Source organism: Cryptomeria japonica, chromosome 3 (assembly GCF_030272615.1).
Source record: "Cryptomeria japonica chromosome 3, Sugi_1.0, whole genome shotgun sequence".
In the NCBI taxonomy this organism is placed as follows: Eukaryota; Viridiplantae; Streptophyta; class Pinopsida; order Cupressales; family Cupressaceae; genus Cryptomeria; species Cryptomeria japonica.
The window spans coordinates 621,235,384-621,379,562 of record NC_081407.1 but is presented as its reverse complement, the minus strand read 5'-3'; the positions used below and the strand labels follow the sequence as shown (position 1 = coordinate 621,379,562).

At 36.9% G+C, this 144,179-nt stretch overlaps 1 protein-coding gene across 2 annotated transcripts; it reads left to right on the top strand.

The window, feature by feature from the left end:
- The first annotated feature begins 39,635 nt into the window (after positions 1 to 39,635).
- Positions 39,636 to 122,700, top strand: LOC131060112 (endo-1,3;1,4-beta-D-glucanase). 2 transcript variants are annotated; one of them, XM_057993218.2, is made up of 7 exons: positions 39,636 to 39,884; positions 58,723 to 58,744; positions 94,855 to 94,975; positions 95,187 to 95,277; positions 95,503 to 95,592; positions 95,803 to 95,903; positions 121,994 to 122,045. In XM_057993218.2, exons 1-7 carry the CDS (start codon positions 39,734 to 39,736, stop codon positions 122,015 to 122,017), a joined length of 600 nt encoding a protein of 199 aa, XP_057849201.1. In that variant the 5' UTR covers positions 39,636 to 39,733; the 3' UTR covers positions 122,018 to 122,045. The 2 variants fall into 2 exon arrangements, with proteins under 2 accessions (XP_057849201.1, XP_057849199.1); XM_057993216.2 differs by lacking the exon at positions 121,994 to 122,045 and adding an exon at positions 122,269 to 122,700 and having other exon boundaries at positions 39,639 to 39,884.
- The last annotated feature ends 21,479 nt before the right edge of the window (positions 122,701 to 144,179 follow it).

The window sequence follows — 144,179 nt, the reverse complement described above, 5'->3', positions numbered from 1 at the left end:
TGAGATGAATTAGGTTACCTTTATTTTTTTTCCCGGTTACAATCAATTCACCTTTGTTGTCAAAGATTTTGCACATACCATTTTTAAACTCCAATGGGTATCCTTTGTCATTAAGTTGTGTCACACTCAAAAGATTGTGCTTTAGACCTTCAACCTAGTAGACATCGTCTGCACTGCTCTTCCCATTAAGAGAAATAACTCCTTTACCTTTAACCATGCAGGTGTTGGCATTATAACAGACAAGAAGAAGGTTGGCATTCCAATTACAATGAGAGATTGTTGGCATTTCAATAAGGATATTGAGAAGGTTGTTGATGACTATGGATATAACTGATTAAGGATGATTATTGTCTTAATATTATTATTTTGTCATTGATGTCAAAGAAATTGATTTTCTAATTCAGTATGATGTTGCCATATCTTAAGAAGTATGATTTGATGAGTATAGAGATGTCGGTAAAAGACATAGAAAGAATATGATGAATAAGGGGATAAGTTATTCAATGGGCAACTATTACCGAGTTAGACAATGATGAGATCATGATGTTTAGATTGTTTTGATATCCTACATATGCTATTGTTTGAAAGGTTAATACTATACTATGTTACCGAGCAAAGAACCTAGTCGGTAAACCCTAAGGTTATCGCTATCGGTTAATGAAGGCAGAATGTCTACCGAGTGAAGTTTAGTATTTACCGAGTTACAACCGAGCTATAACAGAATGCATTAAATGTTTACATGTGATATTTAATGAAGGAAGCTGATGAGCTGGAGTGAATCAAATGATTGGCAAGCCATGTATGAAGATTGTTAAAGAATCTACGGTAAAGAAAGATCAGCAGGAATATCTATAGCTCAGATTGAACTGCAATACCCTAAAACAAGTTCCAAGGTGGGGTAAAACATTTTTAGATCAAAGGATACATTGAACCTGGACAAGATTGAAGATCTGATGGCTATGATTGATCATGGGAAATATGATCAAGGAGATTAAGCGGTTAGAAGATTTTTTATAAATAGGAAACTGTTGATAAACAATGTATGCGGGTAAGTGTATGCACAGGGATGCTACATAGTGATTATCGAGCACAAAAGCTTGAAGACCTGTTTTGATAACAGAGTATAGAGCCCAGCAGAAGGACAAGATAAGTCCTATGAATTGATTGTATTGAACAAATAGGAATCTGCTTTAGCATTTTTAGATGTGAAGTTGCAGACATATTTTTATTACTGTCATTTTGAGAAGTAGCAGAAAATCTCTTAACCGAGTGGACTTAACAGTCTTATATGTAAATCCTCTAGCAAGGTGACATTCTTATTGAGTGTTTGAAATCCTTTAACAAGGTCACTTCTAACAAAGTGAAGATCCTAACAGATCTGAGGGAAATTCCTTAACTGGGTCACATCTAGCAATGTGTTTGTAATCTTTAACAGGATTTGCTTTTAACTGAGCATACTCTAGAAGAGTATATTTCTTAGTGGGTCTGAAATCCCACAGTGGTTTTTCCCTATTTGGGTTTCCACGTTAAATCTGGTGTTATGAGGTTTATATTGTTCATATGCTTTTGAGTTTGCATGTTTGATAGTTTTTGGTTCTATGACTGATATATGTGTTACCGAGGTTGAATCTCATGTTTTTATGGATGATTAAGTTTGTATGATTCACCCCCCCCCCCCCCCCTCTCATCTTGTTGGCTATTGGATCTGTACTTACATTAAGTATCAGAACTATCAATTGGTATTAGAGCATTGGACTCCGGAAGGAAAGTTTAAAGGCACTTGAGTTAAAGATCCAAAGATGTATAAGAGGGATGCACCGAAGCTGAACAAGTCAAGTTTTTCTACATGGCAGAAAAGGATGAAGCTACATCTATCAGGAGTTGGAGAATATGCTATCTATTATCTGGAGAATGATTTCATCACACTGAGCACCTATCCATTGACAATGGAAGAGATAAAGGCAAAGCAAGAACATATTCAAGCAATGATTGAAATAACATCTGCATTGACCGACTCAAACTTTAATGATCTAGAAGGATGCACTGATGCAAAGGCAATGTGGACTAGGCTCATATCTGTGTATGGAGGAGATGAACATGTTCAAAGAGCAAAAGTTGATAGTCTAAGAGGACAACTTAAATCTATGAGGATGAATAAAGGTGAGAACATAACTCAGTACAATACAAGACTAAAGGAGATTGTAAATCAAATCAAAGGAGCAGGAGGAACTATTGAAGAAAAGGATGTAACAAGTAAGTTGTTAAGAACCCTTCTACCTGCCTATGCAACTCGAGTCTTTGTAATCAACGAATTGAGGTTTGTACCCAATATGCCAGTTTCTTTAGATGCTACTATTGGTAAGCTACATGCATTTGAGTTAAGTAACTTTGATAACAGTGGGTCATCGGTAAATAAAGTTGAATCTGCATTCAGTTCTTTTCATATTGATGAAACTGATGATTACAATGATAGAAAGTATAAGTACTCTGAAGGGAATCACAGTGGAGCAAGTGAAAGATTTTGCAAAAACATGGAGGAGGTACACAAACTGTATGAAGAAATCAAAAAGCAAGAAGAGTTTAAAGAACTATTAGCCAAAAGGCTACTGAGAGGAAAAGGTAAGTATAAAGGAAAGCTACCTTTAAAATGTTTCAATTGTGATAAGATAGGACATATGGCTTCTAACTGTCCTAACAAAGAATCTAGTGAAAAGAGAGATTACCGAGATGACAGACAGAAAGATAATCATTACAGAGGACACTGAGACTTCAGGAGAAGAGATAAAAAGACATGCCTAATAGCTGATGAAGAATCTAATGATGATAAATCAAATGAAACTGATACAGAGGAAGTTGTTTATGTGGCTATCAAAGATGGATCAGATGAAGAAAGGTATGAAGAAAAATATTTAATATCTCATATAAATACTAATGATTCTTGGATCATAGATAGTGGTTGCTCACATCACATGATAGGTGATAAACACAAGTTTATTAAATTAGATGATTATGATGGAGGCTATGTAAGATTTGGTAATGATGCACCATGTCCGGTAAGAGGTAAAGGATCCATAACACTTCTTGACAATGCTAAATGTAATGATGTTTATTGGGTTGAAGGTTTGAAATACAATTTGTTGAGTGTAGCACAACTAAACAACATAGGTTACCGAATAGAGTTTGAAAAAGGAATTGTCAAAGTTCATGACAAGCATGGAAAGTTAGCTGCTACCGAGACACAAACAAGAGGTAATACATTTCATCTTGACTCAACTCAGAATAAATGTCTATATGCAAGGATAGATGATACCTGGTTATGGCATAAAAGGTTTTGTCATGTTAATTTTGATAATCTGATCAAAATAAGTAAGAAGCACCGAGTAAGAGGTCTACCGAGTCTTGAAAAACCTAAGAATGCTATGTGTCGAGGATGTCAGATGGGTAAGATGACAAGATCAAGCTTTACAAGTAAGTCCTACACTTCTAAGGGAATTTTAGATCTTGTGCACACTGATCTTTGTGGTCCTATGAAAGTTCAGAGTTATTATGGTGATAAATATTTCATATTATTTGTGGATGATTACTCAAGGATGATGTCAGTAATGTTTTTAAAAGAAAAATCAGAAGCTTTTCAAATGTTTAAATGGTACAAGGCCAGAGTTGAAAATGAAACAAGAAGACAACTGAAATGTCTCAGATCAGATAGAGGAGGAGAGTTTACATTTGACGAGTTCAACCTATTTTGCAATGATCATGGTATAAAAAGACAAGTCTCTGCACCGAGAACTCCACAACAGAATGGGATAGCTGAGAGAAGGAATAGATCTATTGTGGATTGTGCCAGAACCCTGATGATTGAAAAGAAAGTTCCACAAACATTTTGGAGAGAAGCAATAAGCACAACTATTTACACCTTGAACCGAGTTCAATTGAAGAAAGGTACTTTAAAGACACCTTATGAAATCTGGTATGACAAGAAACCTAATGTAAGTTATTTTAAAATCTTTGGGAGTAGATGCTATGTTCATAAAGATGATAGAAATGGCAAGTTTGATCAGAAAAGTGAAGAAGGAATGTTTCTAGGTTATTCTTCTAGAAGCAAAGCATTTAAATGTCTAATCAAATCATCTAACAAAATAGTAGAAAGTGCAAATGTGAAAATTGATGAATTTGCAGAAAGAAATAATGAAGGAAACTCCAAAGAACTAGAAGATTATGAAGGATTTGTCTATGTGCAACTGAGAAGTCCTACCGAGATAACTGTTGAAGAAAATGAAGGAAATATCCAGTTACCGAGTGATGAAGAAGATCATACAGAGCCTACCGAGCTTGTATTAGCCAAGTATGTCAGAAGACATCATGCACCAAGTCAGATTATAGGAGATAAGGATGATCCAGTGATGACAAGGAACAAACTGAGACAAAACACATGTTTGATATCTGAATTTGAATCGAGAATAGTGAAAGAGGCATTTAACAGTGAAGATTGGATAAATGCTATGACAGAAGAGATTGATCAAATCAAGAAGAATGACACATGGACACTGGTCCCAAGACCGAAGGACAAAAATGTAATCGGTACAAAGTGGATCTTCAAAAACAAGCTAAATGAAAAAGGTGAGGTCATTCGAAACAAAGCAAGACTAGTTTGCAAAGGTTATGCCCAAGAAGAAGGAATTGATTATGGTGAGACTTTTGCACTTGTGGCAAGACTTGAAGGAGTAAAAACATTATTGGCATATGCTGCTTACAAGAATTTCAAGGCATATCAAATGGATGTCAAATCTGCATTTCTGAATGGTATATTAGAAGAAGAAGTTTTCATTGAACAACCTGAAGGATTTGTTGAAGGAGAAAATAATGATCATGTATGTAAATTGAACAAAGCTTTATATGGTCTGAAACAAGAACCTAGAGCATGGTATGAGAGATTGCACTCATATTTGATCAAAATTGGTTTTATAAGAACAAGTGAAAACAACAATATGTACATGAAGAATGATGAAAATGGAATACTGATCTCAGCCATATTTGTTGATGATATTATCTTTAGTGGAAATGACTCTCTATGCAAGAACTTTGGAAATGAAATGAGTAAAGAATTTGAGATGTCATTAATCGGTGAGATAAAATATTTTATAGGTCTGCAGATACTGCAAATGAAAGATGAGATTTTCATTACCCAATCCAAGTACATAAAGGAAATCTTGAAGAAATTTGGAATGGAGTATTCAAAACCAGTAAGTACTCCTATGACTACCAACTGTAAACTATCAAAGAATGATGAATCTGCATCTGTTGATGAGACACTTTACCGATCTATGATTGGAAAGTTGCAATATGTTGTTCACAGTAGGCCAGATATAGCACATGAAGTAGGTATTGTTGCAAGATTTTCTACAGATCCTAAGGAAACACACATGATGGCAATCAAAAGAATTTATAGATACTTAAAAGGCACTGAAGATTATGGCTTAGTATATCAGAAAGGAAATGAGTTTGATTTAAAATTTTATACTGATGCTGATTGGGCAGGCAACATTGTTGATAGGAAAAGCACAAGTGGAGGAGCTTTCTTTTTAGGAGAAAGACTAGTGAGTTGGCTTAGCAAGAAACAAGGATGTATTTCTCAATCAATAGCAGAAGCTGAATATGTTGCTGCAACACTGAATTGCACCAATATAGCATGGATCAAACAATTGTTGAAAGGTATAAATGAGAAAGTTACCAAGCCAGTAACTATATTCTGTGATAACACTAGTGTCATTAACATTTCAAAGAATCATGTTATGCACTCTAAGACAAAGCACATCTCTATCAAATATCATTATCTTAGAGAAGAAAGTGGTGTTGGAATATGTTAGTACAAAGGAGAAAATAGCAGATATCTTCACCAAGCCACTACCAAAGGACACTTTTGAATATCTCAGAAGTTAGTTAGGGGTCCTACCCCTATCTTCTATTCACTGACCGAGTTCGGTGAAAGCATCAGTCCGATGACTCTATTGAATATCTTTTGGGAGTTGATGCTGGAGTTATACACTTTAGAATGTTTTCTAATAGTGTACTGGAATTAATATTGGAATAATACAGAGAATTATACAGGGAACAGGAATTGAAGACAAATGCTCTGACCGAGACTCAGTTGATATACAACAGCAGGAAATAACTTCTTACAGAAAGAAATTATGTTTTAGCTCTTTTCTTTTTGGCATTGTTGTCAAAGGGGGAGAAGATCTACCAAAGGGGGAGAAGACTAATATATGGGAGAAGACTACAGATTGAAATAAAGACTGAAAACAGGAGAAGTCTAATGTATGGGGGAGAGCATTTCAACATTTCAGAATCACAACAATCCGAATCTATTAAGGTCAAATCAATTGGTTTTTCCATCAATGCCAGAGGGGGAGATTATTGGCATTATAACAGACAAGAAGTAGGTTGGCATTCCAATTACAATGAGAGATTGTTGGCATTTCAATAAGGATATTGAGAAGGTTGTTGATGACTATGTATATAACTGATTAAGGATGATTACTATCTTAATATTATTATTTTGTCATTAATGTCAAAGAAATTGATTTTCTAATTCAGTATGATGTTGCCATATCTTAAGAAGTATGATTTGATGAGTATAAAGATGTCAGTAAAAGACACAGAAAGAATATGATGAATAAGGGGATAAGTTATTCAATGGGCAACTATTACCGAGTTAGACAATGATGAGATCATGATGTTTAGATTGTTTTGATATCCTACATATGCTATTGTTTGAAAGGTTAATACTATACTATGTTACCAAGAAAAGAACCTAATCAATAAACCCTAAGGAACCCAATCGGTAAACCCTAAGGTTATCGCTATCGGTTAATGAAGGCAAAATGTCTACCGAGTGAAGTTTAGTATTTACTGAGTTACAACCGAGCTATAACAGAATGCATTAAATGTTTACATGTGATATTTAATGAAAGAAGCTGATGAGCTGGAGCGAATTAAATGATTGGAAAGCTATGTATGAAGATTGTTAAAGAATCTATGGTAAAGAAAGATCAGCAGGAAGATCTACAGCTCAGATTGAACCGCAATACCCTAACACAAGTTCCAAGGTGGGGTAAAATGTTTTCAGATCGAAGGATACATTGAACCTGGACAAGATTGAAGATCTGATGGCTATGATTGATCATGGGAAATGTGATCAAGGAGATTAAGCGGTTAGAAGATTGTTTATAAATAGGAAACTGTTGATAAACAATGTATGCGGGCAAGTGTATGCACAGGGATGCTACATAGTGATTACCAAGCATAGAAGCTTGAAGACCTGTTTTGATAACAGAGTATAGAGCCTAGCAGAAGAACAAGATAAGTCCTATGAATTGATTGTATTGAACAAATAGGAATCTACTTTAGCATTTTTAGATGTGAAGTTGCAGACATATTTTTATTACTGTCATTTTGAGAAGTAGCAGAAAATCTCTTAACCGAGTGAACTTAACAGTCTTATATGTAAATCCTCTAGCAAGGTGACATTCTTATTGAGTGTTTGAAATCCTTTAACAAGGTCACTTCTAACAAAGTGAAGATCCTAACAGATCTGAGGGAAATCCCTTAATCAGGTCACATCTAGCAATGTGTTTGTAATCTTTAACAGGATTTGCTTTTAACCGAGCATACTCTAGAAGAGTATATTTCTTAGTGGGTCTGAAATCCCATAGTGGTTTTTCTCTATTTGGGTTTCCATGTTAAATCTGGTGTTATGAGGTTTATATTGTTCATATGCTTTTGAGTTTGCATGTTTGACAATTTTTCGTTATATGACTGATATATATGTTACCAAGGTTGAATCTGATGTTTTTATGGATGATTAAGTTTGTATGATTCACCCCCCCCCCCCCTCTCATCTTGTTGGCTATTGGATCTATACTTACATTAAGTATCAGAACTATCAGCAGGGTGATTCATTGTCAAATATAACTACACCGCCATCAAATTCTTTCAAGGAAATAAATTTGCTTCGATCACCAGTCATATGATGTGAACAACCACTATCAATGATCCAATCATCAGAGTTATCCATACTAGATACTAATGCCTTCTGGTCTGATATCTCTTCCTTAATAGCTACAAACATAATATCTTCACTAGCATCATCATCATATTCTTCATCAGTGATACCACTATCAATAGCAATAAGACAATCTCTTTTGCCTTTACCCTTATACTTCTTGAATTTATCTCTCTTGTGTTCATTTTCACCATTAGGACAATTAGCTGTTGTGTGACCAATATTGTTGCATGCAAAACATTTTAAAGGTAGTTTACCTCTATATTTACCAGTGCCTTTGGGCAACCGCTTTGCCAACAATGCTTCAAGCTCCACTAAACTATTTTCATCATCAGCATCTCTGCTAGATCTAGATTCATAACCATGACTAGTATCTCTACTTTTTCTCACAGATGAGTTAGAAACAGAAGCTCTAAATGCAGACTCGGATTTTTGTACACTACCATCATAACTGTTTAATTCAAAAGCAGTAAGCTTTCCAATGATGGAGTCAAGAGTTACCTTAGTTTTGTTAATGGACTACAGCTCCTAAATAGTTGCAACTCGAATAGCATAGACCAGTAGCAAGGTTCTCAGTACCTTACTGATTACTATGACATCTTTCACTTTCCCTCCTACACTCTTAATTTCATCAACTATCTCTTTTATCCTTTGACCATACTACTAGATATTCTCACCTTTAGACATCCTCATGTCATCAAACTTTCCTCTTAGACTCTCCTCTTTAGCAATCTTAACATGTTCATCACCGCTATAAATATCTTCAAGTTTTTTCCATACTTCATATGAAGTTTCAAGACCATGAACATCTACATATTCAACATCAGACAAGGAACTGATAATAGCCTCTAATGCTTGATGATTTTCTTGTTGTTCTTTCTTCTGATCATCAATCAGAGTTCCAGTAGGTGCAACATACTGAGTTTCTACATGATCCCAATACTGACTTCCCAGACTCTTAATGTAAATCTTCATTATGTCGCTCCATATCCTATAGTTATCTTTGTTGAACTTCAGACCTTCCTTCTTCATCATGATCTAGTAGATCTTTTCCTCAAGTTGTTAGGCTTAGATCTTAGAGGACCTGAGATGCTCTGATACCAATTGATGGTATGATGAAAGAATAAGTATCCAGTAGATTACTAAGATGGGGGGGGGGGGGGTGAATCAGTAACTAGAAAAACTGATGCAAACTCACAAAGTAAACTAATCAATGAAATACCATTGTTAAGATCAATACTCATAAGAATACCAGTTGACTATTATAGCAACTTAACAATAAACAACATCAAACTTGTAAACATCCAAATGCTTCATTTCTCAACACTTTTGGTTATCATGCCTTATCAGAAATAATTAATCAAGTCAATCATATGATCATAACCACAAAACATTCACCACATGACACAAGTATTTATACGTGAAAAACCCAAATAGGTAAAAAACACGGTGAGATGAGACTCACAAAAAAATATCTGAACTCTTCTGAAGTTCGCCTTGTTAGGAGCCTAGCCTGTTAAAGATTTTACAAACGTCCTGTTAAGAACTAATCCTGTTAGGAATCACCCGGTTAAGGGATTGACTATAAATGTCTTGTTAGAATAAAATACCCTGCAAGGAGTAACCTTAGTAGAGGATTTGAAAATCCAATCTAATGGACCACCTTGTTAGAGGATTTAATAAGTAACCAAGCTTGTTAGAGCTTACTCGGTTAGGGGATTTTAATTCTACTTTAATTGTCAAAAAACAACGGGAGTTTCTTAATCTGTTTGAATAGCACTACATTTCCTTGATCATATCCATTTAAGCTTATATTTGCCTTTACTCAAACTGCGGACTCATTGTTCGGCTAGGCAACCACACACTCAACTGATTTCTGCCAACTCTTGCCAACACTAAAACAAAATAACTTCATCGACCTTAAATACAAATCAATTAGGTCAGTAACACAACAAAAATATAATCCTCTGATCATTGAGATTACAAACAAGTCGGTACAAGCATGATCGTTGGATTTCATAGCAAACTCATCACATCAATCAAGAAAACCTCAACCGCTCCTTGATTACCACTTCATCGAGCTTAGTAACTCATCACACGCTCTGCATTATATGCAATACATTTTGTTCATTCCCTAGACAAACAAACGCACCAAAACATTTTGAACTTGTCTTCATACAATGACCTTACGTGTCACCATCATTACCGCTCAATATTAGATCATATATCAACATAACCAATTCAACAACCTTATTTGGTTAGGGTTTAACAAAAACAACTGGTAAGGTTTACCGGTTACATAACATAGAAAGGGTTTAACCTTTTACTCCGATTACCGGTTCAACTCACAAACTTACATACCAGTTTAGAATAACCTTCACAAAGCTCTTCCTACCGGTTACAAGACAATATCAACAATAACAACAATATCAACAACACCATTAATATCATTACCGGTTCTATTGACATCAATGACAACATAACATATCATTAATGCAATCTTCATGCAAATGCCAACATATTTTGCCACGCATCACCTCAAATATTCACATCAATAAAAAACTTAGATGTCATTAATCTTTAGAGTTCTACACATAACTTTCATGCCATCTTTTCTTTGGACTATTGTGGTGTTGCCGATATCAACTAAAATGCCAACTATACTAACCAAAGTGTAGTTACTATAATTTGCAATCTCACTTATTGTCATAAAGATTGAAACCTTTTCAACAAGTGTGACGCTATCATCACAACGTTTTAATATTGAGCACTGGTGCAGAGTAATTTTGAGGTGATTGTTTAGTTTGTTGTACTTTTTGTTTTCTTCTTTAACCAAGCCTTTGGAGACAAAATAAGATGCTCCAAGTTGAACTCTATCATGGTGCAACTCTGCGACTTCATTGAAGCAAGTAATTCTGATCTCAGTTCCATCACCATCAATCATGTCAAAGCTAAAAACTTGACCATTACTTTTGGACTATTGTATTGGCGTAATTTTTTTAATTCATGACACAACCTTTAATTATTCATTTATTCTAGTAATGGTTAAGTCCTTTTATAGGGCTGATTGTTTCAAATTTGTCACATTGGGCCTGAGGTAATTGTTTTCCAAACTTAAGGGCTCATTTTTGTGGAGCTGTTCTACAACCCATCATTTCATCTTCTTGGTCTTTCAAAAGGTACTTAGGGCTTCCAACAAGATGGCATTGCGCAAGGACAACATCGAGGGTGGAAACAATTATAGTCACATGACATAAGCAAGTGATAAGCCGTACAAATTTTTGTTTCTTATGAGTGTGACAATACAAAATAGTGAAAGGGAAAAGGACAGGGGATAAAGTTGAAGGTACCTCAATCCATAGACAGATCTACACATAAATCTTGTCAATGAGACTATCAAGCCTACTTTGAGCGTATATGTATTGAACAACTCTCTGTACTTAGGTGGGATTATACCTAGTTTCATATGGCTGTCGTCGGAGAGGATGACCCTATAATGTTCATCCTCATCTTTATCGATATGCAATTTTGTGAAGGACAAGATTTGAAGGAGCAGGGATGAAACTTCATCTCCAATATTTATTGAACGTATTGCATTTGCAGTTAATGTTGGGTGTTTCTGTACACCCTACAAAGGTAGCATGGATAATAGTAAAAGTTCATTCTCAATTTAAAACCTATAAACTTGTGCAAGTACATACATGATTTGACGCGCCTATGAACACATATGGCAATATCTTCTTGTCTGTTGAACTCCCATTTGAGGGAAAATTTATGCACATAAATGTGGATATATATTGATCCATGTAGGAGAATTTTACCAAAGGAGAAGTGAGAAGGCCTTTATGTTCAATTGACCGAACACACATGTCATCTTCCACGGGCATGTGCTCATGCAAAGATGAAGCTATACTTATGGAAAATTTGTCATAGACACAATAAATGGAACAGGTGACAACATGCTCGACACAATTGATAATAGTGTTTGTCAATGTACAACAAGGGGATATATGTGTATATGTATATGTATATGTATATATACATACATGTATATATGCACACACACACACACACACACACATGCATATACCTATACATATGCATATGTATATACATGCATATATATTAATATCTATATTTGTGTGCATCTATATATACATATACAGATGCATATATTCTCAGCATAGGTGTTCATAGTGTTTGCTAACGTATCAGTTCCTTGCATTTTCTCTGTATCCACTTAGAACAATAAATATCACTCTATGCATATGAGACTTTTGTGCATGGAAAATACTGTAAAGAATTTGGCAGAATAACATACGTGCAGGCATGCATTCTTATACACATGTGCACTTTTTCTCAAATGTTGACAGTGTTTTTGATCGCCAAAAATAATGAAAAATGATATTGAAACTTATAGAATCATGCGCAGAAGCCGCGTCCGAGGTCTTTTAAAATCTTGGGTTGGCTAACATGGAAACAACTATTTTGCAAAGCACATCAATTGACTCTTGTATGCGAATTGCAAGGATGCAAGCTCTATTTTGCATTATTTTTTCACATTAACACACATCGTTATGCTTTTTTTTTATTCTTTGAAAAGCAAAAGCATCAATAAGAAGGCATGCAACAAATATTATATCAAAGCATTAAGCATTTACAAAGCAGTACATGCAACCAAAGAAAACAATAGTTTGTAGGCTGACATGGTCCTATCCTCACCAAACATAAAAAAGCATCCATATTGGATTTCAACAAGTAAATTGCATCTGAGTACACAATAGTCAATGAATTTGTCCTTCACAAAATCGAGTTGCAAACAAAAGAAATATGCATACATAAAACAGATACATATAAATATAAAAGAGATATATTCATACATAAAAGAGATACTCATATATATGTATCTCTTGTATGTATGTATGTATGCATCTCTTTTATGTATATATATGTGTGTGTATAAGAAGATATATATAGGTGCACACACACACATATATGAACACATGTGTATATACATATACAGATGCATATATATACACATATGTACACACACACACACACACACACACACACACACACACACACACACACACACACATACACATATATATACGTATACAAACACATGTACATATTTACACATACATACGTATATCTGTGTATATAAATATATGCATATATTTGTATATATTAATACATACACATATGCCTATGTATACATGAATATGTATATATACAAATACAAATATATATACAAACACACACAAATATATATCCATATCCCAGTACACATAATGTTACTATCAAATAAAATGGAGGGCAACAAGAACCCTTTGTTGGACACTATGGATCAGTGAGAGGGGGGGGGGGGGGGTGAATCAGTGATTTAAACACTTTTTCTTTAATTAGAGCTATACCGGTTCAATATGAAATACACAAGATGCAGACCAGTTACCAAAACAATGCAACACAATGTGTGTAGGAAAAATAACTAAAGGATTAATACTTCACACACATGAGGATGCAACACATAACACTAGATGTACGAGGAAAACCCAATATGGGAAAAACCTCAAAGAGAATAGTTGTTGGAGATCTTTAGCTCCAATCCATCTTCACAATGAAAAGATCTGATTACAAATTTTAGGGCACCAACCCAAGGAGCAACAACCCATGATTTATGAGCACCAACTCAAAGGATCACAACCCCCTACACAATTTATAGGCTACAATCTAAAGTAGCTACAACCCCTTCACTAAGCACCTACTCAGTGTAAATAATATGAAAAACTTAGATAAACAATCGAAATACTTGATGCAAATGAAGTTTTGCAACCTTTCAAAGCTTTGCATTGTCATTTTCTATCTTACCGGTTTATATCAACTCAACACACACTGCACCTTAGCCTTCCTATTGGTTCTAACTCTCCTTAATCTTCTCTCCCTCTATTTTGCTAAAATCAAATCACACTTGGTCACTCTCTATCAGGTACTGGTTCTTTCAATTTGTCACCTTTGCATTCTATGCTCACTCTGCCAGTTTGTTCCTTACATCAGTTTACCCTGCTTCTCCTTACCAGTACAGTCTTTACTCACAAACACTTCAAGTGTTTTTGTCTTCGGTTCTCAGACAACAATTTCACTCCCTTCTTTACCTTTTAGCAGTAGTAACTCTATCTGTCTTAGGTCGCCATATTTAATCTGAAACTTTCCCACCAAAAACTAATTCAAACAGAGGCTGGCTAGGGTTTCCTTCTTCCGACCAAATCTGCATCCAATCTGATCTGATCCTCCTTGGATCACACACCTGCATTGGAGGAAGAATCCATCACGCGTTTTCCATCTGTCTATAATATGTTTACCAAAAATAGCAAACCCGACCATGATTTTCAGCCTTAAAATTTGTTGACTCATTTATGATCCAGTTGTTTCCTTCTCAAGGTCCTCTTGCAATCTAATTTCCTTGCTTTGATCCAAGCACCAATAAATCCCTAATCTCTCTTTGTTATTCATTCTTCCTCAAGCTGCATTGATCTGTTATCGACCCGTGATTTGTGGTTATTTCATTTAATATCGACTAACTACTCCAACAACCATGTCGATAGAAACTTCACCGACTTCTGCATGCTCACCATCTCAGCTCCATGTGGTATCACATCGACATACACTCAGCTAACTGACACAAGGTCAGTTTAAACTTGATCATTCATCAAACTCATACCGGCACAAGCCCTTACCGGTGAGACCTTCTCCTGCTGGTAGCCGGTAGTGTTTACACCGATAGCACAACTTCACCTCTGGAGGTTTGTGATCTCTTTGTCACTCTACCTCTTTATCACAAACATTATCACAAGCAAACAAGCAGCCTTTGTACCGATTACAATTGGTCATGCCAACACACAACTTCATGTCACCTCTTACCGGTGATGTCACTGACAATCTTAATACCTACTTGTCTTCCACCATATCGGTTGACAAGCCTTCATTTTAATCTTCCTTATGTCAATTCAATCTTCTTCATACCAGGTTGACATACCCTACTTGTAGCCTGCAATACCGGTTGACATCGATGACAACTCAATGCCAATAATCTCCCCCTTTGGCATTAATGTCAACATTATTTTTTCTGTGATGGTATGATGAAAGAATAAGGATCTGGTCAACCATTGAGGGGGGGTGAATCAGTTGATAGAAAAAATGATAATAACCTCACCAATCTCAAAATCAATCTCTCAAAGTAAACTTATAACTATCAATGCAATCTCATTGTCAATATTAAATTTGTCAAGATAAATAGGTTGACTATTACAACAGATAATAGTAAACAACTTGAAACTTCGCAAACATCCAAATGCTTTTACTGACATAAGTAAAACTTCCTTTCATATTGTTGTCAGTTATCATGACTTATCAAAGTGAAATAAGTAGTTAAGCAATTCAACAATAGAATCATAACCACAAAAACATTCACCACTTGACACAATATTTTTGACGTGGAAACCCAAATGGGAAAAACCACAATGAGATGAAACTCACAAGAATTCTGAACTCTTATGAAGTTCACCCTGTTAGGATCCAAGCCTATTAAAGCTTTTACAAAAAGTACTGTTAAGAATAGATCCTGTTAGGGACCACTCGGTTAAGGGATTGACTATAATGCCTTGTTAGAAGCAATACCCTGTGAGGAGTAACCTTTGTACAAGATTTAAAATCCAAGCTAATGGATCACCTGGTTAGAGGATTTGAATAAAACCAAGCTTGTTAGAGCTTACCCGGTTATGGGATTCAACTGCTATAATTTTTAGAAAACAATAGGGGTTTGCTAATATGTTTGAATAGCACTACACTTGCTTGTTCAGATCCTTTTCATGCTCCTATCTTCCTTTACTCAAACTGCAGATACATCATTTGGTTCGATAACCACACACTCAACTGAAACTTTGCCAACTCTGAAACTAAACAACTCATCGACCTTATAAACAAATCAATTAGGATGGTAACACAACACAAACCTAATTCTCTCATAGAGATTACAAACAAATTGGTTCAAGTATGACCGTTGGATTACACAACAATCTCTACACATCATTCAATTAAGCCTCGATCGCTCCTCGATCACCGCTTCATCAAACTCAGTAACTAATCACACGCTTTGCATTACATGCAATATACTTTCTCATTCCCTAGACAAAAATCGTTACCTCAACGTGCCAAAAAAACTTTGAAACTCTCTTCATACAATATGCATACATGTCATAATCATTACCACTCATTATCAGATCATGAACCAATATAACCAATTCACCAAACTTAATCAGTTAGGGTTTATCAAATCAATAGGTAGGGTTTACCGGTTCACTCCTCAAACTTACCTATCGGTTATAGTTCCCTTCACTAGCTCTTCCTACCAGTTACAAAACAACATTACAACAATATCATTACCGGTTAATTGACATCAATGACAACATAACATATCATTATTGCAATCTTCATTCAAATGCCAACATTCTAGTTTCCTGGTTTCTCTCCCCCTTTGACAACAATGGAAAAGGGAACCTTAGTTTGACATCAATAATCTCTTCCTTGGCTACACCCAGTTAGGACACAATCTCCCCCTATGTCCATGCTTTATGATTCAAGAGTCATAAGCAAGTAACAAATATTGACTCCCCCTGAATCATACATTCTCCTATGCATTTAAGTGTTGTCGGATGGTAGGACAACTCCCATCTTTTGTCTTAAGTACTCAAATGGACCTAAAGGAAGTGGCTTGGTAAATATGTCAACAATCTGCTCACTAATTGGAACATATTCAACTATGACCTACTTGTCTGCTACCTTCTCCCTCAAGAAGTGATACTTGATTGCAATGTGTTTTGTTCTTGAGTGCATGACTGGATTCTTGGAGATGTTGATTGCACTTGAGTTATCACACGGAATTGGAATAGGATCTGGTATCTCCACCTGTATGTCCTTCAATGTCTTCTTCATCCATAGCACTTGTGAGCAACATGTAACATTAGCTATATTCAGCCTCAGCAGTGGATAATGACACTGAATCTTGCTTCTTGTTGTGCCATGATACTAACCGGTCTCCTAAGTAGAAAGCACCTCCACTTGTACTTTTCTGGTCATCAATACTTCTTGACCAATCCGCATCAGTATAAGCCTGCAAATAGAAGTCTCCTTTCTTTGAATACCATAGACCATAGTAGATAGTTCCTTACAGATACCTGAAGATTCTTTTGACTGCATTTAGGTGAGATTGCTTAGGAGCAGCTTGGAATCTTGCAACCATGCAAACAACTTGTACAATATTCGGTCTAGATGTTGTTAAATATAACAGACTACCAATCATAGACCTATACAATGTTTGCTCAACTTTTGGTGACTCATCTAGTTTGCTCAACTTACAACTGGTAACCATGGGAGTACTTACCAGTTTGTTGTCCTCCATTTGAAATTTCTTCAGCATGTCTTTCACATACTTGGTTTGGGAGATGAAAATTCCTTTCTCCTACTATGAGATCTACAAACCAAGAAAATAGGACAACTCACCTAGCATAGACATCTCAAATTCTGTCTTCATCTGATTTGCAAATTCTTTGCACATGATGTCCATGTCTCCACCAAAGATAATATCATCCACATATACAACCACTATAATCATGTGATCTTAATTTACCTTGACATACAAGTTACTATCTGCATCCTCTTTGTGGAATCCTTTCTCCTTTAAGTATTTATCCAACCGAGAATACCATGCTCTAGGAGCCTGCTTCAAACCATACAAGACTTTCTTCAATCAGCATACAAAACCCTCATCATCATGCAAATATAACCCTCTGGTTGTTCCATATATACCTCTTCTTCAAGGTTACCATTCAAAAAGGCAAATTTGACATCCATTTGGTAGACCTTGTAACCTTTATAGGCAGCGAAAGCTAAAAACATTCTTATTGCCTTTAACCTAGCAACTGGTGCAAAGGTTTCTTCAAAGTCAATACCTCCCACTTGAGAATATCCTTTGAAAACTAATCTTGCTTTATGCCAGATTATCTTTCCTTCTTCATTCATCTTATTCTGGTAGACCCACTTGGTACTTATGACATTCTTGTCTGTTGGTCTAGGAACAAGTTCCCATGTTTGATTCATCTCAATTTGTGTCAACTCTTAATCCATGGCATCTACCCATTTCTCACTTTTGCTAGCTTCATCAAAAGTTTTGGGTTCAAGTTCTGTCACGAGGTAGAAATTTACTTGCTCATCATTTTGAGCTAGTCTTCTTCTAGTTTGCACCCCTTCATTTTTATCTCCTATGATTTGTTCTTCAGGATGATTCTTCTGCACATACCGGTTGGAGTTCTTGCTTGGTGCTTCCTCTACTGGACCATTTTCAGATTGGTCTTCATTCTCATCATCTGAAACATCAATATATGGTGCTAGTACAGATTCTTTCTTATGTAGATCTCCATCTATTCTCACATTTATGCCATCCACCATTTTTCTCAAGTTCTTGTTGTAGCATTTGTAGACTTTGCTCTTGGTTGAGTAACCTAAGAATTTTCCTTTATCACACATCTGACATCTTGGTTGAGTAACCTAAGAATGTTCCTTTATCACACATCTTGGTTGAGTAACTTGTACCCTTTGTCACACATATGACTTACACTCAATAGATTATGCTTCAGACCTTCCACATAGTACACATCATGAGCCTTAAGCTTGCCATCGATATTCAATGTACCACGACCTTTAATCTTGATGGAGGAGTTGTCACCAAAATGGACATAACCACCATTCCAATCATCAAGCTTGATAAAATATTCTTGTCTCTGGTCATGTGATTTGAGAAGCCACTATCAACTACCTATAAATTCTTCTTTTCAACGTGTAGAGTAGTCTGCACAATCAAGCTTGACATTGTCTTTTTCTTCTCCTTCTCTATCCAAACTTGTTTCTCTTCTTCATTCTCCTCTTCTGACATCTTGTGTTCTAGTTTAGTCTCTATCTTTTGATCCGGTACAATTTTCTTTTGCTCACCAGTTCTTAGCTTACAATGCCTTACTATGTGACCAAAATTTTGACACTTATAACATTTTACATTAGCATTGAAAGATGTATCCAGAGCATTCTTGTAGGACATCTACACACTTCTCCTACACTCATAACTCTTATGACCAAACTCATTGCACTTGTAGCAAGTGACATTTGGACCTTGTAATGCAGCAAATGAATTTCTACTCTTAAAACTGGGATTTTCATTTATTCTCCTACAGTATGCCATTCTATGACTGAACTTATTACACTGGTGGTAATAACCATAAAAGTTTGGAACATACCAGTTAGATTGTCTCAGTCCTGCAAATGACTGCCTTACCAGGGATCTTCCTTTCATGTTGCTAACTCTGGTGAATCCTTCATGATCAACTCTTGCATTTCTCCTTGGATATGCATGTCGGTGTATTGAGTATGGTGTCTGGTTGATTGATTGTGTATACCGGTTTGTGTGATGATTCTTGACAGCATCTGCATATGTCTTCTTACTTGTATCTTTGCTTACCGTGAATGTCTTCTTCTCTTCACTTTCATTTGAAGAAGTAAACATTATCTCCTTATTGGGTGTGTCTTTTCTATTTGAACTTTGACCCTCTTCAAATCCTAAGCCACCGGTATCCTTAGATTGCTTCTATTTGCTCAACATCTTGTCTAAAGCTTCAGTGTTGCCTTCATATTTGCTTCTTACTTTCATTTCTTCCATGCTTTTCTCTAATTCCTTCCAGAGCTTGACAATTTCTTCTTCTAGGTTCTGATGCTCCTTCTCCTTTTTACTCAAACTGGTGCTAGTAACTTCACAAATCCTCTTGGATTCTTCAAATTGAAGTTTTAGATCTGCAAATGTTTTCTTGGACTCTTCAAGAGATTTCTCCAACATCTCTTGTTCTTTAGCTGCAGTCTTTTTCTCCTTCTTCAGATCTCTTCTTGTTTTCTTCACCTCCTCCAAAGCATTGACGAGCTCTACTTCAAGATCTACTTATCCTTCTTTCTCTTCCTCTTCTCCTTCTTCAGGTGTCGGAACCTCTTGGGCCATGAAAAGGGTTGCACTGACATCATCTTCACTACAACAGTCTTCTCAGACATTTTCCTCATCAGTGGTATCATTTCCATGTGTGTAGAGACTGTTCTGCTTCTGGTTGCCTCTTCTACCATACCAGTAGACATTCTTCTTCCTGTCTTTACCGTATGATCTACTACCACTTGATTAATCATCTTCATTTCTATCACCATGGGGACATTTGGCAGCAAAATGTCCAATCTTTCCATAGTTGAAACATTTCAGGGGCAGCTTGCCTTTGTATTTGCATGAACCCGTCTTGAGTATTCTGACAAAGTTTGCCATGTTATCATCAGAGTCTTGACCGATTCCATCATGAGTAGACTCTTCTTTTCCTTTTTCTTGATGTTTTGAATGCAACTTCCTTCTTCACAGCCTCAGTACCGACAATCCTCATTTCATAAGCAGTTAGGGAACCATACAACTCATCCATTGTAAAGACTTTTAGATCTTTTGCTTCTTCTATTGCAGAAACCTTTGTATCATACTTAGGTGTAAGGGATCTAAGTACTTTCTTCACTACTGCCTCATCTTTTTTTTCTTCCCCAAGCCCTCTAATAGTGTTTGTTGTTTCATCAATCCTTTGGAGATAATCAACAATCTTCTCTTCATCTCTCATCTTCAAACCCTCAAGTTGTGCTCTCAATGTCTGTAACTTGGCTTCCTTGACTTTAGCATCACCTTCAAATATTTTCTGCAACTTATCCCAAGTTTCTTTGGTAGATGAGTAGTGCATGACCTTAACAAACTCATTATCAGATAGCCCACTAAGAATAGCATTCTTTTCCTTAGCATTGTTCTCATATTCCTTCTTAGCATCTGGATCAGTAGGAGGATTATTAGGGATAGTATACCCATTCAAAACCGACATACATACATCACAATCTAGAGAGGACAAACAGGTTTCCATTCTTCTACTCCAAAAGGCATAGTTGACACCATCAAACATAGGGACTTTTGAGGAGGCCGATTCATTTCTTGCCATTGTGAACACTTGACAGGATCTACCCAAGCTAGAGAACTCTTTGACAAAAAAAGGGTACCTCTGCTCTAATACCAATTGTTGGACACAATGGATCACTAAGAGGGGGGGGGTGAATCAACAATTTAAACACTTTTTCTTTAATCAGAGCTATACCGGTTCAATATGAAATACATAAGATGTAGTTAGGTTACAAAAACAATGCAAACAATGTGTGTAGGAAAAATAACTAAAGGATTAATACTTCACACACATGAAGATGCAACACATAACACTAGATGTACGAGGAAAACCCAATGTGGGAAAAACCTCATAGAGAATAGCTGCTGGAGATCTTCTACTCCAATCCAGCCTCACAATGAAAATATTTGATTACAAATTTTAGGGCACCAACCCCTGAACAATTTATAGGCTACAACCTAAAGGAGCTACAACCCCTGCACTAAGCACCTACTCAGTGTAAACAATATGGAAAACTTAGATAAATAATTGGAATCCTTTCTACAAATGAAGTTTTGCAACCTTTCAAAGCTTTGCACTGCCAATTTCTATCTTACCTGTTTATATCAACTCAACACACACTGCAACTTATCCTTCCTGCTGGTTCTAACTCTCCTTAATCTTCTCTCCCTTTGTTCTGCTGAAATCAAATCACACTTGGTCACTCTCTATCAGGTACTGCTTCTTTCAGTTTGTCACCTCTTCATTTTATGCTCACATTGTCGGTTTGTTCCTTACATCGGTTTACCCTGCTTCTCCTTACCGATATAATCTTTACTCACAAACACTTCAAGTGTTTTTCTCTTTGGCTCTCAGACAATAATTTCACTCTCTTCTTTACCTTTTAGTAGCAGCAACTCTATTTGTCTTAGGTCGCCATATTTAATTTGAAGCTTTCTCGCCAGAAACTGATTCAAACAGAGGCTAGCTAGGGTTTCCTTCTTTCGACCAAATCTGCATCCAATCTGATCCAATACGCCTTGGATCACACACCTGCATTGTAGGAATAATCCATCACGCGTTTTTCGTCTATCTATAATATGTTTACCAAAAATAGCAAACCCGACCATGATTTTCGGCCTTGAAATCTGTCGACTCATTTATGACCCAGTTGTTTCCTTCTCGAGGTCCTCTTGTAGTTCGATCTCCTTGCTTCGATCCAAGCACCAACAACTCCCTAATCTTTCTCTTTCGTTCATTCTTCCTCAAGCCGCATTGATTTGTTATCGACCCGTGATTTGTGGCTGTTTCATTTAATGTCAAATAACTACTCCAACAACCACATCGATAGAAACTTCACCGACTTCTGCATGCTCGCCACCTTAGCTCCATGTGGCATCACATCGACATACACTTAGCTCACCGACATGAGGTTGGTTTAAAATTGATCATTCATCAAACTCATACTAGCGCAAGCCCTTACTAGTTAGACCTTCTCCTGCTGCTAACCGGTAGTGTTTACACTGGTAGCACAACTTCACCTTTAGAGGTTTGTGATCTCTTTGTCACTCTGCCTCTTTATCACAAACATTATCACAAGCAAACAACCAACCTTTATACCGATTACAACTAGTCATGCCAACACACAACTTCATATCACCTCTTACCAATGATGTCACTGATAGTCTCAATACCTACTTGTCTTCCACCATATCGGTTGACAAGCCTTCATGTTAATCTTCCTTATGCTGAGTTGAATCTTTTCCATACCGGGTTGACTTACCCTACCGATAGCCTGCAATACCGGTTGACATCGATGACAACTCAATGCCAACACCCTTTCCATGGATAAGCATAGAACCGAAATACCCATTGGGAAAAAAACAATGAAACCCCATAAAGCTAATTATAGATAGACAAACCCTAATTACACCTATATAGGAAGCAAGGCAAAGAATGTCATTTAAATACAACGAAGGGTGACAATAACCCCAAATGAATTAATAGTGAAAGGAAATGTAAAAATATATACATGCAATCCTATCTAAATTTGTATATATTTATTTGCATATATGTATATATTTAAATATGCACACACACACACACACACACACACACACACACACACACACACAGAGATATATATATATATATATATATATATATATATATATATATATGAGGAGTGGAGAATAGATTGAAAGCAAGAACAACAAGAGCATAAATTACTCAAAGAACCTAAAACACACTTCCATTGACCACGAGAGCAATGCAAAGTTATTGCAATACATATAAGAGAGAACACCAAATGCATGTTCATAAAAATGATCAAAACTTAGAACCAACAACATATGTAAATATTGGAACCCCAAAATACCCTTTTATTAACTACGAGTGCAATTAAGAAAAATAAATAACCCTACCCATATATCTCGAAACCCTAATTTAAGCAACAAAAAACCGACCAAGGCAAAAATGACGAGAACCTAAAAAACAAAAAAGAACATGAAAAACACTTCCATTAAGCACGACAACAATGCATAATTATTGAAATATAAAAGATAGACAACCCAATATGCACGTTCATAAAAGTGACCAAAATGTAGAGCCCGCAATAGATGCAAATAGTGGAACCCCGAAACCGTGAAAACATAGAGAACCATAAATATCTTTTCATTTACTAAAAACGCAGAGAACCTAAAATGTCCTTTCATTAAATGCGAGTATAACTAAGAAAACAAATAACCATGACTATATATCTCGGAACCCTAAGTTAAGCAACATAAATAACCCACAACAAATGCATATAGCAGAAGCCTATAACCCTAAAAATGTTGCGGAGCTAAAAAATAAATTCATCAACACTGAAAGAATTTCAAACAAATGCATCTAACTCAATCAAAGGTATACAATGTAGGTCAAATAACCCCAAACAAAGACCACATTTTCAACTAACTACAAGAGATAGAGAGGGGGGAAAAGCGCTAAAACACACAACGCAAAAAAATGCAGACAATGGAAATCCAAAATATCAAATTGAAAACACACCTGAAATTGGCAACTAGAAACAATTACGTTCCATCTGCATAAATGACAGCTTCAACTAAACAAAGCCTAGAATTGTCGTTTCAGCAAAACCCAGAAAAAGCCTCAAAGAAGCCCAGCGACGATGGAAACGAGAATAGTCTCCAGACAATGAAAACCCAAAATTAATTGTGAACTGCGAGTGCGAGCACAAGAAAGATAAATATGCAAAGAATGGAAGCCCAAAATAAATGATGATATGACGTTCACAATCATAGAACCGACAAGCACACTATCCAAGTACACCAAACATGCCTAAGGACAACCAGTTCTTTACTCACATTTAATCCAGGCTCTTCGTGTGACCACCATATGTATCAATACAAGATGTGGTAGGTGCTATATGACCTCACCGTCATGTTCCTCTCAGGAAAAACAAAAGATGATGTGGTTGTAGCTATCTTGTCATCGGGTATGCAGTAGATGATGTGGCAAGAAATATCTTGTCATCGCTCGGGAATGATGAGCTCGCTGTAAAAATATGCCAGGAAATAGAACTCACTGGAAGGTTGACAATTTGGCAGGCAAAAGCTCGCACATGGAGCATATCGGCTAAATATATAAAAATCAACTTTTTTAAAAGTTCACAAGATATAATATAAATAACATCTCAAGTAAAAGTTGTAGGGAAAAAACACGCTTGTAAGTGCAAATTGATTCAACTTTAAGACTTTGATTCAACAAAAGTATATAAATATATTTTAATGCTTATCCACTTGCATGACATTCTAAAACATTTTTGAATTGTGTAATAAATAGATCTCACTATCTTCATAAATCATCACTCATGTTCTATAATCATGAAGAAAATTCTTCTTCTCTTCACTAATCACTATTTATAATCTAAATGAATTTACGATGCGATATTAATAAATTCAATTCATTCCACTCCAATTAAATATTAATTTAATTTAACTAATACTTGATTATCAATTAATTAATCCAAATTTATCCATTAAATTAATAGTTTACTTTATTTTTCAAATATATTATATGATAGTCTAAAAGTATTTGTTCTTAATTTATTTAGCTCAACTTCAGCTATACTAATCACAATTATATTTGATAGAATCAAACTTGAAGCCAACGTTAGCTCAAACAATTGTAGTCTTTCAAAAAATTATTGATCTCAAAATATTATTTGGTTTGTACTGAATGCATTATAACTCATCTATTGTTAAAAAATGAATCAAATGAGGTGTTAGTTCATTAAAATAGTTTAACCAAATTTTATAATGTATATTTATCTTTTAAATTATCAAAACTAATTTATCTGCCATTCTATTGGATGAAAGTTGTGAACAATCTTATTACTATGATGTAAACTATGAAATCTTTGACTTTTTTCATTTTCATTAGAAAAGAAGAAGTGAACATCAATATATGTAGATTCAAATTAACTACAAATCAAATTTAACAATGTTTATCATATGAAAAAAATCAGCTATAATATCAAAGATGACACTATAGAATATTAAACACATAACACCAAAATTATGTGGAGAAACCGTTTTGTGAAAAAAATCCACCAACAAGAGATGAAAGACTTGTAGTATCAACAATATGAAATTACAATACTGTTGGCAAGAGACACTATACCGGTAGATATTTATGCTTGAAGATTGTTCTGGGGTTGTCATTGACGGCAACTCGGATCAGATATCATATCCGGTATATGTAGGATTGATTTACTAGAAGTTAGGGAAGTTTTGATATTCATGTATGCTTAACTCTGGAAGGTAGAATATAGAGTATGGATACATTGTGTAGATCTCCATTTTTATTGCATAGTTTCAGTTACGATGAAAGAGTTAGATTGTTAGATGTTCAAGGCAACTGGATTCACAATTCAAGCCTCCAGTATTGGCTCTCGTGCAAGTTAGAAGATCCGGTAACTGGTAATTCAGGAAGAACAAAGCTATTTTGGTGTAACGTGCTGTGTAGAACCTTTGGGATAATTTTAGTGATTATTTTCAAGTTCGTGGTGATTGTGCTGACATGTGTGAAGCTTGTTATCATTTTTTTTGGGTTCGCATATGGATTGGTAATCGAATTGAGTCGACTTATGATTACACGTTTCATGTTGCGTGTTATGCAGTTTTTGGAAGCCAACATGGGAATTGATTTATTTTGTTGGTGCAAATATATAAGACCGATTTATTTGAGCATTTTGTGATATGTTATGAGTGAGCAAAAATAGTATGAGTGATTGTGCGAAGTTTTGTGTGTGTGATTGAAGGTCTTTGTGCTTCGGTATATGATAGAGCAACAAAACAAAGTAGATAGACAAAACAGAGGTAGAAGACTACTTGTGCTTTACCATAACTACTTTTTGGGATATGTAGATGCTACTATTTAGTTTAGACATTCTTATTCTTATTTGTAATCACTTTTAAGGCAGCGAGCCTTCCTCTGGGTTGTAGCCCTCTTGTAATTGAGCAATGAGCTCTAGGCAGTGTGCTTGAATGCATGTGTATTCCCCTCTTGTAATATTATTATACTCATGATCACAATATTATAATATTGTGGGTTCCAATCCCACCGTGGTTTTTCCCTTTCTGGGTTTCCACATAAAAAATCTGGTGTTATGGTTTTGTGTTTGCTTGCATTCAGTTTCTACACTTTACTTTTATTCATTTGTATCTGGTGGTTAAAGAATCAATTAAAGAAAGTTGTTAATTACAGAACATTGATTCAACCCCCCTCTTAGTGTTCATTGATTCCAACAAATACAATTCTCAAACTCCACTCTTGTCTTCAATTTGATAGGTTAACCCCTACAAAACAAACTTGAACAAACTCATACTAGTCTCCAACTCAACCCCTCAATATATATACTCATGGGGGCTAAAAAAACTACCATAAAACATTACCATGGGTCAAAACGAGGTTCCAAAAAACCATAGTAAAAATCCATACAACCCCTACATGCCAAACGTAGTTTCTTACATGACATTACACCTTCTTACATTTTGTCATAAAAATCCTCCCAAAGCAAGAGATACTCTTACATGCATCATAGACTATTGATAAATTATGTAATAATCCTCTTACACGTGTCAAAATAACTGATTTTGAAGTTCAAAATGATTCACCCCTTTTTTAGCCCTTACAATTGTTATAGAATCCATCATAACATCACTAAAAATAGGCTTTCTATGTTTTTGATTAAGTAAAAACAGGTTTTAAGGGACCTGAAACCCAATTACATTCGAAAGATATTTAAGAAGGAAACAAAACAAGACAACTGCAAAAGACCAGCAAAAAAATCAGCAGCAGAGAAAAGGACAGCAAGAGGCTAGCAAGAAATTGACCCCAAGCCCAGCATTACAGGAAAATTAAAAACTCTTCATAGTTTCCTCAGCATTCTGCACCAAGAGCATCATTGCCTTGGCCGCTTCCCTCAGGTCATTGTTTTCCTGTACAATCTGACTCTCTTTCATTTTTGTGTCCTTCTCAGCAGTAGTCTGCCTAGTTCTGCGCCTAGGGTTCTGGTGGGTTAGGCTGGAAGTTGGAGCATCTTCTATAATTACCAGGTTCTTCTCCTGCTTTTTCTTTTCCAGATGATCCACCAGCGCATTCATATTCTAGGAAGAAAATTTAAGGACCTGGAGGCTGTGGTTCATAAGGCTTTTCAATGCTTTCTCATTGCGGGCCATCTGGGTGTTGACGTTGTCTTTGTCCTCCTCCACCCGTTCTTTCATGGTTTTAATAACGTCCTCCAAATGTTTCAGGTCACCTTTTATCAGATCTTTCTCCAGCTAGTCCTCCATCTCCATTTCCTCCTCCACTTCACTATTTTCCGTATCCTCGTTCTGTTTCCCAGAGTCAGACATCTTAATCAGCTTATTGATCTTATCTTCCAACTCTCTTTGCTTACCGTGCATGTTGGTGATGTTTTCAACAACCCATTTCTGGAAATTGAAGAATTCAAGGGTGCAGTTGCGGGCGGTGTCCAGGATGGTATCCGCAGAGTCCTTGCTCCGTTCAGTCTCCTCAGCATTAGGGTTGTCACCCTCCTTAGGATTCAGAGCCTCATTCTCGCTTTTTGAACCCTTAGGGTTAGAGTGAAGGTTCTCAGAATTTCCCCCTTCCTCCCCTTCACCATAGTTCTCATCCTTGTTTGGCTCCATTTCAGTATCAATGTCCTTATCCTTTCCCTCTTCTTCATCACAATGCACCTCCTTTTCTTCATGCTCTATTTCAACTTTCCTTTTTTTATGGGTAGGGGTGCTAGGCTGATCCCCATTAGAATCAGAGTCTTTGCATTTCTCAGATATATGAGCGTTGATGATCAAAGGATCATCCTTGGTTGCCCTAGCCTTATCCTTAATATGTTCATATATAAGCAGAATGAGTCCCTGGTGAGCTAAAGGATATGAACTAGGCTTTTTAGCATAGTCGGAAAGGCTCTCGTTTAGAGAGGAGGCTAAATAGAAGGGCAAGGATATTTTAGCCCCATGATGGAAATGGTTCAGGATAGTGAAATGATAGTTATAAACTTTTGTAAATCTACCATCCACAGTCAAATATTCCATTAATGCCCTAAGAACTTTTTGCCAGAAAGGCTTTACCTGCTGGGGGTGTAGTAGGATATGTTGTCCTTCTTCGCAAGGTTGCCCTTCTCATCCTCCTTTTTCGAGAAATTTTTGAAAGCCTTAGCGACATACTTCCGATCCCTGTAGAATTTAGTCCCCTCCATCTTGAGTCCCGTGACCTCTACAATCAAGTTTTCATCGATTTGCCAAATCTCCCCAAATAGGGTAGCTCTGTTGTTACTCTAGCTTTTAGCGAAACATAAGACACAGAGTTTCTGCTTCCATGAAGCTTTTCCATATAATTAGTGAAGCCGTGTCTATGGAACCTTTTCCAAACCTTTCTTTTGCTCCTCCAATTCTCACAACCTGGAGGCTCGTTCCTGTTTAGGTTACCGCCCATTCTGATTTCCAAGTAAAGATACCCTCTGCTACAGTTCTCAATCCGCGGATAAAACCCTGAAAACTTGTTATTTATGGATTCCCCGTGTAAAGACTCTTTCGTACTTTTGAAGTTGCTACTCATGTCCACACAAACCCAGCTATTATTACTATAATCTTTCGCACACATATGATCTTGGTTATGATGCCGAGAAACACTCATCATCTGACAGTTAATCCGCCCCCAAAATTTGTCCTTGGAACTCGTTCCCCAGAAATAAATCATGAGATTAACTTGATCCATTGATGCGATCAAAGTATAATTGCTCTTTAATCTCCCGTTTGATGTGAGTTTCTCCAATGTATTTGACATCCTTCTCCAAATTGACCCCTTCATTGGCTAGGATATCCGCAACCTTATTGCCCTCTCTAAAGGTATGAGTTATACTAATGCTAACATAGTTATTTAGAATATCTTTAGCATTTTAAATTAAATTGGTAATATTCCAGGAAACAGAACTAGTACCTTTGAGGGCTTGTATGATGTTTAAAGAGTCCCCTTCAAGCCAAACTTTTTTGAATTTGAATTCCTGAGCTAGCTGGAGGCTCTTTAGCATTGCCAGAGCTTCAACCACATGGTTATTTTGGGTCCCAAAAGGAGAAGCAAAAGAAGCAATGCAAATTCTTTGAGCATTTCTAATAACTCCCCCTCCACCAGCCTTTCCAGGGTTCCCTTTAGCCGCCCCATCAAAATTAACCTTTATCTAGTCATGATCAGGAAACCTCCATACAATGTTATCTCTCTTCTTCTTATTTTCCGATCTGTAGACCTTATGCATTAGGTTCCATTCAATAAGGATGTCTTTTTCCATATCATTCATATTTGTAGTAGACCATTGTTGATTATTCTTGTGAGGAATGTTGATGTTCTCCTTTAGAGCCCTACATATTTTTTCAAAGACCACCTGAGTATTACACTTAACTTCCCTAAATATCCTATTATTCCGTTCTCTCCAAATGCCCTAGCATATCATGGGGAGGGTCAAAGACCAAAGGTTCTTGATGATTTGGCATTTGGTTGGAAAATTCCATTGCCAGATGATATCCTTGATGCTCTTGTTCGTGACCCAGTTAATTTTCCATTTTTCCCACATTTTGCACCAAATATCCTAGGTGAAGGAGCAGTGGAAAAATAGGTGATCAACTGATTCCCCCTCCTTTTGGCAAAGCTCACATCTTTTAGGGAATTTGAAACCCCTTCTGATTAAATTGTTAAGAGTAAGGGTGCTATTATGAGAAGCAAGCCAAAAGAAAATGTTGACTTTAGGGATCAGAATGTTGTTCTAAACTTTACTCCAAATGGGATTGCTGGTTTGAGAGAAGGTGTTTTTATAGGTAGAAGAAACCGTAAATTCACCTTTAGGATCACTTTTCCAGAGGAAAACATCATCATAGCCTTTGTTAGGGGAAAAGGACAGCAACTCCTTTTGGAGAGAGGAAAATCCAGAATGGAGGTCATCAAGCCTAACCCACTTATTCTCCTTCCAATAGTAACATACCATAAGCCCAAACCTCCTTTTACACTCTTCAATAATTTGACTGTTGTTTTGATCATAAAGGGCTTCATTCTTCATCCAGGGGTCTTCCAAAAACCTTATTCTGTCACCTTTTCCAAGGACCCATCTAGCCCCAGTTTTTGCCACTTTTATGGATTTGGTAATACCATTCCAAATGAAGGATCCAGCAGGGATATCTTCAGAGTTAAGGATCCCTTGGATAGTCTGATTCTGAATGTATATGTCAAACCAAATTTGATTTCAATCTTTCTTAGTGTCATAGGTTCTCCATAACTGTTTAGCAAGAAGAGCTTTGTTAAAGGTTTTTATAGCTTTAATCCCCAGCCCTCCTTTGTTCTTTGGTCTACACACTTTGTCCCAGGCAACCAAAGGTATTCTCTTTTCTTCTTCTACTCCTGACCATAAAAAATCTCTTCTGGATTCTTTCCATAGCTTCAACAAATTTAGTCGGAATACCAAACAGGCTAAGGGCATAAATAGGGAGATTTTGAAGAGTAGCTTGAAGGAGCTGCATTTTCTCGGCCTGAGATAACATTGAGCCTTTCCATTCAGCAAGTCTTTTATTAATTTTATCAATAAGCATATTCCAAAAGGAATTTGGGGGAGCTAACCCTAAAGGAAGGCCCAGATAGGTGGAAGGGAGCATTTTCACTTTGCACCCAATAATGTTAGCAATTTTCTGTTGTCTTGTGACTGGAGTATTGAGGAAGTACATAGCCGATTTGTCCCAATTGACTTGCTGACCAGTAGCCAAAGCATAGGAGTTAAGAGTTGTTTTGAAGGCATCAACCTCCTCGATCGAAGAATATCCCATGAGGATAGTGTCATCAACAAACTGTTGATGAGTGCAAAAAACATTAGCAGAGGAAGGTTGAAGACCTTTGATAGTTTTGCTTTGTTTGAACTTATGAATCAATCTGCTCATACTTTCAGCCAATATGGTAAAAAGGATAGGAGATATGGGATCTCCTTGTCTTAGCCCTCTTGAAGTTTTAAAAAAGTTTGTAGGAGATCCATTAATCAGTATAAAAAACATAGGAGTAGTGATCAGTTCTCTGATTATTTTGATAACCTTATCATCAAAACCAAAAGCCCCCATGATTTTAAAGAGAACATCCCACTCAACTCTATCATAAGCCTTTGCCAGATCCAGCTTTATCAAGAAGCCTTCTTTTTTAGCAGCACCGAGGGAATGAATGTTCTCATGAACAAGAATGATTGAGTCCAGAATCTGCCTACCAGGAACAAAACCTTTATGCTCCTCGGTTATGATGAAGGGAAGCACCGCCAAAATTCTAGTGGTCAAACTTTGGATATAATTTTGTAGAAAGAGTTGCATAGGCTAATTGGCCTAAATTTTCCCATAGAGTCCGCCCCAACAACTTTGGGGATTAAGGCTATAAAAGTGGAATTAAGTTCCTTAAGGATTCTTCTAGATCCAAAAAATTCTTTGTCCGCATTAATCGTGTCTTCCCCCACAATATGCCATAATTCTTGGAAGAAAAACATAGGGAAGTCGTCAGGGCCTGGAGCTTTATCCCCTTGAAATGAGAAGACAACTTTTTTGATTTCTCCAGCAGACGGGATGGCAGTAAGGGCCTTATTCTGAATAGGGTTAATGACCTGAGGAATAATATTGACCAAATTGAGTTGATGGGTCTTATCAGTGTCCTTGTTACTAGAAAGGAGCTGCTTGAAGAATCTGACAGCTTCATCCCTGATTTCATCCTTATTAAGCAGAGTGTTGTTTTCAACAGCCAGTCTTGTGATTCTATTTGTAGCCTTATGTTTTAGAGAAGTCATGTGGAAAAATTTAGTGTTTCTGTCCCCTGCCTTCAACCATATAGCCCTGGATCTCTGCTTCCAATAGATTTCTTCCCTAGAAATAATGTTGTGGATGTTGACTAGGACCTCATCTTCCATGGCTTTGGAATACTTTCTGTAGCCTTCTTTCTGGATTGAATTTTGTATCTGGTCCAGTTCCTCCTTTAATTTTTTCTTTGAATCAAAGATATCACCAAAGACCTTCTTGTTCCAGGTCTTAATGTTGGTTTTGATGTTTTTAAGTTTTTTGGCAACTTTATACATGGCAGTTCCATTAACATCAAGATTCCACCAGTTAGCAATAGATTTTTCAAGATTAGGGTGGGAGGTCCACATCTTTTCGAAACGAAAAGGGAATCTTTGATTATTCTTAAAATTCTCAGCAACAAAAGAGATGGGATAATGATTTGACCCAATTCTATTAATAACATAAAGGGAGCATCTATGAGAAAGAATCCAATCATTAGAGAGAAGGGATCTATCAAGTCTTACCTGGATGAGATCTTCACCATCTCTTCGGTTAGACCAAGTGTAGGAAGCCCCGTTGAGATCCAAATCAATGAGAGCATTGTCATTAATAAAGTCCATTAGGTCAGATCTGTTGTCTGGTTGAGCTTGACTACCTCCAAATTTTTCAATGTCTTGCAGAGGAGTATTGAAATCTCCCATCACCACCCAGCTGTACAGAGGGAATTTTTTCCTTTTATGCTGAACTTTATTCCAGAATTTACTTCTAGCAGATTTGGAGTTAGGGGCATAGATATTAGTGATAACAAATTCCTTACCATCAAAGATGCTTTTAGCTTTTAGGGATAAAATATTGCCATCAACCTCAATCATATCTCCAGAGGCAGTGCTTTTATTCTAGAATATAGCAACCCCTCCTGAGGCTCCATTCGAGCTACTACCACAAACCCCTCCATTTTTGAAAAACTTTAATTTCTCCACTTTCTCTTTACTCATTTTGGTTTCCTGAACTAGGATAATATCCGGATTTTGATCTCGAATGAGGTTCCTTAATATATCCTATTTATTGAGACCATTTAGGCCTCTGATGTTCCAAGATATTACTTTCATTTGGAAGCCTGAGGGCAGGATTCCTTGATAGTTCGTTGCCTTCCATCATCTATGTTTTGCTTACTCTCTTGGTCCCTATGCCATTTCATAGTTTTGCATCCCGATGGGGATCTTGAGGCCCCAAAATCAGCCTTAGATATGGTTTTGGTTTTTACTCCATTAGGGCCTCCTACCTTCTTGGTTTTAATTTTCTTTCCATTTCCTGTTGTGTTTTCTTCTTGTTGTTTTGCTCTAGATTCATCTTGCATGTTGCTCCATAGATCTTCTCTTTTCTAGGATGAAGTGGTCATATCGACTTCTATATTCTGGAATAAGGCATTTAAGTTTGCTTGCGGCGACCCAAACTTGTTACTCCTTCCCAGTTTTATTTCATGTTCTTGAAACTCTTCCTCTAAACAAGGTTCATCTTTTTTTGATATAGGTTCATGAAGATCCTCAGGATGAAAGTCAGTGATATCCTCAATCTCACCATCTTCAAGTGTCTCTTCACTGATTTCATTCTCCTTCGCCTGTGATTGTAGAGCCTCAAAGGTATTGCCTATTTTGATCTCAAACTCCTTAGTTTCATTCTTTTTATTCCCCTTCAGGGGGGGTTTTTTAAGAGGGTCAGTGCTATCTGCTTTCAGGTGTTCTGGTATATTTACCAAGTTTGCACTTTTTTCTTCTAACTTGTTGTTGTCTTTGTTATTATTTTTTTCTTTTCAAACCGGTTTGTGAATTTTTTTTTCTTTCATCACAGGTCTTTTAGGGTGGCTGGGGCAAGCCTTAGCCCAGTGACCTGCTTTTTTGCAAGAGAAGCACACAAATGGGAGAGATTCAAATTCAATGGCTTGTTCCCATAACCCAAGTTTGGAGTTTATGTCAATAGTACTTGGGAGGTCCATATTCTGTGATATGTTGACACAGATGCGCGCATACACCAATCTCTTGCGAGTTGCTATCATTGGGTCTATCGCAACAAGCTCCCCAAAGGAGTTAGTGATTCCTGAGAAAACATCCTCCACCCAGTATTCCAATGGCAGCCCAGGCAACCTAACCCACACCGGAGCAGATTCAAAGAAAGAATCATTGAATTCCATATTAGGGGACCATTTTCTAACAGAAAGAGAGGATTTACCAAACATCTAGAGGCCACCACTTAACACGGCTTCCAAATCTTCCCCACATGAGAAAGAGAACACAAAAAAGCCTCTAGGCAGGGCAGAGACTTCAACCTGTCCTTTCATTCTCCATTTTCTCTTAACAAATGACCTAACATCCTCAATATTAGGTCAAGGTCCAACAAATTTCCCCACCAGAGAAAGAGTCATTAAAGAGATACTATGATCAATAACTAAATCAGGAATCTCAATCGCAAGTTTACTTGTTCTATTATCTGATATATCCTTCACAAAGGGGAAAGAAGATTTACCAGTTGGTTTACCAGATGCTTGTCTTGCGAAGAGACTATTCCAGGGTTTAGGTATTCGCCCCTCCTTGATATTTTATGAGTCAATCTTCACCGCCTCGGGGCTTGAATCTTGAGAATCTTTTAAGTTTTTGGGATCGGGAGGAGGGTCCCGTGTTTGTGGGTCCCCATCCTGCCTTCCATCCTCATCATCAGATGCTTGTCCTTGAGCTGCAGTGGAGTCAGAACCAGAGGATCCAACATCATTGTTCCCTCCATTTCTCAATTTCAAATTTCCCACTGCAAACGTTGTTCCCTCCATTTTCTGAAGAGACTACAATAAATAGGCTTTCTATGTTATAGCACTTGATGGGCATCTTTTGAAAACTGATAATAGGATTTTAAAGGCACCGATATGTGGTAAACATGTCAACTCATAAAACCCATGCCCCTTGTTATGGAGCACAATTATTTAATAGCACAAATGACAAATAACCATGGAAAGATGAAAAATAATAATAAATAGATAATCTTGAATTGCCAAGGTTAAGACATCTTAATTCCCAACAATTTTGACTATACAAAATTAATAGTGTAAACTTATTATCACATCACTTTTTTATTTTGCCTTATTTGATAAATGACATTATTAGTTCCTATAGAATTAAAATAGTTTGGTAACGAAAAAATGATCCATAAGTTAGGCATAAGGGAGTCATACCTTATAAATATTAAAGAACCAATTATTGTAAACGTGCATGCCTTGTCATGAGGAGGCGCCATAAAATACAACACTAGTTATATTGACAAATATTCCCTATACTATTACCAATATGGAATAAAACATAATGTTAATTTATTGAGCTCCCACTAAACCCATAAATAGGGGTATTTCACTTAGTCCATGATTTCCTCCTTTTGAGGCAGATTCCATTCATGCTCAAGTTGAGTGTGAACCATTGTGTTTTGGTCCACTTCTTCTAAGGGAGACTTCCTCCTCCTAACTTTTGTACATGCTTAATTATATTGAAGTGATATCTTATAGTTCTACTTGAGATAACCATTAGTGGTGTCAATCTTTGAAACAAGGCCCATCCAATAAAGGAATGATCGAAGAAGTAGTTGAAAGCTCTGTTAGCTTGGAATCTTCTTTCACCATTGAATTTTTTGAGATTTCTAGAGTGAAAATGTTATTAGAGCCCCATTATGGGATAGCCAAACTTGAATCTTGTAGATTGTTTAAAGGAGAAAAAGTATTTGGTTATGAGAAAACTAGAAATGAGGCCATGGAGGAACTCAATTCCATTTCAGAAGTGGATGTTATAATGTAATGAGGAGGCTCAACACTGATCCACCAAGTAGGAGTGTAGTGTCAGCCTGATTTCCCATATCAAAGAATTTTTATTTTGGGCACTAAGGTGTGGATGCTTTATTGAGAAACACTTTTTGCATGTAAAGGCAATATTTTCATAGTCTACTAGTTGCATTCAATTTCTATTGCTCACTTTTAAGGATATGTCAAGTAGGAGACCAACGAAGAGATCCATCTCCACACAAATATGTGGATAGGTGGAACTCACATACTTGATTATCTCCTCTCAAGAACATAAAAATTTGTCCAAACCATTGTTAATGGTTTATAGACATTCCAGCTCATTGGATTTGAAGGTATGATAATCAAACTTCGATGAAGGCAGAAGTGAAAATATCTATGTGGGGGTTGAAGGATGGATGTCATGCCATTATGCATAAGAGATTGGCCTCAAACACCCATGGACAATTTTTTAACACCTTTTTCTTATCACCAAGGGATTAAAACTCAAGAATGAAGAAGTCCATGACATAGGGGAAAATACTGATCCCATCCTCCAATTTGTCTTTCAAACGAGTTTTGATCCATGCATGTAGATCACACAACTTTGGCCATATTTTAACACATCTATAGATGAGGGCACGAACTTAGACAAAATCATCCCTATCATGGACAAGACCATCATCTCAAGTATGTGCCCATAATGATGTAGAGAAAACATGGAGCATAAGTTGTTGTGCTCAATAATGGTGGAGCCCACATCACCATGCAAATCTAAATCACCATCCCTCCTACATTCAAAGCCCTTGATGGCTAGGGAATCTCTTTAGATAGGTATTAGGAGCTAGGGTTTTTGTGTGAAGGAGATGATAATGTGTCGCGAGCCCTAACACCACTGTGTAAAACCCCTTTGAAATTTAGAGTTTGTACAGTGATTGAGGCAGAGCCCACACTCTAGGAGGCAAGCACACTAGGTTTTCCCTAATCAAGGGGAGTCAATTATATCTTTAGGATGATTCATAGCAAGGAAAAGGACATAGGTAGCGAACGAAGCAACAAAAGTAGAAGGGGCCATTTGGAATACAAACAAATCATGTTTTACTAAAATTTATAATATAATTTTTTCTCAAATTTATTTGAAGATATTAAAATAAATTTATCTACTATTCTATTGGATGAAAGTTTGTGAGCACTCTTATTAATAGTGTGATGGAAGATATGATTTTTTTTTCTTTTTTCATTTTGACTATAAAAAGGTTAATAGTGCAAACTTTAAAAAAAAATGTTGAGTAAACTTTATAATGTGACTAGTGATGCTAGGACGATACACTCTCCACTACCACATGAAACGCTTTTGACCTAGATATATGAACCAGTGAGGTCACAAATGAGGGACCTCATCCCCAATTATCAAGGTTGAGGCTCAAACCCATGAGCACATTTGATCAACAAAGGCACAAGCTTGCGATCACAATAGGTTAGCAAGGGTTTGAACCTTGGTGGTCACAACAACAACATCAACACTTAACCAATGCACTATTGGATGAACCCTATTTATAGTGTAAAATTATAATTTCCATGCCACTTTTTTATTTTATTTATTGTTTTATTTGATAATTGACATTATTTTTATTCAAATTTTTGTAGGCTAATGAATACAATTTATTTATTTTTAGAGAAAGTATGAGAGATTGTGATTATAAATAATTAAAAATAAAACACTATGAGAGATTGTGATTATAAATAATTAAAAATAAAATAATTAAAATTTACATCTATTAGTTTAAAACATTTTTGAAATTAACAATAAGAGAAACAATATTTAATAAAGGTCAATGAGAAATTATATATTTGTCATCTATTTTTTATCTTGTGAATGAAAAGAATACCAATGTATCTAATGCATTCAATTTTTTTAGTAGTTTAGTTAATGTACACATATAATTAAAAAAATTGAGTAATATTTTTTAGTGAACATTGATTTTTTCTATTTTAAATAATTGTAGAAGAATGTCATTTATCTTTCCTTCAATTGGTTCATGTTGGGAATAGTTAGTACACAAATAACATTTTAAACCTTATTTATAAATCATGCGTCTAATCCAAATCATTAGTTCATTAAATCAAATTTCAACTCATTTAATGATTCTAATGAGATGCGAATTATTATATGCAACATAATTGCTACTTTTTATGTGACACAAATTAATATTGTGTGCAATGAAATGTGACTAAAAAATGGACAAAAAAAACCCGAAATCACAAAACAATGAAACACTCAAGATTGAGTAGTAGATTTGCTCAAGATGTTCAATTTGGATGTGTGCTCACTCAAAAATCCAAGAGCATAATGATGTTTAAATGTGAAAAAAAGAAGTGAGAGAGGGATGACTAAGGGTTGGATATATAAGATTTGAGATGAGATTGAATGAATGGTTGAGATTTTATGATGAAGAGCTATGGTGAAGGATGGTGGTAAAGAATAAAGGAATTGAAAATTCATTTTGGGTACTTTGTGCTACAAGACTCATATGGTTGTGTAAGGAGCATATGTGCTTGATGTGATGGGGAGGGGTTGACCATACTTAATCAAGAATAGTGAGTCCAATGGGTGGAGATTAGAGGGTGGTTAGGATTAGACTTAGGTGCAAGTGAGAAAAGTTGGAGGACGTAACACGTGAAGAGAGCAATTAAATAAATAAGATTTATTTATTTAATTGTTTGGAAGAAGTGGACTAAAAAATGATGATAAATTATTAAAATTAATTATTTATCTTAGGCCAGGCATTAGAAAAGATAGAAAAAAAAGATACTAATAATTAAATAATCGAATATTATTGAATTAATATCGATGATTGGGAATTATATGAAATAGGAATTAGTTGACCAAATGTGATCAACTTTAGGCATCTACAAATATAAAAAATATTTTTTGTTTTAATATAATTAATTTTAAATTTATATTATCTTCTTAAAAGATATTTCTAACGTTACTCAATCTATTAGAAAAACAAAATCTGTTACACTCACCATGATAATGACAAATACTCTCTACTATGAAAAATAGAATAAAAACAAAATCTTTTGTATTAATATTACAAAGATAAGTACTTTCCACTATGAAAAATAGAATAGAATAATTTTTAATGTTCATAACATTAAAAAAATTATTCTCCACCACATAATTGATGTTGGAGAAGTATTTTTAGACTTTAAATTTATATTAAAATCAATAATTTTTGTGGATGATAAAATATCCTCTATTAAATTTTTTTTTTTAATTTAAAAAAATATAATTTATTTTCTGAGTGTAACGTCATTAATGACGGAATCGCGGGAAGATTCGAGATTTTTTTTTTTGGCGGGGGTTGCGGGGAACAGACTGTAATATAAATATATGTATGATCTGGAACAAATGAGGACACAGTTCTCAGCTGGTTTGTAAGAAAGAAGGAAAATGGCAGGTCCTCAGTGTTGTGAGTCGCCTCCACCACGAGACCATCCTACCGTCGGTGTTGGAAAGCTCGAGGCCTTCCATGACTTGACGGCTTATGTCACTGGTTCCCCCGACGCCACTACCACTATCATTCTCGTCGCCGACGTTTTTGGTATTCTACACCACATTTTCATACTCTTATCATTTTATTTTGTATGCTTAACATCTTTGTTGTCGATCTAAGCTTCTCATGTGGGTCAGTGCGAATTTCTTTGATTGAGGGTAATTTTTTACAACACTCGTCTCCGCACGCTCTAATTCCAAACCAAGAAGTTGAAATTCATTGCGACCTGCAAAGTCCAAGTCCTCCTTTAGCCTAGATGTCCTCGCAGTGCAGCACCTTATTCACTTATGCTCCAGCCATAATGGCTAGAAACTTTGCTAAGGTTTTTGTTGCTGTAGACGGAAACAATATATAGATTCCCATACTTCAATCTGGACCTGCTCTCAAGTTTTTTTCAAAGGTTCGCCCGAAGGAGGAGGATTGGATTGTGGTTTCCAATTGTAATTTTGGAAATTTAAAGAATACTTCTTCTTAAATGCTTAGGTCGAGTGGTAAGGAGGATTCTGTTATATTTTAGCTGCTCATTCATGAGCAAGGTTGATTTATAGGTTTTCTTGACAGTCGTTGGATGTTTTAGATGTTATGGCGTTTTCTTCTGAACTAAATAGAGCTTTGCAATGCATCTCTGGTTTTTGTATTAACTTATTTGTATACAACGGGAGTGGCCCTACCCACAGTTTCTGATTACAACAATAATAAGGGAAAACAATTGCTATTACAACAGTAATAACATATTCATTAATTAAATTAATTATTAATAAATATTTTAGTTTATTATATATATATGTCTTCCCTGCAATCCTATGTTTATTATGACATCAAAACCTCATAATTTTTGACTCAATCTTCATGCTTTAGAGAGCTGATGGTGAAGCTCGGGAATCTAACTGGTCTAAATGATGAGGCTGCATAGTTGGAGATAGGAATGTTATCATACTTATTTCTTTTTATTTATTTTCTTCATCTTCTTAAAAGCTTCTCAGAACAGTTAGTAGAAAGTAGCAAACATTTACAAAAAGTTTGATAACATCCACCACCACTCCACCCTCACCGCTTCTTCCACTCTCTTTCTAAGCTTGAGGTACTTGTAACATATGAATATAGAAAAATTGGTCTCCAACTTCCTAAAGTTAAGATAAGTGCTCATTAAGTAAACAAAAGCATTAACATCTATTATCAATTTATCACCTTAAATATTATACAAATATTCATTCCTTCTTTCAAGGTCAACCATTTGTACATTTGTCATGTTATTTGTGTGTTCAAAGCCTCGACACAAATCAAAATCAAAATCTTTATCATGACATGAAGAAAATTTGTGCTGCATGGGGACTCCGTGGTATTGCCCCTAAGATGTTGGGGCCTCCCTTCAATGCCCCATCTGAAGGAGATGCATTTTGTCCCTATCTTGGAGTCTCCAAGACATCCGCATCCCTGAAATGGCTTTTTTTGGGGGGTGGGGTAGATATGTCTTTGAGGACCATTGATTTTTACTCTCAAGTAGGCGATCTTATGATTTTGAATTGGAAAACCCAAAATACATTAGAGATAATTATTAACTATTTATTTTGTTTTAAACAAAATTAACTTAGATTTATGTTGGTGTGAGTGGGGTATATTTCCTAATCGATTTCCCTCTTAGGTCCTATCCATACTAGTTTACTTAGGGCATTATCACTTTGTGTGTCAAGTTATAAGATTGAGGCACTTGCCATGATTTTAAATTGATTTATGTCTCACCTTGGCCTATATAACCAAGGGGTTCTCATTGTAATGATTTTCATGACATACTCATATATACATTGTGCATTTGCATACTTTGATAGAATGAAATTACTTTCATATTTTTGGTCCCTCTTGTGTTTGAATCTTTTAGATCATTGGTGGCTATCTTCGTAGCTAAAATCTTGTGTGGCATAGAATATTCTATACCAACTCTTACATGGTATCATAGTTTGTGGGATAGTTTTTTGTTTTTCTTTCTTGAGAAATCTATGTTGCATATTTCGGTTGCTTTTGAAAAGTTGTATATGTTTTTCTCTTGCATCATTATATGATATGGAAAATATTTTTTCTTGATAAAAATACTAAATTTTAGGGTTTTGTGGCGCGTATTGTAGGGTCTTTCTAGAGCATACTGGTGTAAATATGAGCTCGTCATTGAGTTTAGAGTGTTCAAGAAAATTATAGTCTAGTTCTCTTATTTTGTCCAAATTGTGCATTGGAGGCCAGGTTTACAAGAGTTTGATTGTGAAAGGTAGTTGATAGTTCTAGAAGATAGCTGCATTTTTGGAGTACTTTGGGGCAAATTTAACCTTGCCACTGTGTCTAAAAGGCTCAAGAACCTAAATATTGACTATCAATTCGTCAAATATGAAGACTTTTGTCTCAAGCTCGTAAAATAATTTTTTGGCTTTACCATTGCCATATAGTTGAAAATATTGATTGTTGTATAGGTTTTACGGTGGTAAAAATAAAATAGTTTATATTTAAAATTTTTCTTTTTTAGAATTAAATTTTTTTCGAGCACTTGCAGGTTGTTGCTTGCATAGACCCTTTGCTGTTCGTGGGATATTGTGATTACCAATTATTTGCTTCGATGGTGCCATGTGGTGCTCACCCCTACCACTGTATATTGATGCATCCCCATTGTTGGCCAACATAGATGATGAAAAATATTCCATCAACTTTTTCTTGAAAACAACTTTTTTGCCCACAAATCTACCTCCAAGGTATAGATAGTGGTATTAGACTTCTAGACAATTTCTTCTCTTGCTATTTGTCTCTTTCACCATTGCATTTTGATTTTGACATAGGTTTTAGAGGTTTAGTTCCAAGCTTTTTTCTATGAGCAAATTTTTTGATTTGAGGTAGAATTTTGAGCTTTGAAGTGGTGCAAATGATTTTTGATTTTGGTTTTTGATTTTTAAAGAAATTGTAGGTTGTTATAGGTGTCGAGCAATTCTCACTTGGAAAATTCTAGGATTTTATTTGGGTTCATGTAATATTTTCTGTGCAATATTTTTGAATTTGATAATTTTTCATGTACTTTGAGTGGTGCAATCAGATAGATTTCATTCTATCAAAAAATTGTACTTTCATTGTTGTGGCCAAATTTGGTATCTTAGATGTACTAAGATTTGTAGAACACAAGATGCCACTGAGAGGGGGGGTGAATCAGTGGTTTCCAAACTTAACCCTTTTAATCCTAAATGTGATTACCGGTTAACATATCAAAGACCAAGAAGACATACTGGTGAGATGGGGGAAGACATCAAGATGCAAGCACACACAAATATACATCACATGACACCGGATGTATGAGGAAAACCCAATATGCGAAAAACCTCGGTGAGAAATGCTGTTGGAGTCTACTGCTCCAATCCAGCCTCACAATAAAACAACTATATTACAAAGATTTAGGGCACCAACCCAAGGAGCACCAACCCCTACTGATTTAGGGCACCAACCCAAGGAGCACCAACCCCTACTTGTTTATGGGCACTAACCCAAAGGAGCACCAACCCCTACACCGAGCTCCAACTCAATGATTACAATGAAATGAATCAATACAAGTAATAATCCGGTTACAAATGAGTTTTGCAACCACTACATATAATCTCTTCATCGATTCACCTTCGCTCTGTTCTCTGTCGGTTCTCTGCTCACTTGGACCCACTGCTGCTTGTCACCACCAGTACTCTTCACTCTGCCGGTTCTGTTCACTCTGTTGGTTCTGATTCCTCTTCTGCTCAGTCTCTGCCTTGCCTGACTTCCCCTGAGTCTCACTTTGCACTGCTTCACACTCTGCTGCTTCCTTACTGGTTGGAACACTACCGGTTCACTTGACTGCTACAATCTTTAGCAGCTTACCAGTTACTTTGGCCTCACGGGTTTAACCCTTTGTTAAACCCTCTTACCGGTTTACCTTCCAACTCACAGTCACTTTGATCTTTGATGAAACTCTCAAACTGGTTAGCTCTCTGCCATTCTCACACTCTGCTCTTCAATATCCGACACCTCATCATTTGGTAGCGTCAATCAAAATAGATCTTTGCTCTGCACATTTATACTTGTGCGTTCTCGCCAAATCATCAATTCAACCTTTGGCGCGCTAGGGTTTCCTTCACCAACTCAATCCGTATAAGTTCGGATTTGATCTCATCTCCGAGATTCACACCCCACATCAAATCAGATAACACGGCTATCTTTTCTTCCATAACACGTTTACTAATTTTAGCAAACATGACAGACTGATCACCGACCCGCATCTATCAAACACATTAAATGATCTCATTGTTATCTTCTCTAGGTCGACAAGATGATTAGATCTCTTGCATCGATCAACTCACCAAGAGACGTCCTTCAATCTGCCTTGAGCCACACACCTCTGCAACCGACCTGTGATTTACGCAGTCGACATTAATGTTGACCTACTCACCAACTACCTCGCTGATGGACACTTCACCGACCTCTGCATGCTTGCCACCTGATATCCACATGTCATCCTTGTCGGCATCCAACTCACTTCACTGTGTCGGTTCAGGCTCAGTCACCGACCACAACACACAACCGGTGCTCATCTTCCAGTTCACTAACCTTGCTTGCAAATCTCACCTTACCGGTATACACTAATCGGTTGTCCTTCATGCCATTCCTTCTTTGTTCAGTCGGTGGAACATATCAGCCTGGTCATCAAGCATGCCGATCCACAATAGGTATCCAGAGTGAGTCATCATGCACATCTTCAACCAATTAAGAGTTCTTCACTTCGCCTTTTGGTTTTTTGCTGTATACTGGTATCCCTGTTTACCGATTGACACTAACATGTCAACAATCTCCAATGCAGATCTTCTAACTTACAGGTATACGTGTTTACCAGTTGACATTACTCCTTTCTGCACACCGGTGACACCCATAGGATCACCATGTCAACAATCTTCAGCTGTGTCCAACCATGGCAACACCAATCTCCATCTGCATCCCGGTAACACATTCTTGCCTTCTGGTGTAACTCCATGTCTGTAGATGCAAGACCTTTCCTTCTCCTTCATCGGTCAGGTTCTGATCTCAACTTACTCCTCTTCTATCTCGACAGTTCATCATGCCTTCACTTGTTGATCTGGTGCATATCTCTGATTTCATACACCTGAGGCATCTTTATGTTTCACTATGGTTACTTGGTATAAGCCTTCAGTCACCTACCTTCAACTTCTCTGACTGTCTTATCTCAAAGGGTTATGATACATTCCATGCAAGTTGTGAGATAAGCTTAGTATGACCACTTACCGATGGGGTAGATCCTTGTCACCCGCTGGCCAATAATTGGTGGGAACCGGTGATCATTACTTGTGCTCAATTTGCTTCCAGCATTGCACCAATGTGACTTCCCTGTTTGAGTAGATACATCTTCAACTTGACATATGACCCAGGAGCTTTCCCATATGTCTTCCTTGCTCACTGAGGCAGCACACTTCTTGGCATTCTTTTCTTCATCCGGTGTCAACATTTATGACCGGTGGGAGTCTTGCTATGTGTCATCAAACTGCATGCCGGTTGCACTGCACATACTCATTTGTTTCACTTTGCTTTCTTATCGGTTGCATGCTTACCAGTTGGCAACAATACCATGCCAACACATCACTCACCGGTTAATATCAACATGTATACTCACCGGTTCCTTCTCTGCACCACAAACTTGTATATCGGTGACTCTGCTGAACGCAATGCTGGTTGATATCCTATGACCACAAAGCCAGTTGACATCTAAGACAACATATCAACTATCTCCCATACCGGTTGCCCTGCTATACCGGTAACATGCTGTACCGGTTGACATCAATGACAACACAATGCCAACAAGATTAAGGCCTCTTCATTGATTTGGCAAATGGCATCCATAATTGCACTAAATATAAAGTGCCAAAATCATATATTTCTAGGGGGCATTCTTGATTGAGTGAATTTGTGGGAGGGGTAATCTTGTGATTGTGTTTGCTTTTAGTTTTTTGGGTTGCATTTAATTCTTTAAATTTTAACATAGAGAATGCTAAGATCCTTACAACTATTCAACATGGAAAATATCAATATGAAATCCCTCAAGGGGTGAAGGTTGTACTAGTTATATGTAGTTATATGTTGGAATTTGATCCAAAACCAACATATGCTAAGCAAAAGAGGGTATGACTGATTAAACATGACAAAGCTTTCGGGGCACTTATGTACATTTGTTAAATTTGATCTCCAATTTATTTTACTAAAGTGTAAAACATCTAAGGAGGCTTGGGATGAACTTTCTAATTTTTATGGTCAAAGTGATGAGGTTCATGGTTATCAAATTGATAATAGACATGTGAGCCTTGATTTAAAATAGTTTTGGCAATATCCAAGATTATGTCACAAAGGTCAATGATCTAAGAACACAACTCAGGGGATGTGATCATGATAAATAGGACACACAATTGGTTCTTAATGTTCTATCCAAGTTTGGTCAAGAATATGTGGTTTTTGTTTCTTTCACGCTCATCAATTTTCTATGGTGAAGGCATATAACATGCTTGCATTTGATCAATTTTTTGAAATTAACTCCAGAACAAGGGAAGCTAGTTCAAATGGGTCTCCTTAAGTCTTTTGTCACAAATTTATATGGGTAGTGAACCTAAGGTATAGAAAGAATCAAAGAATTCTAAAATGAAATAAAAGAAGGAAAAGAACAAATGACACAAAGATAGAGCACAATTACAAGGGGAATCATAAAAGAGGGACACACCCAAGTGTACATATTGTAAGAAACCACGGCATGATGGACATCTTTGTTATCTAAAATAGCTTGATAAGTTGAAGCATCTTCTAATGAAGAATCAAATTAATTTTTCTTCGACTATGTTAGGGGGTTCACCACCTTCTCATTCAAAGTCTAAGAGATAGAAGGGTAAAGAAGTAGTTGTGGTTTTAGATTTTGAGTTGAGATAAATACTTGATTTTGGATTTTCACATCATATGTGTTCATCACAAAGCATGTTCTCTTCATTTAAGAATCGTTTATTCCTACATGTTTTGATGGTTAACAACACATGTATGCGTGTTTGTGGGAAAGAATCTTTTGATATTGGTGGGGGATCATTTAATAATGTTTTTTGTGTGCCATCATTGTCAATCGATATTCTTTCGGTCTATCAAATCACACATGACAGAGCAAGGAAGAATGTTGAGTTCACACTAGATTCTGTGATTATTTGGAATTGGTATAGCAGATATATTGTTTAGACGGGGAGGTAAACCGTCAATCTCGAGTGTACATCTCACATTTTATTTCTGATGTTCCTTTGGCTGATGTACACACTCAAGCATCTAGTGTGGACACTTTGAGGAGATACAATATGGTTATTTGAATCTCAATGTTCTTTCATCAACTAAGGTTCTAGAGACACTTGGCTAACAATCCATCTCCTCCATCTACTGCTGCTTTTGGTGAGAATAGTATTGTTATATCTATGGATTCTAATTATTCTTTGTAATAGTACCTTTGTTGTCGTAAAGATACAGGTGCTTGGGCTGAGTACTCAACAAACATTGTAGATCTGTTTTGTGAATCCTATTTTGCAGATTTGGGGGACTATTCAGAATTTCCTGCTCTTTGATGTTAGCTCTTATACAATTGCATCATCTTCTTTGGATATTGCGAGAGAATCTTTAGACGCTCTTGCTTTTTTTTACATCATCATTATTCATATTTTGGCATTGGTGTGGAAACCCTTGAGTAGCAATTAGAGGAGGCATCTTTGCCTTTGTCAAGGTTGCATTAGTTTGGCTCGGAACACATAAATTTGATTATAGTACCTTTTGGCACCAACATGGCAACATTTGAGCAAAGTTCAAGGACTTCACACATCTTGATTTTTTTCTTTGATATTCGTTTTAAAAATGGAAGGGTATCTTGTATACATTTTTGGTTTTATTTCTTCTTAAGGGGAGAAATGTTGTTTCGTGATTTTGGATCATCTTTAGCATTCATTGTTGAGCATCCACCATTATTGCATGAGATTCTACATTGGTGGGAGGTTGCCTTGTCACTCTTCTCTCTTGAGAGGGAGCTTTTTCCTCACATTGGGTTTTGCCCTTTTCATACCTTTGGAGAGCTTATTATATCTTTTTTTCTTTTAGAGGGGTCTCTTTGTACAAGTTTTTCTTGTTTTATCCATTTGCGATAGATTCATTTGTACATGGGTACCTAACAAGACCTTGTAGCTGAGATCCATCTTTGCATCACTGCATCTTTGCATGTTTTTTCATTCTCCCTAAGTTGCACTTAGGAAGTTTTAATGTGAATGCCTAATCGGTTCACCTCTTAGGTCCTCTTCACACTAGTTTACTTAGAGCATTCTTAGGGCATTATCATTTTATGTCTCAAGTCATAAGATTAATGTTGTCCTATGTCTCACCTTGTTCTCTATAACCAAGGGGTTCTTATAGTAATGATTTTCATGTCATATTCATGTAAACATATTGTGTATTTGCATCCTTTGATATAATAGAATTATTTTCTCATATGTGGTTTCTTTTGTGCTTTCATTGAAACTCCTAGATCTTGGGTGGCTATCTCCATAACTAAATTTTTTCTTCGTATAGAGCATTCTGTACCAACTCTTGCAATTTAATGTTATTAATGTTTAAATTTGAAACCAGAGGAAAATTTTCCATTTATGTCTGTTAGGATTGTACTTTTTTGAATTGATTTCTTTCCCATGAGAAGTAAATCATGAACAATTTGAAAATCTATGGTAGTATAAGAAGATACACCCCTAAATTGCCTTTTATTCTACGAGTGTTCCTATGCAATCCAATTTGATCCTTAAGTAACAAAATAGCTATGAAGAAAGGGCCTTCTTGCTTGATCTATTAAGAATCTTGAAAAATGTCACAAGAGTCTCATTCATCAAAACAAGCATTGTTGTAGAGGTGATACAACAAAATGCCCATGACACTTGTTGATCACTAAATCTAAAATGTAATATGAAAGCCTTTATGTAGGATCATGAGAGGGTATCATAGGACTTTATTATATCTAGCATTATCTTGACACATCGTTCCTTAGAAATCTTAAGAGAAGAATTTTTTTTTTTGTCAATATTTGATATTTGCAAAACCAGGTTGTTCGGGTGATATGATAGATGGAAGGAATATAAAGTTATAAACTGCTCCATTAGCCATTAGCATGGTGATAATCTTATAGACCATGAAGATAGAATTCAATTAGACGACATCAAAATTGGAAGACATCAAAATAAATAACATGTTGCTTCTTTAGAACAAAAGCAACAAATTCCTATTCATATGTTGTAGAATACAAACTCTTCCATTGTTATCAATAGATTATATGTGATGATTTCCTAGAAAGATTGGAAAAATTCAATAGGGTAACCATTGGGTCTAGGAGTTGTACATCTAGAATGGTGTAGATTCTAACTTCATCATAGAAATTGGCTTCATAGTAATTCTTGATTTTTGGCCAGATTGTCTGATAGCTGATACATGTTTGAATATTAGCTTGATTAATTGTGCTTCCATAATAAGAGGATTCTTTTAGAAGCGATGAGATAGTGCATCGCCAATTCAACTAGGCAATAGAGCACTATGGACCATGAACTCTGATTTAGTTTAATGATTTTAATTGCACTTTCTTTGTTTTATTTTGAGATCATAATCATAAAACTCTAGGAAGTATTTGAAACTCAACATGGAATTTTAATGATTTTAATTGTACTTCCTTTGCTTTATTATAAAATCATAATCATGTAATTTTAGTATTGTGTTTTTTTTTTCTGATCGGTAATTGTTACTTTTATTAGGACTTTCAAAGATTTACAATGTCTTCAAATAATCAAAATATGTAGTGTCCATATCACCTCTATGAATACTGCAAAAGACAATTTGCAATAATAGAACAATCCCCCTTTTACTCAAGCTACCACCATCTCCCATTGCCCATACTGAAAAATAAATTGAATGAATGATTCAATAATCGGATAATCTATTCAACAATATACAAACGTATATAAAGAGATTACAAGGATGACGTTCTAAATTAAGAACAAGTCGTTTAAAGTGAACAACTAAAAAGCTAAACGCTAAATAAAGCTTAAAATCTAATTAACTAAAAAGAAAAAGCTAAATGCTAAATAAAGCTTAAAAGCTAATTAACTAAAAAGAAAAAGCTAAATGCTAAATAAAGCTTAGAAGCTAATTAACTAAAAAGCTAAATGACCATTAAACAAGGAACTAAATATAGGTGACTAAAATATAATTAAATATTCTAATACCCTCCCTTAATGGTCATTCTATCTACTAACTACCCTACAAAAGACACTGCAGGTCTTTTGATCACAAATGAAAAGAACACTCTGCTATGGTGGAGACCCTCCCTGGATTTGAAAAGTGTTAATGACCAAGAATACCAAAATCCATCCAACCTGACGTTGGGTAACCAAACTGAAACCTGAAACCATGATTTTGAGGAAAATCGGCAAACACTCCAAAACTGAAGATACAAATCATCATTTTTGTGGAAAAAAATGGTAAAAACCCTTGAAACGATTTTTGTGGAAAAAATCGAACAAAACCCTAAAACTTCGTATGGCAAGACCCAAAACACCATGTGGTAAGACACCAAACATCACGCGGTAAAACATCAGACATCATGCGGGAAAACACCAGACAACATCACGTGGTAAAATACCAGACATCATGTGGTAAAACCCTGATTTTTGAGAAAAAAATAAAAAAAACCCTCCCATGATTTTTTATGGCGAAAAATCACAAAACCCATGCAAGCTTTGCAGATGACAAATAATAATTTTTAAGGAAAAAATTCTAAACCTTGCGAACAATTTTTGAGGGAAAAAAATGTGAAAACCCTGAGACCTGTAGGACGAGGTCTGGCCTAAATCAATTTGATCAAGGCAACGATATTCAGATATCGTGAACATGCATTGTTTCCAGGTGTTGTGGTAGTTGTTGAACTTCTGACTGTGTTCCAACATGATGTTGGTCAAAGATGCCATCACAAAAATGGAGGTTGAACGAGGTCAACCTAGTGAAAGCATGAGACAAAAGAATCTGATTCAAAAATTAGAATAGAAGCAGCTGCACAAAAAATCTGAAACCCTGGAGGAGAATTCTGGCACGAATTCTAAGGTGCAAATTTCGAGGTTTGGAAGAAATCCAGAAATTAAAAAAATTCTGCAAACTTAAAGCATGGTGCCCAAAAAAAATAGCAAAAATCCCAACATCCACAGAAATAGCAAAAATTGTGAATTGTTTTTAAATTCCAAGGCAAATTTGCTGGCACAAAATTCGAGGTGCAGAAAACGAGGCACCCAAAAAAATCTGAGACCAACCCAAAAAAGCTCTCGAAAAACCCACCAAGAATCTAAAATCAAAATGCAAATCCGATGGTTCAAAAATTGAGGCATGGAAAACGATGCACCCATAAAAATTTGACGACGACCCAGTTGAGGTCTTGAAAAACCCACCAAGAATCTACAACCAAAAACAAATTTTGACTTGAACTGAAGGGTCAAAACCCTAGTCGAAAATTGCAGAAACCCTAGGAAAATTTTTAATCTTCAAAAAGAACCTCTAGGTTGCAGGCACAAAAATCTCCAGAACCCTAAAAAAAACATGAACTGCTGCCCAACACAAAGGAATTCGCCCACGAACTCGAAACCCTCAAAAAGCCTTCAAAAAAGCAAAATCGTTTTTTTATAAAAAAACAATAAAATTTTTTTTGGAAATTATTCCAGAAAGAAGGCCATGAATTTTTATTAAAAAATTCGCCAAACTTTAAAGAATCCCATCGACCTGCTCTAATACCATGAAAAATAAATTGAATGAATGATTCAATAATCGGATAATCTATTCAACAATATACAAACGTATATAAAGAGATTACAAGGACGACGTTCTAAATTAAGAACAAGTCGTTTAAAGTGAACAACTAAGAAGCTAAATGCTAAATAAAGCTTAAAAGCTAATTAACTAAAAAGAAAAAGCTAAATGCTAAATAAAGCTTAAAAGCTAATTAACTAAAAAGCTAAATGACCATTAAACAAGGAACTAAATATAGGTGACTAAAATATAATTAAATATTCTAATACATACATCCACCCTGACCTACTAATGAAGATTCTTACATAAAGATAACTTACAAAAAATAACAGTCTTTAAATACATCGATGACTTCGTTTCAAAAGGAAAACAAAACCCTATACTATTCAGCTGTGACAATTTCCTTGCCTTTTCTTCTCGAAGCTTTGACACCACCAATCGACTCCTTAGAGCCATGTGCAACATCCTTGTTTTTTGGTGGGAAGCCTATCCAAAGTGTTTTCCTTGCCTTCTTCTTCTTTGAACCTCGTGGGTGATCTATTTGCCTACTCAAAGAGGATGCCATTGTCGATCGTGGTGACGTCCTTTCGTAGGGACCTCACTTCTCCAACTCTAGTTGAATATCCTACCTCTCCCGTGTCTTCAAATACTCCTTAATGCCATGCATCCCAATTTTTTGCAAAGGCCGGATAGACCTCTTTATTGCAGTTTGCACTCCATATGAGATAGGGGTGCAAAGGAGGGATAAATTCACTAACCAGAAGCCAAGGGCTATTGGGGCAAACGAAGCCCTTCTCATCTCTTGTCATCCTCATAAAACTCTCTAGCCCTCTGCAACATTCTTCTCTAACACAACCGCTAACCACCCAACTCACATTTTCTTTGTTCTCTAGTTCAAAGCACCAAGCCACAAACATGGATGCAACATCGACATTGGTGCGATATTTGAATCGTGCTCTCAAGTATTCATCACCTAAAACGATCTTTACTCGATTTAGGAAATCCTTGTCATCAAACTTAAAAATATTTGTCAGCCTCTCATCAGAAATTTGACTCTAAAACGCCATCATTGGTCTAGACGCTTGCAGAGAGAAATTTAGTTCCATAATCCCTGTGTCTATGGCACTTCGCAGCTTAGAATCTTGTTATTAACAAGGAAAATGATGAATGAGAAGCTTACACTAGAGAAAACCAAACAAGGATGCAATCATCGCCCAACTCAAAAACTAAATACACTTGCCTTGTTTCACACGTCGATATCACCAAGAGCGAATTCTCCTGAAATACAAATTTGCCATAAATGCACTTGGCCTTTCGAAAAAAGGCAATGCAAAATCCAACTAAATGTGCCTTACCACAACCCAAGTTGGTACAATTCGAAGAAAAATGCCGCCACCTTGGCCAGTCGAAATAACATCCAATATCAACCTTGCACCCAAGAGATTTGAAAAAGATCTTCATTACTCAACATAAGTGTAGATATGCTTCACCGTATTTCTTCTGGCAAACAATAAATGCCCTCAAAAGGCACTCTTACTTTAGTGCTCTGCCTTAACATCCAAATACCTTCACCACCCACCACCAAGCGTCAACCCGCCAACAACGATTTGAAATTATTCAAAAAAATTCCCATTAGGGGAATAGATATCTAGGCTGAGTTTGCCATCTTGCAAGACAAAAGCTTGGTTGGCACATGAGTCCTCATCCTTATTTCCTTCCCTTAATACATGAGTCACTTTGAAACTTTGAAAAGATGCAAGAGGATTTAAGATGCATTGTATCTCTCTATCTATCTTCCAATTCTGTGCCTTTCCTTTGATGATAGCATATGTGATAATCTGGGAGTCTCCTTCCAGATGTAACCTCTCCACACCTAACCTCCCAACCAATTGAATTGCCAAAAGAGCTGCTTTTACTTCGACCTCATTGTTGGACTTTGAGCCAAGCCGTTGTCTACATTTAGCTAGTGCTTTACCATTACTATCCATAGCCACACAACTTGTACGCGATGGTCCTGGGTTACCATGGGTCGCCTCGTCAAAATTAATTTTGATCTATCCTAGATCTGGTGGCCGCCATATAGTGTTTCTCTCCTCTTGTTGAAAAGGTTTAACTCTTTGAAACCCATTAACGGGTCCCACCAATTATTAAGGATACTTGTTCACATTAACTCTCATTGTGGTTGTGCTAACAAGTTTGGAAATGGATCTTTCTACTCTACTCCATAAACGATCTTCATTCTCTTCAATACCTTGGAAGATGCGGCGGTTATGCTCTTTCCACACCTCCCATAATAGGGTTTATGGGGCTACAAACCAAATACTTGAATAAACCGACTTAAATTCTCTAGTTTCCCAGCTCTGTAGCCAAAATTTTAAATTGGCATTAAGAAGGGAATACCACTCCAATTTTCCTAGCAATTTCATCCAGCACCCTCGTGCCATAGAGTAGTGTAACAAAAGGTGGTCTATAGTTTCCTCTTCTTGCTTGCACATTACACATCTGTAAGGTCCCTTAAAGCCTAATTTATTTAAATGATCCCCAGTTAAGATTTTGCCCCGCATTGGCAACCCTAAAGGGATTGCTTAGATTTATATATTTGGTTCCATGCCAGAAGAGGGATTTTGTGCTTATCTTGAGAGCCAATCCAAAAAAATTTCCTCATTCCCTTTTCTATGTTTTTTAGAATCTTGATGGGGATTCTCAGGCACGACATTGAGAATAGAGGAATGGCAGATATAATAGATTTCAGCATGATGATTCTACCTGTTGAAGACAACCATTTACTTTTCCAACCTTCCATTCGACCCAAGCAACTTTCCACTAAATTGTGTGTGTAACAACTTCTACCCCACGGGCAACATTGATTCGTTTACATCTGCCATCCAATTTGCATCTATTGATCATTCTTCCCAACGCCTCTGCCATAATAATAAACAGAAAGGCGGATAATGGGTCACCTTGCCTAATACCCCTGGTAGTTGAAAAGAAACCTTGTGGAGATCCATTCACTAGCACCGAGAAACGAGGGGTTGAAATGCAGTTATTAATCCAATATATCCAATTAGGATGGAAACCAAAGCATTCCAACATCTTGAGGAAAGAGCGATTCACATGATCATAAGCCTTCTTGATATCCAATTTGATCAGCATCCTATTTGTTTTAGCTTGCCTAACTGAATGAATCGCCTCATGAGCTACTATAATCCCTTCGACAATGGCTCTGTTGGGAGTGAAACCACTTTGTTCTTTTGAAATGATCTCAGGGAGAATAGCTTTCAGCCTATTAGCCATGACTTTGGCAATGATTTTATATGTAGTATTACATAACACAATCAGGCGCATATCATCAAATGTTTGGATCGCTTCTTTCTTTGGAATGAGAGCTATCATAGTATTATTCAACTCTTTCAATAAATACCTTTTTTCTCTTGATTCGTCAACCATTTCCCACAAGTCTGCCTTAGTGATATCCCAAAATTTCTGAAAAATGGAGGGTGGATAGCCATCCAGACTTGGCGCTTTATCTCCATCCATAGAGAATAAGGCAATTTTAACCTCCTCTAGTGTGATCTTTTGCATCAATCTATCATTTTGATGTTCAATGATCAGCCTCGAAATAAAATCTAGTCTATCTTCGTTGTTATCCAAATTAGTAGGATTCTCTGTAGCTAGCAATCCAGTGAAATAGGATACAACTTCCCTATTATTATCCTCAATGTCAGTTAAAAGAACTCCTTGTTTATTTTTGATCTCACTAATTTTGTTACTGCTCCTTTTGGCCTTAGCTGATTTGTGGAAACAGCTTGTATTATGGTCTCCTTCCCTAAGCCAACATTCCCTCGATTTTTGCCTCCAAAAAATTTCTTCCCTTGCAAGAATCTCTGCCAGTTGTTGATGTAGGTCCTTTTCTGTTTGAAACTCTGTAGCCGACATACCCTGTTTCATGATAATTTCATTCAACTCTGCCAATTTTGCCTCAATCCTAATTCTTTCAAAGAAAATGTTCCCAAAATGAACCCTATTCCATTCTTTTAGTTATTCTTTGACAAACTGTAATTTTCGAGCCACTTTCTCTGCTTTTGTACCCCATGCTGTAGGGGCCTCCCTCCACCATTGTCCAATGAGATTGTGCAAATTTTCATCCCTTAGCCACATTGTATCAAATTTAAAAGGGCATCTTAACGAAACAGAATCGCTTTGCAAGTTAAGTGATATAGGAAAGTGATCTGACCCTGAGAAGGGAAGGATATATACTTACCATAAGATTTGTAAGTGATTCCAATTATCTGATAATAAGAAGCAGTCTAACTTCTGAGAAATGCATCTATTTCCACACTGTTTATTGGTCCAGGTGAAGCTTCCATTCCCAAACTTGGGGTCTATGAGATTGTTGTCTGTGATAAAGTTCTGGAAAGCAAAATGAACTCTGCTAAAACCCCCCACCTCACCAGCCTTCTCCAAGGGATTCCTAATTACATTAAAATCCTCTCCTAGAATCACCATTTCATTGTTCAAAGAGCTAAGAAAGGTTGAAATTTGGGACCATATCTCTTCTTTTTCTCTTCTTGCTGTAGTGCTGTAAACATTGATAAGGAAGAAGACCCTCCTATCAACAAAAGCATTGATTTTGATTGCCAACCAAAATTTGTTCTGAGCAAGCATCTCTCCTTTGGTTGTTTGCGATCTCCACAAAATACCCCGACCTCCCGAAGCTCCTTCCGCCTCAACAAAATATCCTTGCAAATAAGGCCATGCCTTTTTAAACTCTTTGATATCAACTCCTTTTAGCTTAGTTTCTTGCATCATGATAATTTCTGGCTTTGCTTGATCAATACCCCTTTTGATCAGGCGTCTTTTGTCAGGGGAATTGTAGCCCCTGACATTTCACAAAAGGATCTTCATTGCTCTTCGGGGATCTTAGCTTCCTTTGCCCTTTGGCACTACCTGCAATCAGTAACAAATCTCTCTTTGATTTTTTGCCCCTGCTCTTTTTTTCACTAGTCAATGGGCTTGGTCACCATTGAATCTGTTTCTTCGATAGTCCTTTTCTCAATGATGTCCTCTTCGTCCTCATTAAAGGGGTCCTCCTCTTCCTATTCAGGGTGACGTGGGCTCTCAAAACTAAGTCTTCTAGGAGATTTACCTTTCATTGCAGTTTTATAACTATCATCACATGGTGATGCTGTTTGTTCTGTGTTATCCACCTTCCCCTCCTCAATCTCAGCCCTGCATCTTTTCAATGGGGATTTTCTTTAATAAAATTTACTAGGCGTCAAAATGGGATGGTCTCCACCATTGTCGGGGCCTTCTTCAGAACCAAAGATAGGGGTTTTCTCGATTTCAGATGTGTCTATGACCAGGCTCAAGTTGTTTGTCCTTTCCAAGCTACGCATATCAATTTATGAGCTCATATTTCCTGCCATAGCTGAAACCTGAGGGATGAAAGTCTCCTTATTCACTTCATTGGATTCTGCCAAAAGACAAGTCTCACCCTCTCTTCATCTACCTTTCCTCGGCAAATGTTTTGAATATCTTCCTCTCCGCACTCTCCTGTAGGAGGTAACTCCTTATTTTGATTAGTTTCTCTAGGGCTCCTTGGGATTTCAATATTGTCCAGAGTTTCTTCATGGCTAATATTCAAGGAGCACTCTCTCCATTAATCAACCCTCCTCCTACCTTTTGTATTCCTTTCTCACCCCTTAAACATTCATTTGATTTATGGCCGTCTCTCTTACAGATTCTGCAGCTATCCATGATTGTATCAACTTCGACCTTTTGCACCCAAATGCCTTCGTTAGTTATCAGCTCAATCTCTTGCATCTAAGGAGGAATGGGTCTCCATAGGATACAAATCCTCATATACACACTTGAATCAATTGAATCTACTGTCTCGTTCGTTTTCAAATATCTCCCTAACTTGTTACCTATTTGCTGCAGTGTTTCCTCCTCCCAATACTCCTGAGGCAAGTTATAGAGCCGAATCCAGATAGGTACTTCAATTTTTGCTTCGAGTGGGTTGAAATTTGGCTGCCAGTTTTTGATATACACTCCCATTCCTCCAATCATATATGGACCCCCTCGTAAAATATCTGCTCCTTGCTTTTGGCATCTTTGGAATTTGGGTATAGCCAGCTAATCTGCTGCCCATTTGATGAAAAGCTCTTTTTCTCTTAAAGTGCTCACTGCAATCTTCCATTCCTCGTCTTCAATGTGTAAGGATACCCTTCTCCTAGCCTCTGTTTGAATAACTCTAGGCTTGTTAGCTGCTTTTGCCTTATCCTCTATCAGTCTCCAATCTACCCCCATTCTCTTTCCTATCCGACAACCTCTCTGAAACTCCCCATATTCTCAGTGGCAACCACATCCATTTGAAGTTTTCCGGGTGCTTCATCCATCTCTCAGAATAACCAGAGTGAGGAAACTGATCCTCCCAAACCCTCTGCGGTAGTCTCTAGGGGAGTGTACGTCCCTTCTGTAATCCCCTTCTTTTGCCTTGAAAAAATGACTGTTGTGGTCTTCGGCTCTGAACTTCCATGCTGCTATTTTCGATAATACAACTTAAAATTTTACATTAGATGTCCCTATGGAGAATTGAACTTGGGTCTCCTATTTTTTTTGTTTTCTAACAATGGTTTAGTATCATGTTTTTGAATTGTGGGGAGTTTGCTTGGTTTAGATATAGAATACTTGATACTGTTTTTTTACAGCTATTACACTGTTTTATTATATTAATGAATATATACTGGACTGCTAAGTAAAGCTACTCCTTGTTTGGCTTGCTTGACATTGTTACTTTCCTTACATTACGTTCAGTATACATATGTCTGCTCTTGTATGTAGTAATATTTAATCTATGATTTTATGTATCCTTAAGACTATCTCATGAATGATGAGGAAATGCAATGGAAGTTATATATTTTATATTTTGTTGAATATGAAATAGTCATTGCTCTCTAGGCTGACAGTTGTAAGTTTTGTTGTATGCTTTCTGTTGCAGGATATGAGGCTCCAAATTTAAGGTAAAATCTGATGACCACTATGATCTGATATTACGAATTTCTTTTTATATCTTATGATAAAACTGATAATTTAGGTTAAACTTGGATGAAATATCTAAGAAGCATAGTACTTAGATTTCATTAAGAGCTGTGTTAGATGAGTAAATGCTTTACACTTTCTGGTTATTACTTTGTATTTTTCCTGAAGAAAAAATACTGATAAGAACTGACAAGGGGAATTATTATTTAGATTCATTTTTTATTATGGAATCTGGATACATTGATCTTCGAGGTCCTTTACCAGCATTTTATTTAGATAGTTTCTTTCAATAGATTGGAAAGTCTTAACAATTGTTATAACTTCTGGATATACCTGAACATCATAGAATATGAAATGGCAACTTTGAGAACATGGAATGCCTTGTATACAAGGAATGTGTTCCCATGAGGTAAGATTTAGTTATTGTCACAGAAAGCAGCCATTTAAATGTTGTCAGACAAATATCTTTAAGGAAAAGAAGTTAGTGACAATACCGTTTCATAAATCATAGATTCCAAATGGTTGACAAGTAGCAAGGAGAGAATGAGACAAACAATCCAATTCAATCCATCAATATAGACCAAAGATTGAAAATCCTTATGCAAGTCTATAAATAATGATTTGTGAATTCTACTCACATGATTCATTGATAGTAGAAGCCATTGCTAAAATTGAGCCTTAAACTTACTATTTTGCAACTATCTAGGATGGAGCCTTCAATGTCAAAATGCAAGATGACGCCTATAATAATTATGTCAAGATGTGTAACTATAGTGGCAGCAAGGGATGGAGTGTAATGACACGAGTGTGTTAACAAAAGCTATTAAAAAGCTTACATACAAAAATAACAAAAACTAAAATCAAATAACTCTAAAAAAAATAAAATATCACTTTAGTAAATAAAATAACTATAAACTAGCTCTTTAGTAAATAAAATAAACTAATATAACTCCAAATTAAATAAAGTAAAATAAATCCAAATTAAATAAAGTAAACACTATTCTTTTATATGGACATTCCATAAAAGTAAAATATAATCTAAATATCATTTAGAATTTTTTTTTGATTTATTGTATTATTTGGAAAATGAAATGGCTAAAAAATGTCTCAAGTAAAAGTTATAATCAATAATTATTTAAAAAATATTACTTATTAATTTATTTATAAATTATATTACTCACTAAAATATATAACTATTTACTATTTTATGGATCAAATTACATAATAATTTCAATAATTATTTTAATTACTATTTTTATTATAATAAAAAAAACTTCCAATAAAATAAATAAAGAAAGAATAATGTAAATAAATAAAAATAATTCTTAAATAGTTCTAAAGTAAACTAGCATACTTATCTTCAAAAAAATCTTTGTAAAAGACATAGAGAGATATCACTTTTGTGTCACTTATTCTACTTTAATAAAAAATTCTTATATATCTAGATATGACCTAGATAATAATATCTTCGGGCATCTTTAACATAAATTTTTCTAAAGATAGGTATAATAGTACATTGATTGATAGGAATAGTTAGAAAGCATCCGTTAGAAAGCATCCGTTAGTCCCTGACTATTGCAGTACCCAATAGAAATAGCCAAATTCACCTCCCAACCTTACAAGACCACTAGAGATACACATCTAGTCAAACCTTCAGCCATGTGGATTATAAATTCATGTGGGGATCTTTAGATCTCATAATTTCAGGTATTGATTGCTTGACAATATAAAGGTTTTATATCTCCATGCATAAATGAATGCACATTTTTGTGAATAAGTCCTAATTTACCATAGGTAGAGTTTATCTTGCAAAGCCAATTGTATTAACAATGAGCAAAATCTATGAATCCAACATCTAGATTTACATATGTTAGTGTGTGTCATGCCCGTGTCCTGTGAATCAAATTGCAGTTTTAATAAGTGAAATTCAGGCAAAAAGAAATCATATAGAAACTCAAAGGAGGCTGACCTCCGAATAACCCTAGGCGATGTAATTAAGGAAAGATACGAGAGGCTTACTGAGGATTGATTTCCTAGGGTTGACTCAAATAAATCAAATATTTGTTGCCAAGGCCGACCCCCTAAAGAGGCTGCCTCTCTTGGAGAAATCACACCCTTTTGATGTGGTATAAAGGGGGATGAGATGTGGTAAGAACAGAAAGCAACACAATGTAAGATGATTCTATTTAGAGCAGATGAAAAGGGCAGAAAGGAGGATTTAGGAGTGCATCCGAAAAGCAGAATTCTGAGTATGAACAGCAGATAATAAAAATATTATAAGCAGATCTGGAAAGGGGAGTATATGCAGAAATGGTGAAGGAGAAATTATGTATGAGCAGATTATTAAAAAAGATCAGAAGTTCATAAATATATATAATCTGCATGCATCAAGGAAGCAAATCGAAGAAGAAGGAAAAGTATTGGATCCACAAATGAAGCGATTCTGATCTGAATTCCACAAGAGATTACGATAAAACTGATTTACAATAAATAACCTGCATCAGGGATATTGAATCAGGGAAGCAGAGAGATTTCTCAGTCTTATATACCTGAGTATAAGCAACCGATCAGATTGTTATAAAGAAAATATCAGAAATATGCACTAACTAGTATTTGGTATGCAATAGGAGCAATAATATTATGCACTATAATATTTAATGTATATTTTTATCAAGTTATTAATAACCTTGTAAATCTAGTATGTTTGTTCAAGTTTGTCTATTTTTGTTCCTACAAGCAATCATTATGGGAATGAAGGGAAACATATTAGGGAAGAGGTGGTAGATAGGGTTCTCCCAAATTAAGGAGGCCACCCCAAGGGATGCAATCATCAAGGATGGATGTTCTTGCTGCTTGTGGGCCAAGGGGCAAGTTGTCTTGGTTAGATGTTCCATGCTCTTGGGCTTAATTGGGCTGAACAGTCTTCCTCAATGACTTGGGTTCCCTCAAATTAAGCAGTAAGCAGGCAACCCCAAGGGATGGAATCATCAAGGTGGATGTTCTTGCCGCTTGTGGGCCAAGGGGCAAGTTGTCTTGGTTAGACGCTGCATGCTCTTGGGCTCAATTGGGCTGAACGGTAACCAGACACGCATTATGGCTTTCCTCTCCAAACCCTACTATGGTTGATTAAGGGAAATAGAACTATTGATGCTTGATTTCTAAAGATCAACAAGCTATTGCATGGTTTATTTAAGCCGGTTAAGATGATTATATGTATGTATGTAATATATATATGTCTATTAGGGTTAGGGTTAGGGTTCCAACACCATATATATATATATATGTCATGACTCATCTTGGGACAAGCAGATTGTCATGCCCCTGTCTTGTTAATCAAATCCCAGCTTTAATAAGCTTAGTTCAGGCAAAATGAAATTATAGAAACTCAAAGGAGGCAAGCCTCCCAATAACCCTAGGTGATGTAATTAAGGAAAAATACAAGAGGCCGACTTAGGATTAATTTCCTAGAGCTGACTCACTTAAATAAATCAAATATTTGTTGCTAGGGCCGACCCCCCTAAAGAGGTCGCCTCTCTTGGAGAAATTGCACCCTTTTGATATGGCATAAAGGGGGATAAAATATGGTAAGAACAGGAAGCAACATGATGTAAGATAATTCTATTTGGAGCAGACGAAAAGGGCACAAAGGTGGATTTAGGAGTCCATCCTAAAAGCAGAATTCTGAGTATAAACAGTAGATACATAAATATATTATAAGCAGATCTGGAAAGGGGAGTATATGCAGAAATGGTGAAGGAGAATGCATGTATGAGCAGATTATTGAATAAGATCAGAAGTTCATTAATGTATATAATCTGCATGTATCAAGGAAGCAATCGAGGAAGAAGGAAAAATAAATATTGGATCTGCAAAAGAAGCGATTCTGATCTGAATTCCATAAGGGATTACAATAGAACTGATTTACCATTAATAACTTGCATCAAGGATATTGAATCAGGGAAGCAGAGAGATTTCTCAGTCTTATATACCTGAGTATGAGGAACCGATCAGATTGGTATAAAGCAAATATCAGAATTATGCATTAACTAGTATTTGCTATACAATAGGGGCAAGAATATTATGCATCAATAATCTTTAAGGTATATTTTTATCAAGTTTTTAATAACCTTGTAAATCTAGTACGTTTCTTCAAGTTTGTCTATTCTTTATTCCTATAAGCAATCATTACGAGAATGGAAGGAAATATATTAAGGAAGAGGTGGTAGACAGGGTTTCCTCGAATTAAGTAGGCCACCCCAAGGGATGGAATCATCAAGGATGGATGTTCTTGCCACTTGTGGACCAAGGGGTGAGTTGTCTTGGTTAGATGTTGCACGCTCTTAGGCTTAGTTTTGAACAGTCTTATTCAATGACTTGGGTTCCCTTGAATTAAGCAGGCCACCCCAAGGGATGGAATCATCAAGGTGGATGTTCTTGCCGCTTGTGGGCCAAGGGGTGAGGTTGTCTTTGTTAGACGCTATGCACTCTTGGGCTTAACTGGGCTAAATAGTTTCCGGGCACCCTTTATGGCTTTCCTTTCCAAACTCTACTATTGTTGATCAAGGAAATGGAGCTATTGATGCTTAATTTCTAAAGATCAACAAGCTATTGCATGGTTTATCTAAGTGGGTTAAAATGATTATTGATAAATATACACACATTTATATTGTTTCTGGAACCCTAACCTTAATAGTATTAATTGGCCTTATGAATTATATTTCAAATATTGTCTAACATGGTTGCAAGATCAAAACTAGGATTTGTTTTGATAATGACATTCTATTGGTAAAGATATAATTCTCACTATATTACTTATTTTAATTGAATCTGTGATTTTGGGGCAAGATTTAGGGTCATCCCAAAAGGGGACATTATAGTGTAAAAACTAAAAAGTATCTATTTACCTTTTATCTAGTTCCTACATCTAGTTCTCCTATTCACACTAGCTTAAGTTCACTTAGTGGTTTAGTTGTCTCACTTCATAGACACTTGATGCATGCCTTCACACTTGTCTCAAGTGTTTTACATGTGTCACATCTCTTGGAGGGTTAGTCATTTTTGTTTCACGTTATTACTTCCTCCTTGATCTATATCTGCAAGGAGAGTTCATTGTACACACGTTTTATGATAGATTATTGGCTATTGCATTGTGCTTGATTCATTTGTGGAAGCTTTGAATTTTGCGTTCATTGTTTGCTGCTCCAACAACATACACTAAGCAAGATTTATTTACTTCTCAAGAGCACTAAGAAGTGCACATCTTGAGTGTGCAGCAGTGAACCACGGTGATGTGGTCCTGCCCTCCCCCCAAACCCTCGCGTTTCCAAGATGGGGGTATAGGGATGGGGCGTCCATTGCCGTCCCACCACCGCCACTAGGACATCTAGAGACACTGAAGACGTCCAGACGTCTCCGGGATATCTTGGGAACTCCTAGGAGTCTCCTGTCCGTCTTGGGGACACCTAAGAGTCTCCCATATCTCCGCTTAGAAATTCAGACCCTAAGCAAAAATGGTGGAAAATTTGGGAAAATGGCATCCTTGTCTTCAAGCCAGTCTCATTCTCTTCATCAGATATATACATAAATTATAACATTTAAGTATAAGTCACATTTCAATATGCCTTTTTCCTTTTAAGTTATATTTGATGTATATATTGGTAAGATGTTTTAAAGTGGTTTCAGATCTCTAGGAGTTATAATGCAGATTCTAGGTTTTAGAAGATTTATAATTTTTAGATAGTCAAATTTCAATAATCAGCAACCTCCTATCGACATTATTTCGCTCTCTCTATCCCACTCTCTTTATCTCCCTTGAACTCTAGGCCTATCTCTCTACCTATAACTCTTCCTATCCCCTCTATCTCACTCTCTTCTCTCTCCCCCAAGATTTAGACCTATCTTTACATCTCTCTCTCTTTACCAAAACCCTTGCCAGGGGTGCTACCCTCAACCTCGTTTAATTGTTGCCCCCCAACCCCCATCAAACTATAATTCTAAGCAAGCAATAAGCCAATGATGAATCATGATCATAAATCATATTTTCGATATAATAGAAATCTCCAATTTGACAATTTCATTTGTCAAATTTTATTTAGTATTCAAGAAATCTTAGTATTTACTATTTCGTATTTGCAATTTTGCTATTTTACTGATTTGCCAAAGTTTCATTTGAAATATAATTCCTATACATCTTTTCATAACTAGTTTTTCAAGTACTATAGGTATATCAGCATCGCCCCCTTGCCACCCCTCGCCATCGTCCCCCTTGCCGTCCCCTCATTGTCCCCAAACTTAGGCCCTTTGCCCCCCGTCCCCAAAGCTTGTCCCCGCATCCCTAATGGTTGTGGAATACTAGTGGGCAGTGTGGAATGTCTCAAACACAAGGAGATTGTGGCTCTCTTAGTTAGCATCGATGCCTTAGGTAAATATAAGATATTTATGTACATTATAATAAGGTCTCTAATACATATCGCACAACTCTATTGCTGCCTTGACCAAGCTCCCACACAACTTGCACAACTCTATTTGCAAAGTTTTTTTTGGCTTGCAAATTGAATTGCACATGCCTTGGAAAAGTCACTGGGTGTTAGAATGTTATAACACAATTTTGGTGTAATGTTGACTTCATTTAGATGACAATAATTAGATCTTTTGATGGTTTGTCAAGTCAAAAATGTCAAAGGAACAATAATTTAAAAAATTATTAGGGGAAGGCATGCGCGTTCTATTTGTAGATTACACTTCCTATACTTTGTAGTCCGAATTTCTTCATGGGTGCACATTAATGGCAATGTGATGTGCATTAGTCCTAGAATAGAGAGAAAATATTCTCGTCTTGATATTGTTTATTTGATTCTTGGTTATTTGCAAGGGTTGGTCTCCTAAGAATTTGATTCCTTGTTTTTTGGGTTTTGGGTGGACTCGGAGAACGATTTCAATACAATTATATTGAAGAGAATCTTTGCATATATATCTCTAAGGGTTAAGGGTAGTGTAGCGGTGTAAGTTTCACATATAGGCGGCCTATTATAACATTTTTCATTTTCCCTAAAAAGATAACTTTTTTGTGTTCGACCTTTGTTAGTCTTCCTTGTTTAGATTTTGTTTGTGTGCTTTGCTTGCTTTATTGTTGGTTGTTCATTGGACTTGCATTTGGCTGCTATACTAGTTGGTATCATGGCAAATCCAAGATGTGAGCTTGTGTGAGTTAGCTGGCCTAAGTGTTTGTGTTGAGTGTTGTTGCATTGTAGGTGAACCAAAGAAGATGGCTTGTAGAGTTTGAAGAGGGGGTGCAAGAAACAATCAAGTGACCCTTGCTACAAATCTAGTTGATATTCTTAAGAATCATTGCAGCACAACTTGATGCCATTGGTCTACATAATAGAGAGGGATGGTAGTGATGGAAGTTATTAGTGACAATGACATAAGGGATAGTGTTGTTGATTTGGATGATGTTGGGGAGTGTTGATGTGTTTTTTATGCACATAACAATACAGAATAAATTACCAAAGTAATTTACCCTCTCTTGAACAAAATCACCTCAGATGCTAAGGATGAGATCAACTAATGTGATTCCAAGGTTTCTACATGTCAGGTCTTGACGAGTGGGTAAGTTCAGTGGTTGATGTGAATTGCTGTGTTTCACTTTGGGGACTTACGCAAATGTTTGGATTATCATGAATGATGTGGAATAGGTGTGCTGACAACTTAAGATTTATCAATAAGGCTCTGGATTTACTTCTTACTAAAAAAGGGGGAAAAAGAATAGGGTTCAGGAAATCTATTCTAATCCTAGGAATGTAGGAAATGGTGAATGGATTTAGTCGAATCAAACCAGGCAAGGTCTCACAATCAGGCATTGACACAAGCTTAGTGCAATCATCTAAGGTATACTTAATGATTTTCAAACTATTACCATCAAACGAAGACACCATCCAAGTTGATGCTTGTCAACGGACGCGTAATAGTTGAAGTTATGCTTACTCAAACTCCAGTTGACCACACAAGGCGCACCTACCAGCGGAAAGAGGCTAGTGGTATGGATTAAGGATTCCACACAAATATACTCAACAAATCTTCCATTCAATCTAACATACATGAAAATAAATTCTAATCTAAATTCTAACTAACTTGGAGGAATTGAGAACCATGAATGCAAATACAACACTTGAAGAGCAAAATCACCAACAATTGAACAATGATTAGGATTCAAATAGCTGTAGCATATACCAACAATTCTACAAAAACTCTCTCTTACAAATGAGAGACAAAGGGGCATAAATAGAGTCTCTTACAAAATGGATGGCCCAGATTGATCTAAGATCAACGGCCGAGATCATGCCAAGAAAACCCTAGAATTGCCCTAATTAGGGTTACATAAAAAATGGTGCCACCAACATATGGCCCAATAGAAAGATACCTAGTCATCATATAGAGAATCTTCTAGAAGATTCCTCCCTGCATCTCTCTCTCTCTCTCCTAGCATACTCCAAGAATCTAGCCAAAACTGAATCTAACTCCTCCATGGAAACGCTAGGCAAGGTATCCTGCTGTAAATCAATCACATCCAATGAATCCGAGCAAGCATTCAAAGTGTTCTCCCATTCAGGTATGAGCTTCTGCGAATTATGAACATGAATCAACAAAGAGACCAAGTCATCTATTTGACTCTTTTGCAAAGGGTCCAACTGGCAAAAATACATAAATTTTATCTTGTCTCTTAATTCGGCTAAGTGTGAACCACTAGCATCACTAACATCAACACCCAATAATTCCTCAATCGAGGCAAGGATTTTCATCTGAATGTCCTGAATTAATCCTTCCATCTCCATACAACTCGATTGGGCGTTCTCATAAGCTGATTTCTTCAAAGCTAGTGCACAATACCAGCCATGGAAATTATGTATGTCTCCACTGTGCACAATGTTCTCGCTGACCAAAATGGAATTAGGAACCTTCTTCAATGCCAGGAGGCGTGGAATAGTCTTCTCTTGGATAGGCCGGAATTCTTCCCAAACTCCCTCCAAATACTGGATTCTGAATACAAGCGTTGTTGTCTTATCATATGCTTGGACAAACTTAGTAAGGAAATCATCTGCCTGCCTTCTTGTGCTTTCAATCCACTTTTCCACCTTGGAGTGTGTACCTCTTGCTACCTCACAGTGTGAATGTATTCCATGGTCAACTGCAATAGGGGAAATAAGGGTGGGATCCCCACGCCTTGTCCCTGCAATATACTCTCTGAGTCTAATATTTTCTTCTTTGTACCTTTCATTCTCCGCAATCGCTGTGTCTAACTTGGCATTGATTGCTTGGAGGTTGTCACCAATCTCCTGAAATTCTTGCCCTGCGGATGGACGACCAAGGGCAACTGAAGTGATCTGGAAATCCATGGGAGTAGCAGTGTCCACTGTCACGCCTGCTCTAGGAACAACAATCTGCGCAATCCGCATTCCTGTCTCATCTCTAGCTATGTGCGACAAAATCTCCGCTCTCTTGGGCTCTTTCTTCTTAGCACTCCTAGCTAGGTAGTCATCAATATCCTCAATAGGCTATACTTCTATCATTTGTTTACTTTTTTCCATACTCTTCCTCAACCATTCAGGAATAGCGGTCATCTCCATACCATCATCAAGACATATTTCTTGATCAAGGTCCTTCAGTGCCGAGATAACTTCATCATTATCATCAAGATTATTCCTGGTCCAATCATATACATCATTTCCCAAACTAACTTCCAAAAGGACAGTAGGGGATCCCGGCTAGTCATCATTCTCATTAGGAGGTGCAGATGTTGCTGTGGCATGAAATTCCTGAGTATTCTCTGGTAGTATCACTGTGTTGGAACACTGCTGAGTCTCCTTATTCTGTTCTGTTACTTCAATCACTTCGATTGATGAGACACTGGGAGGGGGTGAAGGAATGATAGTCTTTTGTTTCTTCTTCACATCCTCAATCTTCTTCTCTCTAGCCTTGACTTCTCCATGCATGTTCTTCCTTCTTTTGGGAGCTTGACTCTCTTCGTCTGCATGAATCCTGACATCACTGACAGTCCTCTGATTATCCTCGGAAGTAGACTCTTCCGTCTTCATCCTCTCATAAGTGAAGGGAACACCCATGTCAACTAATTTGTTCATCTGCATATCTACCCATGTGCGGGAGAAATTCAAGACTTCTCTCATCAATATATTCAGATCAGTCTCCTTTGACTCTGACCAATTTGGCAATAGGATTGCCTTCTTCATTTCATTCTCATAATGTGGGTGTGTATGATCTCTATCATCTAATACCTGATCAGGGATGAGGAAAAGTCCACACTTCCTCATGAAATCCACTGACATTTTGGACCACATTCTTCTCTTTACTGCTTGTTCATCCATTAAGTTAGCCCAATAATCCTCTATGTCAACCTTGTGAGTGAACTTCTCTCCTCTGATCCTTCCGACCTTCTTGTCTGGATCAAATCTTTCTCTTTTCTTGTAGGTAGCCAATCTGTAGAATGCAATCTCCTCACCTGTAGTGCTGGCAGCTATGGCGGATTGGCAGACCTCTGACGTCTTCCCAACTGAAATAGGGAATGTCATTCCTGTCCTGTGCTTCTCTCTCTGGATAACATCGAACTCTAGAAGCTGTCTTACCACTTCCAACAATATCATTCTGTCAGTAGGATACCTAGGAAGCCTGTAGGGTTTAGATTGAAACCCATGAATCCTGAGGTATGTGAAAGTGGGAAACTGTATATACCACGATCCATATTTCTCTATTAACTCTGTTGCCTCCTTGGACAATCTTCTGTGGATTCCGCCCTGCAGCATCCGTGTGATGTACATAGTGAATGCATCATTCACTCTTTTATAGTCTTCAATTCTGTGCATACTCAACTGGGGGTAGCATTCATAACTCTTAAACTGTCCTTGCCCATTCCCGACTTCACCTTTGCATATTAATCCTCTGTATGAAACAAACTGTGCAAGCAGGTACACCAGGTAAGAAGTCATGGCGAATGACTTGGACCTCTTTACATTCCTCAACTGAAAATCCAGATTGTCGCTTATGATCTTAGACCAATTCACTAGTGTCCCTTTAAGACAATCCTGGATGAAGTAGAACATCCATCCATGAAATATTGCTCCCTGCGGCATTCCCATCACTCTGTTGAGTAGGAATATCAAATCACTATATTCCTCCTTAAAATCTACGCACATAAGTGTCTTGGGAGCCTTGGAATGATGATTTCTAGGTTCAATCATCCATTCTTTATTAATTAAACTCTTGCATACACCCATCTTCTTCGTGTATCTGTCTGCATAATCTTCCTTGGTCACAACCTTCATGTCTGTACTGCGTGGAATTCCGAATACCTCAGCAATGGCATCCTCAGCAAGGTAGGCGATGACAACACCCTTCGGACTCTTGATCATTCTTGTGAGCGGATCGTAACATCGTGCACACTCCAGGATCAACTCACTGCACTGTATGGATTGTGGAAATCCAGCGGCATGGAAAATGCCACTCTTCATAATATTCGCATATGCTGGAGAAGGAACCTGATCTTTGGATCCGAACATCCGACGCTGCATCTGGTCGAAGTCCAGGAAATGCATGTTGGTATCAGTGATCTCCCTCCATCTGGATGAAATCTTGAACTCTGGATAAAATCCAATCTCCGACGTCTTCAGCAGCTCTTTCCTTTCCTTGTATCTTGACTTCGACATCGCACCTGTACGAAACTGGAAGTTAGTCTTAGGATAAAAATAAATACTTGTAATAAAATTCCTGACTTTCTAGAGATTTAGCTAGTTTAGAGCATGAAGTCAGGAAAATAATCCATACACTTGGTAAATTTTAGCAATTACGTTCAATGTGTGACAACACTAAGACATGGAAGCCTTCCATAAAAATTCATTTATACCTCCTTACGCTTAGAAAATATGCAAGCAAAGAATGCAAAGGAGTATACTGGATTGATGATGACTTAGGAAAGGTGTGAAAGGTTGTGTTTTCACACAATGAATGTCTGAAGACACCTTCCGCAGTCAACAATGGAGGTCAAAATTCTGAAGACAACCTGAAAATTCAGACTTTTAAAATATGTTGTAATCTTCAAAATGTGCATAAAATCAATAGAAAGCAGTTTTATTGATGAAAACAATCATTTTCTGGAATGTAAGTATGGTTGGTAAAAATTAGTTTTCTGAGGACAAGTCTGAAAATCGAACACTTCAGACTTACCAGCACCTTGCAAAGTGGTTTAAATCCCTGAAAATGATGAAAAAAGGCTTAGGAAACAGCCCCAAGCAAATTCGCCAAAATTGGTTAGGTGGCTGGAAATGAAATTTCTGAGGACAACCGCCTAACAATGGAGTTTCAGACCTGCAACAGCGATAAAATGGTCTAAAAAGTGCATAGAAAACTCCACAAAATGTTTCCAAATGCTAAATATTTAAGTTAGAATTGGCTGGGCAATAAAAACTTAAGTCTGAAAATTAATGGCAGCCATTAATGGAAGTCAAAATCTGAAGCAAACCTCAGATCTGAAGCGAATCAGCAGGCTGGAAATGATGACAGCCAACAAACATGCATGAAAAATCCACCAAAATGTGGCCTCCAAGCAAAATCGAAATTTTCCCAAGTCTAGCACTAAAATGGAAATCTGAAAATTGATGCCAATGGTAGCTCGGATCTGCAATAATGGAGGATGGCAATAATCTGGAAAAATCGCCCAAGTTGGGATTGAAAACCCCAAACACAAAAATTTGCCTGCCTTAGCAAAAAATTGAAATTTTCAAAATTCTGAAAATTATTGTCAATGGCAGCAATCTGCAGAAATGAAGGTCTGAACAGCAAGCAACAATGGTGGAGGAAAAATCGCCCAAGGTCTCCAAAAACAAATTCGCCAACTTTCACCAAAAATTGCTAAATTTGGAAAAAATCGCCGAAGTTAGCAAAATCGAAAATCTGAAATTGGTCTTTAATGGCAGCCAAGAGGAATAAATCAGCAAGCTGGAAAAAATGGAGGGAAATAAATCCTCAATCCCACACTTCACAAAATGCCTTGCTAAAAAAAATTCGCCCAGCTTGAAAAAAAATCGCTCTCATGGAGACACCTGGCAGAAATAATAATAAAATATTGCTGAAGTTCCTCTCATATACTTGCTTTCAGCTCCAACTTTTACCACACAAGCAATGTGGGATAAAAAACACTTGTATAAATACTTGCTTGGTGAAACCCTAACTTGCTTCTAGAAGATTCAAACATTTAATAATTATTGCAAGTTATTAAATTTGCTTTTAAATTTTAAATAATCATTTAATAATTATTTAAAAGCAATCAAAATGGGGCTTTTATTTAAAATATTGCAATTTAAATCCAAAATAAAGCCTCCAGGGGAAAATCGCTATAGGTTGGGATTAAAAAATCCCTTCAAAAATCGCTTAAGTGTCAAAATTTGTCCCATAGGGGAAATTCGACCCATGCTTGGATAAAAATCCATGCTCAAAATCATCAAAATGCACATAAATCACCCTCCAAGGGAAAATTGATAGGAGTTTGGACAAAAATCTAGACAAAATTGCACTCAATTTGCAAAAATCACCCCCCAGGGGAAATTCGATGGGTGTCTGGACAAAAATCCACACTCAAAATTCTTCATAATGTTCCCAGTGGAAAATCGATCCCTATCTGGACAAAAATCCGGACAAAAATCTTTACAAAAAAGCTCAGGGGAAAATCGATCCGTGTCTGGATAAAAATCCAGACAAAAATCCTAACTTAGTTGTCACAAAAATCCTGGTGGAAAAATGACCCAGGCATGGAATTATCCTTACACTCCAATCCGCACTCCCAGGGGAAATTCGATGGGTGTCTGGATAAATCCTGACACTTAGCCAAATTTTAGCATTCCCAAGGGAAAATCGCTCCAGGTGTGGATAAATAGTGGGGGAAATTAGTGGCCAGTATGGATTCCAGGGGAAACCCATGTGTAGTATGGATTTTGAGTGGGGGAATGGGTTGGGTAGTCTGGAATGTGAGGGGAAAATCACCTCTAGCATGGATTTTGACCCTTTAACCCTTGGAATATGGATTTCCCTTAGGATTTTAACATTTTAACCACTCAAAATTACTCAGCGACTTTAAATTTAATTGGACTTAGACTAATTTTCCAAAAATATGAGCGAAACGCCAGGAAAATGTTGGAATAAAGTGCGAAACCAACTTAAATATTACCTTAGGAGCGAGAAAACCTTCAAAAGGTTTGTGAATATCTTAGCACTTTAAAATTATTGATGCGCATGTTTAAAAACACGTTAACGTTCAAATGCTCAAACACTTAGCAAAACTTAGGATCATTAAAAAAAAAAAATATCATCTTTTGCAACTTGATCCTAACACTTCAAAAACCTTAGACGACACTAGGCATGATCAAAACTCTGAGACTCGGGCACGGAAAACGCAAAATTGCCCACTAAGCAGCCAAAACCCTAACCTAACGACGCAGGAAGCTAGCAAAGAGGGGGTCCCCGTTAGCAATGGGGCGATGTGTGAAAAGGTCACAACAGGGAGGACATCTCTAATGTGGGAAGGTTTGCATTCACCTTGATGAAGGTAGTGAGGAAGTTGTGATTTAATCTCCCAAGCTACTTGGGAAGCTTAAGTCCAGAATAATTGGTGGATTGGAACATTGAGATGGACAAATATTTCAAGTTTGAAACAATCAAGACTTGAAGGGAGTTAAGTATGCTGCCACAAAGTTGGAGGGGCATGACACCTTGTGGTGGGTCTCTATCTAGAAGAGTCAAGATCAAAAGAACATGTGCACAATAACACAGTGAGAGTGCATGGTGGCTCAACTTAAGGGGAAGTTTAGGCCCACCAATTATGTGCTAGATTTGTTTAAGAAGCTCCAAAACCTATGTCATAGGGAGATGACTATGAAGGAATACATGGAGGAGTTCTATGGACTATGCATTTATGTTGGTCATATAGAGTTTGACATTAGGAAGTGTCTAGTTATGTAAATGATTTGCACATCTCAATTCGAGATGATATTTGTTTGCTAGAAATCATTCTATGAAGGCCTCTCAATTTACACTAAAATTAGAGGCTAAGTTGACCCATAGAAAATTGAGTGCATGAAGCAAGGGCAAGGATATGAAGGGCAAATTGAGTGGTTGGGAGGCAATTAATGTGTGTAGAGAAGATGCACAATCTAGTTGTGCCACACAAATCTTAAGTGTGAGCAAAGCTCTTAATTAATGAGGGGGTGAGAAGAGGAAAGAAGGCTGCAACAAAGGTTTTAGTGGGGACTTGCGTATATGTGCTAGGAAAGCCATTGGGCATTTGAGTGTCTAAATGTCCTAGAAGAGTATGGTGATGTAGAGATGTGCTTGCATGTTGCACAAGTTGATAAAGATGTGTTGAGAATAGAAGCGGAAAGTGCAAACCTAGAGGTTGGAAAGAATTTAATGATGCATAAGGTTTTTGCTAGAACTTGTGCATGAAGATAAGGAATTGTGGTTTATGAAAAGCCTTTTCCACACCATATGCAAGTTGGGAGAAAAGTGTTGCAAATTGATCATTGAGATGTTGTAGAAGTTGGGGTTAAAGATAGTCACACACCCCATGATATATATGATCCCTTGGTTGCAACCGGGACAACTCATGGTGATAGGGTAGCATCTAGTTTCTTTTTGCGCTAAAGGATATGAGGACATGGTATGGTGTGATGCAATCCTAATGAACACACAATGTGTTCCAAGGTAGGGTGGTATGATCATTGCACAATACATGATGGATATGATAGCCACTTCATTGTTGAGAAGTATGGTAAGAACATTGAATTACTTTTATGAAGGTATAGGAGAGTCTAGAAGGGCCAAGTGATGCTATTGTTAGCGAAGGAGTTCAACTAGGAGCTGGGAGACTTATAGGATTGCTATCTACTAGATGCCAAGTCCATACAGAAGGAGCCACTTAGCTATGAGGAGCTTGAAGTCATTGGACTATTTGAGGAGTTTGCAAATGTGATTGGTTTAGGAATACTAGATGGATTGTCACCAATGTGTAACATCTCACATTGCATTCATGATATAGGAGCATTTGGGTCCACAAGTAATCTTGCATCACCCACAAGCAAGTAGTAGTTCAAATTTGGTTTTCATTTTCTCCTTGTGCTCTCTACTATCATCCTGATGATGGATGACAGAGTGTGATCCAGAACGTTGATGCAAAAAACTCACACAATCAAATCCAGAAGCATATTCAGATAAAGTTCAATTTTGGTTTTCACTCTAAGTTTTCAAGATTTTCTTTTTGCATTCTTTTCAGATTTTTTCTTTAGGTCTTTTCTTGGTTTTGATGGTGTCTAATGAATGGTACAATTATTAATTCTTACATAATGCAAACAACTATTTTGTTCCTTCAGTGGTAGGTGTTGACTATCTTTCCTTTAGTCCATGTGGCACTTGGTTGTTCACTTTTGAATTTAGGCATTTTGGTTTAACATTTTATTCCTCTCGGGCCCACATGCTTAGTGGGCATATTTCTCAAGTTGGGATCCATGTATCTATGTGGATGATTTATCCTCAAAATAATGGTTTATGGGTCCACATTATGATGTGACTAAAATCGTTATTCCCTTGTTTCCTTGTTTCCATGGTAATTCCAAATTTTGATGACTATGATTTTTCTTGGATTGCAACCTCTTAGCTCAACCCATTTAAATGCTAAAGTATTTATGTGTGGGTTGATATGTTGACTAAGTGGTTGAAAATTCCCTAGAGACTTGATCGCTTTCAACACCATATTATACCCATTTTTCGTCAACCTTTACTATTGGGTTTGCACACTTTGTAATGTCCCCTTCTCAGTGATGATGCATTCAATGGTTGATTGGCCTATTCCGGAGACCCGTAGGCTATTTGGAAAGGAGAATTAGGGTTTCCAACTTTTGTGGAGTTCTGCACGAGCTTTTTAGGGTTAGGAGGGAATTCTTCAGTCCTGCTTGTGGTTTCCTTCTGGGTTTTCCATGAACTCCAGTGTGGCATAACATGCAATTGACTCTTTGGTGAAGTGTGAACTTACTATTTTTAGTAAGTTAGGGTTTGGCTGTTTTGATGATACAATTTTATTGAGCTTTCCAAGCTCTCTTTGGGTGCGAAGATCATGCTTTTCAGAGCAGTATTTCATGACATAATTTTTTAGTAAGTGGCAGTATTGGGCTTTTCTATTTTTAGCAGTTTTGGATAGGGTCCTGATCCAGCGCAGTTCAATGGTCTTCATTGCTCAGCTTCATCCTAGATTTTGTTGATAATCAGTATTGGAGTTATAAGTTATTCAATTAAATATTATTTCCTTATCCTAAGGTTTAATATTTAATTATTTTATTATTGATTAATGTTATTGGGAATTGTGCATATCAAAGAAACAGTAATCGGGAAAAAAACTCGATTATACCCGACTAATCGGGAATCGGCTATCTGGACGATTTATTCCAAAAAATTGCACTGTAAAATCGTTGATTTAATTCACGATTTTCAACGATTTTTTGCCACGATTAATCAGCAAAAAAAGACAAAAAACGGCGACTAATCGATGACTAACCCCACGACTAGAAAATCCCGCGTGAAAAACCCTAAAACCACAAAAAAAGGCGCGCAAATTTGTCGGGAATTGTTACAAGTTAATCGACGCGAAAGTGTATTCACAGTAGGGCTTCTTTGGTCAACGCAGGGCTTCTTTGAACGACGTAGTGCTTCTTTGGTCGACGTGAGTTAGTAGAGCTGCATTTTCTTGGAGCCAGGTATTTATCGGGCCACCCTATGGTATTGGTACACAATATTTTTATGCTGTGTAGCTCATAAATTATTTGTATTTACCGGGCAACACAGTATTTTAGTTTTTAATGTATTTTACAATATTTTTATTGTTTATTGTAAAATTCTTTTGGTTGCGGAATAAATGTAAGTTTTTTTTGGCTTTGTTATTTGTATCTTGTCCAGACTCCATACGATGTACTCTAGTTTTGAATCTTGATATTATGTTCACTTTGCGTTTGAATTTTTAATGTATTTTACAATATTTTTAAGTGGTATTTTACAGTATAATACTTTAAGAGAACGAGCTACAGATTTTAATGTTAATAAAAATACTGTAAAATACACAGTATACATTAAAAATAAACTTAATGTATACTATGTATTTTACAGTATTTTTATTAACATTAAAATCTGTAGCTCATTATCTTAAAAATACTGTAAAATACGACTTAAAAAATACTGTAGCTACACAGTATGCATAAAAAATACAGTATTAAATTTAATACCGCCACTTTACTCAGGCAAAGGAAAACTCAAATACATTCAATTTTGGAAGATTTTTATCCATTGTCTTCTTGTGAGTGGTTTCAGTTTTTCAAGATGATGATGCTTGTTTATTTGTTTGTTGTATCATTTGCAATTAAGCTTATAAACACAAACCCCTTGTAAACTTGCCACTTTGCTCAGACAAAGGAAAACTCAAACACATTCAATTTTTGAAGATATTTATCCATTAACAGATTGCTGATTGAACATTAGAATGACAGAAATTTACATCAGATATTAAATATTAACAATATGCCCATTATCAGTGACCAAACAAGTACCATGGAAGTGCTCCTTGCTGTTCATGTCTACAGAGGTTTTAGTGAGTTTCCCTATTTCTGTAGCAGCCAGAATAATGATGCTGCAGACTGAAAAAATGCCTCCAAAAGATTCGAACAGACCTTTCCTTATTGCTTTAGCTTACCAATCTTCAATGCCTATCCACATTGCAAGATATGCTCAGCTCATAGACTCCAAAGACCAGGGCAAACTGTTTAGCATGCATTGTATACTCTGCAACTTCTCAAATCCCTTTCATTTCAGAATTAATGAGCAAGGGAAGGTGTGAAATGAAGGCAGAATACCACACCTGGAATAATTCTTTGAGACACCCAAACCCTTGAATATGCTTGTCCTTAAAGTAAGTCGTCACTGCTTATATCCTTGTTGCCACACAAAAGTACTCAAAGCAGACCCCACATACAAGATCACCAAGCTGGTAAGGAAAGCCCACATTCTTCCTTCTTCACCCTAACTGCAGTATGGTATCCAACTTATACTTGAAAATGGCCCATGGCAAAACACTAATTCCTTCGCATAACAAGTAAAAACTAATGCTTCTAATGTAGGCATCCAAAACCAACTAGAGTTGATTTCTAATGTTGATTAAAAATACACTATACTATATAAATCTTGTTTCAACATGTTTTTAAAAAAGATTAATGACACCCTTGCCCATTACAAACACTTTATTATCATTTCCCAATTTAACTTCCGACTCAGAATTATCTAGAGGAGCAAACAGATCTCTATTTCCTATTATATGATTACTGCATCCATTGTTTGAAAACCAAATATCATTATGGCAACAGTGCTATCTTCCTTAATGGCTATTCGCTAAGTCTATGCTTGCAACTATTTGTCTTCTCTTTGTTTGTTGCACTTAAGAGACTAGTTTAGCTTTGTATTGGACATCTAATTGTATCATTTTCTGAAGCTAGTTAGGGATTTTTGGAGGTCTTGGATTATGGATTATGGATTTTTGGAGGTCAGCAAGTTAGAAAAGAGTTACTCCTATACAACAATATTAACATTTTTTTCTTTCATATGGGTATATCTCTTTGAATTCAGTTTGGGATTTGATTACCCTCTATTGTTGAAATTTCTGATTTGTGTTTCTACTTTCTACCATATCTTAAGTTGTTGCAATCTTGAAATTCAATTACATTTAGATTTCCAATTTCACTTGTCAATTAAATTCAAATGCAATTATTATACACAAACCTAACCCTAGATCCCTAAGAATTAAAGTGTAATGTCTTTGCAGAATTGATTCTTCATCACAATGCCACGTCTAAAAGACTTTGCATGGACACATTGCACAACAATTCCTGGTAGCACGAAGGTCAAGTGCAATTGGTGTCTAGAGGACGTCAATGGTGGAATTTATCGTTTCAAATGACATTTGTCAAAAGAACTAGGAAATAACACTGAGATATGCAAAAAATGCCCTGCAGATGTCTCGTATCAGGCAAAGCAAGCCCTTGAAGGGATTGCTGATAGCAAGGCCAAAAAGGCAAGAACAGAGGTTGAACTAGGTTCTAGTTCTGCAAATGCCAGGAGGAACTGTTTGAGTGAGGAGGATGGTGAAGAAGGGGGTTTCAATGAATCTGGGTCAACACCTAGTTCTATAGCACGTGGACCAAACACAGGTGGAGGAAACATTAGTACTTTCTTCCAACCTCGTACTACACCAGGATCGCAAACCACTTTGGAGAGTACAGGATGAAGGAAAAATGTCACAGAACAAGCAAATAAGGCAATCGGTAATTTCTGGTACTCTCATTTGGCATTCCATGCTTCCAGAAATCCATATTGGCAACCTATAGTAGATACTATTGCAGCTGTAGGTCCGGGTTTTCAAGCCCCATCTTTTGAGTCTTTGAGGGTTGGAATGCTACAAGATGCAGTACGGGATGTTGAAGATGTTGTTAAAGAGCATCGATTACAGTGGGCTATTACTGGTTGTAGCATTATGTCAGATGGCTGGACAGATAGAAGGAACCAGACTCTCATTAACTTCCTCGTCTCTTGTGAGATTGACACTGTTTTTTTGAAATCTGTGGATGCATCTAATATTTCAAAAAACACAACTCCATTGTTTGAGATGTATGAAATGGTAGTTATGGATGTCGGGCCACAAAATGTGGTTCAATTTATCACTGATAATGCTGCTGGGAAACTTTTGACAGATAAATACCCTTCTATTTTTTTTACACCATGTGCAACACATTGCCTTGATCTAACCCTAGAGGACATTGGGAAAATTGAATGGGTTAAGGAGGCATTTTAGAAGGTTCACATGGTGACCAAATTTATTTATAATCACACAAGGATTTTGTCTATGATACGCTCTTTCACTGGGGGCAAGGAGCTAGATTGACCGGGGGTGACAAGATTTGCAACAAACTTCCTTGCTTTGCAGAAACTATGTGAGCAAAAAGTTAATTTGAGGCGAATGTTTGTTTCAGCTGAGTGGATGGAGTCTAGCTTCAGAAATCAAGCAAATGGCATAGTAGCGATAGAGTTCATCTATTCTACTAGCTTTTGGGAATCGATTGAACAAATTGTTCAATTTTCAGAGCCTCTAGTAAAAGTTTTGAGACTAGTGGATGGGGAAAAACCCCCCATGGGATATCTGTATGAGGCCATGGAGAGGGCCAAGGAGGTGATAAAGAGTAAGCTGGGAAATAACATGGATATGTATATGTTGTTGTGGGACATAATTGATAGGAGATGGGATGGATAGATGCACACTCCTCTCTATGTTGCGGGATACTTTCTCAATCCTTTGTTATTCTATAAGACTTCTGTTGATGTGTATTTTGTACACGACCAAACACAGAATAAAATGCCTAAAAGGTACCTTATCCTCTCTTGAGCAAAGTTCCTGACTGTTGAAGATCTCGTCGAAGGATCAGTCAGAGTAACTCCAAGGTTCTGTTATGTAGGATCTCTACGTGTGGATAAGCTCTTCGTGGTATGATGTGATTTGCTGGAATCACAAGGGGACTTACACTTAATGACCTAAACGTCCAATTTGCTTTAAATGCTACTGGAACACAGGATTTCACTAGCCTAGATTTTTGAAAAAAGGAAAAAAGGATGAAGGCGAGGGTAGGATCTAATTCTGACACTAAGAATGTAGGAGCAATGAATGACCTTTGATGAAATTCTAACTAAGTCTTGTTTTGACATCCCAAGACCATCTCCACAAGGTTAGTGCGATCTTCGGAGGAAAGCTTTATGATGTTCAGATCATCGCTACAGGCATAGACACCATCAGGCTGATGCATATCAGTGAAGAAGCGACAATTGAAGTTAAGCTTAAGTTGAATGATTCCAGTTGACTACACAAGGCAAGCCTGCAATCAACAAACTGCTAGTAGTATGGATATACAAATTTCACCATCAATCAAACACATTTCTTCCACTCATCTAATAACATGAAATCAAATTTGAGAAGTATTTGAGAAGTTGAATCGACCCATAGATTTCACCCTTTCTTCAATGAAGTTTTACAAGTCTTTTACAACATCTTGGCAACAATCTTTGCCTTCTCTCTCTACTCTACTCTAATTACTATACTATTAACTGACTATTCACTAACTATTTACCCACTATTTTTCCACTATTCACTAACTACTTTCTATTCCCCTTTACAAAATGAAGAGTCGGGGCTTATATAGTGCCCTTAATACAATTCAATGGCTAAGATCAATTTGAGATCAATGGCCAAGATTCTACAATGAAAACCCTAATTAGGGTTTGTTACAACAAACTCAATTCTGACCAATGAAATAATTGTATTAATTGGACACATGTCTTCTTTGGAATATTCGACCAATGGATAGCTGGGGTAGGTACATCGAAGTTTGTGCCACCTTTAATGAGTCAGGTACATTGAATCTGGACATGCTGAGGTGGACCAACCCGACTGGAGGAGTGATGATTGGGATGCCACCTTGTCCGACACTTGTAACTTGGTAGATATTCAATTTGATGTTGCTGAGAAGCTAGCTTTAATTAACTCTTCTGAAACTATCTGCTTCTTCAACGAACCCTTGCTTTGACCTTTTATCTTTGATGTGCAGGATGATGATGTACCTCGCCTTGGAATGCTGGATTGGAAGAGGTTATTCTTGATGATGCTTGACCGAAGAAGGCTGTCCTTGTCAATGCTAGACTGGAGGAGGTCGCCCTTATCTTGGCTTGATCTTCTTTGATGCGGGTCCACCAAGTAATTGATCCTCCAACCTTGGGGCCGCCATTTGATGCCTACACAAAAAATTAAAGTTAGTCTTTGAGCATTAAACCTTAAAGCATAGAATTTAGGACCTTCCAAGAGAATGGCTTAAGATATTAATTTGGAAATGACATGATAAATCCAAAATTCTCATTTCTCAAATTAATGGCAATGAAATCAAAATAAATCTTGAATAAGAACTTCAAAATGATTCTTCATACCTCCTCCTTTGAAAGCCTAACTATAAAACCTTGAAAATGATGAAAGAAGACCGGATTTTGATGGACAAGGCTTAGATTATAGTCCTCCCTTGGATGAATTACGCCTCCATTAGCCTTCAAAATGAATTTCACCTTCTTTAGTCTCCACACTTGGCAAAAAATCGCCTTCCAACACCTTCCAAAATCTGGAAATTATCCTTTAGCTTGCCCAATTTCGCACCTCCAAATATGCTCTTTAAATTCGCATGAGAGATAATGCAAGAATGATTTGAATTTGCTAAAGAACCTCTCCCATTATATAGAGCGCTCACCTTGATTCTTGTTGAGGCCAACTTGACAAAAGGAAATAAAAATGAAATAAAACCCCCCTTTTTGAAGGATGGCCGACTTGGCAAATTAGCTTTAAAATAAGATAAAATCCCACTTAAAAGGAGGCCGACTTGCTTGTAAAAGCAAATAAATGTATTTGAGCGCTCACCTTTATTTAAAATTTGAAAATTAATTTCAAGGCTTCAAAGGTGGGTTTTTTCATTTGTTTTAAGGCTTAGAATTTAATTAATCAAATTATGAATGCCTTAATTTATGCGAACTTGCTTTAGTTTTCCAAATGTCTTGAAATAGGCAAATTTAATGAAAGGCTATAGGCTAGCTTAGGAATGTTAAAGCCTGATCAAGACTCCTTAAGCATCAAGATATCCACAGTGATGGTTTGAACCCCTTGTCTAGACTTGCTCACTAGATAAAATTGAAATTTTCTCAACCAATATTTGCAAATTTCCATGCCTTTGTATTCTCAATCTTGTAATTTGCCTTAGACTCAATCAAACAAGGTTGAATAATAGATTTTTTGATATTTTCGCCTTGGACCCTCTGGAAGGGTTAGGAGCGATTTTTGCTTTTTGTAGCTCATTTTTGATCATTCCAACTTCAGTCCACCTCTCAATGCTAGCAAATATCTTTCTTCTTTCTCCCAATCCAAGTTTGATTTCGTTTTGCAAGGCAAAATGGGAGATTTTAGGATTTTTGCCCTGGACCCTCTGGAAGGGTCAGGAGCGAATTTTGAGTTTTAGGCATATTTCTTCATGCTTTTAACTTGACATCACTTCTAAGGCAAAGAACATCATGCCTCCCTCCCATCCAAATCATGAATAGCAAGATCTTGTCTTAATTTTTTTGCAAAAAAAGGGGAGAACTTGGAAATTTCGCCTTGGACGCTCAGGAAGGGTCAGGAGCGATTTTCCTCCTTATCCTTAAAACCTTCATTCTTAACAATCCCTTTTCACTTTAAATCAATTCAAACATTGTTTCAAGCCACTCCCTAGGCCTAACTTCACTCAATTCTGGAGGAAAAGTCCAATTTTAGGTTTTTCGCCCTGGGCCCTCAGCAAGGGTCAGGGGCGATTTTCCTTATTTAGCTTGATTGATCCTTTGTTGGCCATCCAAATTGTCTTCACAGGATAAAACATACCTTTTCACCTTCACTCCAACCATAAAAATCATTTTGTCTTTGCAAGAAAGAGGTGTTTTTGAGAATTTCGCTCTGGGCCTCTTGAGAGGGTCAGGAGCGAATTTTGCAATTTTAACCAAAATGTTCCACATTTCACTTTGAAACCTCTTTGTCAAGTAAGATCTCACCCTGTGATATGCTATGAATATGATTTCATGTCCAAGAGAGGTAAAATACTGTGTTTATAAAGAATTTTGCCCTGGACCATCAGTAAGGGTCAGGAGCGAATTTCCTCTTCTGGGCAAAATTCCTTCATCTTCAAGCGAATTAGGGGCTCTATTAAGTTCATCTCACTATTCATCATACCTTTGGCATTTCAATTCAACCACAACTAAGGAAAAAACATCTCCCACAAGATTTTCGCCCTGGACCCTCAGCAAGGGTCAGGAGCGAATTTTAAGTTTTCAACAAAATCTTTCACTTTTTCAAATTGACACTTTCTCAGGTGGGTAAAGGGAGATGTCTTTATTTCACTCATGTTTTAAGACTTGTTCTTTTTCACTACAAAATAAGTGAAATTCAAAATTTTGCCTTGGGCCTTCAGCAAGGGTCAGGAGCGAATTTACCTTTGTTGCCCAAAATTCACCATTTTTCATGCTTTCAAACCTCCAAATGCATCAAGTGATATCCAATCTTCCTTCTAGGAGACCCTGCATAAAACAAGTTAGCCAAAATTAGTGACAAATAAGCTCAAATAAGATTTTCGCTCTGGAACCTCTGGAAGGGTCAGGAGCGAAATTCCTAATCTTGGCCAAAATCCTGACTTCATTTTCACATTTTTCCATCCAAACAAGTGTTTTGCCCTCAAAGATGCTTGGGAACGAGTTGGTTCTAAGTTTGGGTCAAACTAGAATGCCTTATGGAGATTTTCGCTTTGGACCCTTTGGAAGGGTCAGGAGCGAAATTCGCCTTGGACCCTCTGGAAGGGCCAGGAGCGAAATTTGACATTTTTAGACTCTCCGTCAGGATAATTTTATGGAATATAACATTTAAGTATAAGTGATCACTTATACTTTAAGTTATATTCCATATATACTTTCAGGATGTTTGAGAGTGGTTTCAGACCTCCAAGAGCTATATTGCAAAATCTAGTTTTTGGAGGATTTTCAGTTTTCCAGACTTAGTCAAATTTCAGGATCAGGACATTCCAGACTTAGCCAAATTTCAGGATTAGGACATTCCAGACTTCCATCACTCATCAACTTGACCTCACTTCAAGCAGAACTTGCTATCCAGGTGATCCCCTTGGCGACACTCGAAAGCTAAAGGCTAACAGATAAAACCCTAAAAGACCTAGAAAACAAACCCTAGAAAGCAAAACGCAGGGGTCCCCATTTGCAATGGGGCGATGTGTGAAATGGTCACAACAACTCCATACATGGATATTGATGCTAAGATCAAACAAGGCTTCTTCAAGTGCATGGAGAAAATGTTTCCTATTGTGGAAAAACTTGATGCGGCTACGACAGAGTTGCAAGTGTACAGACAGGCTAAGGGTTTTCTCTCTTGTAGGGCTGCCCTGCAAAGCAAGAAGACCATGCAACCAGGAAGACTCTATAAAATTTTGAGAATCTCTTTATTTTGCCAACATACTCATTAAGTTTGTTAAGATTTTAAGATAGTCTTACAATATCACCTCCATATAATGTGTTTTTCAGCTCAATGGTGGGCTTCTTTTGGAGATGAAATACCAAATTTAAGGTGGATGGCGGTGCGCATTTTGAGCCAACCATGCAGCTCATCAGCTTGTGAGCGTAATTGGAGTGTTTTTAAACACATACATTCCAAGAAACGCAACCGCCTATCACAACAATAGATGAATGACTTGGTATTCGTTCACCACAACCTCCGCTTAAAGATAAAGAAAGCTCAAGGTGAGAATATTAATATATAGTTGCAATAGTTGAAATTGCATTCACTATTCATTATGTTTCTCATTCGTAAGGCAAAGACTAATTTCTACGTGGCAAAAATCAGGAACTATTGAGGAAGACTCGCCAATTGACCTTGATGAGATAGATCCAGAGTGTGAGTTGATTGCTATTGATGATGATGATGATCATGATGCTCCACTTGAGTCTGAAGATTTTGATATCATGAGGGAAGCCAATTGGGATCTTGAATGGTTCAATCGAGCTAAGAGAGGCTCTCACTCGGGAGCTTCATCATCAGAGCCTGCTGCCCTCTAGCATGTCATTGTGTATAGTTGATTTTTTGGAATTTTGTACTTAGTTTACAGGTTGACTTTGTACAAAGTCACAAACTATATAGTAATCGACATTTTGACATCTATCACCATCTAGATATTATTTATGTTGTGGTGTTTTTTTGCAATTTAATTAGTGATATGACTATAAACAACGAAAATCTATTTTCTACAATTCATATGTTGAAGTGTCTATTTTATTTGCCTACAATATCTCTATGCTATGGAAATGTCCTTAAATATTAACAAAAAGTAGTTTTTGATTGTTTTTCTGCAATTTTTTACGTTTTTTTGTAAATCCGATTTTTTCAAAAAATCTTATACTTTTGTTTTGCCGATTAATTCCCCAAACGATTAATGTTTCTTTGGTGCATATTATGATTTATCCTAAGTCTACCAGGTGAATTATTTGTGCCATGAGAGGGGACGCCAAAATGAATAAGGTGACTTTATTTTATTTGACAAAGTATATTCTATGCCAAAAATCGTGGTCCCCTTTGCTAGGCGTGATTTTGACTTAAGGGGGGACGCCATGCTTGGGTCCACCATTGGAAATGAAATGCAAATTGGAGGTGAATTTGGAGGGAGTTGAATTTGAATTTCAGACTCAAAAATCTATATATACAGGTTCTTGGCTCCTCATTTGATCATCCAGAGAAATTATAATGTTATGCTGTCGGAATGACTCTAGACTTCTTCGAGGGTGAAAACATCCTAGATTTTCCTTTGTAGTTTCGAGTGTGAGACATCACTCCTAGCTGTGGTTTGATTTGGTAGATTGTTTGGTGTTCTTGTGGATTGCATTTGGTGTGGATTTGAAGAGTTGGTTGCTGCTGTAATTTTCAGTGTTGCTGGTTCTAGTGTGGCTGAAGCAAAGATTCGATCCTACCTCCCTTCCTGTGCGACTTATCATTCTGGGTACTGGCTCGAACTATTTCTATGCACTAGGCGATATGTTTTGTAAGTTTGCAGCCCCTGATTCCGAGTCTTTGATTTTATAATGCAAATTGTACTTTTCCAGCTTAGGCATGGGTTTTGGGAGTGCATTGGGATGCGTGTTAGGCATTTTGGGGTGTTTTGAAGCTCATTTCCAGTTGGTTCTTAGCTGTTTTGTTCCTAGTGTCAGTTTGGGTGAGTTGTGGGGAGTGTTGAGTGAGTTTGAAGAGAGTTGGAAGCAATTTTAGTGTGTTTTGTGTTGCTGGTTATGCATTTCCAGCCTGCTGCTATCTATATCAGATTTTAGGAAGTTGGTGTTTGAGTGGGTTTGGTGATAGTTATCTTGTGTGATCAGCATTATTCTTCTATTCTATCTTTCCTATATTTTGTAAGGTTGAATAGTAGTACTATCAACCACTTCTGGATTGTAAGCATACCCGTTGAACAAGTGGAAGAGGTTGGCTTGCCGCCTATATTTGATATTTGTAACTTTTGTCCTCCCACTGAATAAGTGGTTGAGTGATATTGTCCTCCTATTGAAATATGCGGTGGAGTGATCAGTTTTATGTATTGTCCTCCCGCTGAAATATGCGGTAGAGTGATAGTTTTATGTAATGTCCTCCCGCTAAAATACACGGTAGAGTGATTGTGTTAAGTTTCTTGTTGTTTTCCTTGGCTGGTTTACCGCCAAGAAGTTTAGTTTCTATCCTGTTGAATAAGCAGAAGGGTTGACTTGCCGCCCGTGCATTGTAATTTCAGTTTGGTTTATGGTGCTAACGATCCCTGGAACACCATATGCTCTCACCTTCCCAGATTGGGCTCTCGATGAACAAAAGGTGGAAGGGTTCCCTTCAATTGCTTTGGATTATTTCTCTAACCTTAACAGGTTATTGTGTTTGCTCTGTAAATCTCATTGAAAAAATAAAAAAAAATTAAGGGGGTTTATTACAAGGTTGCAATGTGAGAAACCACTTCTTTTGTCCTATCATGTGCTTTGTAGCACCTGAGTTCACATACCAGATGGAGGTAGATTGTGAACCATCTTTTGAAGTGTGTGCTGAAGCACATATTCCTCGTCGGGAGGATCATTTGCTTCAGCAACATTGTTTTGTTGCTTTTGTTTGTTCTTCTGTTGTTATTGTGGTTTGCTGCTTTGAAAGGGCTTCTTTGGATGTGATTTGTTGGAAGATCCTTTGTTGAAGGAGTTGTACCAACAATTCTTCACATCATGTCCAACTCTATTAGAGAATGGATAGTTCTTTTGAGGTCTGGATGAATTACCAGATTTGGGTTGTCCACCAAATTGCTTCATAGGCTTCTTGCCTTTATGATGAGTGGTCATGGCATTATCCTCCTCCTCATGTTTGTGCCTTGGAGATTTTTCTTTTTGAAGTAGATTCACTAATTTCTCAAAGGTGGGTGTCATCTCTGTGACATTCAAAGTTGTCACAAAGACCTTGTATTTGGACAATAGTGCCCGTAGAATAATAGGCACCAAAATTGCATCCTCAGTCTTTTCTCCCAATGCTTGTAAGGAAGCTCTCAACTTTGCAATCCTTTTAAGGAAGGATTCTAACTGTTCTCCATTCTTCATCTTTAGGCTATGTAGCTGACTTTGCAAATTCAAGATCTGATTTTGATTCTTCGCCTCATACACTGTCTTTAGCTTGTCCCATGCATCTTTGGTTGTGGACGCATCTCGGATGAAGGGCTGAACATCATTAGACACATTGAACATAATGATCAATTTTGCCTTTCTGTCAGAGTGATCAAATTTTTTCTGCTCATCAGTGTCTATTTTGTGTCTTGTTGTGGTTCTATTGACCACATTCCAGACTTTTTCAGACTCGAGTTGAGTTTTGAGTTTTGAGTTTTGTCTTCCAGGCAGAATAATTGTTCCCACACAACAGCTGAGAATCTAGAAGTAAAATTCTTGGAGAACTGTCCGCCATGTGGCTAGAAAAGGAAAAAAAAATAACACCCCCCTTTGAAAAGAAAGAAACAAATAACTCCCTTATAAAATGACTTGCAGATAAACCTTACACAACTTAATATACATCTATTGCACTAGAAACTCCCCTATAGACATCTTGACATGAGTTTAGGACAAAAATACATATAACACTAAAATATACCACATTACATGGTACATAATTAAACCATATTACCACAACCATGGAAAGACGCTATAATAATACCTCCTATAGTGCAAGCTTTGAGAGAAATATCAATTACTTCACTGGTTTCTTCGCAGAAACAGAAGAATCTAATTCTCTTCTTTAGATCTTGGACATTGACCATTATTCCCATCATTTACGTTTTTCATTAGACTTCGTAGGTTAAGATGTTGTTGGCAGAGTATATGTAGAAGATGTTGCAGCGCAATCACTATCGCAATCTGTGGCACACGGATCTCACCAATGCAATCACCGTGGACACTCCCTATTGCTTTAGCAGATCCAGGAGGCGTCGATTACCGATTCAAGATCTTCGAAGGAATTGAGCACTTTCTGGACTTTTAGATCTTGGTCTTGGTGAAATGACCAAACTCCTATGCAAAAGGATGAAGAACCCACGACCTTAAAGCATAGACTAAAATCCACACTGATCAAAAGCAAAAAAACACCTTTCAGACCTGCAACTCGAGACCTCACCAATGTACAGGAACCGCAGATAAGACAGTATGATCCGGTCAGTGCAAATTCACTACCTCCACACTCAAATAGAGGTAACACTCAGGCGATATGGTGTGTGGATTTGATCATGTGGTAAACCCAAACCATCATGGGTAAAGAAATGTGCCAATCAAACCCACAAAAAAAACTAGCAACCCACGCTCCATGGAAATGCCTATCACGCGATTTTCGGCTGGAGGGAGGCTCTTGCCAAGTTTGAAGCCAATAACGTCCTATTGGGAAAAATCGCGATGCCCTATTTTCGGGCTGAGAGAGAGTTTTGAAAAAAGTTTATAATGGCTTATTCATATATTTCGCGATCTCCATTTTCAGTTGAGAAAGGCAGTTTGCAAACGTTTTAAAGTTAATGCCTTTCCTTATACTTGCGATTTTCGAGTCAAGGGACCACTTTGTAAAGTCACAAAATTAAAACGCTTTTACTTATTCTCGCGATTTTCGGCCAAGATGGGCGTTTTGAAATTTTTTATAAATTTTAACGCTTTTCACTTAGGTGAATTTTGGGTCAAGAGGGGCGTTTGCAAACTTTTAAAAAAAACGACGCCTTCCCTTCGATTTTTGAATTTCGGCCTGGAAGGAAGTTTTGAAAGATTTTTTTTTTAAATTTCACCTTCTCCCTATTATGCGATTTTCGGTCTCAAAGAACTTTTGAAAGCTTAAAAAAAAAACGCCTTTCATGTTTATTTGCATTTCGGGCTAGAAGGCAATTTTGAAAATGTTACAAAAATAACGCTTTGCCTCATTTTGAAATTTGGCCTGAAGGCTCACTTTGCAAACTTTAAAAGTTTAAAACTTTTCTTGACTTGCACGATTTCATGCTTGCCCATTTTCGGGCTGAAACCCACTTTTGAAAACTTTAAGTGTGACGCCTTTACTTAACTTGCGTTTTCGGCTAGAAAAGGGAGTTTATGAAAAGTTTTAAGTTAACGCCTCCCTTCGTGCTTGAAGTTCGGCCTAAAGAGGCCTTTTGAAAAGTTTATGAGGATTAAAACGCTTTTCACTATTTTTGCGTTGGGGAGGCATTTTGAAGAGTTTTTTAAGTTGAAGCCAAATTCGGCCTGAAAGGCCTTTTTGCAAAACTCATGGATAACTGAAATTCTTGCCTACTTAGCCAATTTTCAAACTCATGCAAAAATTAGTCTCCCTTGTGAGAATTTTGAACATTTAAAAATTGCCAGACTCTCTGCAAATTCACCCCTTGGCCCTGCGACTTAAAATTAACAGACGCCTGTTGACGTGTATTTTGTACACTATCAAACACAGAATAAAATACCTAAAGGTACCTTATCCTCTCTTGAGTAAAGCCTCTGATTGCTGAAGATATCGCGAAAAAGGATCAATCAGGATGACTTCAAGGTTCTTGTATGTAGGGTCTCTACGTGTGGATAAGCTCTCTGTGGTATGATGTGATTTGCTGAAATCACAAGGGGACTTACATTTGATGATTGAACGTCTGATCTGCTTTGAATATTGCTGGAACACAGGCTCTTACTAGCTTTGATTTGGAAAAAAGGAAAAAAAGATGAGGGCGAGGAAAGGATCTAATTCTAATACTAAGAATGTAGGAGCAATGAATGATCTTTGATGAAATTCTAACTAAGTCTTGTTTCGACATCCTAGGACCATCTCCACAAGGCTAGTGCGATCTTCGAAGGAAAGCTTTATGATGTTCAAATCATCACTGCAGGCATAGACACCATCAGGCTGATGCATATCAATGAAGAAGCGACAACTGAAGTTAAGCTTAAGCTGAATGATTCCAGTTGACTACACAAAGCAAGTCTGCAATCAACAAACTGCTAGTAGTATGGATATACGAATTTCACCATCAATCAAGCACATTTCTTCCACTCATCTAATAACATGAAATCAAATATGAGAAGTATAAAGACCATGCAAATTGTCGAATCGACCCATAAATTTCACCATTTCTTCAATGAAGTTACAAGTCTTTTACAACAACATCTTGGCAACAATCTTTGCCTTCTCTCTCTACTCTGCTCTAATTGCTACTCTATCAACTAGCTAATCACCTTCTAACTACTCTCTATCTGTCTTCTAACTGCTTCCAACTATATTCTATTCTAACCATCTCTACAAAATGAAATGCCAGGGCTTATATAGTGCCCTCAATACAATTCGATGGCTTAGATCAATTCGAGATCAATGGCCAAGATTCAACAATGAAAACCCTAATTAGGGTTTGTTACAACCATTACATAACATTTAATGCTTGACCAATGATAAAATTGTATTGCTTGGACACATGTCCTCTCTAGAAAATTCCACCAATGAATACCCGGGGTAGGTACATCAGAGTTTGTGCCACCTTCCATGAGTTAAGTACATTGAATCTGGAAATGCTGAGGTGGACCACACTGACTGGAGAAGTGATGACTAGGATGCCACCTCGTCTGACACTTGTAACTTGGTAAATATTCAACTTGATGTTGTTGAGAAGCTAGCTTTAATTAATTCATCTGGAACTATCTGCTTCTTCAACGAACCCTTGTTCTAACTTCTTGTGTCCTTGATGTGCAGGATGATTGATGTACCTCGCCTGGGAATACTGGATTGGAGAAGTCGCCCTTGATGACGTTAGTCCAAAGAAGGCCGTCCTTGTCGATGCTAGGCTGGGTCGAAGAAGGTCGCCCTTGTCCTTGCTTGATCGTCCTTGATCTGGCTTGATTTTCCTTGAGGAGATTCTTCCGACTTGTAGATCTTTCGAGCTTGGGAGTCGCCATCTTGATACCTACACAACATTTCACAATTAATAATATATCTTGAAGTGTAGAAAGGAAGATTCAAGATTCTAATTTAGGAAACTTCATGATAAATCTTGAGTTATCATTTCCTAATTTAGGATTTTCAAAGCAAAATTTAAATCTTCAAAAATGGTGCCAAGGTGATTACGCCATACCTCCACTTGGGAATTAATTCTAAAAAAATGATGCAAAAATAGGAGAATTCGCTAGGCAAAATGTAGATCAAGACTCCCTTTAGCAAAATGCGCCCCCTTTAGTCTTCACAAGCATCAACTCCACCACCTCTAGCCTTCAACACCTTCAAAACATCTGGAATTTATCCTCCAATCTAGCAAGAAATACGCCTCTCCAATAGCCTTCAAGATGAATTTCGCCTTCCTTAGTCTCCACACTTGGTAGAAATTCGCTCCACACAAGCTAGATTTCGCACCTCCTTCCTTGCTTCTCTAAATCGCACTTGAAAGAATGAGTGGATGATTTGAATAATGAAAAACACCTCCAATATATAGAGCGCTCACCTTCTACATCTCTCCATAGGCCGACTTGGTGGAAAAAAATAAACAAAGATTAATAAAAGGAGAAGGCCGACTTAATTAAGCAATAAAAAAAATGATACCTCAAGCGCTCGTCTTTTTAAATTTTAATTTAATAATAATTAATTTCGAAATGCCTCAATTAATAATTAAAAAAACGATTTTCAAAGGCTCAAAATTAATTATTAAATGCTATGCGCTTTTCATTAAATGTCAATTTGATTTTAAAATATCTTGGAGTTTTAGCGAAATTGGCATTGAGTGTGTCTTAGAGGACATTGGCGCCTAGGCATGGTAAAATATTGATTTGTAAGAACCTCGCCTTGGTCCCTGGGAGAGGGACAAGAGCGCCCCTTCATTTTTTGACCTTGTATTTCTTGCTTTTCACGTTCAAAGTCTCTTCCTGGACGTCCAAAATGGCACTCTTGCTTGGAATTTTGAGTTTAATTCGTGTGACCTTTGGAAGGAGCTTGCCTTAAAGCACTTTCGCCCTGGTCCCTTGGTGAGGGACAAGAGCGACTTTTGGTTCATTGCACAAACTCTTGATCATATCAACCTCGAATTACTTTCTAGACGTAGAACATCACTCCCCACTTCATCTTGAGTCCTGGCAACAAGAAATAGCATTTCAAAATGTTAGGCACTTAGGCATTTTGAAGATTTCGCTCTGGTCCCTTGGAGAGGGACAGGAGCGATTTTGCAACTATGAGCTTACTTGTGTTTTGCTAGCCTTCGAAATTATCTTCATTGTACCAATCACGCCCCTTTTCATTCATTTCAAACATAAAACTTGCTTTGCCTTTGCCCGAAGTTTGTCTTGTGAGAAAATCGCTCTGGTCCCTTGGAGAGGGACAGGAGCGCCTAGTGCAACTTGGGTTGATTCTCTCCTTTGTGGCCTATTCAAGTTATATTCAACGGGCAAAACATACTTCTTTTGACCTCTTCAAATTGCGAAATCACTTAAATCTTGCGAGGATAATGCAAATTCGGAATTCAAGCTCCGGTCCTTCAGTGAGGGACAGGAGCGATTTTTGTCCTTAAGGCCAAATCACTACAATTTTCATCTCAAATTTCCTTTGCTAGGGAAGATTTCACCTTACTTCATGCTATGAATAAAAGTTAATGTCCAAAAAAGGTCTAAAATTGTGCATATAAAGAAAAGCGCTCTGGTCCTTCAGTGAGGGACAGGAGCGAATTTGACCTTCTAGGCAAAAAAACTTCATCATTTCATTGTCAAGTCTGGATGCCCTATCATGCTCATTTTGTCCTTCATTGTGTCTTTGATGTTTCAATTTGACCAAACAAGGTCAGGAATGACTCAAATAAGCCTTTTCGCCCTGGACCCTTGGTGAGGGACAGGAGCGCTTTGCCTTGGTCCTTGGGAGAGGGACAGGAGCGAAATTCGCTCTGGATCCTCAATGAAGGACAGGAGCGAAATTTGACTTTTTGAACTCTCTATCAGGATAATTTTTATGGAATATAACATTTATGTATAAGTCTTATACTTTAAGTTATATTCCATATATACTTTCAGGATGTTTGAGAGTGGTTTTAGACCTCCAGGAGTTATATTGCAAAATCTAGTTTTTTGAGGTTTTTCAGTTTCCAGACTTAGTCAAATTTCAGGATCAGGACATTCCAGACTTAGCCAAATTTCAGGATCAGGACTTTCAGACTTAGCCAAATTTTCAGGATCAGGACATCACTCAAGCCGGACTTGCTATCCTATTGATCTCCCCGACAACACTCAAAAATGCAAAGGCCAACTGACAAAACCCTAAAAGACCTAGAAAACAAACCCTAAAAAGCAAAAAAAACATGGGTCCCCATTTGCAATGGGGCGATGTGTGAAAACGTCACAACAACGCCCCATCTCCTTATACGGCCCATGATTCAATCCTCTGATCATAGACGGGATCATGCTTGACCTCTTATGAACTCCTCAGTTTTTAAGGAACCGGGCGAGCTCACTCTCCTGCAGGATCATTTCTTCACTACTACCTGCTGCATCTCAAAATGGCGGATAAAAAATCAAAATCCTACACCGGGGGTGAGACGAAAATCAGAAAAGAAACAAGGGAGACCCTGTCGGCGACGGGGAGTGTGTGCAACGCACAACAGAACCTTAGTTCAATAAATCAGCATATAGTTATTGGTGGTCTATTCATATCTGATAAAGTTGTAACAAACATATCTCTCTAGAAAATGGTGAATATTATAGTATGTTATTTATTTAAACAAGACTGATTTGTGAAGTATTAATTAGTCAATTGGAATAATATCAAAACAGTTGAATGCTTTTAACATTCCAATTTCTTAACAGCATTTGAATGTGGCTATAGGAAGCTTGCTGACAAAGTAGCGGAAGCTGGATACTTTGTGGTTGTTCCTGATTATTTTAATGGGGACCCATATGTCCCAGACCGTGGTACCATTCAAGACTGGCTCAAGAATCATGGGCCGGTAATGCTTCTTAATGGATATTGTTTTATATGAAAAGACAAATTTTAACATTTGAAACATGTTTGCATTGTTACTTGTTTCAACTTCGAGTAGTTTGGAAATTTGTTTGCTGCACTGCTCCTTGAATTATATAACTTTATCACTGCTTATTTGTGCGAATACCAAAAGTATTGGAAGATGATGTTGATTAGTATCATATACACTGCTTTAGGAGAAAGGATTCGAGGACTCTGTAAAAATTATCGACATTTTGAAGAGCAGGGGCATAACTAGTATTGGAGCAAGTGGCTTTTGCTGGGGAGGTAAGAACAAGTTTTGTTTTTTCCCCTTTGTGAATGATTTGCAGAAAAGCTAGATTTATTTTCAACTTCTGACCCTGCCATGTTTCAGGGTGTATTCTATTTTTGTTGATTCTGAAATAGAATTAATGCTATCAAGTGATATAGTGTGTTAAATAGGTTGCGGATCTTTCTACAAGCCTAGTTATCACCGAAGAGCTTATTTGTCTTCTGCATTTGTTGTTACAGCCAAGGTGGTAGTGGAGCTAACCAAAGGGGTGGATATAAAAGCAGGAGTGTTATTGCATCCATCATTTGTTACCGTTGATGATATTAAAGGTGAGAATGTAAAGCTTATTTTAAAGTTTCTTGTATGTCAATGTTAACCTAAGATTTTTGGGTTCTCTGCTGTATGGTAGTATATTTTATGGCGGTTTTGAGTGTTTCTCTAACTTTAAACTTTAACATTATTTGCATTTGCACTTATATTCTATTCTTAACTTTAGTAGATGAAGGATGCATATATAAGTGTTTTCTTGCTTGTACCAGCGGTTAAAGTGCCAATAGCAATTTTGGGAGCAGAAATTGACAGGATTTCACCACCTGAACTTGTAAAGCAATTTGAAGTTATTTTGTCAGAAAAATCAGAGGTAAACGTTTCATTTTGGTTTCCGAAGTCTTGCATTTTTTTTTCTTGTAAATTACATAGCAAGCCAGTCAAAACTTCTTGTGGAATTTACTCTTTCTAATGATGCTGATTGTGCAAAATAATTTTTTATAGCTCTGCATAAGTTACTTAAATTGTTGATGTATTATTAATAGAAAGGTCTTGAAATATTGTTTTATGGTAATTTTTAACATCATTCAAGAAACTATGCCAGATGATGTACTTGTCCATCATTCTATTGATTAATATGCTTGAATTCTAGATAACTGGTGAATTAATTGAAGCTCATTTTAATAAAACAGGACATAGAAAATACAGATCTGGTGGGAAAAAGTTTATTTGGGTGTAGGCCATGTGAGATGGTTGCAAAAGTTCCTAAAAATGTGGATGTTCAATCAATAAAAAGGCACTAAAAGTCTGTTGGAAAATTAACTATTATGTCACTTAATTAGACATCCCATAAGTGGACAAAGTAGTCTATAGGCTTTGAACAAAACAAGGTTCATTTATGTAAATAAGGTTTGATGTTGAAAAGGTGGAGAGACAGCAGTTTGAGTTGATCTTTATTTGAATTATATAAGCCACTAATTGCCCTAGGATTATTGTCTTCTTGTCAAAACTATGTGTGTGATTAAATCAAGGGCTTGAGTGGTGTAAACAAATGATCAAGATAGATAGGAAATGGATCACATTGAGAAACAATTTTTGTAATCAAATATATTGTTCTTATCTCTCTTTTGTGGGCATTTATTTTATCAGTGTTTTCGTACTGATATGCAGCCATGTAATTAGAGCCAATAGCCTGACTCTTTTTAGGTGTTTATTTGTAGTAAATGGGTAGACGTTTATTGGCTGTCACTATCCTCTAGCATGGTACCCCATGTATGTAAGAAACATAGGTTTCTCTGTTACCATAAATTTTATTTTGGGAGGTTTTTATTGGTAGAAAGCAATTTTATTGGGGATGGCATATGATCAGTGGAGTACAAAAAGAAAAATCGGCAAATTGATAGTTATACAAAAATTAAGAAAAATGATCATATTACCAAAAATTAAAATTGGTTGGAAAAAATCATTATTTACTAGATTTTTGGATAATAGTGATGAGCTGGATCCCAGTCATTTAAGAGTGTTGTTGCTCTTTAGTATGGTAGTGAAGACTATTTTGTTTGCTTATCAAATAAATACTTGGTGGCTACTTTTTGTGTGGCTATGTGGGTGGTTTTTGTTCTCTCAAGACTATTTTGTTAGTTGTAGCTGTTATCAATAAGATTTGCACCCTGCTAAATTTAGAGTTCAGCAATCTATTGAAACATGGAAACACTCCTGGGCCTGCAGGTTGCTCAAAACTTGGAGTGAATCTCCAGAGAAAGCTGGTTCTTCTTGGAACTATCACCTAAACTACTTACTTGTTGGGAAAAGTGGAGAGAAATTGCATAAAATGAAACCTACAACTAATTGCGATGCACCAAATTAGTTTTCAGACCTATACATTCTATTTTAACACACAATTTGTCTCAAAAACAAGATTTTTCTCACACAACTCAAGCTCCACATGTTTATACATCATTGTTTCATAGTAAGGTTAATATTTCTGACTTCATAGAAGGAAAATATTGAATTTTCACAACTAAGAAATGATGAAAACCTTAACTCAAACTATAACCTATATAAAACATGTTATTTCTGCATGAAGGTACTGTAGGAAGAAAGACATATTAAAGGATTGACATATGAATCACTAGAAAAACATCGTTCATCCATGTGGCACACAAAATACAGATTAGAGAAGGTAAACACTTGCTTTATTAATAAAAAAGGTGCTTACAACAGCTGTACATATCTGAATGTCATTTACAATACACAATAGGCAAGAAAGGACCTGTCTCAGGTTACAATATAAGCCTAGAGCAGCAACTAACTTAAAAATGAAGCTTAAGGCTGAGCTTTATAGCTGCAAGAACTTGCTACAACAAAGGAACATATGCTGAGAAATAAATGACAAGAAGGATGTGTTACATTGATTTTCCTTGGTCAATCCTCCTTGGGCGTCTAAGTTGTTTGTTGCTATTTTTTAGCCTTCAAATAAGCTCCAAAAAGTGATTTTTATGAAGAAAAGTCCTTTCCAACTGTTATCCTTTTGATTAGGCTCTTGAATCAGCTCCTAGATGCTTGGAAATGCCTTGGAAAAAGTCTCAAACTACCCTCTAAATTTTCTCAACTGTTTGAAGAAGTCTTCAACCTCCTCCTAGATGCTCTCAACCAACTGGAAAAAGTCTTCAAACTCATCCTAGATATCTCCTTGACTGTTGCAACCTCCTATAGTAATAGGGCATACATTTTGTTTGTTTTGAAGTTGAAAAAGTGCTGGGGTCGGATTGAACTGAAATAGGCCATTAAAGACCCCCAAAACTACTTCAAACTATAGCTCCAAATAGCTCCTTGAATGCATTCATATCCACTAAGGACATTCTCACATGTAAAAATGACACCTAAGAATCCTGAATTTTATACTTTTTTAGTTGTCTTCAAAGGATCCTTTTTGGCAGGACTATAGCATTTAAGAACTTTATTTATATGTTGAGGCTCCCTTTTAGAAGAGGAATAACATGATTTATGGCCTTGAACATAAACCAAATACCTTATTAACCTTTACACTCGATAACATTTAATCTTTTGCAAATGCTAGGACCAAACTCAAGACTTATTGAACCTTGAGAACACAATGTTAAAGGCTATTTTGGCTGCAAGAAAAAATAGACTAACAGTAGCCATTGCAATTTGCCTATGCAAGCCAGGCATGAACCATGGTTTGAGTAGTACCTTCAAATATGTACAAATATAATTTATTTAGGCAAGGATCTGTTAATGATGAGAATCATTGCTCCAATAAATAGCAATAAAAAGTATAACCTACCATGTTGGAAATTGAATTGAGTCGTTCAATTCCTTTTTTAATTAGACCCAACTTGAGGACCGCATCCTTAAGTATGCATGTATTGGCATTTTACTATTAGTACGTTACATAACCTCTGCCCTTCAAAAGCTTCTAATAGAGCATTGACAAAATCAATTTGTAATACATCCTTAACATCTCTTGAAATTGTTTCCATTAGTTAAATTTTACTTGTATTAATCTATTTGTTATATTGTGGTAATGCTAGGTTCTGGTAGGTTTTGGCATACTATCGTTTCTAGTCAGCTGGTTGATTCATTGACTCCGTGCAAATTTATTTGCTTTGCTAATTCTTCCTATGAAAGCTACAACTGCAGCATCTTCTTCAAGCTTCAACTTACCAACACAACAAAGGCCCAGCAAAAAGTTAATATATTAAGGAGGATAGAAAGTATAAAACAATAATTATCTAGTAGCTACAAAAGGAGGCTGATTCATACGTAGGAGGGTTTTCTTGTTAGTGTAAAAATAATGTTAAAGCTTCAACTGAGATAAGCTTAACTATCATTATTTCAATTTAGAATAACTCAACTCCGGTTTCTTAACCAATGGTTGGAGTGAGTACATGTCCACTTGTAGGTATGAACTTAGTCAACCAGATAGCTGTGCCCATCAGTATTCAGTTAGGGTGATGCATGCATTTTGCATGTCAGATTACTATTAGTCTATTCATATGGAGCCTCAGATGTGTTCATACTCGCTTACTTTAACACCCTCTATAATTAAAATAGTGTACATGGGCTTTAGTAATGAGCCGGCAGAGCATGGGCAAGCTTATTTCAGGCTCCTCGTTTGTAGTTTGAAGTTCATTGTTAGCATAATAGAATAGTTGCATGCTTAGTATAACGTTTGTTTATTGAATCTGAATTGTATTGTGAAAGGTAGGCTGGGATGGCTGTTCCTGGGGTAATTGGCACAGTTATTTTTCTTTTTCTCAGTAAAATCCCATGCATTGCAGTTGATGGTGGGGTCAGAAGCACTCTAGAAAACACCATTGTGGTGATAAAAATGAGTTGAACTTTGGTTCTGGCATGTTGTAGGTTTAGAATCTTAAACACTTTATAAACAAGCCACAAGGTCTTATATCCTGGAACAAATAAAGACCTCAAATTGCAATAAAATATCAAAGACAATTTATATAAAAAAGTCAACAGTCAAAATATAAAAATATATCAATAAACTAACTGCAGACTCTAATGATTATTATAAAATGTGCACCTTCACATATACAAGTGTACTAGTTAGTCTAATTTAGACAGAATTTAGTCTAATTAAGAGAGAATAACAGAGGTGCTAAATGAGATTCCAAGTGTCATGCCCTCGCCCTGAAGGGGATATGCATGCCTTAGACAAATTGTCTTGCCAAGAAGAATGATCAGAAAATTCTATTATTGACAATGGCAGGATTAAGACTAAACAGCGATGATGACAATCAATGATTAGGATATAACAGTGAAGCAATCTTAACCAAAGAAAACACTATATGGTTAGTTAAGAAATGTGATTCTTCAAGGGGTGCATCTGCAAAGAATTAATTAGGATAACTAAATGTAATGGAGGGGCATCATTGAGGAGACCCAACCCCTCATGAAAGAAGAACAACTCCAAAGATTGCATCTCTTGAGGGAAATGAGAGGATATTAAGCCACAATAGGAAAAAGTCAACAAAGCATCGAAGAAGAGCAGATTGGTGTCAAATATCAACTCGAGACTCAGTTGGGTCATAGCAAGGTCATCGATTATAATAGACCAAATTACTTGCAGTCATTATTTGTAACAGCAGATTGGTATGCTGTATCTTACCTTATGGACTAAGTGCTTATTTACAATAATGTCACATTTGAATTCTATTAGGAATAATAGGCAAATATATGGTCTATAACATAAGCTATATATATATATATATGTACGGAAATAATGTCAATAAGATTTCTATATGTTAATAATAGGGAATTCAGATCTATATGACAGCTATGCTTAATCTCATATATATACATATACATTCATAGTATGTGAGAAATTAGTTTATTAATGACCTAATCCTGAATCATTCTCTATTGCCCCTCATGAGAATTGGTTGGATTTGTTAGGGAGAGGTGGTATTAATATCTCACAAGGTAGGTAAGCCCCAAGAGGTGGTATGGACAGGTGTTCTTGAAACCTTTAGGGAGCCCAAGAGGTGGTATAGGCAAGTGTTCTTGAGATCCTTGGGCCTACTTGTGGAGAATGGTTTTCTAGCGCCCTAACATAGTTATTCCCTATCCTCCTTTAGGGTTCACCCCAAGGACTTGGCGAACCCAGAGTGAACCCACAGTCCCTGGGGTGAACCCTGTCCGGACCCAAGGCGAACCTTGGCTCGGACCCGGGCGAACCCATGGGTTGGGCAATGTCAAGTCACCAAAAAGTGACTTTGCATATTAAAAAACTATTTTTTTTTGCTTTTTGGGGGCCAAAAATCCTAATCTGCCCTTGCTAAATGCATTTGAGACCCTTGTTATTTTTGATTGTCAATTTTGTAATTTTAATGATTTTCATTTGAATTGTGAACTTGGACATATATGAATCTATGATACATTGATATATATTATATGGCATATGAGTATATGACATAATATGATATTATTGAAATTCTGAACTATCAATTGAAATGGCATTTGGCATTGATCAATGATGAAGTAGCATACTATTAAATGTATTTAGATTTGTAATTTTGTATATTTCTTTAAATTTTTGCATATATATATATACGGACGAACCCAACCCATGAACCCAAAAGGCAATTTTTTTTCTTTTCTTGAACCGACGAACCAGGTTCGCGTCAAGCGAACCCACTCCCGAAATCGAACCGGTAACATAGAATCTCGGGAAGGGTGGACTGTCGTTCCCCTGCCATGAAGGGAATATCCATGCCTTAGACAAATCATCTTGCCAAGAAGAACGATCAGAAAATTCTATTATTGACAATGGCTGGGTTAAGACAGAACAGCGATGATGATAATCAGTGATTAGGTATAACTGTGAAGCAATCTTAACCAAACAAAACACTAAATGATTATTTAAGACATGCGATCCTTCAAGGGGTGCATCTGCAAAGAATTAATTAGGAAAACTAAAAGTAACAGATGGGCATCATTGAGGAGACCCAAACCCTCATGAAAGAACAACAGCTCCAAAGATCACATCTCTTGAGGGAAACGAGAGGATATAAAGCCACGATAGGAAGAAGTCAACAATGTTTTGAAGAAGAGCAGATTGATATCAAATATCAACTGGAGACTCAGTTGGGTCATAGCAAGGTCGTTTATTATGACAGACTGAATTATTTGCAGTCATTATTTGTAACAGCAGATTGGTATGCTGTATCTTACCTTATAGATTAAGTGCTTATTTGCAATAATGTCATATTTGAATTCTGTTAGAAATAGTAGGCAAACATATGGTCTGTAACATAAGCTATTTCACTTATTCTTTTATATCTCACAAGGTAGGTGAGCCCCAAGAGGTGGTATGGATGGGTGTTCCTGAAACCCTTAGGGAGCCCAAGAGGTGGTATGGACGGGTGTTCCTAAAACCCTTGGGCCTACTTGTGGAGAATGGTTTTCTAGCACCCTAACATAGTTATTCCCCATCCTCCATTAGGGTTGATGATTAGGAAAGAAGTAAGGATTGGGCTTAAATATAGTAATTATCAATCGTATTATGAATACTAATGGTTCTCTAGTTTTAATAATTTGATTTAAGGCTTAATAAGTAAGATGAAGTATGTTTACTTGTGGAAAACATGCATCCTCCTATTAGGGGACATTACACCAAGCTAAGCTTAAAACTTACTCATGTGACATTCACTCAGTCAATTCTATTTTAACAACTAATAGCTCCTACTCAATCTAGGTAAGATTGGGGCATAAAAACAATTCACTAAGTCTCAAGTGTATATTTACAACTACCTATTTGACTATGATAAGTAGGATATTCTAGAATTATCCTTTAGTATTTGCAATAATGAATGAAAGTGAACATAGGCCTATAGATTAACCTTAGCAAAACTTAACATGAAAAAAATGTATTATGTGCAATACACCAACATAATGTTAGGGAAAGATGTGATGCCAAAATAATATTTAAGGTAGGTGATCTAGAATTGAAAAAGAATAAATACTATAATCAGAGGATTAGGGATGGGCATATTTTTAGAAGACTGGTGGAAGAAATTGGGAAAACCCCATTATTACCAAACCCATTTTGATTGAAAGGTAATCAAATTATATTGACTCAATTGATGTTTTACCAAGTCAAGATATTGTGACTGCTAGAACACAGTCGTCATATCATGGTTGGAACAAGTCAAGGCCATACGTAACTGGGAACAGAAGACAATTGCCATTAAGATGGATGCACCCAATTTTTGCTGGAAACACTAGTAGATATGCAAATGGTAAAAAAACAGTCAAGTTACAATCTTGGCTCAGCTTCAGATGTAGAAAAATTTGAACTTGATGTAAGTGTATCACATATACTTGTTCATTCAGAAGATCATTGTTACTTCAATCAACAACTGCTGTGTTGGCAAATGAAGAAGTATGAAATGTTTATACCAGTATTAATTCGAGATGAAATCTTGAGTAAACACTAAGCTTACTAGAAATGGAGGAGTTCATCCACCATACTTAATTGTTTTTCGTTTTTAAGGGAAGAGATAAGCCCACAGCATTTCCAAGTGAATCCAGAAGGGAAGGACAGAACATAAGTAATCATACTCTATGTTTTGGAATTACAGTATGGGAGAAGCAGTATCAATCAACTACCATATGATTTTAGTTTTACATGAGGAATCCATCAACTATGCTAATTCAAGAAGAGAAATCATTGTATGCAGAATTAACCAGGAGCACGTTGGTACAGAATTAACCACAGCAGTAATAAGGAAAGTTTTGCATGGAAATACAAAGACTTGGAAGGAGTACCACCTACGTTGTGTCCAAGAGGGTTCATTTCCTGCTGGTTTACTTGAAAGTTGAATTGAAGAAATAAACACATGTTATAGAGTGATAAGAGTTGGTAGCAGTTATAAAGTGAGAGTTGTGAAAAGTTGTGATGAAAGACTCAAATTATTTGGTTATAGTTTATACAAATGGAAATACTTCTCTATATTTTGTATCACCAGTCCTCTGCGATAGCTTTGATGTTCAGCTGCATTTATTTACTGTTATTTTGTCATACATAACTGCTTGTATATACTAGTTTCTGTCTGGCAGTAATTTATCATACAAATCTGCACGTGAATAGAACTGGGCCATTTCCCATTTGGCTATGATAGTCCATTCTATATTAGGGAATGCCATGAATAGAGCCTAAAAGCAAGGTTGCACGGGTATGGGGGTACTTGGAGAGTTTGGAGACTGGTGCTGGTACTGTTACGGCTTTTAAAAAAAAATAGGAGATGTGGGTACTTGGAGATGCCAATTTATTTTAAATATAATTTAATAATTTATAGAAATTCTGAAAATATAATGACATTGAACATTAAATATAATATAATAATTTAGTAATAGCTGTTGCAACGTTTTAAGAAATCCTTGTGACCTGCATTTGTTTTGAGCATTGTTTTTTTTTTCGTTTGTACTACATTTTGATTATTTTGTTGCCTGTGTTTTTTGTTTTTTTTAACATTTTAAGGTTTCCTTTTTTTTTGTTTGGCTTGGAGACGGTGGGAGACGGGTAGATACGTTAGCGGGAAGTCTCCTCTCTATGGAGACGTTTCCAACCAAGTTTCTGGTGTGGGATACGCGTTCTAGTCTCCGGTATGAGTACCCAGGGGTTGGGTATGAGTACCTGTTGATGTGTATTTTGTACACGACCAAACACAAAATAAAATACCCAGAGGTACCTTATCCTCTCTTGATTAAAGTCTCTGAATGCCGAAGATGTTGCGAAAAGGATCAATCGGGATGACTTCAAGGTTCTTTGTTGTAGGATCTCTATGTGTGGATAAGCACCAGTGGTCGTTGTATATGCTGTTTCTTCAAGGGGCCTTACGTACTTTCAGAGAAAGCTTGTCCACGTTACTTTCTTTCCAAATGCAGGAACAGGATTTTCCTAACACTAACAGATTTTTCAAAAAATGTCAAAAGATAAGGGTTTTAAAGAAGAAATACTTGAACTGATCCTAAGAATGACTCAATGAAGACTAGACTTGATAAGATTCTACCAATTTCAGTTTCGCCAAGAAATTGCAACTCTACTGGAATTGATGCGATCTTCTAAGGGGATTCGATAGTTTTTCAAATCATCAAGGATATAGATACTATCATAGAGATACATATCAATACTTCCATGAATGATTGAATTCTTAATCAATCTCAAGGTTTCCAGTTGACCACACAAGGCGTCCTTACAATCAGTAAGAAGCTAGTGGTTTGGAATATGAATCTTATCAAAGATCAAGCACAACACTTCGTCTTTCAAACTTAAAACTTAAATACTACTTCAACTGAGAGTGATTCAAGAAAATAAACAATCATGAAGATAGCCACAAGTATTGCAATAAAACACCATAACTTCAATATTTTATTGATCTCATAGCCAAATGGATAACAATTGTTCAAAATTCTTTCTTCACTACTCAATCTTGCTACAACAATAACTTTCTAACTTTCTTCTCTTTAAGCTCTCTCTCTCTCTAACTTTTCTCTCTAACACCTCAAAATGAAATGAGTGAGGATATATATAGCATCCTCAAATACAATGAATGGCCCGGATCAAAAGAAGATCGACGGTTGAGATTTTGACACCTAAACCCTAATTAGGGTTTGTTACAAAAAAGTCCCCATTTAGATAAACATCACTAATTCATAGCCAATAAATAATTGGCACAAAAACCGAGGAGACATAGACCAATAGGAATTAAGCTGCCACATCATCCTATAACAACTTTTCATCTAGAATGTTGTTCCCTTTCCTATGCTCTTTCTTAGCATATTCAATGAATCTGGACACAATTCCCTCAATCTCAGCAATGGGAATCTCAGGAAGATTCTTCATTCGTTCTTCCAAGTGAAGGACTTGATCAAAAGAAGTGAGAAGAGTTGTCTCCCATCCAGGTTCAAGTTCTTTGGTCTTCTCAATCAGGAACATAGTAGTGTACATCTGATCTCGTTGCTTATCTGTGATGATGTTCTCCTCTTTGCAAAAGATGACCTTGACTCTCTCCTCCAACTCTTGGATGTCCACATCTGTCTCAATCTCGATCCGCCTGTCAAGAATGGTACACAACACCTCAAACACCTTATCTTGAATTGGATGAATGATACCTTCAACTCGATTGCATCTGGTGTTGATGTCTTCAAAAAGGACCTCTTTCATCTGGAGCAGAGCTGACCATTGTAGGAGGTTATGGGTTCCTCCATCCATTATCTTTTCTTGTGCCAGAATCCGTCTTGGTGTTTGTCTTATCACTTGTAAGACAGGAATGATAACATCTCTAGTGTGAGTGAATGCAGCTATAGTTACCATTAGATTATGGATAATCTCAAGGACCTGGATAGCTCGATGAACTGTCTTCATCATTCTTGTTGCAAATTCAACGGCTACCGTGTGGGATTTATCAATCCAAGAGCTCATAAGTTGAACCAAGCTCTTCACCCTTTCTGCCTCGCCTATTGATTCAAGAGGGAGTGCTTGTAAAGGAGATACTGCTGGATCCTGACGTCTCAAGGGCTGATTAAGGTGACTAAAATAGTTCCTCCAAGCACTAACCTCCCTTTCAAGCCTTTTATTCTTTTCCATTTCTTCTTTGAGTTTGTCTTTAAGTGCTTCAAATGAATCAGTTGCTTCTTCCATCACTTGTTCAGAGGTAAGTGGACCAAGCTCAAATGTTTCTAAGTCATACTCATCTGCAAGAATCTCATCCTCATATTTGTCCACCACTGGTGTAGCTACCTGCACTTTCCTGGATCCTGTCTCATCTCTAATTACCTTAGACATCTTTGTGGCCTTCTTCTTTTCCATTACCTCATGAGAATTTCCTATAAGGCTCTCCAAGTCAAACACATCTTCTTCCTCTTCAACCACAACTACCCTTGTCAGTCTCTCTTTCAGCCAATTAGGAATGGCAGATCTTGTTTCCCTCACTTGTATTTCTTTAGGTAGTGGCCTATCTTCTCGGAAGGGAGATGTTGCTTCATCATCATTCTTTTCTTCGTGTTGCTCATTAGCATCAACTTGGGGAGATTGACTTGATGAATGCTGAGGTGTTTGTCCTTTCTCTTGTTTATCATTCTGTACCATGGATTCCATAGACTCATCAACTTCATATACTATCTACCTCTGATCTTCCCCTTGACTCGCCTCCTTTTCATGCCTGGAAGATGTGCTTGGTGGGTGATCAGGGTTTGTTTTCTGCTTCTTCTTGGAAGGTTCTTTCTTCTCAGGTATTTCTTTTCTCTTTGAGCCTTTGGAATGAGAAGTATTCTCACTCACACTTGCTTCTCCATCTTTTGGTCTTGCCTTCAAAGTAAATGTCATTGATATATTCTGCTCCTTCAACTTTTGATGCTGTACATCCACCCATCTGCGAGTGCAGGATAAAACGGGAGCCATCAAAGCTCTCAAGTCTAAAACCTCGGGCTCATTCCAATCTACCTTCACTTCTTTGTCCTCTTTCTCATAGGATGATTGGAGGTATCTACCATTATCCTGGGCTTGAACGGCTACTCTATAAACTTTGCATTTCCTGATGAGATCTAAGGGTAGCCTGGAATGCATCTTTCTTTTAACCTCTAAATCACCTGGGAGATTCATCCAAAAGTCCTCCACCTGAAACTCATGCTTGTACTTCCTGCCGACTGTCTCTTCCATATAACCATGAGGATCAAAATTCTCTCGCGAGGCAAAGGATGTGAATGAGTATAAAGATAATTCCTTCTCTGCATCGTCCGCGGCTTGAGTATTAGGACACACCTCAACTGAATTCCCTAGTATGATGGGCACGGGAATTCCATTTCCATGCTTGTGTCTGGATGCCTTCGCATAAGCTGCCAACTGTCTAGTCACCTCAAGTAGTACTATCCTGTCTGTTGGATATCTTGGCAACATGTAAGGTGGTGAAGGACACCCGTGAACTCTGATGTATGTGAACTTTTGAAACTGGATGAACCATGCGCCATACTTCTTCACAAGCTCTTGTGCATCCAGAGACAGTCGATTGTGAATTCCTCCTTGCAATATCCTAGTAATGTTCATTGTGAAGGTGTCATTGACTAAGTTGTAGTCACTTCTAGGCGGATGATGCAGATGAACATAAGAATCACAAATCCTTATTTCTCCGGGTCCTCTTCCAATCACTCCTCTGTGAGGTAGCCCTGCATACTCGAAATCCCTGGTCAAGGCATATATAACATATGAGCTCATGTGGAATGATTTGGTGGGTCTTAGCCTTCTCAACTACACGTCTAGACAATTGCTAATGATTCTGGCCCAATGAAGCATTCCTTTTCCTTGAACTATCACTTGTATGAAGAAGAACATCCACTTTTCGAAGAAGAAGGCTTGAGAAGCACCTGTAACTCGATTGAGCAAAGTTATCAAGTCTCTGTATTCCTCCTGAAAGTCGATCCTATGTGGTGTATTGGGAATCTTGTTCAGACGAGGCCGACTTTTGAGCAACCAATTCTTATTAATGAAGTTCAAACAAGACTCAGGATCATCTTCATAGATCGACCTTGCTCCTTCCAATCTTTTGTAGATCATGTCTTTATGGTCCAGAAGATGAAGAGCTTTGCCTATAGCTTCCTCTGAAAGGTAGGCTAAGATGTTCCCGTCTTTGGTTACAATCGTCCTTGACTGTGAGTCATAGTGGCGGGCACATTCGATCATCAGCTCATGACACTTGACTGCGGGAGGGAAACGTGCCGCCTTGATGATGCCACTCTCGATTATCCTCCTTGCAATAGGTGATGGCTTGCCAATGTAGGGGACCTCTCGACACTTCTTCACATTGAAGTTTCCCAAGTTGGCGTCTCCGATATTACTCCACTTGGACATGATCCTAGTCTCCAATTCGTCGCTTCTCCGATCTTCCTTGATGAGAGCCTGCCGGCTAGTAGATCCACTGGCTTTAGGGGTCGTCATTTGATGCCTACACAAAAATTTAAAATTAGTCTTTAAGCATCATACCTTAAAGTATAGAACTTAAGACCTTTCAAGGGAATAGTTCAAAACATTAATTTGAAAATGACATGATAACTCAAGAATTATGAATTTTCAAATTATGAATGAAAATCAGATTGCACAAGACTTAGATTTTCAAAGGATTGCTATGAAATCAAAATAAGTCTTGAATAGAAACTTCAAAAGGATTCTTCATACCTCCTCCTTGAATGCTTAACTATGAACTTTGAAAAATGAAGAAAGAAGATCAGACTTTGCTGGATGAGGATTGAATTGCTGGCCTTCTTGGATGAATTATGTCTTGATTAACCTTCAAAAGAACGTCACCTTCACTAGCCTCCAACACTTAGCAAATTCTGGAAATTTAGCCTCCAACTTGGTAAGAAATTCGCCTCCAATCTGCTAGATTTCGCTCCTCCAATCTGCTCCTCAAAATCGCATTTAGAAGGAATGAATGAATGATTTGAATTTTGAAACAATACTCCTTCCTTATATAGGGCGCTCACCCTAATTCTTGTTGAGGCCGACTTGACAAAAAGGAAATAAAATGAAATAAAACCCCCTTTTTGAAGGATGGCCGACTTGGCAAATAAAGGCAAAATAACAAATATTGAGCGCTCAACTTAATTTTTTCATTTTTTGAATTAATTTCAAAGCTTTAAGGGTGGATTTTTACATTTATTTTAAGGCTTGAAAATTAATCAATTCAATTACAAAGGCCTCAAATTATGCGAACTTAATTTAACCTCCCCAAATGTCTTAATTTTAGCAAATTTGGTGAAAATTTTGGGAATATGGAGGTTTGATTGAGGCTTAGTGAAGCTTCCTTTCTCTTTAGGCTTTGAAATATTTAAAGTGATAAGGTCAAGATTCACTTCAAAGCTTGTTTGAACCCTTTATCCATGCTTGTTCCCTTGATGGAATTGAAATTTTCTCAACCTATATTTGCAAATTTCCATGTCTTTGTCTTTACAACCTTGAAATTTGCCCTAAACTTAATCAAGCAAGGTTGAATGATAGGTTTTTTGATGATTTCGCCCTGGACCCTTTGGAAGGGTCAGGGGCGATTTTTCCAATTAAGACTTGAATACTTTATTCCCTTCACTCCAAAATCTCCCGGAAGGCGAGTTTATGTTTGCTTTGACCTAATCAAAGTCTTGCATTTCAAATTTTATCATTTTTCATGAGGAAATTAGGTGAAAATGTGAATTTCGCCCTGGACCCTCTGGAAGGGTCAGGAGCGATTTTTGCTTATTAGGTCAAAATTCACCTTAATTTGATCGTTGACCTCCTCCAAGGCAATCTCTAGGGTTTATTTCTCTCCATCACTGGGTTAGCTCATCAAAACTTTGAACGAAATATTGCATTTTTGGGAATTTCGCCTTGGACCCTCTGGAAGGGTCAGGAGCGAAATTCTCTCCTGAGCTCAAAATTCTAATTTTTTAAGGTCCAAAACCTCTCCAATGCATTTCAAATGGGTTCTTTCATTGAGGTCCAGGCTTAGTCTCACTCAAATCTTGGAGAAAAAGGTGAATTTAGGGTTTTTCGCCCTGGACCCTCTGGAAGGGTCAGGAGCGATTTTTCTTGTTTAGGCTTACTCCATCATTTTGTCTTGAATCCACCCCTCAAGGCTAGGCAATGGTCTTCTTCATTCACTCCATCCAAGCTTGGTTTGTTCCTTCAAGGCAAAATAGGGGATTTTGAGATTTTCGCCCAGGACCCTCTGGAAGGGTTAGGAGCGATTTTTAGGTTTTAGAGCAATTCCTTCATTCTTTCAACTTCAAATCATTTTCAAGGTATAGAACATCACGCCTCACTCCCATCCAAGTCATGAATAGCAAAATCTTGTCTTAAATTTGCAAGCAAAAGGGAGAATTTGGAAATTTCGCTCTGGACCCTCTGGAAGGGTCAGGAGCGAATTTCCCTCTTGGCTTCAAAATTTTCATTCTTAGCAATCCAATTCCACTTCAAGGCAATTTAAAAGTCCTCTCAAACCCATGTCTAAGCTTGGTCTAGTCCAATCTTTGGAAGAAAAGATGGGTTTTAGGATTTTCGCCCTGGACCCTCTGGAAGGGTCAGGAGCGAAAATCCTTTTCTAGGCTTGATTGCTTCTTCTTGACAATTTCAATTATCTTCAAAATGCAAAACACTCTTCCTCACACCCATCCAAGCCATAAAAACTAAAAAGTTGCTTTGACCTTGCAAGGAAATAGGTGCTTTTAAGAATTTCGCTCTGGACCCTTTGGAAGAGTCAGGAGCAAAATTCACCATTTGGCTCAATTCCTTCACTTTTTGATGATTTCTTGCAATCTCAATTCACTCCCAGGGGCAATTCTTTCAGTCTTTGACCTTATCCCATACTTGGCTTAACAAAATTTGATAGCAAAAGGTGATTTTGAGGAAATTCGCTCTGGACCCTCTGGAAGGGTCAGGAGCGATTTTTACAATCTTGACCAAAAATCTTCATTTCTTCACCTTAAAACTTCTTTGCCAAGTGGGATTTTATGTTTCATCATGTTAGGATTAAGGTTTCATACCCAAGGAAGGCTAAAAAATGTGTTTACAAGGAATTTCGCTCTGGACCCTTTGGAAGGGTCAGGAGAGAAATTGCCTTTCTTGGCTAAAATCTCCATCACTCAATGCTATCAAACACTTCTCAAAGCAAGATCATGTCCATTCCTCTTTTCAACATGCTTTGGGCATCACAATTTGACCAAACTGAGCAAGAAATGCCTCCTATAAAGTTTTTCGCCCTGGACCCTCTGGAAGGGTCAGGAGCGAAAATTAGGTTTTAGGCTTATTCCATCATCCTTTCAAGTTGAATTCACCTCTCAAAGGAAGAAAACACTATTCCTCTCTCATCCATGCCATAAAAACCAAAACTTGACTTGACTTTGCAAGAAAATAGGTGATTGAGGAATTTTCGCCCTGGACCCTCTGGAAGGGTCAGGAGCGAATTTCCTTCTCTTGGGCAAAATCCTTCATTTCTTCAATTTGAAACTTCTTCAGGAGGCAAAAACAAGCTATTCTTCTTCCATTCATGTCAAAAACTTGACCTTCTTCATTGCAAAATAAGAGCCTTTTGGGAATTTCGCCCTGGACCCTCTGCAAGGGTCAGGAGCGAAATTTCCCATTTTGCTCAAAGTTATCCATTTTTTCATGCTTCCAAATCTCAAGGATGTCCAATCTTTCCCCCAAGATACCCTGCACATCACAATTTAGCCAAAGTCAGTGAGAAATAAGCTCAAATAAAATTTTCGCTCTGGACCCTCTGGAAGGGTCAGGAGCGAAATCTCCATTCCAAGCCAAATTGCTCAGTTTTCAAGTTTTAAACCACCTCATAAGGCGAAGTTAGGTCTTTTTCTAAGCCAGGAACAAAATTGCAAGTCTATCCAAGGCAAGAAAGAGTTTTTAGGATGAAATTCGCTCTGGACCCTCTGGAAGGCTCAGGAGCGAAAATCCTCTTTCAGGCATCATCTTGCTCTTCAAATTCAATCAAATCCTTCTCCAGGCAAGAACACATCAATTCACCTCCAAACGTGCCCTAGAAAGCATCACTTAGTCAAAATGAGGAAAAAAAAGAGGTTCATAATGATTTTCGCCCTGGACCCTCTGGAAGGGTCAGAAGCGAAAATCCTCTCTCAGCTTGATTCTGGACGTTTTAAACTCCAATTTTCCTTGAAAGGCAAACACAGATTCTCCTTCACGCATTTCCATCGAGATCCTGCCTTTAATTACCGACTCTGCTCAACTTACTCAACCCGGGAAACAAACATGACCCTGACCAGAAAACCCTCTTTCAATCTAGACCTGACCTGAGATGAGACCTATTCACCCTGCCCCTTGATCTAACCAACTTGAATCTCTTGAAAGGCATGCTTCATTCTGGCAATCTTGAGGCTTTAGGCAGACGACTAACAACCTCCTAAACCAGACTAGACTTAGCTTGAAAGAAACCCTAAAACGAGCTTCCAAAGTTTAGCCCTAATCTAGCCAACCCAGGCAGACCACTCACTCACTCAAAACCCTAAAAGGAGAGAGAAAACAAGCAAAGAGAAAACAAAACCTAAGGCAAAAAGAGGGGGTCCCCATTCTAATGGGGCGATGTGTGAAATGGTCACAACCGTACCCATGCAACCTTGCCTAAAAGTTAAAGGGATGAGATAAATCTGTTCACCAAGAACAAGAAAATAATCCATGAAAACTTTCTTTTTCAAGTGCAGCTCCAATAGTCAGGTCAGATTGGAGAGACTTAAGAGAGATTTGATGGAAAAGGTTCTTAATATTTTATCACTTGTGTAATGATGGATCTGTGTTTTTGTGAGATGCACTTCTAAACTTGCTCTGCAGTTGAACAAGAGATGGGGGTAACATGTCAATCTATTTAGAAATATTGATCGTACTGCAAACAAAATCTTTTGGGATGATTATTGCTCCACCAAGGTTTGGCAACAAAGATGAGTCTTCACAATAGTGGTGTGCATGTTGTTAATACAGGTTTTGTGGTACAGAGTGTTGTTTGTAACTAGGGGTATAGGGGTTCGGATTGCCTTAAGGCAACATCCGAACCCCCTTTTAGGAACGGGTCCTACCCAAATAACGTGACCCCATCCTTATTCATCACGCCACGCTAAATTCACCCCAAAATAACATTAGCACCAAAATTAATAAGGAGGCCGACTTACAAGGAGGCCGACCTACAAAGAATAAAGATGCATATAAATAAATGACAATTTGCAAGTCATTTCAATCAAGTGAAAATCATATCAAAAGGTGATTTAGCTCTGCTGTGCGAACTTAAGGAAGAGGGCGAACTTATTCTGCTTGGTGCAAAATTGTCCAAAGGGACATAGTAAATTTTATGCAAGTCATTGAAGCATACAAGGACAGATCTGATATGTGAAGATCAGATTTGAGCTAAGTATTGTGCTTATATTTTAGAGGAGAATATATAATTTGACCTGTGGGTCTTTCATGCTGGGTTTTTCCTCTTTGGAGGTTTTCCCAGGGTATGCTTGTTTGTCTTCTATTCTATTTCTGATTTATGTTGGCTTACTAAATACTGCAAATCTGATTACAATCTAGGGCACAATTTAATCTATGTTGGTTTCCTAAAATACTGCAAATCTGATTACAATCTAGAGCACAATTTAATCTATGTTGGTTCACTAAAATACTGGAAATCTGAATACAACCTAGGGCATAATCAATTAGATAAATCTGGTTAACATACCTAGGGTTTAAAATAACATGGTATCAGAGCTCTAGGTGTCACTAACTTCTGATTTAGCAGATCGATTGTTGCATATAGCTGTTGTTTGTGTTCAGATTAAAGATGTCAGGTTTGAAGGCTGAAGATAGGCTTGAGGGAGCCATTGATTTTGCTACTTGGAAAGTTCGTATTCTGTTGATCCTTGAAGAAAATGACCTACTAAAATTTGTAGAAGAAGAAAGGCTGTCTCCTCTAGAAGATGCTGAAGAACTGAAACTGTTCAAGAAAGATTCCCTCAAGGCTAGAAGGATCATAATTGAGTCAGTCAAGAACCATCTTGTCACTGTCATATCAAAGTTTACATCTGCCAGAGAAATGATCAAACACTTGGAAGGGATCTATGAAGTCAACAATCTCAGTAGGGCTCTTGCCCTAAGACAACAACTTCTTCACATGAAAATGAAAGAAGAAGACTCAATCATAGCCTACTTCATGAAGATCAATGAACTAAAGGACAAGCTAAGCACTCTTGATTGCCAAATCTCAGATAAAGACCTTGTTATGATTGCATTAAATGGTCTACCAGATGAATGGGAACCATTCATTCGTAGCATTGGTGGAAGAGCCGATCGTTCCAACTTTGAGCGTCTTCAATCTGATTGCATCGAAGAGGAATCTCGAATTGAGGTAAGAGGAAAATTCAAGAACTCTCTCAAAGATAATCATGTTCTCTTATCTAAATCTAGGAAAGGTGGTCATTGGAAGAAAGAAAAGAGAAGCAAAGATTTTAGATCCTCCTCCTATGATCCAAGGAAAAAGTCAAGAGATTCCTCTCACATTCGTTGCTTCAAATGTGATAAGTATGGTCACTATGCCAGAGATTGTCAAAATGACCCAAAGGAAAGGGAAGCTAACTTAAATGAAGTTGCCGAACAAAGTGAAGACTACCTTCTTATCTCTGCTCTTTCCAGCAATGTTCCTACGGACAACAATACGTGGATACTTGACAGTGGTGCCTCCAGACACATCTCAGGATTTCGTGAGCATCTCTAAGATCTGATTGAAAAAGACACCAATCTTCATGTAGTAATCGGTGATGATGCTCGATACTCGGTAAAAGGTTCTGGCACTACCTCTTTAAAACTAGATTCTGGTATTTCCTTACAACTCTGTGATATTCTATTTGTACCTGGTATTAAAAGAAATCTTATTTCCATTTCTGCTTTAGAAGATAAGGGTTTGCAAATAGCATTTTCTGAAGGGAAAGTACTCGCTTGGTCTAAGAAATCTAACTTCAAATCCACCCGTATTATTGGAAATAGATGTGATAGTTTATATAAGCTTGCAACTAATCCAATTCAAGCTCTCATTCATGAGACCCCTGAATCATGCGAGCTATGGCATAGAAGATTGGGTCATCTTCACTTTCAAGCTCTTCCCACTCTCGGTAAAATGGTCAAAGGTATGCCTAATCTCAGTTTATCTCATGATGATGCTTGTAAAGGTTGTGCAATGGGTAAGAATGTAAAGAATCCCTTTCATAAAAGCGATAGTAGGGCTAAAGAAAGGTTAGAGCTTATTCATTCAGATTTATGTGGTCCTATGTCAGTAGCATCTCCCAGCAGGTTCCTATACTATGTTATCTTCATAGATGATTTTTCTAGGAAAACATGGATCTATTTTCTTAAAACTAAAGAGTCTGAAGAAGTCCTAAACAGATTTAAAGAATTCAAAGCCTTAATTGAAAATACTACAGGAAATCGAATTAAATGTTTGAGGTCTGACAATGGAGGTGAATACACCTCAGGTAGTTTCTATGACTTTTGTATTAAAGCAGGAATTAAGAGGGAGTTCTGTGTTCCCTACAACCCTCAGCAAAATGGAATTGCTGAAAGAAAGAACAGGACCATTGTTGAAGCTACAAGAGCCATGATACATGATCAGGATTTGCAACCTTTCTTATGGGCAGAAGCATCCAAAACCGCAGTTTATATTCAGAATAGATGTCCTCATCAAGTCCTAAAGAATGTGACACCTGAAGAAGCCTTTTCAGGAATCAAACCAGACATCAGTCACCTAAGGATATTTGGAAGCCCTGTGTATGTTCATGTGCCTAAAGAAAAACGAACCAAGATGGATCCATCTGGAAAGAAAGGCATCCTAGTAGGATACAACGAATCTTCCAAAGCCTTCAGGATCTACATTTCAGGTCAAAGGTATGTTGAGGTAAGTAGAGATGTAACTTTTGAAGAAGATTTTGCTTTCAAAAGATCTAAAGGTTCATTAATCAACAATGATGATATGGTGATGGAAAAACAAGATTCAATTGTTGATGCTAACCCTGAGTTACAGGAGGAGTCTACTGATCTTCCAGATTAGGAAGTTCAGAATGACTCATCAGAACCCATGCAATCTACCGATATACCTCAGGATATTGTGGTCTGCAAGAAGAGACCACTTTGGGTTAGAAATACAATTCAAGATGCTGAAGGGTTTGCTGCTCCCAGAGGAACCTTCAGAAATAGCAAGAGTGTCCAAAATCACGCCAACTACATTTCTGTGATGTGCAATATAATTGAGTCTGAACCCCACAATATCGGAGAAGCTATGTCCCATCATGCTTGGAAATTAGCCATGGATGAAGAGTATGGGTCTATCATCAAGAATGATGTCTGGGACATCGTACCCAGACCCAAAGGTAAGTCTGTCGTTTCCTCTAAATGGTTGTTTAAAATTAAACATAATGTTGATGGTAGTATTGAAAAATATAAAGCTAGGTTTGTAGCTCGTGGTTTTTTTGAAAAGGAAGGAATAGATTATGAAGAAACCTTTGCCCCTGTTGCTAGATATACCTCTATTAGGTCTATAATAGCTATTGCTGCAGCTAAAGGTTGGGAGCTGCATCAAATGGACGTTAAGACAGCCTTCCTTAATGGTGTCATTGAGGAGGAAGTCTATATTGAGCAACTAGAAGGTTATGTAATCCATAAAAGAGAGTCTCATGTTTGCAGGTTGAAGAAAGCTTTATATGGGCTCAAACAGGCTCCTCGCGCTTGGTATGAAAGAATTGATAAGTACTTACTAAGTTTAGGGTTTTCCAAGAATGATGCTGATGCTAACATTTACTTGAAAATTTATAATGATGAGATGCTTATTTTAGTTTTGTATGTAGATGACTTATTTCTCACGGGTGAAAATAAATTAATCATAAGATGTAAAAAGGAATTAGTCTCAGAATTTGAAATGAAGGATTTAGGTCTAATGCACTACTTCCTAGGGTTAGAAGTATGGCAAAGAGCTAATGAAATCTTTCTAAGTCAGGCAAAATACACTATTGACATTTTGAAAAGATTTAGAATGATAGATTGTAAACCTATGCGTACTCCTATGGAATCTAACTTAAAGAAGTTAAGTGTTTCTGCTGCTAACTCGGATTTTGCAGATCCTTCTGAGTACAGGCAGTTGATTGGCTCCCTAACGTACCTAATCAATACTAGGCCAGATATCTGTTATGCTGTGAATGCTCTCAGTCAGTTCATGAGTTCACCTAAACATGTTCACTTGGTTGCTGCCAAGCACATTCTAAGATACCTATGTGGCACGATTGGTTATGGGCTGAAGTATTCACTTAATACCCCAATCCTCTTGAAAAACTACTCAGATTCAGATTGGGCAGGAAGTGTCAAGGACAGGAAAAGCACTTCAGGCATCTGCTTCAAATTGGGCTCCGTAGTGATCTCTTGGGCATGCAGAAAGCAATCTTCGGTAGCATTAAGCACTGCAGAAGCTGAGTACATTGCCGCATCTGTTGCATCCAGAGAAGCAGTGTGGCTTCGTAAGCTCCTTGTTGGATTATTTGGTCAAGTCAATGATCCTACCACCATTCATTGTGATAATCAAAGCCGTATAAAGATGTTAGTAAATCCTGTATTTCATGATTGGTCCAAACATGTGGAAACACACTATCATTACATTCGGGATATGGTGCAGAGAGGTGCCATTCATCTAAAGTACATTAGCACAGATGAACAGATTGCTGACATTCTCACCAAACCCTTATCCAGAGTGAAGTTCGAGTATTTCAGAGATAGACTTGGTGTCATGGAAAATGGAACCCTGATTGAGAGGGAGCTTCAATCTCAGTGACTATTGGTAGCACTTTGAATCGTTCTTTGCTTGTGTGCAAGAATGAATTTCATCCAATCTATGCTTGTGTGCTAGATGGATAATTGTAATAATGTAAAGACCCACTAGTGTATTACACTTTCTATGCTTGTGTGCTAGAACCATCCTATGCTTGTGTGCTAGATCCATTCTATGCTTGTGTGCTAGATGGAACTTAAAAGGTTCAGATTATGTATTCTCCTCCTCCCTAGTCAAGAGGGAGTGTTGTTTGTAACTAGGGGTGTAGGGGTTCGGATTGCCTTAAGGCAACATCCGAACCCCCTTTTAGGACCGGGTGCTACCCTAAATAACATGACCCCATCCTTATTCATCACGCCACGCTAAATTCCCCCCAAAATAACATTAGCGCCAAAATTAATAAGAAGGCCGACTTACAAGGAGGCCGACCTACAAAGAGTAAAGATGCATATAAATAAATGACAATTTGCAAGTCATTTCAATCAAGTGAAAATCATATCAAAAGGTGATTTAGCTCTGCTGTGCGAACTTAAGGAAGAGGGCGAACTTATTCTGCTTGGTGCGAAATTGTCCAAAGGGACATAGTAGATTTTTTGCAAGTCATTGAAGCATACAAGGACAGATCTGATATGTGAAGATCAGATTCGAGCTAAGTATTGTACTTATATTTTAGAGGAGAATATATAATCTGACCTGTGGGTCTTTCATGCTGGGTTTTTCCTCCTTGGAGGTTTTCCTAGGGTATGCTTGTTTGTCTTCTATTCTATTTCTGATTTATGTTGGCTTACTAAATACTGCAAATCTGATTACAATCTAGGGCACAATTTAATCTATGTTGGTTTCCTAAAATACTGCAAATCTGATTACAATCTAGAGCACAATTTAATCTATGTTGGTTCACTAAAATACTGGAAGTCTGAATACAACCTAGGGCATAATCAATTAGATAAATCTGGTTAAGATACCTAGGGTTTAAAATAACACAGAGGAAAATGATTTTTTTTTTTGATCCATAAGCTAGGCATAAGGGAGCCGTACCCCATAAAGATACTGCAAAAAGAGATATAATGGATGCCCTAAAAGAAGGGGTGTGAAATGTAAGCAAAAATGCTTACATCAACCAAAAATACTAACATCCCAACAAAACCAGCCAGCCCATCGAAGCATGGGCAGAAAAATAAATTATGATTCATAATTTTTCGTTTTTCTTTGACGATCTTAGCATCATTTGAAGCTTATGTTGAGAGTATTTCTTCATCTTCACCTCAATTCGGTCTTGTTCTGTATGAGGAGAAACCACATTCTGTTCTCCCTCATCATTTGGAGATATCGCCCTACAATCATTCCCATCATCCCCAGGACCACTTGCAGCAGTTGGATTAGGAGGAGCTGAAGAACCACTTGAAGGGTGGGAGGGTGTCAAGTTGTCTTTCGCAGGGGATAGATCTGCAAGCTTCATGGTTCCATTTTTCAGTATGGTGGAAGAGGCTGCAGATGCCTCACCAGCATCCAGGGCATCGTGTTTTACCCCAGATGATGTATCAGGCAAATCGGGCACAGGGGAGGAGCATGGCTTCGAAGAGCCCTTCAGATCCCGAGTGATGGAAACCCCAACCTGCGCTCCACGTGGAATAATATAGTGCTGGGAATTGACCCCAATCCACCAAGTTGGACGATCATTTGAAGCTTGAGAACCTTGTGCTTGAGTTTGCAGCTTTTGGCATAGAAAATTAGGATGATCTGTAGAAAAACATTTTCTACATCTAAAGGCAATTTTCTCATAATCTACTGGCTGTCTCTAGCACTTTTTGCCCACCCACAGAAAGACCTCACCCAGAATTGGAAATCTTCAAGTGATCGTCAAAACTGTTTACAATGGCTTGTAAACTTTCCAATCCCTAGAATTGTAGGGGTAGATGCGATAGCCTCACCCAGAGGAAAGCTGGGAAGGACTTAGTGCAAGGGTCAAATGATGGGAACCATGGCTTGATGTACAGGAAATCCCCATTGCAAAACCAGGGAACATTGTTTAACACCAGATTTTTATCTTCAAGAGAGTCAAATTCTTATATGAAGAAGGCCCTGGTGCAGGGGTGAATGCAAATATCTTCTTCCATGGCATGTTTCCAATTTTCAGAGATCCAATGGTGTAGAATCCACTGTAGATCACATAACTTTGGTCATGTCTTAAAAAATCTACAAATTAAAGCATGTTCTCGAAGATACTCCTCCCTATTGCAAATGTGCTCGCCCAGTCGAATCTTACGAACATGAGGTGAAAGATGGTCAGGGAGAGGACTGTCCAGTTTGCTACCCATGGCAGTACAAGGAATGATGGAAGAAGATAACTCCTGTGCGCCAGCTGAGCCAGCAGGAGGGTTTCCTGGAGAAGAGGTCAAGGGAGGAGAAAATGGCCAGCAACCCAACAGCATGCCATCACATGAGGCCCGAGCACCAGAGACCAGCACCTCCTTTAAGCCTTGCAAACTAGATGGAGGTGGAGAGCCCTTCCCAGCAGCGTATTGCAAGTGAGGGCAGAAATATTGCGAAGGCATACCCGAGAAAAAATTGGTATAGAGGAAAATGTTAATCATGCTTCTTACGCTTGGAAATATTCTCACGTCAAAACCTTTTGATCTTGCCTTCAAGGTGAATTTAATTATTTATGCAATCTTGGCTTTGTTGGCAAAGTCCTCTTCCTCTTCTCGGTAATAGTTGGAAGATTAGGGAAAGCTGCAAATTTTCATGGCACACAATTTGGTTGATTACTATTTGACTTCTGTGCAAGGCTAATTCTTACGAGAACCCTTCATTCTCAGCTTAGGGGAGTTGAGATTTTCACGTAGGAGTTGGCTTAGCTCGTTAATACAAAAAGCAACTGTATCTGGAAGGAGGTTGAGTAAAATGCTTTGGTCTATAGGCTTAGATTTTAGCTTTTTTTTTGTCTATCTAGGGATAGTTTTCCTACAATATGGTTGGAATAATGTATTTCTTTAGTTCATGATGTAATCCAAGATACATTTCTAAAAATAAAAGAAACGGGATAATTCATAGCTTAGCTTATTAATATTAAAGCAACTGTGTTTGGAAGGAGGTTGAGTAAATGCCTCTTGTAGTGTAGGCTTAGATATTAGTTCTTTTTGTCTATATAGGGATAGTTTTCCTTTAATATGGTTGGAATAATGTTTTTCTTTTGTTCATGATGTAATGTAAGATTCGTTTCTAAAAATAAAAGAAACCTAATCATTCAGATGGCTCCTTGGACTTAAAGACTGCAAACTTTAGCGTGAAACTACCAGTGATGATTGAAGAGGCATCCAAGCATCCCAAGCCTATTCATTTATCAGAAATGTAAGGAGAAGTAACCAGCTTGGCCTCCATGGATGTCTTAAACTTATTGAAACATAAGGGGAATGTTGATCTTATATGAGCTGTATGTGCTCTTACCTAATGAAACTAATAGGAAAGTGTACCCTATCAGAAAATTATGATATTGATATCACATGAAATTTGCATGTCTTGGAAAGAGTTTTTAACGATGGAATTCATACCTGTTGATGAGTGTAAGTAACGGAAAAATACATTTATATGGCAGGGTACAATTGTGCATTATCCTTAAGCTGAGAGCCATTGTATGGAACCTTATGAAAGAAGTGGTTTAGAAAAAGAAAATATCACAGTGCATGATGACCCAGCTTGCTTCCAAAGTTGTGTTCAGCCACCTGATCCCCCAAAGAGTGATTCAATATATCCCTTAGAGAGATCTTATATATACTATGTGCAATGTTTTGACATTCTTTCTTTAAAGAGAAACTTGTTTAGTTGTAAAAAGATGATGCATGTAACACTTCACATCCTTTTTCATTTCAGGTAGATAGCTTTGTGAACATTTATCCTGGAGTTGCTCATGGCTGGACTGTAAGATACGATGAGAAAGATGAAATTGCTGTAGCTAATGCGGAATTGGCACACAAAAAAATGTTGGAATGGTTTGAGAAATATTTGAAGTGAGAAGATAATGCAAATATATTTTAACTTAAATATTGAGAATGCACTCCTCTTTATTGCATAGTATATAAAGGAAATGCAGTCTTCCACTAGAGTGCTTTTAATGTTTACTTGTTTGTCGATTTAAAATGTATTGTTTGTAAAATGTCTTGGGAACAATGGTGACAACAGTCATGGTGTATCATTTCCTTGACATTGTATTTATCTGTAATTATTAATTTTTATGGTTGATGTCTACGTGAAGAAATACTAGTCTTATTGAAAAATGCCAAGTTAATTGTTTGTTTGACTGTATTCCAGATCTTTAAATGGTATGAACTTTTTAGTCTTCTAGCAGTGTTTCGTGTGTTGTGGAAATATTATGACTAAAAAAATACATTGTTTTGTATCGAATAGCATAGTCTATATTATGTTCGACTATAATGTTTTGGTTTATGAATTACTTATCCAATAAGTAACACTTTTTGGGCTGACTTGTGATTATTTGATTTTGTTTAGAAATGGGGTTAATAGCGCAGTGTGGAGCTACACTTTAGAGAATTTTGATTTTGGTTTTAAGAATAAAATAATAGAAGTTTATTTAAGTTTGTTATTTGTGTCGTGATAATTTTAAGATATATATATATGTATATATATAAAATTTTGGTGAACCTTTCATTTTTTTTGAAAAAAGATTTTTATTTTTTTATTTTAAAGAATATAAAATTTCAATGACATTTTTGAAATTTTTTAGGGAATCTTAATAAATAATAGGAAAATGTATTAGTTTGCCTAATAAATTCTTAAAAAAAAAAATTCTTTGGAAAAGTAATAGCTCTAGGATGGAAATCATTGATGGGTTTAAGAGGTAGACTATATCATTTAATTATTACCATTGGTTTATAATATAATCTAATAGTTGTCATTGTATTCTATGAGCTAAATTGTACTTACTTTTTCTAATGCTCATTGTTGGAAATATAATCATTGATGTCAAGTGTGTATTGTTCAAAAAGGAAGGTTGTTGGAAATATGGTAATTGATGTTAGAGTTTGTTGGAAATATTGTCATTGATGACAAGGTTGTTGATGTCAAAGTCTAGGAGATTGTTATATTGGCTTTAATTGGAGGTTGATTCATGAAATTTTATTGTTTTGAAAGAGGTGTAATTGGAGATCGACTCTTGAAATTTTATTATTTTGAAATAGGTAATTGGAGGTAAACTTGTGGAATTTTATTATTATTATGATTTAATTTTATAGGGCCTACCTACATGGTTTTTTTATGTAATTGATTTTGATGCCCAAAGGGGTATACAAAGATGAAGCATGTAAGTATGATGTGTGTGAAAATGTTTTATCATTCAAATACATAGTACGATAGATTTGATGCAAAGTATATTTTGTGAAGTGTGGAAGTGTAGGAAAATATGTTTATAGGTTGAAAACACATCTAGAAGGTGAATTTTTGAAGTTTGGTACCTCCTAAAAGAAGAGATTGGTGTTTCTTGTTGAGTTGATGTTTAGTTGTAGGAATTGGTGTCTCAAATAGGTTGGTGTGTACAAGTTCTATCAAGTGTTGATTGGTGTTTGCAATGAGTTGGTGCTTGCAAATTCTATAAGTGGGGATTGGTGTTTGCAATGAGTTGTTGTTTACACATTGTAAGATCATTTTTTTTGGTGTGGTTGGATTTGGACAATAAATCCAAGTTGTCTTTCTTTGTGGTTTCATTTTGAAAAGGTTTTCATGTAAATCTTGTCTCCTGATTTTTGGATCTTATGTGATTTCTTTATTATGGTTGTTGAACTTTTAATAGGTAGAAAGTTGTCTTATATTGATTCATGTGTCTCCCCTCCCTCTCCCCCACCCCTTCTCAATATAAATGTATGCTCATTAATCAATACCAGAACAAGTTTAGAAATAATCTAATTGTTGGAAGGTAGACCTTGAGAGCACAAATGGTTAGTCAAGAAGGATTTTTCTCAAATAAAGTTCCGTTGTTTGAAATAACAAACTATGCATTTTTGGTGTACAAGGATGCAAACTTATTTGATGGTTTTAAGGTTTGATATTTGGCAATCAGTTGTGGATGGCTATAAAGCTTTGACACCACCATTAATAGGTTAGGTTAGAAAGTTTAGTGAAAATAATGCAAAAGCTAAGAAAGTTATCTTGCGTGGTTAACATAATTTGAATTTGTGAAAGTGATGCATTGAGGATCAACAAAAGAGATCTAAGACAAATTTTGCCACATCTATGAAGGTGATGACAAGGTCAAAAAGGGCAAGCTTCAAACTTAGAAGATAGTTCAAAATATTGAAAATGAAAGACAAAAACTGTTGCAGCTTATTGCTTTTGTGTGGATAAAGTTGTCAACACTATTAGAGGACTTTGGAAAAAGGTTGAAGAACCAATGATTGTGCAAAAGGTGTTAGGTTTTTCCTCTTAAAATTTGATGCTAAAGCTTTTTTTGATTGAAGAAATTAAGGATATGAATTCATTAACAATTGATGAATTGCATGGGATCCTTAATGTGTAATAAATGAGGACTAAAAGTGAGAAGCCATCAAAGAGAAGTGATTTTCAAAGCTTTAAAGTGATAGACTTATAAAGCACTGAGAGGAGTGATAGCAAAAACAATACCACTTTAAACATAGACCAGTAAAAAGAGTTAACCAGTTTACTTAAAAATATGCATGCAATCCAAAGTGATATAAAAGCATCCACAATAAGTAAAACATCCACCTTAACACAAGTGTTTATACGTGGAAAACCCAATTGGGAAAAACCACGGTGAGATGGGACTCACAAGTTAACTATCTACAGTAATAGGTAATTGATCAGTTAAGGTCTACAAAGTGCTCTGCTAGGAGCGAATCTTGTTAAAGATCCCAAAGCCCTGTTAGGAGCTGTACTCGGTTAAAGGTAGTACCTTGTTAGGAGTAACTTCAGTAGAGGATTTCAAACCCAAACTAATGGATCGCCTGGTTAGAGGATTTGTACAATGAAGCTTGTTAGAGCTTACCCGATTATGAGATTTAATTGTTGTAGTGATTAAAAAACAACAGGTGGTATGATCTAGAAATAGCACATCTTGCTTGTATAGATCCTCTTCCACTAACTTAATACTGCATCACTGCCATACTCTGCAACTCCTTCAATAAATCACATCAACTCATCACTTGTATCTCGCATCATAAAATAGTTCATCACAATGTCATTTTATAGACATTAGATTTCATGTCGGCTTAGGAACCTCATCACAATTTCTTACGTTCAATGTATCTGGACAATCTTACATAACACATCACAGATTATCGCCAAATCTGTCGGTTTGGGATAGTTCATCACGACCGGTGATAATTCATCACACAATCAATGAAACCAGTTGGAACACCAATACCGGTTAAGAGTTAACCTCTTCCAACTCATAGACCGATTGTCCTCCATTTGCCTCTTTGTTGATCTCCGTAGTATCTCCAAACCGGTGTCAGTGAAAATGACCAAAACCGGTTGTCTACATATACCGGTTAGACACCTTCAAACTGGTTGGATTTCTCTATACCAATGATACCAGTTTGCAATACTAAGACTTAGGAGTAGTATCGGTTTGACTTGAATACTTCTTGTCACCCTTGTATCGGTGGTCACTAAAGCTGCTTACTCAACTTTCTTCTTTTTCTCTTTGACACTACTGGGTTGAGCAGGTGCATTCCTTTCTTGGTAAGTTCCCAGTCTTTTCTTCTTCTTATCCTTAGGAGATGTCAAAAGGTTGTTGGCATAACCGATTAGTAAGTCATAGTTGATTTCATAGCTCATTTCTTCGATCTCTTCTTCCCTAGGTTCAACGGCCTCCATAAGACAAAAGTCAGTGGTTATAGTGAAACATGTCTTTTTCAAAGTGTTTCACCACTTCATTAGGTAGTCTTAACCTCATGCTCATCTTCTTTTGAAACTCATTAAAATATCTGTTCATGGCAACAGGAAATGTGTTCTTCACAGCCTTAATGCTTTTTTTTATTTGAGCTGTAATTGATATGTCCTTCGACCATTGAATGTCACCAATTCTTGGTATGAAATTTTGAAAATAGAGGAATGGACCAATCAACAGTTGACCATATTTGAACTTTTGACTATTGTCATTCTTGATTGATTTTAAGTTCAACATCAATTGGCTTCTCATTGCCTTGCATAAGTCATAATCTGCATTCTCTACAATCATCCTATAGGCGGCATGCACAATAGCAGATGACACATGTTCATCATGCTGGAATGAAATATCCGATAACCAATGACCATAGTTGCAAATCTGATTGCTAGATCTGCAATGTTGTTGATTGATATCGCACGACCGTCAGCGGTGGTTTGAGTTAGTGCAATCACAATATCTTTTGAACTTGTCCTCAGTTTTGGTACTTCACTGGTTTGCTAGAAACCAGTCACTGCATGAATTGCTTCCTTCGTGATTGTGTGCGACCTGTCAAGATACATATTCTCTCCATGCACACGACTAAGGATAATCCTAACATGCTCTTCCTCAAAATCTTCAAGAAAATATGTCGCATTGTGAAAACCCTTTTCATAAACCCTAATGTATTCAGGTTTGATTTTCCCTCTCTTATCATACAAATATTTGAGTTGTGAATAGATTGACAGTGATCATAGATCCCCAATTTTACAGTCTATGTAACTGGATAAATCACATTTGATCATAACACCATCAGGAACTTGAGACAATGCATTATATGATTCTATTTTATCTGATTCCATAGACTCCATAGCTTCAACAGTAATCATAAGTCTTTTTGTTGGTGTAGATGACGATGCTATTCTAGATAATCTTGATTTGAGAGAGATTAACAAAAGAATACCTTATTCCCTTTGTGCTGGTAGGGTTTCCAGTTGATCTCTCAAATGTGCACCCGTTTTGCCTTTTCATATCTTCGAATCCGATTCAACTTTTGATCCGCAACACAAATCCATTCACAATCAACTAACAATTCTCTGTTTCTCTCTACAGGTGCTCAAAAAATTCTTCTTCGAATGCAATTAGGGTAAAACTAACTTAGTAAAACTTTCTTTTATAATCTTACACACTGCATTAATTGCACAATCGATAGAGTAACAAACCCTTATTACCACTTAATAATCTCGCCTATACTGATAGGTATATAACCGGTTGGTAATCCTTACAAAACCGATAGGTAATAATATCAAGAATTCTCATACTACAACTCGAAATGCAAAACTCTCTTACCATATGCTCTTCAAGGGGCCCGGAAGTAGATTTATCGCTATGCTCCCCTTAGCCTTGTTGAAAAACTCAATTATCCGATGCAGGATTCTCCACACTAGGTGAAGGGTTAGATTCTTCTGCTAGCTTGTCCTCACTTTTCTTCTTCTAGATTATGTTCATCTCTGCTCTGGTTTCTTCAACATCAACCTTCTGCTTACCTTTCAGATCTTCAGAGTGGTTGACCGGTTTGTTCTTCATGGTTCTACAATTTTTGCCATGTGTCCCGGTTTGTGACAATGATAGCAGACCATCCCAGATGCTCTCCAAGGTCCTGCATTACCTCTTCTAGTTCTCCTTCTGCAGTTCATAGCCACATGTCCATAATTATTGCAAATTGTGCAAATCACATTTGTTAACTTTTTCATTTCATATGGTTTGAACCGATTGACATAGGGTTTTTGCTAGTTCATGTTTCTCTGGTTGTCATAGGTCCTTCTCTAGTCACCGATGGGTCTTGGATTCATGTGAGGTGTTGGATTGTTTGCTCCATATCTGCATTCAACTGATCTATGTCCATACATGTTGCATGTCTAAGAATGACCTTCAAATCTTCTAGACACATATCTAGCATTAGGATTATAGCCTGTGTTCTCATTAGGTCTGCTTTTACAAACATTAGCAGTATGTCCAGGTTTGTGATAGATAAAGCAAACAGGTTTGAAAGCTTTCTTACTGGTAGGCTTCTTAGCCTTAGGAGCAGTTTTACCTTTGTGCATGTTGCTTTTGGTACCAGAAGATTCTCTTTTCTCAGATGTATTGAATCCTAGTCCAGATGTGTCACCTTTCATCCTCTGAGATTGAATCTGCTCATCCAGCATAGAAGAACTCTTGTTGAATTTTTCAAGCTTCCCATTAGCCTCAGTAAGCTTTTTGGTAAGATCTTCATTATGCTTTGTCAGGTCTCTCTTAGAGACATTGGCATTTCAAGATCTAACTGTAATGCCTCTTTCTCTTCCTTCTCCTCATGCCAATGTTCATGCAAAGCTGCATTCTCCCGCTTGATCCTGGAAATCTCATGATCTCTCTCTTTGATTAGGTCTTCAGCTGCCCTCCTTGCTTCAAGTTATTGGCTCATACAAATTGTTAGGGCTTCAAGTTCTCTCCTTTGATTTAGCTTTTCACCATTCAGTTTTTCCACTTCTTCAACCAGTGCATCAATGTTGGCCTCATCTGAAGAACTATTGTTATAGATCTCCAATAGTTTCTCAGTTAGCTCTCTCCTTTTAACTTGTGAAGCTTTAAATCTGCCTCTCAGGGTTTCAAGCTCTTCCTTGGTTGCATCAAGCACTCTAGCCATCTCTCTATAACTCATGTCCCCCATAATGACTTTAGGGTTTCCTTCCAAGCGATTAAGCCTTAAGGAAGTTAGGCTCTGATACCAATTGATAGAATTATAAAGCACTGAGAGGGGGGGGAGGTGAATCAGTGATAGCAAAAACAACACCACTTTAAACATAGACTGGTAAAAACAATTAACCAATTTACTTAAAACTATGCATGCAATCCAAAGTGATATAAAAGCATCCACAACAAGTAAAACATCCACCATAACACAAATGTTTATACGTGGAAAACCCAACTAGAAAAAACCATAGTGAGATGGGACTCACAAGTTAACTATCTGCAGTAATAGGTAACTGACCGGTTAAGGTCTACAAAGTGCTCTGCTAGGAGCGAATCCTGTTAAAGATCCCAAAGCCCTGTTAGGAGCTATACCCGGTTAAAGGTAGTACCTTGTTAGGAGTAACCTCAGTAGAGGATTTCAAACCCAAACTAATGGATCATCTGGTTAGAGTATTTGTACAATGAAGCTTGTTAGAGCTTACCTGGTTAGGGGATTTAACTATTGTAGTGATAAGAAAACAACAGGTGGTATGATCTAGAAATAGCACATCTTGCTTGTATAGATCTTCTTTTGCTCACTCAATGCTGCATCACCGACATACTCTGCAACTCCTTCAATAAATCGCATAAACTCATCACTTGTATCTCGCATCATAAAATAGTTCATCACAATGTCATTTTATAGACATTAGATTTCATGTCGGCTTAGGAACCTCATCACAATTTCTTAGGTTCAATGTATCTGGACAATCTTACATAACACATCACAGATTACCGCCAAATATGTCGGTCAGAGATAGCTCATCACGACCGGTGATAAATCATCACACAATCAATGAAACCGGTTGGAACACCGATACCGGTTAAGAGTTAACCTCTTCCAACTCATAGACTGATTGTCCTCCATTTGCCTCTTTGTTGATCTCCGCAGTATCTCCAAACTTGTGTCAGTGGAAATGACCAAAACCAATTGTTATTCCTGTATATACCGGTTGTCTACATATACCAGTTAGACAACTTCAAACTGGTTGGACTTCTCTATACAAATGATACCGGTTTGCAATACTAAGACTTAAGAGTAGTACTAGTTTGTCTTAACTAAGATGACTATGACAATGTGGACATATGTGTGTGTATATATGTGCCATCAATGACAACACATAAAGTCATCCATTACAAAAATCATCATCAAACCAACATAAAGAAGGTGAAGAATAAAGAGCTCAAATCAAGCACAAAGGTAACGTACCATTTAAATGCTTTAATTGTGGTAACATAGAACATTTTGTTTTAAGTGTCCGAATGCAAAAATATAATGATAGTAATGATGAAGGAGATTATATTAAACAAGAAGAAAGAGTAAATAACAATACAAAAAGAATTTCCATAAATACAAGCAAAGTCTCTACTTAAAAAGGGACATCAACTTATTTGAAGAGAGTAATGAAATTGTTATACAATGATAGAGAAGTAACTCTATTCATGGCAACAAAAAAGGGGTTGATGTCACGAAAGGTGAAGAAAGTTGTGTGAAAAAAAAGATGGATTCAAAAGAGGAAGAAGATGCTGAAATTGACAAAATGGATCTTGAAGAACTACTCATTTGTGCCTTAAGTGAGATCAAGAAGTTTAAGAAAAAGCAAAACAAAAATTCCAGTTGTAGAAATATGAAGAAGAGGATTGTGATTGAAAAGAAAAAATGCCACAAAGCCTTGAGGAATTATAAAAGATCAATAGCTTGAAGATTCAAATAGAAGAGGAAAAAATGATAGAAGAGGTGGTGAGAACTTAGTTTAAAGGAAGGCTGTGAAAGCTAGATTTTGAAATTGTCATCTTAAGGAAGGAACTAGAGAAAGCAACTGCTTAGTTGAACAAAACATTGAAATTTGAGAAGTGTTGAAATTTTAGATGACATTATCAATTCCCAAATGTCATTGATATGTAGATATATGAGATCCAAGAACTATCAATTCAAACTAAAGATCTCAAAATTCCTTGCGTAACATTAGAACACAAATAGGCCTAGCTACATTCTTGGAAGGAGAGCAAAGTGTTGGAATTATGTTCTTTTGTTGCAAAAGAGATTGAGATTGTGAATTGTGCATATGCGATCTAGGTTAATTGTAGCAAAATGAATAAATTTGACAGTAAACAACATATTTGGAAAGAGTAAGAGACACAATGAGCCAGATTTGGAACAAGGATACAAAGAGGAATTTGGATCCAAAATTCAAAGAAAAAAGTGTTGAATATGGGTGTTGGGCACCCTAGTTTGAAGGTGTTTGAAACTGAAGAAGGTAAGTAGGAATGCAGTCAAGACGCTTTGAAACATTATCACCCAGAAATACAACTTAAAGTGGTAGGGCAAGGGTGATGGGTGAATTAGTCTAGTGTTTTTCATCTGTTCAAGGTTTGTCGCAACTTGTAACTATCTTCTCTACACTCTTGTAACACTTTCATAGTCATATTTGAACCTACACAAATAAAGAACAAAACAAATGTTTGTATTGTAAAGAGGCTTTGCCTAACTCAAACCTAATGTTGGTGTTTCCACATCCACAACAACGATGATGAGTGGTAGAGTGCATGTCCTAGCAAGGACAAGAGCTATAAATGGAGAACACAAAATGGCAATATTATCTTAGGTACAAATTCCATTCATGGAGATCCACATAAAGGTGTGATGCAATGCTCTTTAGCTAAGTTATCGGTTCGGATTAGAGCACAGATTTGAGTTTGAGAGCCTGGTTTGCCGATTCAACTAAATTTTGAAAAAAGGTTAAGATTCATAAGTACAAAAACTATATGTGTGTGTGTGTGCACACACACACACACACACACACACACACACACACACACACACACATACACACACATATATATAATTATATATATACATACCATATATAAATTATAAAATATTAGAATACAAATATATTAAAAATTAGCATAAATATTATAAATACTAAAATATATTAATTTAACATATCTTAATTAAATATTTTGAAAGATTAGAACTTTATTCTTCTAAAATTACTCACTCACACACACATATACACATATATATAATTATATATATACATACCATATATAAATTATAAAATATTAGAATACAAATATATTAAAAATTAACATAAATATTATAAATACTAAAATATATTAATTTAACGTATCTTAATTAAATATTTTGAAAGATTAGAACTTTATTATTCTAAAATTATTTTCAGATACTCCACCCGCTTCAGGCGTCCTCGACGACAGATACCTAGCAAAATCTCCTGCGAAATACTGGCAAAATCTCCTAAGACAGTTGTTAGTTTTTTTTGGGTTTGTATAGGGAGTTTTCCTATAATATGGTTGGAATAATGTTTTTCTTTCGTTCATGATGTAATGTAAGATTCATTTCTAAAAATAAAAGAAACCCAATCATTCAGATGGCTCCTTGGACTGAAAGATTGCAAACTTTAGCGTGAAACTACCAGTGATGATTGAAGAGTCATCCCGAGCCTATGGCGTTGTCTGAAATGTAAGGAGAAATAACCAGCTTGGCCTCCATGGATGTCTTAAACTTATTGAAACATAAGGGGAATGTTGATGTTAAATGAGCTGTATGTGCTCTTACCTAATGAAACTAATAGGAAAGTGTACCCTATCAGAAAATTATGATATTGTTATCACATGAAGATTGCATGTCTTTAAAAAAGTGTTTAGCAATGGAATTTATTTCTGTTGATGAATGTAAGTAAGTTGTAATGGAAAAATACATTTATATGGTAGGGTACAATTGTGCATTATCCTTAAGCAACATGAAAATTTAAATATGCCGAGAGCCATTGTATGAAACTTTAGAAAAAAAAATGATCACGGTGCATGATGTCCCAGCTTGCTTCCAAAGTTGTGTTCAGCCACCTGATCCCCTGAAGAGTGATTCAATATATCCCTTAGAGAGATCTTTTATATGCTTTTGACATTTTTTCTTTAAAGAGAAACTTGTTTAGTTGTAAAAAGATGACGCACGTAACATTTCGCATCCTTTTTCATTTCAGGTAGATAGCTTTGTGAACATTTATCTTGGAGTTGCGCAAGGCTGGACTGTAAGATATGCTGAGAAAGATGAAATTGCTGTAGCTAATTTTGAATTGGCGAAATAGTTTCTTTGCTCGGGGTATTAAAGAATACAAGATCCATCCATCCAACTGTACAACTATGGAACTGTTCCACACACCCGGTTCTAGTTGAGTAAATCTCCGATCCAGGGTAGCTCCCCCCTCTTTTAGTTCAACAGGGGGCCATCCTTTCACCCCCGGGTAGGATGGAATAACCTAACTCACTTGATATCGGTTGGAAGGTGACAATTACTGAACTGTACAACTGAACACAACTGTAGATGGTAACTGCCAATCTGAACTGGAATAGCTAGTGGGGATCATTTCGAGTAGGAGCTCTGAAGGCATGGATTAGTTACTCGAGCTATCTTCCCGCTCCATCGGGGGTTCCAGCCTAGGATGGGACAGGTAGGAGCTTTAAACTACATACATTAAGCAACATATTAAATATAGAGAATTTAGTCAATTCTGAATGTTCAACACTTTTAAGTTTACAAGTGTATTCTTATTGTGACCACATATATTAAGCAACATATTAAGCCTAGGGCTTCGGCCCTAGCTCACCCGGTCGTGGATCGCAACTTAAGGCGTGGGTATGCTCCCCATGGTCTTGAGTTCGAGTCCCCGGCTGTGTTAACTCTGTGTGTGTTGCTACCTTGTGAGTGGGTTGTACACACTGGGGGATTAGTCTTGCTTCGGCAAGGACACCTCCAGATTCTACGATAGTGAATATAAAAAACATATTAAGCCTAGAAAATATCAGTAAACTCTGAGTGTTTAACTCTTTTAAATCTAAAAGTGTAAGCTCAGTGTATGTGATTTAAGCCCTTGCCAAATTGACACACAAAAATGTTAGAATAGTTTGAAAAATATTCAAATGAGAAATGAAAAGAAAATGCAAATATATTTAACTTAAATATGGAGAATGCACTCTTCTCTTTATTGCTAGCATACATGATAGTATATATTGTTTCTAATAAAGGAATCGCAGCCTTCCAATAGAGTGCTTTTAATGTTAAAATGTCTTGGAAGTAATGATGACAACAATCATGGTGTATCAATTTCCTTGACATTGTATTTATCTGTAATTATTGATTTTTATGGTAATTATTGATTTTTATGGTTGATGTGTATCTGGAAAAATACCAGTCTTATTGAAAAATGGCAAGTTAAATTGTTTGTTTGACTGTATTCCAGATCTTTAAATGTTATAAATTTTTTAGTCCGCTAGTAGTTTTTGGTGTTTTGTAGAAATTTTATGACTAAAAAAGACACTTTTTTAATGTAATAGTACCGTGTATATTATGTTCTAATATAATAATTTGGTATATGAATTTTTATTTAATAAGTAACAATTCTTTTGAAGAATCTTGATTTTGTTTTGTTTTTAAGAAAAACATAATAGAAGTTTGTTATTTGCATCATGATAATTTTAAGAAATCTTAATTTTTTAATTTTTAATTTGGAAAACAATATCAATTTCTATTAACCAATTTTATTTTTTCCTTTTCTTTAAATCTTGTCAAATCTTGGCAATTAATAGGAAAATGCATTAATTAGGATGATAAATTCTTCTTTAAAAAGAAAAAGAAAAATCCTTGAAAAAGTAGTGGCTCAATGATGAAAATTATTGATGGGTTTAAAGGACCCTAGCTTGTAACATTTAATTGCTACCATTGGTTTAGAATATAATCTAATAGCCCTCATTGTATTCTATGAGCTAAATTGTCTTCACATTTTATAATGTTCATTGTTGGAAATATTATCATTGATGTCAAGAGTGTGTTTTGTTCAAGAAGAGAGGTAGTTGGAAATATGGTCATTGATGTTATTGTGAGTTTGTTGGAAATATTGTCCTTGATGACAAAAGTTGTCGATGTCTAGGACATTGTTATTGATTAAAATAAGAAGCAAAACAATGGTGTTGGCCCTTTATACAAACAACCCATAGGCGACAAGAAAGAAAGGTAGCAAAAAAAGGGTGCAAACCCTTAACAAACTTAGGATTGACAGTCCTTTAACAACAAGTTGAAAGATCACTGCTAAAACCTTGTCAAACCATCAACAACCCATAACCCCGACTCAAGAGTGGGGAGAGACACCCAAAACATGAACTGAAGGAGTTTGTGTGTGGGGGAGTATTGCTTACCCTTTCACCTGCGACAAATAACCGTCTAGCCGATACTATTATTAGGAACATCACGAGAATGATCAAACGAGTAAATCTTTGCACAATTATTGTCCGTAACAAAAGAAGATTGCTTTGACTATGTTAAGGTTCAACGCCGTAGTTAACACTGCTTTACTATTGAAAACAAAAGCAGATTGTTAGTGTAAAAGCACAACATGAGTAGAATCACTAGGAGCAAAATGTTGTTGTATAACCACAACTATAGTAGATTCACCAGGAGCAGAATGCTACTGCAGAACCATAGCAGGAGTAGATTCACTAGGTTCAGATTGTTGTTGCGGAACAAGAGCAACAAGAGAAGGAGCCTCGAGGTCAAAGGAGGCCACATCAGTAGCAACAAGAGGGCCAACAAGGGGCCTCAACAAGAGAAAGAGGCACAACTTTAACTCAGGAGGAGTCATTATCCTTTTGTGAGGAGTCTGTCAGCACATATTTTTACAAAATATTTTGTGCTATATATGGATCCCTCTTTTTCATCATACGAACATTTGCTGCTGGTGTCTTATATGCAGGGGCATAACTGAAGAAAATGGAGCTTTCCAAAAGATTAAATGCCTCACGAATGGTGTTGCCAGTCCTTCGAGCCTGCACAGATCGAGCAGTAGAAAAGGCATTAGAAACTTCCAAGAAAACGCAGTTGCCATGGGTCATGTGGCTGCAAATTGAGCTCAGAGGTTTTCAAGCAAAGGCTAAGGCGTAGAACACATGCAATAGTAGGGGAGGCATAAAACCATTTATCCCACATTGGTTGTGGAGAAGATATCTTTTGTATTTAAATGCAAAGTCACACACATCCATATTGTCAAAAGACAAATGAATTTTAGCGTGAAGAAGGTTGAACTCAGTGGACCCCACGTGCACGCACACATCCCGAGGAAACCAAATCTTTACAACAGGCTGGCGAGGATGAGGGCTAAAGATCGAGCAGATTGGACAGATCGGACGGTGATCGTAGATGATCCAACAGTGTCTCTATATCGTGATGGGAAATAGCTCGTCGACTAATCTTTGCGACTTGGCGACAAGGAGAACCAAAGTAAAAAGGTGTGGACCGGAAGTAAGACAGGTCCATCGGAGAATAGGACCGTATTGAGATAGTGCAGAAACAATTAGGCCGATCCCCGATGACATGGAGAATCGAAAGGTGGAACCATCGATATTACCTATACTGATAAAGAAGAATTGGAGGTATAAAGAATAAAAGTGCATCAGAGTAACATCGGGACTTCAGGAGGAATAGAAAAAGGCAATTCCGACCCCGATGAAGACTTATGCTGATATAGCCGAAGGTAAGTTTTTCTGTTTGACTTAATGAATACTTAATTTTCTTTCTCTCATGCATGATTTGTTTATCGGGAAGACAATGGCACTGAGGAGTATACAAGCGGAAGAAACTACGGGAATGCCTGAGATCTCAGTCCGTAAACTTAGTTGTTTGTCATGTTGTATTTACATGTTTTCAATTGTAAATTAGGTAGTCGTTAGGAATAGACGCATCGGTTTGAAGCTTGTTCGCATCCCTTCAGTTATGTATATAATGGGACACCAAAACCGATGACAGAGGAGGGAGGAACAATAAGAACAACATACTGTTGTAAGGATTGAATATCATTTTGTATTAGAGAAGTCTATAGGAAGAAGAAGTATCATTTTGTGCAAGCAATTTGTAATGGAGTATCTGCAAGTGCAGCTTATGTATGCAATTATTTCTTGAAGATTAATATACAAGGTTCGCTGTTTCTTTTTCCAAATATTGTGTACATTTCTGTGTTGATGATTATTTTTGTCCTCTTGATAAATCTATTTATAGATTTTCTATGATGTGAATCACATGTCATTGCATTAAGTGAAAGATTGAGTTCTTATTGTTTGTGTAACGCATACTGAACCTTCATATTTGATGATAAATTGTCTCTTGAGTTGATAAGATATTTTGTCCACAAAGTGTCATATATATCCCTGGATAGAGGCACTGGTCTGTTATTGATCTTTTAAGGTTTTTATCTGTATGCATTCAAGGTCCTTGATAGAGAAACGTTCTTCCCAAATCCTATATGAACTGATCTATGCAGATTTCATTTAATTCCTGAAAGCAATTTCATTTTCAATATACATTCACAATCATTTCTTTTCAAAGCATTTAGTTAAAGCACATAATACAACATAGTTGCAGAACAATAATTTGCTAGTTGTGTAAACTTGCTAAAAGGTTTAAATCCACTATAAATAACTCTTTTTGTGCTTGACAGGGAGAGGTATACCCACCTAGGTTCAGTGGAGCCTTAATTGCAGAGGGATTTGGTCTTTGACCATCCCTATTTGTTGGCCAAGGATAGTTGGATCAGTTAAGGGCTAGGCAAATCCTTAAGTTTTCCAATATGTGGTTTTGGGCACCAACGGAGTCATTAGAATAATCAGAATCAGAAGCCTTGACAATCAAGTGATCAACCATAGCATCTTTCTGCCAACTAGCAACACCTTTGTGGAAAGAGAGAACAATCCGAAGCTAAGTGACGCATTGAAAAGCATATTTGATAGAGAAAGGGGAGGCCCTCATAATCCATCGATTGAGTCCATGGTCTATTCCCAACCATAAGAACCACATCCCCAAGGAAGGGCATAGAGATGTCAATGTCGAATAAAATGTGGGCAATGGTAGAATGACCCATGGTAGTCATTGAATCATCAAATTTCAAGAAACAACCAATAGAGTTATCAATGGCCTCATAACAAGAATGCTCCCAGAAATGAAGGGGGAGGTTAGGAAGGCAAACCCATATCAGATGCACATTGAGTGGTTCGATAAGAGGGTTAAAAGAAGCTATCCAAGGTTTGATAGAGAGTTAACTCCCCAAGCCCACAACTTGCCCAACACTAAGTTACGATCATGAGAAGAAGCAAAGGAAGCAATGAAAAAACCTTTAGTACAAGGGCAAAGCTCAATGCTACCAACAACGAAAGGCTTTTGGGAATCACTCACCTAATGATGGAGGTCAAGGAGAGAAGGCCAAAAACTCGCAAATCTACACACTAACCCACAACGTTCATAAAAACCAACATTTTAAACTATATCTTGTCCATAGACCACCACTGGGGAGGTTTTGGCACACGAAAGAGGTTGAAATCCTCCTTTGGGAGGAGAAACAGATTTGGCCACATGTGAAAAAATTTGCCCACCAACAGTAGAAGAAGGTCCGAGAGGGACAGGACCAGTGTCCCCAGGAGCGACAACACCCATTGGAGGAAAGGCACCATCCTCGTTGAGCGCAACAACCCGTTGAGCGAGAGACAACAAAGGAGAGTCATGGGAAGTAGAACCGATTATAAAAACATGAGGCAAAAGATCGTTGAGCGCAAGCCTAGGTTGGGTGGGGGGAATGGGAACGTTGATTTTCTAACTCATTGCAATGAGATCACTCATTGTTATATAGGTTTTAATTAGAGGTTAATTTATAGAATTTTATTAATTTGAAAGAGGTGTAATTCGAGGTTGACTAATGAAATTTTGCTATTTTGAAAGAGGCAATTGGAGTGAAACTCATGGAATTTTATTATAATTATGATTTAATTTTATAAGGCCTACCTATATGTTTAAAGTAATTGATTTTGGTGCCTAAAGAGGTGTAAAAATATGAAGCATGTTTGTAAGTATGGTGTGTGTGAAAATGTTTTATCATTCAAATACACAGAACAAATCTAATGCAAAATATATTTTGTGAAGTGTGGAAGTGTAGGAAAACATGTTCATATGTTGAAATATGTTCTAAGTGTGGAATTTTTGGAGTAGTTGGTACTTCCTAAAAGAAGAGATCGGTGTCTCTTCTTGAGTTGATGCTTAGTTGTGGGAATTGGTATCTCAAATAGGTTGGTTCTTGCAAATTCTATAAGTAGGGATTGGTGTCTGCAACGAGTTGGTGCTTACAGATTCTATAAGTGGAGATTGGTGTCTCCAATGAGTTGGTGCTTACACATAAATTATAAGATTTTTTTTTTATATAGTTGGATTTGGACAATAGATCCTATTAATCTTTCTTTGTGGTTTTCTCCTAAAAGGGTTTTCATGTAGTTCTTGTCTCCTTGTTCTTATAATCTACATGATTGCTTTATTATGGTTGTTATTAATAAGTAGAATATTGTTTTATACTGATCCACGCTTCTCCCCTCTCCTTGCCCATGCCCCTTCCCTTCCCCCAACACTCCACCCTGTCACTTCTCAATATAAATTTGTCCTCATTAATTGGTATCAAAGTGAGTTCCCTTAGAATTAATCTAATTGCAAGAAGGTAAACCTTGTGAGCACACATGGTTAGTCAAGAAGGTTTTTATCAAATAAAGCTCCATTATTTGACAAAACAAACTATGCATTCTAGAATATAAGGATGCAAACTTATTTGATGGTTCTAAGGTTTGATATTTGGCTATCAACCTCCAACATACCCACCAATAAATTAGGTTAAAAAATTTAGTGAATATAATGCAAAAGCCATGAATGCTAAGTTGTGTGGTCTAGCATGATATGAATTTATCAAAATGTTACATTGTGGATCAATAAAAGAGATTTAGGACAAATTTCACCACATCTATGAAGGCAATGACAAGGTCAAAAAGGGTAAGATCCAAAATCATATTGAAAATGAAAGAGAGAAAATGTTGCAACCTATTGCTTTTGTGCGGATGAAGTTGTCAACACTATTAGAGGACTTGGGAAAAAGATTGAAGAACCAATGATTGTGCAAACAATGTCAAGGTTTCTCCCTTTATAATTTAATGTTTAAGTTTTTGCCATTGAAGAAATAAAGGATATTGATTCATTAACAATGGATTTAAATTGTATGGGATCTTCAATGCATAATAAATGAGGACTAAATGTGAGAAGCGATTAGAGAGAGAAGTAATCTTCAAAGCTTCAAACAAGGTAAAGAAGTAAGAGCTCAAATAAAGCACAAAGATAAGCTACCATTTAAATGTTTTAACTATGGTAAAGTAGAATATTTTGTTTTTAAGTCTCCATATGCAAAAAATAATGGCATTAATGATGAAGGAGATCATAACAAGAAGAAAGAGAAAAAATTAATACAAAAAGAACTTCCATAAACACAAGACAAGTCTCTACTTTGAAAGGGACATCAACTTATTTGAAGGGAGTAATGAAAGTGTCTAATACAATTCTAGATAAGAAGTTTTGTTCATGAAAATAGAAACAAGGATTGATGTCACGAAAGGTGAAGAAATATATATGAATGAAAAGATGGATTCAAAAGAGGAAAAATATGTTGAAAAATGAAGAAATGGATCTTGAAGAACTACTCATTTGTGCCTTAAGTAAGATCAAGAAGTTTAAGAAAAAGTGAAATAAAAATTTCCACTGTAGAAATATAAAGAAAATGATTGTGACTCAAAAGCAAAGATGTCACAAAGCCTTGAATAATTATAAAAGATCAATAACCTAAAGATTCAACTAGAAGAGGCAAAAATGATAGAAGAGGTGGTCAAAACTTTGCTGAAAAGAAGGTTGTGGAAAGCTAGAGTTTGTGATGCAGTCAAGGTTGGAAGATTTGGAATGGGTTGTCTAGCCTTGCAACCAAATTAAATACACAAACACAACTAAGAATGGGATGTGAAACAAAAACAAGATTTTTATTGATCAATGCAACACACTAATTTGTTTGTAGGTCTTCACATGATAATCATAGCCAACCCATTGGTCCCACATGCAGGTGCATAGTTCATCATGGGTCTATTACAAAGAAAATGCTAAAACAAAAGTATTTCGGATCTACCTTCTCCTAACTAATCCCTAGCTACTGATAATGATCTTGCATGAGTCTTGGAGTGCTTAAATATCAAATCCAAAATTGGATGCAGATTTGTGAGGGTCGATCTAATACACCTTTATGGCACTGGGAAGAAATCAAAAGCATCATGTGGACCAAGATGAAAATAATGTAGATTATCCATAACATCATTACACTCATCTCTTGAAGTGATAAATCATTAAGTGGCGACACACGTAAAGAAAACCACTAAACTGATGAGAACATTGTTGAACATTACCAAATGTGGAGTGGGGGTGAATCAACATATGCTAAAACTTAATTAGATTAAATCACTTAAACCATACCATCCATTCATTACATGTGCATGAAAGTGAATAACCGAAACAACAAATGCATCCACATAAGATCACTCGAAAACTCGAATTGAGAAAAACCACAGTGATATTTAGGCTCACAATATATGTATTAACTGTTTACAATATTTTCGGTCATAGACTAAGGAGATCTTGCTCTAGACTTGTAGGCTAATGTACACAACCCTAGGGCAATATACAAAAGAGAAACTTGCACAACTGAAGATCACTTCTTTAGGGTAGGGTACAAAACATTTGTCTAGATGCAATAAATTTGAAAGATTGAACTGTAAGAGAAACACATCTATCAATACACGAACTATAATAGTTCACTAATTAATACTCATATGATCCGATCTTCATTCCTGCACTATAACACATTCAAACCTCTGTATCACTTCAATCTTACACCACATTCACACTAGATAACTTACATTGTCATCTCCATATGCTCACATGCATAAGCTAATTAACATGTCTTATATATGCCAACCGACTCATCAATATTCTTCATAAAGTTGGAATGAAGAAGATGTAATGTGTACATTTACCATTGGCCCAAAGTGATTTATACAACTCATGCAAAAGGAAAAAGAGATGTGCAGTGACTTACACCAAGTCAACACACCTTCCAACCACCTCCAAAAATAATTCTATACTCACTGCATGCAACCACTCGCATAAAACATCTTCTCAAGATAAAACATTGTACACAAATTCTCAATCCATACCAAAAACCAGATAAGCGAAGCACCACAAAAGAAACATGATGTTATAAGAACATGATTCAATGATCCATAACATCCTTATAGTACCCGTAAGATGAGGAATGCAACACATTCCTTCACAATATCTTGAAACTGCATAAACTTTGCACTTATCCTTTAGAATATACATCTAACATAACCAGATCAAATAGAAATCACATATACTCCGCAAACACAATATGCTAACATTATTTGTCATTTGGAACATCTTCAGATAGACTCCAAGCATCCACACAATATTTGATCATGCATACACTATTTATGCTCAACCAGACTACTCAATTGACAACTAGACTACTTCTAGACTAGAGAGTTGACATCAATGACAATCTGAATAGCATATTTACAACAAAAATAAGATCTCGAATTGATTGTGTCACATCAACAATTAGGATACTGTATTGCGGTGCATAAAATCATCTGAAACTCATATGGATGAACCCTTATACCTTACTAATCATATTCCCAATTTTGTACGAGCGTATCTATCCATCGGGAGAAGTGAAAAGCATATTGGTGAATAGATAAGACACTTAACTATGTTTTGGTGCAATCTAGAGAATAGTCACTTCAAACTCATATCATAGAGGAAGTTAAGACATGAAAACATGGAAATACTCTCCTTGGTGTCAGGAAAACTTTACTCTAGAACTGCACAGATAGATCATCCAATGTGGAGGAATGTAGATCAAAATATGGACTCATAGACAGGAAAATACACTGTTTAATTCTTTAAACAACTTTTCTCAATTGCACAAGTATGACAAATGAATCAATCTATCATGTAGCTAACTCCTTGAAAATGTATAAATCAATCAAAGTAATTGCATCCATCAACCAAAGTATAAAGCAATGTGCAACTATTTAAGCAAGTACATACCATGCAGACTGTCTTGTTGTCATGAATACATCTGCTAGCCTTCTTGAATATCTTGCTTGTCTTCAATCATGCTGACGCCATGTCTCCATACACGTCAATCCATCTCTCTCAAATATGCCTTAATCATCTTGATGCCATGTGTCCATCTTTGTCAAATCATCTCTCTCAAATATACTGGTCCAAACCATTTCTCAATCTCTTTAACTAGTCCAATCCTTTTCTATACAAGTATGATAGATTGACATCAAGTTGACATCAATGACAACACAAAGCACATATTGCCAACAAAAAATCCTCTACAAAAGAGAGAACATGAAGGATTGAGAAGCCTCCAAAACAAGGAGCACGAAGAAGCTGTAGACAACTATTGAAAGAAGAGTGATATGGTGTTGTAACTGAAGAACCTCCTCTGAAAAAAATGATCAGGATCAAGAAGACAACAATCTGCATGAGTGACCCCAATGACACTACTCAACCAATTAAATTGTATGAATGATCTCATCATGACTACTCAACCAATGAAATTGAAAATATAGGTGCAATAGTCAGAAGAACCATTATCAATTGAGGATGAAAGGTTGCCTCCACAATATAGGAAAGAAAGAACAAAACCAAGAAAGTATTAGCACAGACAGTATAATACTACACCAAAGTTATGGTTGTGTTGCCTCGACAATATAGGAAAGCAAGAACAAAGCCAAGAAAGTTTTAGCACGAATAGTATAATACTATGTCAAAATTATGGCCGTGTTGCCTCCAAAATATAGGAAAGAAAGAACAAAACCAAGAAATTATTAGCATGAACAGTATAATACTATGCCAAAGTTATGACTGCTTGAAAAAAAATTGCCTCCACAATATAGAAAAGCAAGAACAAAACCAAAAAAGTATAGCACAAAAGTAGAATACTACACCAAAATTATGGTTGTTTTGAAAAAAATTGCTTCAATGAAGCCCAAGTGGTAAAAAAAGGACTCCCGAGGGCTAGGGTTTGGGAGTCGATGGGGTGGCAGGGTCCAATTGCAGCTTCATGCACCACCCGCCAAATACATATGCACATACCATGAGCCACATAAAGAA

Coding starts and splice junctions, on each gene's coding strand:
- LOC131060112 (XM_057993216.2), top strand. CDS start 39,734: ATGGCAGGTCCTCAGTGTTGTGAGTCGCCTCCACCACGAGACCATCCT. Junction 58,745..94,854: donor TATGAGGCTCCAAATTTAAG/GTAAAATCTGAT, acceptor ATGTGGCTATAG/GAAGCTTGCTGACAAAGTAG. Junction 95,278..95,502: donor AAGTGGCTTTTGCTGGGGAG/GTAAGAACAAGT, acceptor TTGTTGTTACAG/CCAAGGTGGTAGTGGAGCTA.